This window comes from Diorhabda sublineata, chromosome 3, assembly GCF_026230105.1.
Source record: "Diorhabda sublineata isolate icDioSubl1.1 chromosome 3, icDioSubl1.1, whole genome shotgun sequence".
In the NCBI taxonomy this organism is placed as follows: Eukaryota; Metazoa; Arthropoda; class Insecta; order Coleoptera; family Chrysomelidae; genus Diorhabda; species Diorhabda sublineata.
This window is the reverse complement of record NC_079476.1, coordinates 42097201-42241379: the sequence shown is the minus strand read 5'-3', so window position 1 is coordinate 42241379 and position 144179 is coordinate 42097201. Positions and strand designations below refer to the sequence as shown.

General features: G+C 29.6%; 13 protein-coding genes and 1 long non-coding RNA gene across 20 annotated transcripts; 7 read left to right on the top strand and 7 right to left on the bottom strand.

Annotated features, from left to right (window-relative positions):
• Positions 1–53222: 53222 nt before the first annotated feature.
• Positions 53223–54856, bottom strand: LOC130441871 (uncharacterized). Of its 2 annotated transcripts, XR_008909650.1 has the most exons (3): positions 54602–54840; positions 54122–54422; positions 53223–54066 (listed from the first exon to the last, which is right to left on the bottom strand). It is a non-coding gene; the product is annotated as an uncharacterized LOC130441871 (long non-coding RNA). The 2 variants fall into 2 exon arrangements; XR_008909649.1 differs by having other exon boundaries at positions 54122–54856.
• Positions 54857–56392: 1536 nt separating this feature from the next.
• Positions 56393–57161, top strand: LOC130441825 (small integral membrane protein 8). Its single transcript, XM_056775627.1, has 2 exons — positions 56393–56597; positions 56693–57161. The coding sequence occupies exons 1-2, from the start codon at positions 56430–56432 to the stop codon at positions 56846–56848; spliced, it is 324 nt and encodes a 107-aa protein (XP_056631605.1). The 5' UTR covers positions 56393–56429; the 3' UTR covers positions 56849–57161.
• A 128-nt stretch (positions 57162–57289) lies between these two features.
• Positions 57290–58742, bottom strand: LOC130441823 (peroxiredoxin-6). The gene is made up of 4 exons (XM_056775626.1): positions 58501–58742; positions 58065–58439; positions 57922–57994; positions 57290–57488 (listed from the first exon to the last, which is right to left on the bottom strand). The coding sequence occupies exons 1-4, from the start codon at positions 58584–58586 to the stop codon at positions 57360–57362; spliced, it is 663 nt and encodes a 220-aa protein (XP_056631604.1). The 5' UTR covers positions 58587–58742; the 3' UTR covers positions 57290–57359.
• A 141-nt stretch (positions 58743–58883) lies between these two features.
• LOC130441125 (N-terminal Xaa-Pro-Lys N-methyltransferase 1) lies at positions 58884–59869 on the top strand. Its single transcript, XM_056774669.1, has 2 exons — positions 58884–59428; positions 59488–59869. The coding sequence occupies exons 1-2, from the start codon at positions 58968–58970 to the stop codon at positions 59846–59848; spliced, it is 822 nt and encodes a 273-aa protein (XP_056630647.1). The 5' UTR covers positions 58884–58967; the 3' UTR covers positions 59849–59869.
• A 2166-nt stretch (positions 59870–62035) lies between these two features.
• On the top strand, positions 62036–74596 carry LOC130441163 (long-chain fatty acid transport protein 4-like). 4 transcript variants are annotated; one of them, XM_056774721.1, is made up of 10 exons: positions 62036–62236; positions 64739–65049; positions 67295–67445; positions 68016–68253; positions 70723–70957; positions 71176–71381; positions 72174–72362; positions 72431–72786; positions 72858–73095; positions 73386–74596. In XM_056774721.1, the coding sequence occupies exons 1-10, from the start codon at positions 62207–62209 to the stop codon at positions 73538–73540; spliced, it is 2109 nt and encodes a 702-aa protein (XP_056630699.1). In that variant the 5' UTR covers positions 62036–62206; the 3' UTR covers positions 73541–74596. The 4 variants fall into 4 exon arrangements, with proteins under 4 accessions (XP_056630699.1, XP_056630701.1, XP_056630702.1 ...); XM_056774723.1 differs by lacking the exon at positions 62036–62236 and adding an exon at positions 62561–62839 and having other exon boundaries at positions 73386–74554; XM_056774724.1 differs by lacking the exon at positions 62036–62236 and adding an exon at positions 64465–64550 and having other exon boundaries at positions 64649–65049; positions 73386–74554.
• Positions 74597–75046: 450 nt separating this feature from the next.
• Positions 75047–77485, bottom strand: LOC130441162 (eukaryotic translation initiation factor 2A). The gene is made up of 9 exons (XM_056774720.1): positions 77260–77485; positions 77061–77205; positions 76790–77008; positions 76527–76730; positions 76258–76469; positions 75769–76199; positions 75510–75678; positions 75259–75440; positions 75047–75205 (listed from the first exon to the last, which is right to left on the bottom strand). The coding sequence occupies exons 1-9, from the start codon at positions 77276–77278 to the stop codon at positions 75080–75082; spliced, it is 1707 nt and encodes a 568-aa protein (XP_056630698.1). The 5' UTR covers positions 77279–77485; the 3' UTR covers positions 75047–75079.
• Positions 77486–77698: 213 nt separating this feature from the next.
• On the top strand, positions 77699–83280 carry LOC130441154 (FACT complex subunit spt16). Its single transcript, XM_056774713.1, has 6 exons — positions 77699–79028; positions 79162–79686; positions 79753–80360; positions 80614–80930; positions 81039–81307; positions 81367–83280. The coding sequence occupies exons 1-6, from the start codon at positions 77798–77800 to the stop codon at positions 81768–81770; spliced, it is 3354 nt and encodes a 1117-aa protein (XP_056630691.1). The 5' UTR covers positions 77699–77797; the 3' UTR covers positions 81771–83280.
• A 586-nt stretch (positions 83281–83866) lies between these two features.
• On the bottom strand, positions 83867–85826 carry LOC130441157 (presenilins-associated rhomboid-like protein, mitochondrial). The gene is made up of 8 exons (XM_056774715.1): positions 85638–85826; positions 85341–85536; positions 85163–85291; positions 84847–85105; positions 84486–84610; positions 84326–84427; positions 84156–84253; positions 83867–84028 (listed from the first exon to the last, which is right to left on the bottom strand). Exons 1-8 carry the CDS (start codon positions 85673–85675, stop codon positions 83938–83940), a joined length of 1038 nt encoding a protein of 345 aa, XP_056630693.1. The 5' UTR covers positions 85676–85826; the 3' UTR covers positions 83867–83937.
• A 196-nt stretch (positions 85827–86022) lies between these two features.
• LOC130441155 (histidine--tRNA ligase, cytoplasmic) lies at positions 86023–87977 on the top strand. Its single transcript, XM_056774714.1, has 2 exons — positions 86023–87269; positions 87402–87977. Exons 1-2 carry the CDS (start codon positions 86050–86052, stop codon positions 87730–87732), a joined length of 1551 nt encoding a protein of 516 aa, XP_056630692.1. The 5' UTR covers positions 86023–86049; the 3' UTR covers positions 87733–87977.
• A 254-nt stretch (positions 87978–88231) lies between these two features.
• LOC130441158 (S-formylglutathione hydrolase) lies at positions 88232–89745 on the bottom strand. The gene is made up of 5 exons (XM_056774716.1): positions 89607–89745; positions 89338–89549; positions 89021–89260; positions 88740–88962; positions 88232–88484 (listed from the first exon to the last, which is right to left on the bottom strand). Exons 2-5 carry the CDS (start codon positions 89547–89549, stop codon positions 88293–88295), a joined length of 867 nt encoding a protein of 288 aa, XP_056630694.1. The 5' UTR covers positions 89607–89745; the 3' UTR covers positions 88232–88292.
• A 208-nt stretch (positions 89746–89953) lies between these two features.
• LOC130441153 (NFX1-type zinc finger-containing protein 1) lies at positions 89954–101323 on the top strand. Of its 2 annotated transcripts, XM_056774712.1 has the most exons (14): positions 89954–90159; positions 90233–90506; positions 91421–92892; positions 94041–94274; positions 96062–96120; positions 96558–96795; positions 96890–97121; positions 97210–97356; positions 97408–97756; positions 98848–99139; positions 99242–99486; positions 99716–100034; positions 100440–100712; positions 100819–101323. In XM_056774712.1, exons 2-14 carry the CDS (start codon positions 90476–90478, stop codon positions 101218–101220), a joined length of 4293 nt encoding a protein of 1430 aa, XP_056630690.1. In that variant the 5' UTR covers positions 89954–90159; positions 90233–90475; the 3' UTR covers positions 101221–101323. The 2 variants fall into 2 exon arrangements, with proteins under 2 accessions (XP_056630690.1, XP_056630689.1); XM_056774711.1 differs by having other exon boundaries at positions 89960–90506.
• LOC130441161 (sorting nexin-21) lies at positions 101206–103659 on the bottom strand. Of its 2 annotated transcripts, XM_056774719.1 has the most exons (4): positions 103295–103659; positions 102532–102980; positions 102115–102467; positions 101206–102063 (listed from the first exon to the last, which is right to left on the bottom strand). In XM_056774719.1, exons 1-3 carry the CDS (start codon positions 103308–103310, stop codon positions 102147–102149), a joined length of 786 nt encoding a protein of 261 aa, XP_056630697.1. In that variant the 5' UTR covers positions 103311–103659; the 3' UTR covers positions 101206–102063; positions 102115–102146. The 2 variants fall into 2 exon arrangements, with proteins under 2 accessions (XP_056630697.1, XP_056630696.1); XM_056774718.1 differs by having other exon boundaries at positions 101206–102467; positions 103295–103635.
• A 130-nt stretch (positions 103660–103789) lies between these two features.
• Positions 103790–105388, top strand: LOC130441159 (mitochondrial nicotinamide adenine dinucleotide transporter SLC25A51). The gene is made up of 3 exons (XM_056774717.1): positions 103790–103916; positions 103973–104102; positions 104221–105388. The coding sequence occupies exons 2-3, from the start codon at positions 103983–103985 to the stop codon at positions 104938–104940; spliced, it is 840 nt and encodes a 279-aa protein (XP_056630695.1). The 5' UTR covers positions 103790–103916; positions 103973–103982; the 3' UTR covers positions 104941–105388.
• Positions 105389–126240: 20852 nt separating this feature from the next.
• On the bottom strand, positions 126241–128957 carry LOC130441490 (gamma-interferon-inducible lysosomal thiol reductase-like). The gene is made up of 4 exons (XM_056775198.1): positions 128873–128957; positions 127696–127839; positions 127444–127623; positions 126241–127176 (listed from the first exon to the last, which is right to left on the bottom strand). The coding sequence occupies exons 1-4, from the start codon at positions 128921–128923 to the stop codon at positions 126925–126927; spliced, it is 627 nt and encodes a 208-aa protein (XP_056631176.1). The 5' UTR covers positions 128924–128957; the 3' UTR covers positions 126241–126924.
• Between the last annotated feature and the right edge of the window lie 15222 nt (positions 128958–144179).

Genomic DNA, 144179 nt, shown 5'->3' with positions numbered 1-144179 from the left:
ATTGTAAGTATTTCTTGAGCCCCAGTAGTATTGAGATTATATTGATTACATAAATATATATAAGCAGCAACAATACGTATGCCCTATGAAAATGTTCAATACGATGAAATAAGCTGATATTTTGAATTTTACGTTTACGAGATAATAAGACTGAACTGAAGAACTCTGGATTCGAGAATTTCGGAAAGATCCGAGGACCTAAATGAATTTGATTGTTTTTTTGAAATTAAATCTCTCGAAATGATGAAAAAAATTAATAAGAAATACTGAGAAACATGAATCTACTCTACTATACTTATTTCTACTCTATTCTAGTCTATTCTACTAAAAAAAATAACCAAAGTGACAATCGTTGTCACATATCCTGTACGGAGTGTATACGGAGTGTATTTCGGTACTGAGTGTATGCGAAATTGAGATCTTATTCCAGTACGAAGTGTATGCGAAAGACGAGAAATTATAATAATACATGGTGTAGCTAGAAATTAGATACCAATAATTAATATAGATGAATGAGGAAATAAACGACTCCTTGCGAACACGGACACCATAGACGAATCAAAACAGAAAAATCTGAATTTATTGGAGTGAAATAAGAAAAATAAATGGACGAATCAAAACAAGAAAAAATGACAGAGAAGACAACACCCTTAGTTGACTGCGTAGATGAATGAGAAATGGAATCACTCTTAGAGGACACAGAAGGCCAATCGCAACAGGAAATTTTGAATTAATTAATGTGAAAAGAAAAATTATTCAGCTAAATTCAGCCTCACAAAACTCTCATCAATCGAGTTCTTTTGATCAGACTAAAAAATGATTCGTGGAGCGCGTGAAATTTCTATCAACAATCCCTTTCGCTCATATATATTAACTGCTGTTTTGTATTTTACGCCGAATCTCATTTTTAGTCTTTTCAAAATCCTTGATTGATGGAAGGAAGTGTAAAACATAATACCTAGGACCAATTACCCATATTGCTTTTGTTACATCAGTCCTACACGAATCACCAATCCGTATTCCCGATAAAAACAATCAACGTGAATATAATGGAGAAAATTTTGGGATTTTCGTACTGGAAACGAATGCCGAAGATGATTTGAGGAGACACACCAACAATTGGTTTCAATATAAAGAAGAAAAAAATTGTATGTTGCGTATGACTGAAGGAGGGAGAACTACAACCCTTAGCTGACTGCGTAGATTATTGAGAAATGGAATCACTCTTAGAGGACACAAAAGAGGAGTCGAAAAAAAAAGTTTGAATTAATTGGAGGGGAAAGAGGAAAATTATTCAGCTGAATGTTTGATCGAGAGGAAAGATGTAGTGCAGGTGATGGATGAAAAGCAGGTATAATCGGTGAAATCCCAGGTACCAAGCCTCACAAAATTATCTCATCAATCCAGTTCTTTTGATCAGACTAAAAAATGAGTCGTGGAGCGCGTGAAATTTCTATCAACAATCCCTTCCGCTCATATATATTAACTGCTATTTTGTATTTTACGCCGAATTTCATTTTTAGTCTTTTCAAAAGGCTCTAAGATCGATGAGAGAGAAGTGTAAAACATAATACATAGGACCAATTACCCATATTGCTTTTGTTACATCAATCCTACACGAATCACCAATCCTTTATCCCGATGGAAACGTTCAACGTGAATATAGAAGATATTTTGAGTTCACTCCTCGAGGACACAAAAGACGAATCAAAACGAGAAACAATGAGAGAGAACAACAACCCTAAATTGACTTCGAAGATGAATGAGAAATTTAATCGCTCCTAAAGGTCACAGAAGGCCTATCAACAGGAAAGTTTGAATTAATTGAAGTGAAAAAAAAAAATATTCAGCTGAATGTTTAATCGAGAGGAAAGATGTAGTGAAGGTGATGGATGAAAAGCAGGTATAATCGGTGAAACCCCAGGTACTAAGCCTCACAAAACTATCTCATCAATAGAGTTCTTTTGATCAGACTAAAAAATGAGTCGTGGGGCGCGTGAAATTTCTATCAACAATCACTTCCGCTCATATAATATATTAACTGCTATTTTTTTTATTTTACGCCGAATTTCATTTTTAGTCTTTTCAATTTAGTTTTTTCAAAATCCTTGATTGATGGAAAGAAGTGTAAAACATACCAGGACCAATTACCCATATTGCTTTTGTTACATCAATCCTACACGAATCACCAATCCGTATTCCCGGTAAAAACAATCAACGTGAATATAATGGAGAAAATTTTGGGATTTTCGTACTGGGAACGAATGTCGAAGATGAATTGAGGAGAACCACCAACGGAATTAATTGGTTTCAATATAATGAAGGAAAACTTGTATTTTGCGTATGAGAAAAGGAGGGAGGAACTACAACCATTAGCTGACTTCATAGATTATTGAGAAATGGAATCACTCTTACAGGACACAAAAAACGAATCGAGACAGGAAAGTTTGAATTAATTAATGTGAATAGAAAAATTATTCAGCTGATTGTTTGATCGAGAGGAAAGATGTAGTGCAGGTGATGGATGAAAAGCAGGTATAATCGGTGAAACCCCAGGTACTAAGCCTCACAAAACTATCTCATCAATCGAGTTTTTTTGATCAGACTAAAAAATGAGTCGTGGGGCGCGTGAAATTTCTATCAACAATCCCTTCCGCTCATATATATTAACTGCTATTTTTTTTATTTTACGCCGAATTTCATTTTTAGTCTTTTCAAAAGGCTATAAGATCGATGAAAGAGAAGTGTTAAACATAATACCTAGGACCAATTACCCATATTGCTTTTGTTACATCAATCCTACACGAATCACCAATCCTTTGTCCCGATGGAAACGTTCAACGTGAATATAGGAGATATTTTGAGTTCACTCCTCGGGGACACAAAAGACGAATCAAAACGAGAAACAATGAGAGAGAACAACAACCCTAAATTGACTTCGAAGATGAATGAGAAATTTAATCGCTCCTAAAGGTCACAGAAGGCCTATCAACAGGAAAGTTTGAATTAATTGAAGTGAAAAAAAAAATATTCAGCTGAATCTTTAATCGAGAGGAAAGATGTAGTGCAGGTGATGGATGAAAAGCAGGTATAATCGGTGAAATCCCAGGTACTAAGCCTCACAAAACTATCTCATCAATCGAGTTCTTTTGATCAGACCAAAAAATAAGTCGTGGGTCGCGTGAAATTTCTATCATCAATTCCTTCCGCTCATATAATATATTAACTGCTATTTTTAATTTTACGCCGATTTCCATTTTTAGTCTTTTCAAAAGGCTCTAAAATCGATGAGAGAGAAGTGTAAAACATGATACCTAGGTCCAATTACCCATATTGCTTTTGTTACATCAATCCTACACGAATCACCAATCCTTATTATCGATGGAAACTTTCAACGTGAATATAGAAAATGTTTGGAGTTTATAGACCAAGAAATAAGACTGAAAAGAAACGGACTCCTTACAATTTATGTGACTGATTAATTTTGGTTTTATAAAATAGAGAAATTTTGGGGTAAATGATATATTTGTGAAAGAACGACTACATACTATATCGACTGCGTAGATTACCGAGCATATTGGGACGATGACAACAAGATAAGAGAGTCCAACGATTCCAATTTCAGAAGGAAATAAAATTACCTACCTCATGAGGGAATACAAAATTTGAATTAAAACAGGAAATTTTCAATTGATAAAAGTGAAACGAAAAGAAAAACCCATTCTTCAGTTCAGTCAAAAGTTTATAGTCACATTTTTTGTCTTCACTTATAATAAACTACTTTTTTATGTCTTGCAAATAAAATTAAAATAGGGAGTATCTTGAGGATAAGGATTTCAATTGGTACAAGATTATTGAAAATGGTTTAAAATTGATTAAATTTTGTAATCTATGACCTGAAGAAATGAATTAAGATGTGCCCTATTCTTCCGGAAATGCAATAATTGATCTAAATTTTAGAGATTTAATGCTTAGATCCCAAGTACCTACCCGTTATCATAACATTTATCATCAATCTGGGGTATTGATTAGACTAAAATATGTATTTGCTAAAATGAAAAATGAAATTTGTATATTATATTAATGGCAGTTAATATATATGAGCGATAGAGTATTGATATTAATTTCACGCACCCCACGATTTTAGTCTAATCGATACCTCAAACTGATGACGAATATCATGATGATTTGTAGGCACATAGAAATTTGATCAAGATAAATGTTTTTGAAGAATGAAATGTGAAATGATCAAAATGAGTTCGCTAAAACGTTCATAGATATTTTTTCATTTGTTGATAAATAGAGATGGAACTGAAGAAAATATTAAGCTATGTAAAATAGAGAGCGGCAATAAAATATCATGACCAATTTCGAAGATATGATTAATTTATGAAATGAAATTGTAAGTATTTCTTGAGCCCCAGTAGTATTGAGATTATTTTGAATACATAAATATATATAAGCAGCAACAATACGTATGCCCTATGAAAATGTTCAATATGATGAAATAAGCTGATATTTTGAATTTTACGTTTACGAGATAATAAGACTGAACTGAAGAACTCTGGAATCGAGAGTTTCGGAAAGATCCGAAGCCCTAAATGAATTTGATTAGTTTAAAAATAATACATTACGAGTATTTCGCAGCACAGAAAATAAGAAACAAAAAACGGGACTATGTGTATGACCAACAATTTTGGAAAATTGGTAAAACAATAGAATTATTTACTCCCCATTTTGGAAACCGGACGCATCGGCACAGCGACGAAATTGAAAACCCTTAGTCCAATTCACGTTGCCTCGATCCGATGCGGTGGTATTTCACCGGGCGATGCGAGTGGGTCACATCTACCACTTCATTGGAGGATGAAAAGAAAATAATGGGACTGAAAAAGACTCCATAGAAAATTGGAAATTTCGAAATATGACAATTTATATGATATTCTGTAAATATGAATGATTAATAAAGAGAATTTTTAGTTTGTAGCATAGTAGAAAAAATGGTTATTCCCGGTTTGCGTTTGTAAATCTGTTTTTATAAAATTAATTATTATATCTGATAGTTTTGTGTTTAATTAGAAAATCTCTTCTCTTCAGTATTACCAATTATATAAATACACAATAGTGAATATGAAGGTTTTTTTTGAAATTAAATCCCTCGAAATGATGAAAAAAATAATAAGAAATACTGAGAAACATAAATCTACTCTACTATACTTATTTCTACTCTATTTATTCTATTCTAGTCTATACTACTAAAAAAAAACAACCAAAGTGACAATCGTTGTCACCTATCCTGTACGGAGTGTATACGAAAGTGAAGACCACATTTCGGTACTGAGTGTATGCGAAATTGAGATCACATTCCAGTACGTAGTGTTTACGAAACTGAAGATCTTATTCCAGTTCTGAGTGTATACGAAAATGAAGATCTTATTCCAGTACGAAGTATATGCGAAAGACGAGAAATTATAATAATACATGGTGTAGCCAGAAATTAGATACCAATGATTAATGTAGATGAATGAGGAAATAAACTACTCCTTGCGGACACGGACACGATAGACGAATCAAAACAGAAAAGTCTGAAATAACTGGAATGAAATAAGAAAAATATTCAGCTAAATGTTTGATCGAGAGGAAAGATGTAGTGCAGGTGATGGATGAAAAGCAGGTATAATCGGTGAAACCCTAGGTACTAAGCCTCACAAAACTATCTCATCAATAGAGTTGTTTTGATCAGACTAAAAAATGATTCGTGGGGCGCGTGAAATTTCTATCAACAATCCCTTTCGCTCATATATATTAACTGCTATTTTTTGTTTTACGCCGAATCTTATTTTTAGTCTTTTCAATATACTTGATTGATGGAAAGAAATGTGAAGAATAGTACCTAGGACCAATTTTACCCTTATTGCTTTTGTTACATCAATCCTACACGAATCACCAATCCGTATTCCCGATAAAAACAATCAACGTGAATATAATGGTGAAAATTATGGGATTTTCGTACTGGAAACGAATGTCGAAGACGAATTGAGGAGACCCACCAACGGAATTGGTTTCATTATAATGAAGAAAAACTTGTATTATGCGTATGAGAAAAGGAGGGAGAACTACAACCCTTAGCTAACTGCGTAGATTATTGAAAAAGGAATCACTCTTAGAGGACATAAAAAACGAATCGAGGCAGGAAAGTTTGAATGAATTGAAGTGAAAAGAAAAATTATTCGGCTGAATGTTTGATTGAGAGGAAAAATGTAGTGCAGTTGATGGATGAAAAGCAGGTATAATTAGTGAAACCCCAGGTACTAAGCCTCACAAAACTATCTCATCAATCGAGTTCTTTTGATCAGACTAAAAAATGATTCGTGGGGCGCGTGAAATTTTTATCAACAATCCCTTCCGCTCATATATATTAACTGCTATTTTTTAATTTACGCCGAATTTCATTTTTAGTCTTTTCAAAATCCTTGATTGATGGAAAGAAGTGTAAAACATAATACCAATTACCAATTACCCATATTGCTTTTGTTACAACAATCCTACACGAATCACCAATCCGTATTCCCGATAAACACAATCAACGTGAATATAATAGAGAAAATCTTGTGTTTTCCGCACGAGAAAAGCAGGAAGAACAACAGCCCTAAATTGACTACGAGGATGAATGAGAAATTTAATCACTCCTAGAGGGTACAGAAGGCCAATCGCAACAGGAAAGTTTGAATTAATTGAAGTGAAAAGAAAAATATGCAGCTGAATGTTTGATCGAGAGGAAAGATGTAGTGAAGGTGATGGATGAAAAGCAGGTATAATCGGTGAAACCCCAGGTACTAAGCCTCACAAAGCTATCTCATCAATAGAGTTCTTTTGATCAGACTAAAAAATGATTCGTGGGGCGCGTGAAATTTCTATCAACAATCCCTTTCGCTCATATATATTAACTGCTATTTTTTATTTTACGCCGAATCTCATTTTTAGTCTTTTCAAAATCCTTGATTGATGGAAAGAAGTGTGAAGAATAGTACCTAGGACCAATTACCCATATTGCTTTTGTTACATCAATCCTACACGAATCACCAATCCTTTATCCCGATGGAAACGTTCAACGTGAATATAGAAGATGTTTTGAGTTCACTCCTCGGGGACACAAAAGACGAATCAAAACGAGAAACAATGAGAGAGAACAACAACCCTAAATTGACTTCCTAGATGAATGAGAAATTTAATCACTCCTAGAGTGACACAGAAGGCCAATCGCAACAGGAAAGTTTGAATTAATTGAAGTGAAAAGAAAAATATTCAGCTGAATGTTTGATCGAGAGGAAAGATGTAGTGAAGGTGATGGATGAAAAGCAGGTATAATCGGTGAAACCCCAGGTACTAAGCCTCACAAAACTATCTCATCAATAGAGTTCTTTTGATCAGACTAAAAAATGAGTCGTGGGGCGCGTGAAATTTCTATCAACAATCCCTTTCGCTCATATATATTAATTGCTATTTTGTATTTTACGCCGAATTTCATTTTTAGTCTTTTCAAAATCCTTGATTGATGGAAAGAAGTGTGAAGAATAGTACCAAGGACCAATTACCCATATTGCTTTTGTTACATCAATCCTACACGAATCACCAATCCGTATTCCCGATAAACACAATCAACGTGAATATAATAGAGAAAATCTTGTGTTTTCCGCACGAGAAAAGCAGGAAGAACAACAGCCCTAAATTGACTACGAGGATGAATGAGAAATTTAATCACTCCTAGAGGGTACAGAAGGCCAATCGCAACAGGAAAGTTTCAATTAATTGAAAGGGAAAGAGGAAAATTATTCAGCTGAATGTTTGATCGAGAGGAAAGATGTAGTGCAGGTGATGGATGAAAAGCAGGTATAATCGGTGAAACCCCAGGTACTAAGCCTCACAATACTATCTCATCAATCGAATTCTTTTGATCAGACTAAAAAATGATTCGTGGGGCGCGTGAAATTTCTATCAACAATCCCTTTCGCTCATATATATTAACTGCTATTTTTTATTTTACGCCGAATTTCATTTTTAGTCTTTTCAAAATCCTTGATTGATGGAAAGAAGTGTGAAGAATAGTACCTAGGACCAATTACCCATATTGCTTTTGTTACATCAATCCTACACGAATCACCAATCCTTTATCCCGATGGAAACGTTCAACGTGAATATAGAAGATGTTTTGAGTTCACTCCTCGGGGACACAAAAGACGAATCAAAACGAGAAACAATGAGAGAGAACAACAACCCTAAATTGACTTCCTAGATGAATGAGAAATTTAATCACTCCTAGAGTGACACAGAAGGCCAATCGCAACAGGAAAGTTTGAATTAATTGAAGTGAAAAGAAAAATATTAAGGCTCTAAAATCGATGAGAGAGAAGTGTTAAACATAATACCAAGGACCAAGTACCCATATTGCTTTTGTTGCATCAATCCTACACGAATCCACATCAATGGAGGATGAAAAGGAAATAATGGGATTGAAAAACACTCCATAGAAAATTGGAAATTTTTAAATGTTTAGAATGTGAGACCCTGAATTGATCAGTAGTTTTTGACAATCCAATTACTGTACATATACAAATAATAAAAATGAAGCAGGAAATTTCAAATAAATAAAAGTTGAAAAATAAACAAAACCGTTTGATCAGACTAAAAATTTGTCTTTTGGCGCGTTATAATTTCATCATTCTGACTGCTCAGAATATGAGTAAGTCATTTTTCATTTTATCGTAAGCCTATATGGTGAAAAAAATATTGAAGAGTAGTGCAAAGGTCTAACTACCCACACATATTGCTTGACATTATTGACTATACATTAAAAAATTGCCTTGTAGTTTTCCAATAATTTCAAGTGAAATGACGACGCATTTCTATTGAGAAGAAAAATCATTTTATTGAGTAATTAGTTCTGTAGATTCTATCTACCAATTTTAAAAATTTGATTACATACAATATATAATAAAATTCCAAGTCATTATTCTTAAACCCTAGTACTTAGTATTTAAATTATTTTGTATACATGTTTATTGACATTACTACAATCATCCATATATTTCAAAGAATTGCTGTGATAATAATAAGTATATTTTACCCTCAAATTAATAATTGAATATTTTTTATATGGTATTTGTAGAAGACTATTCACTGAAATTTAAATAATTACGTATTTGCTAGCTTTCGAAATTCATGAAGAAAAATTTCATGTTGTGATGAATTTGTTAATGACATTTTTTGGTATAAAATGCCGAATCCATTGATATTGTCTGAAATGTCGTTATTCAAATCGAGAGGTCCGTATGAATTTTCAAAATATAATAATTGAAAATTAAGTGAAATTCCGTGAATATTGTTATCTAATGCATAAAAAAATAACTTGAAATGGTTCATTTTTTTGAAATGGAGTAATTGAACAAAGATAATCCGTAGGTCCCGAGTAGGTACCCAACTACCGGTTATCATACCACTCAACATCAATTTAGGGTATTGATTAGACCAAAATATGAATTGGTTGAAATAAATAATGAAATCTGGGTATTATATAAATAGCAGTTAATATATATGAGCGATAAAATATTGATATTAATTTCACGCACCCCACCCCACGATTTTAGTCTAATCGATACCCCAAATTGATGACGAGTATTGTGATAACTTTGAATAGAATATCTATCAAGATTAGTTAGATATTAGAGAAGTTTTTGAAGAAAAAAATGAACATAAGGGGCTAGCTAAAAATTTGATAGAAATTATTTTATTGGTTGTTGACTTACCTAGAGAGATGGAGAAGGAGAAAAAATTTTTTTTTCGATTCTACAAAAATCTGATAATTCAAAACAGTTTTCTATTGAGAAGAAAAATAATTTATTGGGCAAAAAGGAAATAGTTGGGTAAACTCTACGTAAGTACTAATGGCATGACCAATTTAGGTAATTTGATTAGAATATGAAATCCAAATTTTTTTTCTTCTTCGCCACTACCATCTAAATTATTTTTACTACTAATACTAATGTATATTGGCTAATATTTTAATAGAATATCACGGGACTCTAGTGTTGTAATTTTTAGTCTGATCGAAACGATGATTGTTATGAATGATTAAATACAATCCCCTACCTTTCGATGATATTATACCTCTGGTGCTTTCATGTTTTTCTTGTTGTTCCTGATGGTGTTTTCTTGTTTTTTTCTCACTGTTAATGCCACTACACTACTTAAAATATCTACTAATTACCTTCCAGCTTTTAAATTTTAGGCTTGTCATTGGATGCTATTAACATCTGTATTCAAATTATTGTCAAGAGAAAATGTGTATTACATTACATAGACGTAAATTATCAACTAAACCAACAATTGAAAGTTCAAAAATAGAAAAAATTATAAAAAGAGTTAATTTCATTGAATATAAAGTAGGATGTCGACTCAATTTTAAATTTTATAAAAAATCGTTCGAGATTTTGGATCAATTAATTTTTATGAAGATTGGTATTTTGTTTTCATAAGAAATTATTAGAATACAATGGTTAAAACTGAAAAATGCGCACAACAGAAGATTATTGAACTTGATGTTAAAGTTGATTAATAATATTGTAAACCTGTCAATAATATTTTAAAAGCCAGAAAGTAATTTAATCCTAGCTACCAGTAATCATTAATCTTAAAATCTGAACTAAAAATTCGTATCATGTGTGATAATAATTCTTAAATATTGTTGATATGTATATATATGATTTTATATGTGTGGATTCGCAAAAACCGCGATTTCTTTCTGATAGATGTCGGTTATAAGATTACTAATAACTAGGATTTAACTAATCTCCCAAGTTCAGCCAATTTCTGATAACACAAAGTTTTCATTTTTTATTTAATTGGTATAACAAATTGCACGTTAGCATTTTTTTTCTGGAGAAAGTAAAAGTAGTCCAACGAATATATGATGGAGGAAAATAAATAATTTCTGTAAATAAAATTAACAAAAACAAAGCGGAGGATTCTAATTGAAAAACAAGACAAAAAGGATGTATAAAATAATGTGATAAATTCGAGAAAAAAATAAAAGTATATATGACCGTTTGATAGTTGATAGAATTTCCAAATTTCCCACGATTCAATTTCTTGCCCTTATTAATGCATTGGAATGATGATGGGTATTTTCCAAAGAAATTTTGTTGATAGAGCTAAATATTTCCAAGAATATTTTATTAACCGTAAGTTGTGTGTATGGGTATTGTATGGTTGTATGTAAAAAGAAAACTATAAAAATTAGTTGGAGAAAAAATTGAATTGAGCGGCTCTCTCTTTAAAAGAATCATGTAGAAAGATAATAGTTTATTATTCGTTATCACTTATCTCATCACTCCTCATCAATCTAGGATATTGATTAGATTAAAATAGGAAAAAGTCTTAATTATAGATTTTCAGCACAAATAATAAACGAAAATGATGTTTTTCATAGAGTTGTTGATAGATTGAAAAGGTACAATCTACAATAATAACAATTAATTATTATTAATTGAGAATAATTTGAAATATTTTATATAAATGGCAGTTAATATATACGAGCGATAGAGTATTGATATTAATTTCACGCACCCCACCCCATTTTAGTCTAATCAATACCCTAAATTGTTGAGGAGCATTGTGGATAATTCGTATAACTGATTGATATTATCCAAATTAATGGACGTGAATAAAAGAAATTATTTATTCATTTTAAGATACACAACAACAAAAATTATTTAATTATATTGGCTTTTATCTTGGAAACTATCAGATTGAGAGCTGTCCTTGCTATATGTGAGCATAGGGATAGATAAGAAAAGAAACCCAAACAATTGAAATTTTTCTATATAAAAGAAGGATATAATGGACCAAATTAAATGAATATGAGACATTTACTCTTAATAGGAATTTCACGCTACCCCGACCCCGAAAATAATTGATAGATATCTACCTATTACCTACGATTATGGTATGGCTGGAACTTGGGAGGTGTTGTGATGACTGGTACCTAAGATTTACCTAATCATTTTCCAACTTTTCAATTTAGTAATATATATAAGTATACGTAATTTCAAAGTTTTAACTAATTAGAGCTATTTTTAATAAGAAAAGTCGGTTGACTTTTGTTTTTGATATAAAGTGGATAGATCTAGTTATTTCTTAACGTCACTAATAATATTCATCTACATATTTAAGAAATATGCTATGCTTTCTAATAAAAAACTATTAAAATTAAACAGGTGAAAAGAATATAATAAAATAATATATAACATAATAAAATGTAATAAAAAGAATGAATTTCTAGTCAGAATATACTTGATTACCTTCTAGGTACCTACTGATCATACCACGTCAATCTAAAGCATTAATTGGACAAAAAATAAAATGGCATTGAAATTTGAATCTAAAGCAAAAAATGTACTTATAAATAGCAGTTAATTTGATATGAGCGTTTTTTTCCTTTCATGTAAAAATCAAGTACCAGAGGATAAACCCCATTACACTCAAGTAGTTCGAGTGTGGTGCGCGCCTCGATTGTAGAGCTGATATTGGTTTGAATTTTAATGTAAATTGTATTGTTCGGAAAAACGTGCCTTAGTAGCTGATTCCTCAGGCTTGCACTTCTCCAAAGAAAGGAGTTCCGTTAAATTCCAAAGTTCCGGGCGTCTGCAGACGAGCTCGATATTCACGAGCCGCGTCCGTCGTCTTCTTCCTATCCAGTTTGATTATTGATAGAAATTTCACGCACCCAACGAATTATTTCAAGTCTAATTGATGTCTTGGATTGAGTGGTACAATGATGCAATTACTTAGAGATACACACAGAGTCAAACCGTAATAAACTGCGTATAAATTTTTAAAAGAAAATACCCAATTGAATATCAATGATTGGATAAGGTTAAACTTGAAAATATAAGTGTCAAATCTATTGAAAAGAGGACACTCATTATGTAGATAATATACGGACGTTGGAAAATAATTAGCTAGCATTCAAGTACCAGTCTCATAAACAACAATATATGATTCTATTTTATTCGCATCAAAACATTCATAAAAAATTTATAAAGTTACCTAAAAAGTATTTTCCCGTTTTACAAAGAGGATGCTGTGTTGAGAAACAAAGGGAAAGGAACCATTTCTTAATACGATAAAAAATATTGATGATGTCTCATAAATAATGTCCGTTTCCAATATTCATTTCGTTTGTTAATAAATCATACTAAAAGAAAGCCTTAGTATTCAAAATTAGAACCAATCGTACCTACTCTATGGTTTTAATCCAACATTCAGCAGGATCCTTGAGAACTTAACATAAAACCTCATACTCTTGAATCAGCTGTCCACTATATACCTCGGCATAGATAACTCCGCCATCTTTCATAATTTCACCAAACATACAACAAGGCTATTCGCTTGAATCGATCTCTTTTTGCAGCAGGTTCTGGTAATTTTCCTTTGTCTAACCACTGATTTTCACGTTTTGGTTGTTTCGATAAATCTATTTTTCAATCGCAAGAGCAATTTGTCTAAATAATCGATCATCTTTTGCCAAGATAAGGAGCTGTTCTATTCGAAGTTTCGCTTGAATATCGGTTATATACCTGTAGCACTATTCCATAACTTTCATAGATCTTAGCCAATGATTTCAAATGACGATATATGATATCTTCAGAAGGCCTAAAGGAACCCGATACTAGTTTAATTTTATCCTGCTTCTCTTGTAACCAGAATATTCCACGCAAGTGTACAACCTGAGCGCGATCCGATCGATCTTCAAGTATAAAATCGCCAATAAACAAAGAGAGAGTTGTTGAAAAAACTCTCAACAAAAGTCGCATTTTTAAAAACTGTAACGTAGGAATTTTAATAAATGAAAACAGACTGACTACTGCCATTGGTCTGGTCCAATGGTCCATTGGTTACTATACTGACTAGAGCTTCCGGAGTTTGCCAATAGAAAGAAAATCAGGGCAGGCCTTACACCAGAATCCAAAATTAATCATTTGTTGCGTTGTATTGTATCAAATCGTACAGCCATGATACTGCAAAGTCTGACAAAAGCCTCAATGTACAAAATAAAAACTTGTCGAAAATCATGACCTCAAATTTATTCCCACTCAGTCACTAATATAAAAATAAATGTCCACAAATATCCAAGATAAGAAATGAAAGCGCCTATGTGCTTACATAGATTTTAGGAAACAAATATTTCAACAAACTTTAATGGAGAATGGCAAAATACTTTTTAGATGACTTTATACATTTTTTCATAATCATGCGGATAACTCAAAAAAACTTACCTTTTGATCGGGCTGCTAATATACGACGTTGATATGCCTACTGAGACATGTTGATCGCGATAGTGTTCGCGGCACAACACTTTGTTCGATTACTCATTCACTCGATTGTGAATGAATCAAGACCGGTACGCGGGTTGTAACTTATTATTTTGTTTTCCAATTTTATATAAATTATGTTGGTATCTACTTTATCGTATCTCCTCAATGATAATCAAGCTTTCAATTTATGTATGTTAAATAAGTTAAATGTTTATATCCAATTTTATTACATCTTGGAAAAGTGATCGATTTGGATTTCGTGTACAAATTTTCTAGAAAAATTTTTTTACTCCGAAAACTTGAAAATATAATCAACAGAAAAATATGTTTGTTAACTTTATCAACTGAAAAATAGTGAATACAGACAAACCTTGGTATCAGTCTGTACCTGAATTTATTTCCCATATCGAAAGATTAAATAATGTCAAGTTTTTATATAATTTTGAAGTATTAAATGTTTGTGAATCCATGTGTAGCTAATTAAAAACCTAACTCAACCTAATAAAAAATGAATAGAGAAGACTAAATATCAATAATTATATTATTGATCAATTGTTACTAATTCCTAATCTGACTGATAAAATGGTGTGCCCCGCGATTTAATATCTTGCCTTTATTAATGCACTAGAATGATGATGGATATTTTCCCAAGAAATTCTGTTGTGATAGAGCAGAATATTTCTAATATGTAAGAAAATTATAAAAAGTAGTTGGAAAAAAGTTGAATTGAGCGGCTCTCTCTTTAAAAGAATCATGTAGAAAGATAATATAGTTTATTATTCGTTATCACTTATCTCATCACTCCCAATCAATCTAGGATATTGATTAGATTAAAATATGAAAAAGTCTTTATTATGGATTTTCAGAGAAAAAAATGAACGAAAATGATGTTTTTCATAGAGTTGTTGATAGATTGAAAAGGTACAATCTACAATAATAACAACTAATTATTATTAATTAAGAATAATTTGATGTTTTTTGTAAATAGCAGTTAATATATACGAGCGATAGAGTATTGATATTAATTTCACGCACCCCACCCCATTTTAGTCTAATCAATACCCTAAATTGATGAGGAGTATTGTGATAATTCGTATAACCTATTAATATTATCCAATTAAATCGACGCGAATCAAAGAAATTGATTATTTATTGTGAGGTGAACGAATAAAATTTTATTTATCGAGAGACACAATTAGATTGACTTTATCTTGGATGTTGTCAGATAGAGAGCTTTGCTTGCTGTTTGGATTCTGGGTATTGGAATTGATAAAGATAGAAACCTTAAAAATTGAGCATTTCTAGTTAAAAGAGGGATATAATGGACCAAATTGAATAAATATGAATAAAAATTTCATGCGCCCCAAGTCTAATACTATTGATAATGTGATTTTACTCCAAGATGCGTGTGACTGTTACCTACAACTTTTCGATCCAGTTTAAACTTTCGATTTCATGATTGAGCAGAGTGTCTTGAAATGTTAGGAATGAAAACCCAAATAAATTCAGATAAAAAGTGATAATTAATCTGAGATTCTTCAAATAATTAAGTAGTAGGTCATCATGAATTCTGATTACTATGTAAATAACATATGTGACCATAGTAACGGTCGACGACTACGCGCGAATAAATTTTCTATTTCATTTCTAATATGAATCAAATCTTGAAATTCAATGTTCAATAAAGATAATTTAATTTATCCCTCCTTTGTGTCTGTATATTATCTTGTGTGTGTGTGTGTGTGTGTGTGTGTGTGTGTGTGTGTTTGTGTTCTTGGAGTTGAGACCTTACCACCTAACAAATTTTAAGAGTACGATTCATTACAAAAATTTACTAATCGATCACATTTCCAAGCCTTGAAAATATAAGGAAAAACTGAAAAGTTCCATTGAAAATAAAAAAATAATCATGAAGTAAAAAATGTGATTAAAGCCAGATAATACTTGAGTAGAAAGTAGATACAGTAAGTTACTCATAAATGCGACAGAGCATTAATAAATCTGTTTCAAGTCAAGAAATTGTTCTTCATAAAAATCTTATTTAATTATAAATTTTTAACTGCGTAATTTTCCATAGTGTGTTTAGTTCGATATCTAGCATCCAACTAATTATTTTTCGGTGAATGTCTTATTGACGAATCTTAAAAACTTGAATAAAAAGATTTGAATTATTTAAGAATTATGTAAGAAACATATCGAGGTTGAAAAATAATTAGCTAGGGCCTAAGTAACTAGTCGAAATTTAACCCTTGATTAGACTAAACCGTAAGATAGTGCATATTTATTTAATATATATATGTATGCAGTTATTGAGGCCTCAAATTGAATATTGTAATTAATTATCATAACTGTATAGTTTTGCCATTGGTTGCTTCATAGACAGATCCTAATGCCTTCTGAGTATAAATTTCAAGTTAATCAATTAAAGATTGTGTGAATAATAATAAAATTTTTAAAATTAAAAATGAAAAATTAATTTTGCCAAATCTCTTGAAAAAGATAATTTTAATTAATAATTAATATTAACGAAATAGTAGGTAATAAAGAATCTGTGTGTACTGTGTAAAAAATACCGGTGTGACCTAATACGAGCGGTTGGATTGTTGATAGAAATTTCATGCACCCCACGATTTATTCTCTAGTCTAATCAAAGTCTTGATTGGAAAATTAGTGCGATGATTATTTATTACCAAAAGTTAGTTTTGGAAGGAACAACGCTAACAACTATTACTCTGTCGCAATTATAAATACAGTGCGTGCATAAAAAATAGGACGTGGATTATTTATGAACTTTGTGAATATAAAACAAATTTTCAAATTTATTTCAACATAATTTGAGAGGTTAATTGTTGTTAGAAATTTAATCTGTCTAATATAAATCCCAAATTTCTCCAATATTTGAATGACAACTTCTGCTATGTCAGCGATAGGTGGTTAGGTTTCCTCTGCCATCCCATATTTCGTCCAAAGCTAATTCTCGGAATTATTTATCACAAGCCTCTATTTATCGTCTTTATCTAATCTTTTAATTAATTCATTATCCTCATTTATATAACATTTCGCCTAACAAATGCATTAAACAAGTACACCCTCCATCATTCACGACATTTTTCATCCTTCGACCATATTCCAGATTTTATTCCAAGATCCTAGTCACATTTTTCACGCCACGACATGATAAAAAACTCGTTTCACATGTTATGCCCTACGATAAATGTTACGAAAAATGATGATAAAAAAACTTCCATCATCCGCACAATAGAAAAATGGAAACTATAGACCGGCTGAAAACTACTAACCCTCGAAACGACACGTCACCAGACGACTATGCACCTACAAATCAAACAAGTACCAGCACCGGCAGCTCAAAATCCAGAATGGCCTGTCAGTAAAGAAACGCAGCATTTCGTCCAAAGTTAATTCTCGGATCAATCACAAGTCGCTATTTATCGTCATTACCTAGCCTTTTAATTAATTCATTACCCTCATTTGTATAAAAATAAAACTTACTGCACCCCAATATTTTATGATATATCCCTAAATTTTTTATGTATAATAACAATGGTCGACAAGAATTTCGTAACACAGGTGAGACATTAATTTTTTAAATGGAAATACCCGTCTAATAATAAAAAAAATATTCATCAATTCCTAATACCTAGGACTTTTCAATAGTTCAATTATCCCTATTTTTATTGGCTAGCAGGTACGTAATTTTATAAAGGGGCGGATAAAATCGGTAAATTTTTGGCCGAAAAAGTACCTGAACTGTATTATCAGAATAATAAACATAAAAATAACATTAAAAATTAGTATTTTGTTGAGTTTCATGGTAAGCGGTTCTCTTGTATTCATAGTGCAAAAAGTGATTATAAAGTCGAAAGTGTCGAGTCAAACGCGCCGCAGTTGCAAAATTTCACATTCACACATTTTGCTATATTTGTGGAGAATTTATGGTGAAATCGCTGAAAGATTTAGCACGTGATAGATTCAAATACCTTAGAGAAATTTTTCACCCAGTTGAGCGATGCCAAATTAAGGGAAGGTATTTTTATTGAGCCACAAATAAAAAAATTGCCGGACATGACCACGCAGGAACTTATACCGTAGAATGCATTTGTTACTGTAGTGAGGGGACGCCTACAAATCCCTTAGTGCTCGAATGTAATTGAAAATTACTCTATTCGCGTCTGACATTTTTTACCAAAAATTTGGGAGCTTTCAGTGATGAACAGTGAGGTGAAAGGATCCACCAGGATATTAGAACAATGAGTGATTACGGTTTGTTTTTCAAAAAGAGAAAGTACACCCCCTCATAAAAGGAAAAAGTAGAGCTATTTGATAATGAAATGGATTTTTTTTGAAATTTTTATTTTCAATATACGTGAAGCATGTTTACTAGATGTAAACTATGAATATTGTCAATATATAAGATTTAAAAAAAGTGAAATTATTTTTTTCCATTCTAATTATTCATTTTAAACATTTGTAGAAAAAATAGAAACTATAGAAATTAAACTCAACATAGGGATTTTTTTCACCAATCAATCTTGGACGGACAAAACTATAAAAATCAAATTGAACATTTCTATAACAACCACCTCTCAAAAATAAAAAAAAAGATATGAAACATGGGGTATGAGACAATTACTGAATTACGAGAAAATTTTGAATTTGTGAATTTACTTCTGGATTTTGATACAAGAAAATAACAAATTTTAATAAATTCGAATGATGGTTTAGAGATGTATGTATACTTAAGAAATTTCATAGTTATTATAATGAAAAAAATTGTAAGAACTCAAAACGAAGATGACAAGATCTTCTACGGAAATAAAATTTATGCAGGAATACAGTAACAATGAAAATCTGGAATAATTATACAGTGAAAATTTAATATTTATCCACAAAATTAAAAATGAAATCTAAATATAAGAAAATAATTGAAGATTGAAAAAAAAAAAATTGAAGAAAAAAAAATTTTAAATTTTAAAATATCACAATTCCAGAAATAAAAAAATGAAATAAGTCCAAAAGATAAAAATATATCCAGAATATTATTTGAAAAATAAATTTTATATTCACAAAAATATTAAACATCAATAATACAAAAATCAAAATAGAAAGGACAGAAATTACTTACATTTGTAAATGATGCACTTCATAATTCACAAAAATATTCAAAAGGATTTTGAATAATAAGTTACAACGTAAGCTTGAGCGCCGCGAAAATCTAAGATGGAATGCCCTACAATGGATGAAAACGACGTTTATATAACAGAGGCCCTTCTTCCTTCACCCAACTTTGTTCTCGGCCAATCGAAACAAGGGTTCGAAAGATTTAGCCAATCCCAACAAAGCGATCAGAACATGTGTGGAGGGGCATTTTTCATTCTTCTTAGAATTTTTGTGATGAAAGGTTCAAAATTCTGAACACCAAGACCTTTTGTCCCAAAAATTAATAGAGAATATTAAAATTCTAGCTTTCAAAAATTCAATTTCCTAATAATCTACATTGAAAAAAAGCAGTGTATAATAATTTTGTCATTCAATTAAATGTTTCGGAGTTTACGTTAGATATTTATCATATCATTTTATATCTTAAAATTTCAAGTTTTCAAGTCGATAATGGAAAAGAAGGATGAACATTTATAACAAATGAAGTATCTGTCGATATGAAGATTGGGAAACTTAATTTTTCACACAAGTTAGCTCCCTATTTGATGGACTTTGGAAAATTTCCATTTCGCGAAAGGTATTTATGATTATTACATGTATACTTTCTTCTGTTAACGTCACCAGAGAATATTAAAAATGAATAGATTCAGTGTTTTTTTAATGATATTAATTAGAAATAATTTACGTTTGAAAATTTTTTCCAAGTGGGTCAATTATTAAAAACGTCCAGAAAATGATTTTTTATCTCAAATGATTATTAAAAACAAGGAATTGTAGTTTCGAAAAATTCAATTTTATAAAAAATTTGTTTTAGAAAAAAACGATGTATAATAACTTTGAAAAATTTCTCCAAGTCGCTTATTTGATAAAATAGTCCAGAAAATGATTTTTTTTCTCAAATGATTATTAAAAACATGGAATTGTAGTTTCGAAAAATTCAATTTCATAAAAATTTGTTTTATAAAAAAAAGATCTATAATAACTTTGAAAAATTTTTCCAAGTCGCTTGTATGATAAAATAGTCCAGAAAATGATTTTTTATCTCAAATGATTATTAAAAACAAGGAATTTTAGTTTCGAAAAATTCAATTTCATAAAAATTTGTTTTAGAAAAAAACGATGTATAACAACTTTGAAAAATTTTTCCAAGTCGCTTATATGATAAAATAGTCCAGAAAATGATTTTTTTCTCTCAGATGATTATTAAAAACATGGAATTTTAGTTTCGAAAAATTCAATTTTATAAAAATTTGTTTTAGAAAAAAACGATGTATAATAACTTTGAAAAATTTTTCCAAGTCGCTTATATGATAAAATAGTCCAGAAAATAATTTTTATCTCAAATGATTATTAAAAACAAGGAATTGTAGTTTCGAAAAATTCAATTTTATAAAAAATTTGTTTTAGAAAAAAACGATGTATAACAACTTTGAAAAATTTTTCCAAGTCGCTTATATGATAAAATAGTCCAGAAAATGATTTTTTTCTCTCAGATGATTATTAAAAACATGGAATTTTAGTTTCGAAAAATTCAATTTTATAAAAATTTGTTTTAGAAAAAAACGATGTATAATAACTTTGAAAAATTTTTCCAAGTCGCTTATATGATAAAATAGTCCAGAAAATGATTTTTTTCTCTCAAATGATTATTAAAAACATGGAATTTTAGTTTCGAAAAATTCAATTTTAAAAAAATTTGTTTTAGAAAAAAACGATGTATAACAACTTTGAAAAATTTTTCCAAGTCGCTTATATGATAAAATAGTCCAGAAAATGATTTTTTTCTCTCAAATGATTATGAAAAACATGGAATTTTAGTTTCGAAAAATTCAATTTTAAAAAAATTTGTTTTAGAAAAAAACGATGTATAACTACTTTGAAAAATTTCTTCAAGTCGCTTATATGATAAAATAGTCCAGAAAATGATTTTTTTTCTCAAATGATTATTGAAAACATGGAATTTTAGTTTCGAAAAATTCAATTTTAAAAAAATTTGTTTTAGAAAAAAACGATGTATAACAACTTTGAAAAATTTCTCCAAGTCGCTTATTTGATAAAATAGTCCAGAAAATAATTTTTTTTCTCAAATGATTATTAAAAACATGGAATTTTAGTTTCGAAAAATTCAATTTTAAAAAAATTTGTTTTAGAAAAAAAAGATGTATAACAACTTTGAAAAATTTCTCCAAGTCGCTTATTTGATAAAATAGTCCAGAAAATAATTTTTTTCTTAAATGATTATTAAAAACAAGGAATTTTAGTTTCGAAAAATTCAATTTTATAAAAATTTGTTTTAGAAAAAAACGATGTATAACAACTTTGAAAAATTTCTCCAAGTCGCTTATTTGATAAAATAGTCCAGAAAATAATTTTTTTTCTCAAATGATTATTAAAAACAAGGAATTTTAGTTTCGAAAAATTCAATTTTATAAAAATTTGTTTTAGAAAAAAACGATGTTAATAACTTCGAAAAATTCAAATTTAACAATTTCTGCATCAGAACAAAACAGTGTATAATAATTTTATCAATAAATTATCAAAGTAATCCACAGATCCGTAGTTTACAACATTTTATATTTTTAAATTTCAGGTCCAGTTTGGGAAAGAAAGACGAAAATTTATAACAGATGAAATAGCTGTCGATATGAAGATTGGGAAACTTAATTTTTCACACAAGTTAGCTTCCTATTTGATGGACTTTGAAAAATTTCCATTCCGTAAAAGGTATTTATCATTATTACATACATACTTTCTTCTATTAACTTAATCAGAGAATATTAAAAATAAACAGATTCAGTGTTTTTTTTTTAAATGATTGATATATATTAGAAATAATTTACGTTTGAAAAAATTTTCCAAGTCAATTCTATGATAAAACAGTCCAGAAGATGTTTTTTTCTCAAATGATTATTGGTAAAATGGATTTTCAGTTTCGAAAAATTTAATTATGTAAAGTTCTGCATTAGAAAAAATGATATATGATGATTTTATTATTCAATTGTCTATAAGTAAGATTCGAAGTTTACCTTAAATAGTTATTACATTTTTATCTTTTCAAATTTCAAGTCCAAAATGGGTAGGAATGATGAAAATTTATAACAAAGGAAGTAGCTATCGATATTCGATAAACTCTTGAGAAAATCTTTATTTTGCAAAATATATTATTACATATATACATTCAACTAACTTGAGCAGAAAACGTTCAAAATTAAAAAAGAAACAGATTCAGTTTTCTTTTTTTAAGGGTTGATATAACTTAGAAACAATTAACGTTAGAATAAATTGTTCACAGTCGATTATAAAATAAAATGTCCAGAAAATATGTTTTTTTTTCGAATTATTATTAGAAAAATGTAATTTTCATTTCGAAAAATTCAATTTTATTAAGTTCTGTATAAGAACAAAATAGTGTATAATAATTTTATCATTCAATTATTATCAAAGTAATTCACAGATCCGAAGTTTACAACATTTTATATTTTTAAATTTCAGGTCCAGTTTGGGAAAGAAAAACGAAAATTTATAACAAATGTAGTAGCCATCGATATAAAGATTGCAAAACGGAATTTTTTACAGACGCATACAAGATACAATAATTATCACACACATACTTTCAATTTACTTAACTGAAAATACCAAACTTAAAAATGCAAATTCATACGGAATATTATTCTCCAGATATCTATAAATTTTTTTCCATACGATTTTTTTGATTGTGAAACTTTTCTATCAAATAAAGAACTCAAAAGTAACTTGATTTTCTTGGTCTTCCACGAAGTAGACTTTCCATATCCATTTTCCATATCCATTTCCATATACCAATTTCCATATTGTCCAACACTTTTAAAATCGATTCGCGGCACACCGATACCGAAAATTTCGAATCACTTTTCCATATCGCGGCGGTTGCCTGCCTTATTTATGATCAAATTCCAAAGACATACATCACACAATCATCCCCATAGCACAGACTTGTTAGTCCACTACGTTAGAGCAACCTCAAGCCTGTACTTGTCGTTTCTAGGGAACTAATTTTCCGAAAAAAATTAGCTTAACCCAACAGCCTCGTCCTCATAGTTGAAGAAAATCTCAACAGATTACTTAGAAAGTCATTTGAATGGAAATCACATCTAAAAGTTAAACTTAATTAGTTATATAACCAAGAGTATTGAAAAAATTAACAAAAAGTTCGTTAATTAATTAGTTTAAGGAGATTTTCTAAAAACTACAAGTCCTTATTGTACCCGAGGATAACCATGCGATCACACTATATCACATATCACACAAAACATCAAAACAAGAAAGAATAAATTCAAAAATTTGGAAATATAACACATCAAAGAAACTCCTCATTGTACCTAGATACCTATAAAAAAATAAATAATTCGTTTCAATTCAAATTCAGATGGATTTTTCATATATTGAGCCGCTCTCAATTTTTTTCGAATCTTTCAACAAATTTATCGAAATTAATAACTTTCAAAATTCCCTAATAGTTATTTCAAACAATCATCTTCTTTACTCGTTTCCAAACGAATGGACATTTAACTTTCAAATTTTAATTTATTCCATCAATTTTTACACAAAATTTCAACAGAATCTAATCAATTTTATCAAAGTTATTTGGATAATATTCTCAAAATAATCTCTGTATTTTAAATGGTTTCTAAAGACATTTTGGAAAAAAATGTATTGTATTATAATTTCTTGATATTTAATCTAAATTTTAATAAAATTTTTCGAATTAAGTCAAAAATAAAGTGGCTCTGTTTAATAATAGATAGGTAATTGTGTAAACGAATTTGAAACGATGTCTCCGTACGTAAACAATCAATCCTGTATGTCTCATGTATGTCTCATGTATGTAACCATCAACAAATTATCATGGAAATAATTTTCATAGCACACCCAATAAATAACAAAAAAAACATTTCATCTGAAATTAATCTTGAAACTGTTATAAAAATGTTATTTAAACGTGTATGACAAATTTTAGTATTTTCTTTACAATAGGAAAATTGTTTTAAATTTAATTTGTAAATTTTTTTTTTCAGACAGGGTAAGTTTTGAAAATAAACGTGACACAGAAAAACGATAATAGAAAATAGAATTTTACATCTATTTTTATATTCCTGATGCAGCAGCATTTCCATTTTAGAAACACATATATTTGTAGTTTGAAATACATATTTGTTATAAAAATTGAAGAAATATGTTTTTTTGTTATTTATTCAACAACCTTTTGGCATACCGCTTTATCGATTCGCACACTATATATTTTTCGTTTCGTTAACGGGTTAAAATTTCGCGTCGAATCGCGCACAAACACCTGCAACAACAAAAAATAAATTCAAATCTTCCATTTTTTAAAATTGTTTGAAAAATAATTTGAACGTTAATACGAAATCAAATAATTATAATACATAGATATTATATGTTTTTTTTTTTCAAAATTTCCGTTAAGCAATTTATTTAATCTATTTCGATGGACATTACTTTTTGTCATTAAAGTTTTTGTTGTAATGTCTAGTTGAATTAAGTACAGAGCGTTCTTTTATTTACCTACGATTATCATATAAATTTACCCACACCACTCAAAAAACTTAAAAAAAACCTCATCCTCATTTTTTTAAAATTATGTTTTGGCTTGTTCGAAATAATTTCAAATTATGGACGTCAAAGACATCTAATAAAAAATGTTTTTGATACGTTTTATAATGAACCCCTAATATTCAACTTTTTAGCAGCATTGGCACACCCTGTATATCAATATAATTTTATAACGGATACAAAGAGAAGTAGGCACTTAAAAAAATGTTTTCTACTGAAATTATTACTGAAAAGTAATGAAATACAACTTTTCAATAAGAGGTGGCACTATTGGGTATTCGACCATCATCAACAGTTAGAAAAGTATTTTTCAATTTTTAGACTTTTCTATTTATACTTTCTTCATAATTAACTCATTAACTCAATAAAAAATATGTTTCTACACTTCGATACAAGTTTGGTCTTAATAAAAAAATAAATTGGTGTGAAAATATCGGACGCCATCTTCCTTTCAGTTTTGTAAATAGGTGACAAAAAGTCGTGAGCCGAGACATACGAAATAGTAGAAATTAATATTAAAATAAGCTCAGTATGAGCTCCTCTGTAAAGATGGCGTTGCTAGTGCTAAAAATCTAAACCAAAAATTATTTCATTATTTCTTCAAACTTTTCATAATAGGTAATTGGTTTGTGGTTATTAAATTAAAAAAATCCAAAATTTTGAAAAATAAACCATCAAAACTTAAAGCTGTGGAAGCTGGAAAGCAAACTTTGTATTCCAAAAGCATAATACGAATAACCTTCCTAGCCTTCAGATCTGGCATCTCTTAAATCTTATGAAATTATAATATAATTTCATTTATCATCGTGTAGTTTAAAATAAGTGAAAAATTCGTCCCGCTCTTGCTCGCTCGCCGAAAGGAAATTTCCATGATAAATAAAACAAGAAAAATTTCAATAATTTCATTTATTTCATTATTTATTGACAAATCTCATAATAATTGGTTCTTGGTTATTACAATAAGAAAATCCTGGATACAATATAAACATCATAATCATTAGAAAATAATAAGCATTCTCAATATACACCTAATAAGTAACATAAATGAAATCATTTCAATGAAAACTAAGAAACTAACTGAACTTTCATTTCCCAAAATTTAACTTTTGTCAAACTGTTGATGGGATGGGTATCTCAAATTTTTATATTGACTTTATAATATATAACAATTTAATTTGGTGAAGAGATTATAAATATTCAAATCTTTTCTTGGTATTCTATTGCAAATGAAATTTTGTTTTACTATATTTTTCAAATGATAACGCTTTGCAGTAACATTGAAAATATGAAAGATACCGCAGAAAGTTCGTATGAAAGTTTTACATAAAAGAATGTTGTTGCAATCCAAATAGAGTTATAGAATTAATTGATATTTGAAATTGTCCGAAGGAATCTTGAATATTGTTTTTCTGAACATATACCTATTGGCTAAAATTTCTAATCAGTGAATAGGATTTCATATTATAATACATCTTGAGTGATTTTTTGAAAAAATTGAGAGTATGGAGCACGAAGAGTAATATTGGTGTTGCCGTATATACAGGATGATTAGCAATTATATTTCAAAACATAATAGTAAAAGAATGACAGTATAATGTTTATGCTGTGATTTGAAAATTTTTCAAAAATATCATGTGGCCCTCATTCCTATCTTAGTATCATAAAAAAAGTTTTCGCATCATTTTTCTTTCAAAAACTTACGAAAATATGGTAAAATTGATGGAAAGACATTTATTGGGTCGATACGTATATTGGAAACTATCTGTAACACTTTTCGGAAAATTGGAAAATTTTCGGAAAGAGTTTTCCGTGAAGCTCGTTTTAGTTGATTACCACTAATATTAAACCAAATTTGTTTTTCGCGCTACCCCGCACATCATAATGTGTTTCGGTTTTTATAAGTTAATTTACATTCAAATTATAGAGAAGAAAAATATATAATTTTCTATTTGGGCAACAATAAAAGTATAAAAAACCTGCAATCTCTCAAATAAGAAAAAGGAAGTCCATCATAAAACATTAAATTCTTTTAACTAAATACCGACATCGATAGAACGAACCTATCGGTATACTAAAAATAATTTTGGGTATCTTTGCAAACTCTGAAACGTGTATTTTAGAATATGAAATTTTGTAAAATGATAAACATGAAAGGATCAAAAAAGGTTCCATTGAACGTGATGTTCCTCTAAATTAAATAAATTTACATTTCGTCACCAATAAAAGTATAATAAATCTGCAATCCCTCAAAATAAGAAAAAGGAAGTTCATCATAAAATATTAAATTCTTTTAACTAAATACCGACATCGATGGAACGAACCTATACTATATACTAAAAATAATTTTGGGTATTTTTGCAAACTCTGAAATGTGTATTTTTGAAAAAAATGTACAAGACTTTTATTAAGGACTATTGAGAAATAGCATTACTTGATCGTAATAAGAATACTTTTATTATTGATTTATTGGCAATTAATTTGATTTGATATGGACATTTTGGACAGCAGATCATGTGTATAGGGTGAGAGTTACATGTTATAATTCAGTTGTTTCTAGTGCACAAATGTGCACAAATTCAGACTTTATTCATAATACGGTGTATACCAAAATTAGTTGAACAAATGAAACATATGAATCACATTTTTGAATTTTACACGGAAACTAAAGTCAACTCTGAGAAAAGTTTCATTTACCATCAAGTTTAAAAACAAAGAATTGAGAAATTTTTAACAATAGAACAAAAAAATCACGGGAGGACACAGTTAGGTAATTACAGAGTACCTTATATCAGGGACAACGAGAGAAGAGTCCTTAATTGATTCACAAGAAAAATTAAAAGATGGGCTAAATACTTTGAAGGAATTTTGAATGGAATAGGAAGAACATTGTGGATCTCGTGAAGGAAACAACAATAAAGACATACCAGTGTGTGTAGTAGTACAGAAAAGAACAACATTCTATCAGAAAAATAGCTAAGAGGTGGTGAAATATGTCCAATATTAAAGAAGAAAGAAACGAGGTGTGATGAAACCGAATTTTCATTAATAGAAATATTCGAATAGTTGTTTAGCTTATATGCTCAACCCTTTGAATACAGAGTGTCCTTGTATGGACAATAATTAGAAGTTCAATGCTGCAATATACAAGAATTTTTGTTTCGAGATTACTTCTATTACTAATAACATTCATTATTTTCAGCCATTCCAAAGTTTATCGTCACCCTGTAAATCTAAATAACCGACATATTCTCTAATTTATTCTAGTATCGTATAACCAAGTTACCCTAGTTGTAAATAAGTCATATCTCTCAATCGATACTCCCTGTATATCTATATTATCATTGTATGGAAAAAATCATTAATAAAACAATATAAAGCAAGAGATGTCTTAAATAATATTTCAAACGACGTTTTAAATAGTTAGTGATAGTTAATACTTATACTATTAAATGGCTATATAAGGAAATGTTTTGAGCAGCAAAGAATAGTAATTTCTTTTTAAAACACTATGTATATACTTTTAATTTTCCTATGATATATCTTCGTTTTTGGAATTAGTAATTTCATGAGTGATTAAGGTACATGAAAATGTTTCTCAATTAAAAAACGTAGAATTTAGAACAATGTTACTGACTAAAACAATTTCAAATTTCAAAAGAGTGGCTGCATATAAATCAAAACATTTTTGTTATCTTGGTATTATTTTTGATTGTTTATCAAAAATACTGTGAATTGAGAATTTCCCATCCCCAAATTAGATAAACAATATCAGAAAATATTCTATAAAACGTTATGTTTCTCAGGAATATCAAAAATCAATTCGAAATGCAAAGTAAATAAGAAATTCTTCCAATAAAAACAAAGGCATCTAAAAAGGGGCTGCACGGTCAATTTTCGTTTATTAATAATAAACCCTCAACATGTATAGTTATTTTGGTATTACCATCGATTATTCATCTAGAATACAGTTATTTCAAAATTTCTAATAGTGTAGGGTGGTCCTTATCTCCAAGTTAAATAAACGTCCTGAAAGGATCCTGTTGAACGTTATCTCATATATATAAAAAAAATATTCGAAATATTAAGTGAACAAGAAATTCTTGGAACAAAGACAAAGGCATCTAAGAAGGGTCTGAACGGTCAATTTTCGTTTATTAGTAATAAATCCTGAACATGTATAGTTATTTTGGTATAACTTTCGATTTATCTAGAATACTGCGATTTTAAAATTGCTCATAGTGTAGGGTGGTACTTATCTCTTTAAGAATTCTGTTGAATGTAATCTCATAAATGCCAAAAATAAGATTGAAATGTAAACACACAATTCTTGGAACAAAGACAAAGACATCCAAGAAGGGGCTGCACGGTCAATTTTCGTTATCGGTATTAAACCCTGGATATAATGTAAACAAACTATTCTACAAACAGATAAAAAGGGTTCCTAAACTGCACCGCACGTGTTGCTTTTCAAATATATTATACCTCTTGTAAATTCTCGATAACCAATGTAGAAAAATAAATAAAGGATACTTTTAACAAAAAAAGGGTGTAATGATGGTCGGTAAAATATATCTAAAATAAACATACCAGACTCCATAGTTGTAAACCATTAAAAACATTAAATTCTAAACAATCTACTTTCACTATAAAAATTTCTTATAGAATAACTATTATTTTTCTGAACATATGATGGCTAAAATTACTAATCAGTAAGAAGGAATTCACTCAGATTATAAAAATCCTTTGAAACAATTGAGAAAATTTTCCAAAATGAGGTTTAATTTTACGATCTTTGAGTATAAATCTTGCTTAGATACTAATTATACAGAGCGTTCATTACTTTTCAATAATAATATTTGAAGATGGTGAAATTATAAAAAAAATTAGTAATTTGACTTACTATGCAAATATTATTGAAGTTTATAATTTAGAGTTAGGGAGTTGATTTGATACATAAAATGATTTGTACTCACATAACTTTGTCCACATAGGAAAGCCCGCATATCCATTTTCCATTTCCATGATTTCCATCACTTAAAATCGAATCGCCGCACACCGAAACCGATACCGGAAAATTAAGAATCACTTTTCCATATCGCGGCGGTTGCCGCCATTTATATTGATCAGAATGATCCATGTACTACTATTTAGAATCAAAGTGAATTTGAAGTGTATTGGAGCAATTCTATCATATGATTATCATCATAATTATTCATCAAATATTTACTGGACTTAAATATGTTACAGTAAACGCTGAAAAGAATTAATCAATCTAAAATAACAAAGTCAAGATTTTATTTGATCAGTATAATGAGAAAAATTAGCTTTGGTCATAAGTATTAACAATCTTCTGTTTGAATCTAGGGGAGTAGTAGAAATTTGCGACATATTCTGAGTAATCTGAGTAATAATTTAGAGAATAAACTTGCTTTAAACACGAGTGAATTATGAATTTTATACTCAAATGAAATATTTAAATTTAACTTCAAATTTCAAAAGATCCCTAAAGATTTCAAAAACATTGTTTTGTAAGTTTAATTGAATTTTTGTTAAAACTTTCTGAATGTTAAAAAAAATTCAAACTATTTTTCTTCAATAATTTTAAAATCTGTGAGTGTATTAATCTCAACAAAATATTCCTAGAATTCTCAAAAACACAAAAACCAACAACATCTTAACAAAGTCCTGCTCACTCAATAAATAACAAAAAAATCATTTCAATCGAAATTTAATGCAATAATTTGGACCGAAAATTTGAATAAAACGTTTTAATAACTGATTTTAGTATTTCTTTCATACGAGGTACAACCACAATGTAAGTTCCTTTTCTAAGTTGCAATGAAAACCTATATTTCGAATAGTCATAGGGGGATGCAAATTTCGACACCTCGACAACTCATTTCCACCGTTTGCTCCGACGTTTTGCCGTTTGATTTAGGCACATGCGTGGAAATTAAGAAATAGAGCAAACTCCGTGGATTACTGTCAAATGGTTTTTGTTTTTTTTTCACGATAATGCCCCATCTCACACTGTGACGTGACATAAAAACCGCTCCAAGAATTTGGCTGGGGTGTGTTTGATCATCCTCCGTATCGCTCGGACCTCGCTCCTACCGACTTTCATCTCTTCTTACACCTGAAATCTCTCGTTCAAAGTTGAAACGAGCCGGAAGAACATGGAGGAGGCATACAAAATCAAGTGTTTAAAAAATTTTCGAAACTACATAGAAAATAAGGTTAACAGCATGAAAAATATGTTTTTTGACCTGGACGTATGTTTTTTTATAACCAAATGGAAATTTCTTTGTGGATATTTCTCGTATATCATATTGAAATTGTGTTACAATCAATTTTGGGGAAAAATATCAATTTCTCAGCATAAATTTTGGAATAATGGATGGAGAAAAAATTTATTCGATTTACAATATTGGAATATTAGAACGTACGTTCAAATGAATTGAATTATCTAGCAGTACCAAGTAGAAACGTAAAATATGTATTTTGAAATATTTCTTATGAAGAATGGAAAATCATTTTTTTTTGTTATTTATCCAACAATCACCTACTTTTTGGCAAACCGCATTATGGAACGTGCACTACATTTACCTTTCGTTTCGTTAACGGGTTAAAATTTCGCGTAGAATCGCGCACCAACACCTGAAACAAAAACATTAATTGTAATATTTTTTCTAAATACACTTGCAATTAAAAAAGTACAAAAAAATTATGCAAATAGATTGTGTCCCCTTTATTTATTTACGTCAAACCATTCAATCAAACACTATATTTATAAACAGAACAAATTTGTCGAATTCGCCTTCGTGGTTTTCAAGTTAAACAAAATATAACAAGAAAATTTCTCACGGAAAATTACTTTTTCACTAAATTTGCGATTCTCAAATCGAAATCATTACAAAATTCCACAAAATCATTCTCACTAAAACGATATTTTAAAATAAAATTCTGCTCGCGGGTATACTAAAAAAATTTTCACGAAAACAAATTACAGTGTGATACATTCGAAAGAAGAAATGATATGAGAATTTCAATTTTGGGCTCACTTTGTATATAAAATAACAAATAATTACAATTTAATCGACTACGATGATATTGCATCTTATTAAGAAAGTCACTTAGGTAAATTCTTTTTCTTAACTTACAATAAGTTAGAGATGGTTCTTTTATTTACCTATCTCTCATATCAATTTGTATACAACTCTCAAAGTACTCAGAAAATTTTAATCTCATTTTCAAAAAATTATGTTTAAAGCGTTCAAGATAATTTCAAAACATGGACCTCAAATACAACTAATAAAAAAATGTTTTTGATACGTATTAAAACGACCCCCTAATACTCAACTTTTTAACAAAATTGGCGCACCCTGTATATCAATATAATTTTATAGTGGAAAGTGGAAACAAAGAGAACTAAACATTTAACAAACAATGTTTCCTAATGAAACTAATTCTCAAACTTTATGGAGCCGAGCTATTCAATAAGAGATGTCACTATTGGGCATTCGACCATCAACCACTGTTCGAAGAGTATGGGATTCAATTTTTTAAAAGTTTCCATTTATATTTCCGTGATGGTGGACACATTATTCAATAGAAATATGTTTCTTCACTCTGACACAACTTTGGTCTTAATAAAAAAATAAATAGGTGTGAAAATAACGGACGCCATCTTCCTTTTAGTTTTGTAAATAGGTGACAAAAAGTTAAGAGCTGAGACATACAAAATAGTAGAAACTAATATTGAAACGTGTTCAGTATGAGATTCTGTACATAGATAGCGCTGCTAGTACCAAAAATCTAAACCAAATTCACGTTTTAGAGTTTTTGTAAATAAAATAAGTGACGCAATTTGCTAATTTGTGTCCCGAGTAAATACTTATTGATTTCAAGATAAATTTGCCCCTTTCCATTTTGCAAATCCATTCGAGAGTATTTCGTTACTCGGTTAAATAGATACGTAGAAGGAAGTCACCACAAAAATTTCCATATCTCAATTTTTTGAACTTTTTTTTTATTTGAAAAACTTCAAATGCAAAATTTTTAAAAATAAACCGTCAAATGTTAAGGGTATGAAAGCTTCAAAGCAAACTTTGGTATTCCAAAAGCATAATATGAATAACCATCCTAGTCTTCAGATCTGGCATCTCTTGAATCTTATGAAATTATAATATAATTTCATTTATCATCGTGTAGTTTAAAATAAGTGAAAAATTCGTCCTCGCTCGCCGAAAGGAAATTTCCAAGAAAAATAAAACAAAAGAAATTTCAATAATCTCATTTATTTCATCCCCATTATGTTTTGACAATAAGTACAATATAAACATCATCATCATAGAAAAAGGCAAACATTTTCATTACACACCATTATACAAAAATAAAAATATTTCAAAGATAACTAAGAAAATAACTGAGGTTTAATTTGCCATGTATCAACTAACTTCTATGGATATATCACCCTATAGTATAATAAAATAGAAAATACTTAAAATGCCGTTTTATTTGAAACAATTCTTAATCTTTTCTTTTCTTTTCAAAACTATAGATTCTGAGAGAAACATAAATACAAATTTGATAATAAAGAAACTAAAAGTTACTATTTTCCGGGTGCTGTACTTCATCACTAAAATCCATCTTATTTTTATACAAACAATCATCTCCTGTATATTATTATTAATATAGTGTAGATTAAAAGTACTTGAAGCAATAAAATAAAACATTTTAACAAAACACAAAACTGACTCACACTTTTCTTGTCGAGTTGAAAATTTGAACAAATAGAACATTTCGTCTAAAAAAATCATCATATATTTGTTATGTTCAATTACTTTCGGGACTTCCTATTTGCCAAATAAAAATATACAGTATTGTTTTGCGAAATTTTAGAAAATACCCTTTTACATATTGGAAATGTTGTTCCAATCCAAATAATTAAAGTGATATAATTAATTGGAAATTGAAATTGTCCAAGAAAAACTTGATTATTTGAAAACTCTATTGTAAAATAAGAAAACGCCAAGTATCACCAATCAATAGTCTAAAGTATCCTTAATCTCCCAAACAAAACAAATGTTCATTAAATTTATTGATAATTTAAGTATGAGTAGCAAAAAATTTGAATTTCTTTGTAGGACACTAGATAGGTACATATATACTTTCAATTTTTCTACGTCTTCGTTTTTCGAATTAGTAATATCATTAGTGATTACAGGTAGGTACATGAAAATGTTTATTAAGTAAAGAAAGAACGTAGAATTTATACAGTGTAGAATTTATTTCAAATTTCAAAATTTCTATTTCATTTTCTACGCAGTAATAAATAAAGCCTTTATCAAGTGCTAAATTTTGGATACATTTAGAATACGAATATTAAAAGGAAACATCTGGAAGAGGTATATCAGTTTGCTTATAATAATAAACAAAAAAGGGTGGTTGGTTTTCGAAGATAAAATTCTTGGAAGGATAAAGGAAGGGTCTGAGAAGGTTCAACAATTTATCAAAATATCAATCATAATTATTACATTTGGACCATAAAATAAACATAAAATTTTAAAAATAGAATAACAATCCCTCGAAAGATATTGAAATATCAACCCTAAAAAATATCTTCTACCTACCTACGAATTATTGTACCCCGAGAAGCTCATACAAGAAATTAAATAATTGAAAAGTGAATATTGAAAGTTTTGACTGAACAGTTTTCAAAATGCAAATCAGTCACCTGAAAAACATTCTTGATAATTTCATTAGCTCAAATTTTTTTCTATTTGAAAAAACAAAAATATTGAAGCAGATAAGCACTAAATTCAAACAATAAATAATTTTTTCTTTCCTATACCCATCAATTATTGAACAAGAGGAACAAATACCAAAAAAAAATATTTGAAAACTTCACTTGGAAAGTTTTCTATGAAACAGAAAACTCAATTATTAGTTTAGTAACAACTCTTTAGCTAATTATGTATTGAGTATCTATCAATCAAAAAAAAAATATGTGAAAAACGATTAGATTAAGTTTGTTTTATTAAAAGATCCCCAGTTTAATGCGCTTGAAAATTCAAAGTTCCAAAAGAATGGCGGCATATAACCGATATATAAAAGAAAATAGTTTTCACTCCATAATCTGAGACCAAATGACAAGAAATATTTTAGGTAGTAAATTTAAAATCAAATGAATAAGACAAAAAATCACTCACCAGTTCACAAATGAGGAAATCACCATCTTGGTAGTTAAGAATTTTCCGTTTATCCATAATTTTCACAATATTGCATTAAAACACGGAAAATTCTTTATCGGATTATTGTTAATACGCACGTCCACAAACATCAAAGAAAAACAAATCATTTTTAATGTTTATTTTCAATCCGTTTCACGAAAATTTTCAAATAAAAGCTATTTTCTATCGATATACTGAGAATTTCCAATGTTTCCAATAAAAATTTTCAACATTAGTAACATTTTTAAAACTAGAAATCGAAAATTTTTTTTGTCGTTATCAAACAAATCCGGTATCTCTGTATTTTATTTATCTAATAATAACTATTTTGTACTACAATCGAAATAAGGTATTTTAATATTAATATCTATATATATTTTTATATGAAAAAAGACATTACAGTTGAAAAGATTTGACGTGAACAATAATTGCGTCGACATACAAAGATGGCCGACATGCTGTCTAGACATACAAGGGTCAACGAACTATTTGATGCTATATTTTAGATTATCGTTTGTTTAATGTTTATAAGTAAATTAATGATTCAAACAATTTCAAATTATCTGAAGAATATGCTTAATTTTAATTACTTTGAAAATATTAATAAAATAATACTAAAACATTAGCATTCCATAAAATGTAATACACTGAAATCGTTCATTTTCCTGGAAACTTTACTTGGACAAATCTCGTTAATTTTTCATAAAGAGAATAATATCTTACCTTTATCAATAAGAAAATAGTTTTCACTTCACCATCGAAAACAAAATTGCACGATATTTTACGAATAGAAAATTTAGCATCAAATATGTCTGCCCGAATTTGTAATACTGTCAAAGTTTCATTATCTAAATAATTAAATGCATTGTTTAAAGCTTGTGACGTCACATTTAAAGTGCGCAAGTCAAAAACAAGTCTAGACATTCCCAAGGAATTCGAAAGGGGTCAATGAACTGAGAAGATGTAAAAGTTTTGATTTATAAATAATAAGTAATTAAATATTACATATTTTGTTATATAATTTCCATATTGAATAAAATAGTGTTTTCAAAGAGCAATATAAATTTTTAATAATATTTCTAAGAAAGTTTCGAATAATTAGTGATAATAGATATACTACATACAATAAAACATGGCATAGATTTAATTATTACAATTCACAATAACTTAATATTATTAAATGGCTATATAAGTAGAGGTTATGGGCAGCAAATAATAGCAATTTCCTTTTGGTAATACATACTTTTAATGTTTTACGACATACCTTCGTTTTTCGAATTAGTACTTTCATTGGTGATTACAGGTACATGAAAATTTTTATATTAATTAAGGATCGTAGAATTTGAAACGATGTTTCCAAAAAATTAGTTGCATATGTATAAAGACAAAATCAAAACTTTTTTGTTATCTTGATATCGAGAATTCTGTGATTTTAAAACTTCCCATAATGTAGGGTGGTCCTCATCCTCAAATTACATAAACCATATAAGAAAATATTCTATTGAACGTTATTTTTCTCATGAATATCAAAAATAAATTCGAAATGTGAAGTAAATAAGAAATTCTTCCAACAAAGATGAGGGCGTCTAAAAAGGGGCTGCACGGTCAATTTTCGTTATCGGTATTAAATCCTCAACATGTATAGATATTTTGGTATTCCTATCTATTATTTATGTAGAATAATGCGATTTTAAAATTTCTCATAGTGAAGGGTGGTCTAACAATTCTGTTGAATGTAATCTCATAAATATCAAAAAAAATATATTCCAAACAAACAATTCTTGGAACAAAGACAAAGGCATCCAAAAAGGGGCTGCACGATCATTTTTCGTTATCGGTATTAAACCCTCGATATAATGTAAACAAACTATTCCACAAACAGATAAAAAGAGTTCCAAAACTGCACGGCACGTGTTGTTTTTCAAATATAAATATCAACCCAAGGATACTTTCAACAAAAAAAAGGGTCTAATAATGGTCAATAACAGAATATAATATAAACCAAATATGTCTAAAATAAACACACCAAAATCCATTGTAAACCATTAAAAATATTGAATTATAAACACTCTACAAACACCATAAGAATTTCTTATAGAATAACCATTGTTTTTCTGAACATATGATGGCTAAAATTACTAATCAGTGAAAAGGAATTCATACAGATTATAAAAATCCTTGAGTAATTTTTTGAAACAATTGAGAAAATTTTCCAAAATGATGTTTAATTTTACGATCTTTGAGTATAAATCTTGCTTGGATACTAATTATACAGAGCGTTCATTACTTTTCAATAATAATGTTCAAAGATGGTAAAATTATAAGTAATTTGACTAACTATACAAATATTATTGAAGTTTATGATTTAGAGTTAGGGAGTTAATTTGATACGTAAAATGATTTGTACTCAAATATATTTGTCCACAAAGGAAAGCCACCATATCCATTTTATATTTCCATAATTTCCATCACTTATAAGCGATTCGGTACCGAAAAATACGAATCACTTTTCCATATCGCGGCGGTTGTCTGCCTCATTTTTGATCAAATTCCAAAGACATTCATCACACAATCATTTCATTAACCCAACAGATTTGTTCTCATAGATCAGGAAAATCTCAACAGATTACTCAGAAACTCATTTGAATGGAAATCACATCAGAAGGATCCATGTACTACTATTTCGTATCAATGTGAATTTGAGATGTATTGGAACAGCTCAATTGGAATATGTGAATTATAATTAATCATCATCAAAGTCATAAAATATAGATACTAGATTTAAATATGTCAAATTTTGAATTATACCGGGCGATAACCAGGCGATGACATTATATCATCACATATTTTGAAGCTTGTGTAACCACAAGAAAGTTGTAAATTCAGAATTAGATACTTTTATATACGTATTGTTTTCAAATGATTCCTTTAATTTAAAGTTATAGATTGATTTAGAATAATCTTTCTCAAGATATAATTTTTTCGCACTGTTTACTGTATATTTCGATTACATATTTCATTCCATTTCCCTAATTTTTACGCGAAATTCTATCACAACATGATCAATTCTATCGAGATTAACAATAAATAAAATATTCAAATTTAACTTTATATTTCAAAAGATCCTTAAATATTTCGAAAACATTGTTTTGTAAGTTTGATTGGATGTTTGTTAAGGTTTGAATGTTAAAAAAGTTATTCAAAAATAAATTCAATCTATTTTTTTCAATAATTAAAATCTGTGAGTGTATTAATCTCAATAAAATATTCCTAGAATTCCCAAAAGTACAAAAACCAACAGCAATTGATCAAAGGTCTGCTCACTCAATAAATAACAAAAAAAAAATCATTTCAATCAAAATTTCATGTAATAATTCCGATCGAAAATTTTAGAAAAATTTGGATAAAAAGTTTTAATAACTGATTTTAGTCTTTAGGCTAACATTGTCTTATTTCTGAATTTACTCATACCAATTATGATATACAGGGTTTTTCTCAACTATTTGTATTTTACAAAATAATATAAAAAAATACCAAACATTTATACGTTTCCTAGTAGTTTATACTTGCAATACTTACTGAAATTTATTTCAAGTTCCAAAAAATTAGCTGCATATGTATAAAGACCAAATCAAAACATTTTTTTTGTTATCTTGATATCGAGAATTCTGTGATTTTAAAACTTCCCATAATGTAGGGTGGTCCTCATCCTATTGAACGTTATATTTCCTATGAATATCAAAAATCAATTCGAAATGTAAAGTAAATTAAAAATTCTTCAAAGGCAAGTAAGAAGGAACAGCACATGTAATTTTTCGGAGTTTCCAGTAATAAACCCTCAATATTTATTGTATTATTTTAATTAATTTTTGAGAATACTGGAAATTTCTCATAGTGTAAGGTGGTCCTTAAATCCTAATTAAATAAAACAATAAGAGAGGATCGTAGTGGACGCCATATCTACGTTTTTGATTTAGTAATTTTATTATTGATTACAGGTAGGCATATGAAAATGTTTATTAATTGAAGAATGTAGAATTTAAAACAATGTTATTAAGATTAATTTCAAGTTCCAAAAAATAGCTGCATATGTATAAAGTACAGAACAAAATATTTTTGTTATCTTGATATCGAGAATTCAGTGATTTTAATATTTTCAGTTCCTATAGTGTAGGGTGGTCCTCATCCCCAAATATATTTCCTATGAATATCAAAAATAAATTCGAAATGTGAAGTAAATAAGAAATTATTCCAACAAAGATGAAAGCATCCAAGAAGGGTCTGCACGGTCAATTTTCGTTATTGGTATTAAACTCTCAATATGTATAGTTATTTTGGTATTATTACGAGTATGTATATAGAATAATGTGATTTTAAAATTGCTCATAGTGTAGGGTGGTCCTTATCTCTTTAAGAATTCTGTTGAACGTAATCTCATAAATGCCAAAAATAAGATTGAAATGTAAACGCACAATTCTTCGAAAAAAGACAAAGGAATCCAAGAAGGGGCTGCACGATCATTTTTCGTTATCGGTATTAAACCCTCGATATAATGTAAACAAACTATTCTACAAACAGATAAAAAGGGTTCGAAAACTGCACCGCACGTGTTGTTTTTCAAATATATTATACCTCTTGTAAATTCTCGATAACCAATGTAGAAAAATAAATGAAGGATACTTTTAACAAAAAAAAGGGTGTAATGATGGTCCGTAAAATATATCTAAAATAAACATAACAGACTCCATAGTAAACCATTAAAAACATTGAATTCTAAACAATCTACTTTCACTACAAGAATTTCTTATAGAATAACCTTTGTTTTTCTGAACATATGATGGCTAAAATTACTAATCAGTAAGATAAGTAAGAAGAAATTCATAATATTTGAAGATGGTAAAATTATAAAAAAAAATTAGTAATTTGACTTACTATGCAAATATTATCAAAGTTTATGATTTAGAGTTAGGGAGTTAATTTGATACGTAAAATCATTTGTACTCACATAACTTTGTCCACATAGGAAAGCCCGCATATCCATTTTCCATTTCCATGATTTCCATCACTTAAAATCGAATCGCGGCACACCGAAACCGATACCGGAAAATTAAGAATCACTTTTCCATATCGCGGCGGTTGCCTGCCTCATTTTTGATCAAATTCCAAAGACATTCATCACACAATCATTTCATTAACCCAACAGATTTGTACTAAAAGATCAGGAAAATCTCAACAGATTACTCAGAAAGGCATTTGAATGGAAATCCCCTTTTTGAAGTTACTTAATTATCTAATTATCATTTATATTGATTAGAATGATCCATGTACTACTATTTAGAATCAAAGTGAATTTGAGGTGTATTGGAGTAATTCTATCATATGATTATCATCATAATTATTCATCAAATATTTACTGGACTTAAATATGTTACAGTAAACGCTGAAAAGAATTAATCAACCTAAAATAACAACGTCAAGATTTTATTTGATCAGTATCATATAATGAGAAAAATTAGCTTTGGTCATAAATATTAACAATCTTCTGTTTGAATGTAAGGGAGTAGTCCAAATTTGCGACATATTCTGAGTAATCCGAGTAATAATTTAGAGAATAAACTTGCATTAAACACGAGTGAATTATGAATTTTATGCTCAAATGAAATATTTAAATTTAACTTTATATTTCAAAAGATCCCTAAAGATTTGGAAAACAATGTTTTGTAAGTTTAATTGGATTTTTGTTAAAACTTTCTGAATGTTAAAAAAGTTATTCAAAAATAAATTCAAACTATTTTTCTTCAATAATTTTAAAATCTGTGCGTATTAATCTCAACAAAATATTCCTAGAATTCTCAAAAACACAAAAACCAACATCTTATCAAAGTCCTGCTCACTCAATAAATAACAAAAAAAAATTATTTCAATCAAAATTTGATGCAATAATTCAAACCGAAAATTTTAGAAAAATTTGAATAAAAAGTTTTAATAACTGATTTTAGTATTTCCTTCATACGAGGTACATCCACAATGTAAGTTCCTTTTCTAAGTTGCAATGAAAACCTATATTTCGAATAGTCATAAGGGATGAAATTTTAGTATCTTACGATACCCCTTTGCAAATTTCGACACCTCGACAACTCATTTCCATCGTTTGCTCCGAGGTTTTGCCGTTTGATTTAGACACATGCGTGGAAATTTAGAAACAGAGCAAACTCCGAGGATTACTGTCAAATGGTTTTTGTTTTTTTTTCACGATAATGCCCCATCTCACACTGTGACGTGACAAAAAAACGCTCCAAGAATTTGGCTGGGGTGTGTTTGATAATCCTCCTTATAGGTCGGACCTCACTCCTACCGACTTTCATCTCTTCTTATACCTGAAATCTCTCGCTCAAAGTTGAAACGAGCCGGAAGAACATGGAGGAGGCATACAAAAACAAGTGTTTAAAAAATTTTCGAAACTACATAGAAAATAAGGTTAACAGCATGAAAAATATGTTTTTTGACCTGGACGTATGTTCTTTTATAACCAAATGGAACTTTCTTTGTGGATATACCTCGTATATGGATGGATGGATGGAGAAAAATTTATTCGATTTACAATATTGGAAAATTTCAACATACGTTCAGATGAATTGAATTATCTAGCAGTACCAAGTAGAAACGTAAAATATGTAGTTTGAAATATTTCTTATGAAAAATGGAAAATCATTTTTTTTTGTTATTTATCCAACAATCACCTACTTTTTGGCAAACCGCATTATGGAACGTGCACTACATTTACCTTTCGTTTCGTTAACGGGTTAAAATTTCGCGTAGAATCGCGCACCAACACCTGAAACAAAAACATTAATTGTAATATTTTTTCTAAATACCCTTGCAATTAAAAAAGTACAAAAAAATTATGCAAATAGATTGTGTCCCCTTTATTTATTTACGTCAAACCATTCAATCAAACACTATATTTATAAACAGATTGCCCCTGTATGTATAATAAATAAAAATTATGTAACAATATATTAAGAAAAAAACTTTTATTACTTCTTAAATCTGTCAGCCCCTAAAATTTTCCCCCTCGTAAATATCAAGTCCACAATTTTTAGATGGTACCCGGTATTATAAATTTAAAGTTATATTACCCAAGATGTTATAATTTATTCGACTTGAGTGAGTTAGTTATAAATGAAAATTATATCAATTAAATGAAATTTTCAAAATGAACTTCACAAAAAATATCCGAGTTGCAAGCAAAAAAGTAAAAAATCACCCACCTAATCAAATTTGTCGAATTCGCCTTCGTGGTTTTCAAGTTAAACAAAATATAACAAGAAAATTTCTCACGGAAAATTACTTTTTCACTAAATTTGCGATTCTCAAATCGAAATCATTACAAAATTCCACAAAATCATTCTCACTAAAACGATATTTTAAAATAAAATTCTGCTCGCTTTCGAATTCCAATTATACAAAAAATTCCTTTTTTGTGTCAAAACTTGTTTTTATTAGTTGTTTACAACTAAAAGTTTTAAGATTTGAAAAAGTTACACAGAATATACCAAATAATAGTTGATGTTATTAAAAATCATATTTTGGAATTATCTCGAACTATACAGATTGTTGCAACCCCTTTACAAACCAAAGATATTAAATTGATAGATGGGAGCCTTTTATAGTATACCGGATTGATCACATTTTTTGAAGAGATAATAATTATGGTTTACAATAAATTTTAGCAATTTTCTTATAAATTTAACGTATAGGCATAGGGTATACTAAAAAAATTTTCACGAAAATAAATTACAGTGTGATACATTCGAAAGAAGAAATGATATGAGAATTTCAATTTTGGGCTCATTTTGTATATAAAATAACAAATAATTACAATTTAATCGACTACGATGATATTGCATCTTATTAAGAAAGTCACTTAGGTAAATTCTTTCTCTTAACTTACAATAAGTTACAGATGGTTCTTTTATTTACCTATCTCTCATATCAATTTGTATACAACTCTCAAAGTACTCAGAAAATTTTAATCTCATTTTCAAAAAATTATGTTTAAAGCGTTCAAGATAATTTCAAAACATGGACCTCAAATACAACTAATAAAAAAATGTTTTTGATACGTATTAAAACGACCCCCTAATACTCAACTTTTTAACAAAATTGGCGCACCCTGTATATCAATATAATTTTATAGTGGAAACAAAGAGAACTAAACATTTAACAAACAATGTTTCCTAATGAAACTAATTCTCAAACTTTATGGAGCCGAGCTATTCAATAAGAGATGTCACTATTGGGCATTCGACCATCAACCACTGTTCGAAGAGTATGGGATTCAATTTTTTAAAAGTTTCCATTTATATTTCCGTGATGGTGGACACATTATTCAATAGAAATATGTTTCTTCACTCTGACACAACTTTGGTCTTAATAAAAAAATAAATTGGTGTGAAAATTGCGGACGCCATCTTCCTTTCAGTTTTGTAAGTAGGTGACAAAAAGTCAAGAGCTGAGACATACGAAATAGTAGAAACTAATATTGAAACGACTTCAGTATGAGCTTCTGTACATAGATAGCGCTGCTAGTACTAAAAATCTAAACCAAATTCACGTTTAGTGTTTTATAAATAAAATAAGTGACGCAATTTGCTAATTTGTGTCCCGAGTAAATACTATTGATTTCAAGATAAATTTGCCCCTTTCCATTTTGCAAATTCATTCGAGTATTTCGTTACTTGGTTAAATAGATACGTAGAAGGAAGTTACCACAGAAATTTCCATATCTCAATTCCGTTCTTACTAACACATTTCTTGTAAATGCTTTGCAAAGTAGATTATATATATAGGGTGAGTCTTCTGTATTTGAGATTTAAAAAAATTCATTTTCGTAGCTATTTAAACATCAATCACGGTTACAATCTAAACTTATCCATATCTCAATTTTTTGAACTTTTTTTTATTTGAAAAACTTCAAATGCAAAATTTTTAAAAATAAACCGTCAAAAGTTAAGGGTATGAAAGCTGCAAAGCAAACTTTGGTATTCCAAAAGCATAATATGAATAACCATCCTAGTCTTCAGATCTGGCATCTTTTGAATGTTTTGAATTTATAAAATAATTTCATTCATCATCGTGTAGTTTAAAATAAGTGAAAAATTCGTCCCGCTCTTGCTCGCTCGCCGAAAGGAAATTTCCAAGAAAAATAAAACAAGAGAGATTTCAATAATTTCATTTATTTCACAATTTCGTCCCCATTATGTTTTGACAATAAGTACAATATAAACATCATCATCATGGAAAAAGACAAACATTTTCATTACACACAATTATACAAAAATGAAAATATTTCAATGATAACTAAGAAAATAACTGAGGTTTAATTTCCCATATATCAACCAACTTCTATGGATATATCACCCTGTAGTATAATAAAATAAAAAATACTTAAAATGCCGTTTAATTTGAAACAATTCTTAATCTTTTTTTTTCTTTTCGAAACTATAGATTCTGAGAGAAACAAATACAAATTTGATAATAAAGAAACTCAAAGTTACTATTTTCCCGATGATAATATCTTTACGATTGCACGAAATTACTCTGCCTACTGAAATTCCAAATAAAAAAAACTCAATTTAAGGTCTAAACATTGTAGTTGTGATATCTCCAAAAAAAGGTAGAGTGAAAAAAATGTTTCATCATTAAAATCCATCTTATTTTTATACAATCATCTCCTATATATTATTATTATTAATATATGTAGATTAGCAGTACTTGAAACAATAAAATAAAACATTTTAGCAAAACCTAGACACATGGTAATTTACTGAAACTTTGAACAAATAGAACATTTCGTCTAAAAAAATCATCATATATTTGTTATGTTCAATTACTTTCGGGACATCCTATTTGCCAAATAAAAATATACATATTCGTTTTTCGAATTAGTAATTTCATTAGTGATTACAAGTAGGTACATGAAAATGTTTATTAAGTAAAGAAAGATCGTAGAATTTATACAGTGTTAAATTTATTTCAAGTTTCAAAATTTCTGTTCCATTTTTTACGCAGTAATAAATAAAGCCTTTATCAAGTGCTAAATTTTGGATACATTCAGAATATGAATAACAAAAGGAAACATCTAGAAGAGGTATATCAGTTTGCTTAAATAAACAAAAAACGTGGTTGGTTTTTGAAGATATATACTAATATCAGTATCAATTCTTGGAACAAATAAAAAGTAGGTAGTAGAGGATTATTTTTCAATAACACATTTATATTCTTGATATAACAAATGTAGCAAAAAAAGTAAATTCTTGGAAGGATAAAGAAAGGGTCTGAGAAGGTTCCACAATTTATCAAAATATATCAAATATTACATTTGGACCATAAAATAAACTTAAAATTTCAAAAATAGAATAACAATCCCTCGAATGATATTGAAATATCAACCCTAAGAACTATCTTCTCCCTACCTACGAATTATTGTACCCCGAGAAGCTCATACAAGAAATTAAATAATTGAAAAGTGAATATTGAAAGTTTTGACTGAACAGTTTTCAAAATGCAAATCAGTCACCTGAAAAACATTCTTGATAATTTCATTAGCTCAAAATTTTTTCTATTTGAAAAAACAAAGATATTGAAGCAGCTAAGCACTAAATTCAAACAGCAAATTATTTTCTCTTTCCTATACCTACCAATTATTGAACAAGATGAACAAATACCAGAAAAAAAAATTTGAAATCTTCATTTGGAAAGTTTTCTATGAAACAGAAAACTCAATTGTTAGTTTAGTAACAACCCTTTAGCTAATTATGTAATGAGTATCTATCAATCAAAAAAAAATTTGTGAGAAACGATTAGATTAAGTTTGTTTTATTAAAAGATCCCCAGTTTAATGCGCTTGAAATTTCAAAGTTCCAAAAGAATAGCCGCATATTACCGATATATAAAAGAAAATAGTTTTCACTTCATAATCTGAGACCAAATGAAAAGAAATATTTTAGGTAGTAAATTTAAAATCAAATAAATAAGACAAAAAATCACTCACCAGTTCTCAAATGAGGAAGTCACCATCTTGGTAGTTAAGAATTTTCCGGGTATCCATAATTTTCACAACACAATATTCTATTGAAACACGGAAAATTCTTTTAATGTTTATTTTCAATCCGTTTCACGAAAATTTTAAAATAAAAACTATTTTCTATCGATATACTGAAAATTTCCAAAGTTTCCAATAAAAATTTTCAACATTAGTCACATTTTTAAAACTAGAAATCGAAAGATTTTTTTGTCGTTATTAATTAAACAAATCCGGTATCTCTATTTTATTTATCTAATAATAACTATTTTGTACTACAATCGAAATAAGGTATTTTAATATTAATATCTATATATATATTTTTATATGCACATTACAGTTGAAAAGATTTGACGTGAACAATAATTGCGTCGACTTACAAAGATGGCCGACAAGCTGTCTAGACAGACAAGGGTCAACGAACTATTTGATGCTATATTTTAGATTATCGTTTGTTTAATATTTATAAGTAAATCAATTATTTACACAATTTCAAATTATCTGAAGAAAATGCTTAATTTTAATTACTTTGAAAATATTAAAAAAATTAATAAAACCTTAGCATTCCATAAAATGTAATACACTGAAATCGTTCGTTTTCCTTAATTGGATAAATCTCGTTAATTTTTACGTAAAGAGAATTATATCTTACCTTTATCAATAAGAAAATAGTTTTCACTTCACAATCGGAAACAAAATTACACGAAATTTTACGAATAGAAAATTTAGCATCAAATAATGTCTGCCCGAATTTGTAATACTGTCAAAGTTTCATTATCTAAATAATTAAATGCATTGTTTAAAGCTTGTGACGTCACATTTAAAGTGCGCAAGTCAAAAACAAGTCTAGACAATCGCAAAGAATTCGAACGGGGTCAATGAACTGAGAAGATGTAAAGTTTTGATTTATTAAATAATAATTAATTAAATATTACATATTTTGTTATATAATTTCCATATTGAATAAAATAGTGTTTTCAAACATAAAATAAATAAAGCTATATAAAACAAGATATATTTTTAATAATATTTCTAAGAAAGTTTTAAATAATTAGTGATAATAGATATAATACATACAATAAAACATGGCATAGATTTAATTATTACAATTCACAATAACTTCATATTATTAAATATGTAGTAAATAAGTAGAGGTTATGGGCAGCAAATAATAGTATTTTCCATTTGGGAATTTGTATACTTTTAATGTTTTACCTTCGATTTTCGAATTAGTACTTTCATTAGTAATGAAAATTTTTATATTAATTTAGGATCGTAGAATTTGAAATAATGTTACCGAAATTTATTACAAGTTCCAAAAAATTAGCTGCATATATATAAAGACCAAATCAAAACATTTTTTTTTTGTTATCTTGATATCCAGAATTCTGTGATTTTAAAACTTCCCATAATGTAGGGTGGTCCTCATCCCCAAATTAGATAAACGATATCAGAAAAGATTCTATTGAACGTTATATTTCCTATGAATATCAAAAATCAATTCGAAATGTAAAGTAAATTAAAAATTTTTCAAAGGCAAGTAAGAAGGACCAGCACATGTAATTTTTCGGAGTTTCCAGTAATAAACCCTCAATATTTATTGTATTATTTTAATTAATTTTTGAGAATACTGGAAATTTCTCATAGTGTAAGGTGGTCCTTAACTCCAAATTGAATAAAACAATAAGATAGGATCGTAGTGAACGTTATTTTTCCTTACGCCATATCTACGTTTTTGAATTAGTAATTTTATTGTTGATTACAGGTAGGCATATGAAAATGTTTATTAATTGAAGAATGTAGAATTTGAAGCAATGTTATTAAGATGTATTTCAAGTTCCAAAAAATAGCTGCATATGTATAAAGTACAAAACAAAATATTTTTGTTATCTTGATATCGAGAATTCTGTGATTAAAAAATATTCAGTTCCTATATTGTAAGGTGCTCCTCATCCCCAAATATATTTCCTATGAATATTGAAAATAAATTCGAAATATGAAGTAAATAAGAAATTATTCCAACAAAGACAAAAGCATCCAAGAAGGGTCTGCACGATCATTTTTCGTTATCGGTATTAAACCCTCGATATAATGTAAACAAACTATTCTACAAACTGATAAAAAGATTTCTAAAACTACACTGCACGTGTTGTTTTTCAAATATATTATACCTCTTGTAAATTCTCGATAACCAATGTAGAAAAATAAATAAAGGATACTTTTAACAAAAAAAGGGTGTAATGATGGTCCGTAAAATATATCTAACATAAACATACCAGAATTAAAATATTTGGAACCCTGAAATTTTCTTTGATACAGTTTCTTCAAAAGTAATGTTTTGTAGTTATCGAACTTGGTTGGCTTTTATATTCTTTTTTCAATTACTATCAATCTGCATTCGAAATTTTTTATATACTTGTTAGAATTTGTACTTTGGAGAATAAATACTGCGATGTCGATTAAATATCATGCAACTTTGTTGAAAATTCGTAAGAAAATTAAATTATTGTTTTAGAATCAAACAATTTTTATACAAATATGAAGAAAAATGCTTTAGTTATTCGATTAATAAGAAGAGAAAATAATTTTTTGTGTATAAAATGTGAAAAGCGATTCTAAACAAATGAAGGGGTGATGACAAAAAGTTTATTAAATGAAGAAATAATTTCTAACAGAAACTGTTTCATTGAAAAGTCATATTTTCTACGTGTATTTATCTTACAGAATGATTTGAGATTATTTCCATATTGTTTTCTGTATATCAAAAGTGGCGTGTACAAATAATTGATTCCGCACTAATACAAAATGATGATGGTTATTAAAAAAATGATCTCTATTTCCTCCAAAATAAACACCCCCACTTTGTAACAGAGCTGCAATAATATAATCAATGATTTTCTCTAAATTGGATTTGAATGGAAAAAGAAGATGCTTTATTAAACGACTCAAAAGATCTCCAGTTTGTGAATTCTCGAAACTTGATTAATTATCATATTGTTTTTCCAAGATTGTGTTTACCAATAAAACAATTATAAATTAGAGAAGAATTTTTGAGACTTATAATTATTTTGGAGAGACGGTAAAAATATCAGAATTTTCTCAAAATTAGATAATCAATACTGCCAAATATGATGGTGAAGTATTTTCTTTTGGCCAGCTCTGTACAAATTTTAAACCGTCCGAACCCAAAAATTTATTACTTTATTATTTTGTTATCTGCCCATTTTGAAAGGGTCTTATTCGAAAAATCCATATCTTTACCTACTACAGCCATAAAAACGGAATAAGCAATAAAACATTTGGTTCACAGATGTGAGAATATTTTTTCGAAACGGCGTAATGGACTATAACTATAGAAGCCTATGACATTTTTTACAAAGTAGTGATATGAAATAATATAAAATAATTTAATTACAACTTTTAAGAAAAATGATTTTTCTAATTGCTGTGTCTTGATACCTGGACAACTTGTTTTATAATTTTGAATATACTCAAAAGAAAAAGATATTTCGATTAAATATAGATGAACCGAAATTCATCACTCTTTGAATACAGAGTGTTCTTGTGTGAACAATAATTAGAAGTTGAATGCTGCAATATACAAGAATTTTTGTTTCGAGATTACTTCTAGTACAAATATATTTTATTTTCAACTATTCCAAAATTTCTCGTCGCCCTGTAAATCCGAATTAGTAACAATGTCAAATTCCATTATTTAAATAATTAAATGCATTGTTTAAAGTTATTGACGTCAACATTCGCAGTCAAAATCAAGTCTAGACGTTCACAAAAAATTCAAAAGGAGTTAACTTGATGATATAATGTTTTGATTTATTAAATAATAAGTTATTAAATATTACAGATAAATAAAAAAAATAGTTTTCACTCCATAATCTGAGACCAAATGACAAGAAATATTTTAGGTAGTAAATTTAAAATCAAATAAATAAGACAAAAAATCACTCACCAGTTCTCAAATGAGGAAGTGACCATCTTGGTAGTTAAGAATTTTCCGGGTATCCATAATTTTCACAATAAAAATTCTTTATCGGACGAACATCAAAGAAAAACAACTCATTTTTAATGTTTATTTTCAATCCGTTACACGAAAATTTTAAATTAAAAACTATTTTCTATCGATAACTGAAAATTTCCAATGTTTCCAATAAAAATTCTCAACATTAGTCACATTTTTAAAACTAGAAATCGAAAGATTTTTTTGTCGTTATTAAACAGATCCGGTATCTCTGTATTTTATTTATCTAATAATAACTATTTTGTACTACAATCGAAATAAGGTATGTTAATATTAATATCTATATATATTTTTATATGCAAAAAACAGATTACAGTTGAAAAGATTTGACGTGAACAATAATTGCGTCGACTTACAAAGATGGCCGACAAGCTGTCTAGACAGACAAGGGCCAACGAATTTTTTGATGCTATATTTTAGATTATCGTTTGTTTAATATTTATAAGTAAATCAATTATTTACACAATTTCAAATTATCTGAAGAAAATGCTTAATATTAATTACTTTGAAAATATTAAAAAAATTAATAAAACCTAAGCTTTCGATAAAATGTGATACACTGAATTCGTTCATTTTCCTGGAAACTTTAATTGGACAAATATCGTTAATTTTTACATAAAGAGAATAATATCTTACCTATATCAATAAGAAAATAGTTTTCACTTCACAATCGAAAACAAAATTACACGAAATTTAAAGAATAAAAAATTTAGCATCAAATATGTCTGCCCGAATTTGTGTCAAAGTTTCATTATCTAAATAATTAAATGCATTGTTTAAAGCTTGTGATTTCAACATTCACAGTGCGCAAGTCAAAAACAAGTCTAGACATTCGCAAAGAATTCGAAAGGGGTCAATGAACTGAGAAGATGTAAAGTTTTGATTTATTAAATAATAAGTAATTAAATATTACATATTTTGTTATATAATTTCCATATTGAATAAAATAGTGTTTTCAAACAAAATAAATAAAGCTATATAAAACAAGATATATTTTTAATAATATTTCTAAGAAAGTTTTAAATAATTAGTGATAAAAGATATAATACATACAATAAAACATGGCATAGATTTAATTATTACAATTCACAATAACTTATATTATTAAATGGCTATAAAAGTATAGGTTATGGGCAGCAAATAATAGTAATTTCCTTTTGGGAATCTGTATACTTTTAATGTTTTACGACATACCTTCGATTTTCGAATTAGTAATTTCATGAGTGATTACAGGTACATGAAAATTTTTATATTAAGGATCGTAGAATTTGAAACAATGTTACTGAAATTTATTTCAAGTTCCAAAAAATTACCTGTATATGTATAAAGACCAAATGAAAACATTTTTGTTATCTTGATATCGAGAATTCTGTGATTTTAAAACTTCCCATAATGTAGGGTTGTCCTCATCCCCAAATTAAACAAACGATATCAGAAAATATTCTATTAAACGTTATTTTTCTCATGAATATCAAAAATAAAATCGAAATGAGAAGTAAATAAGAAATTCTTCCAACAAAGATAAAGGCGTCTAAAAAGGGGCTGCACGGTCAATTTTCGTTATCAGTAATAAATCCTCAACAAGTATAGTTATTATGGTATTATTTTAGATTATTTATGTAGAGTACTGTGATTTTAAAATTTCTCAAAGTGTAGGGTGGTCCTTATCTCTCTAAGAATTTTGTTGAACGTAATCTCATAAATATAAAAAAAAAATATAATCGAAACAAACAATTCTTGGAACAAAGACTTGGATACTAATTATACAGAACGTTCATTACTTTTCAATAATAATGTTGGAAGATTCAATGAATTCAATGAATAATCAATCCCCCTAGAGTGGTTCGTTCGCCTTCTACTCACTGTTACTTGATCCCCTTAACAGTCTCATCAAGTGTACCAAATTTGCTATTTTTATGTTAGAGGGTTACAAAGAAAACATTTTTTTTTGAAATTTTGGGCCCCACTCTGATGTTCTTCAACTCTTCGGGGAAAAAATTGATATACAGATGAATGATCCCCAATCGTCTTTTTTTGACAACCCCTATACGCCTCTGCTGAGTCGGTTCTTATGTGGGACACTATAATATAAAACAGGCCGTTTTTGTCCATTTGATCCTGTCATATTCCCCTTCTTCCCAAATTTTCTTATACCTTTCTTCACCTCTTCTATCCCCATTTCTTTCTTTTTTCTCTTTACCCCTCTCTCGATATCTTTTTCGGTACTTTAAAATTATCCATTCGTGTGACATGATCAAAGGGATCACACACAAAACATTCATTTTAAATTAAACTTTCAGAATTATACGAAATTTGACCATTAAATAAAATTATAAAAATAAAAGAAATTTTTATTCCCAAAACAAATTAACTTCAGTAATGTGATTTGTATTTGTTCTAAAAGGTTTATTGATTGAAACTTAACCCAACATTTCATTCAGCAACAACCCCTAACAATTAATTAGTAAATTACCAGTCGTATATAAGACTATTGATATCTCCTCGAACTCCCATATTACCTTCAATTCTGGAAACTTTTTATCGAGTTTTGGATGGTTGTTTAAGTGATGTTTTCCCCTTGAAAAAAAATAACACCCTCCAACTTCAGGAGGCTAGTTGGAAAAGGATAAAGATACCAAACTAATATGTTTACAACATCCCAGAGGTGATATCATGATAGCAGTTGAAATATAATAAAACTACATAAGAAATTTATATATCTTTGATTTAATCATTTTCGAAAAAAAAATTACAAATCGAGTTCTGTTTTCATTTGTACTAAATACATGGAGATTTAATCATCTCTCACAAGTGGAATATTTATAATTTTACAGTAGATTTTTGCTTTAAATTAAATTTTTTTTTGTTTTTTAATTTGCATCTTGAACATTTTTGGAATGTATTATATAGCTATTTTATAGCTGATTTTATTTTATACTACTTATAACTATTAAAAGTGTATAAAATATATTAGAATATTGATTAAAGCAGATTATTCCTAATGACACAATATTCATTTCATAAGTTTTGAAAATGGTGAAGAAAAGTTGTGAAAGGATGATGGGTAACTTTGAATTTGATTGCTACAATGTAAAATTATTTGCATTTTTGTCCAGTTCTCGTCATAAGTTCACTTACTGAAGAATACATTCTTTGTAAAATCCTTCTCAAGTTCCTCCAGTATAATATTGCATATTTTTATGTCAATTAATTGAATTGAAGCTGCTGCTTTGACATTAACTAGAAATTTATTATTGATACATTCATATGGAGCAAATGCATCTTTTACAACGCTCATTGACTGGAAAATATGATTTGTAATACTTGTAATTTCTTTTGTGTTTGTTTTTCCATATGAGTATACAAACCACTGCAATCTGCACTCAAATAATAATTAATACAATCAATGGATGGCTTGCATATATCTCAGAATTGGTTCTTGTTTATGGTAGGTACACACTATATCAATAGACAATCCTACAAATCCCCCATTAAGTAATCCCCCTAGCAAAATATAGGTCTCTATCTAAAGGTTCGTCCATCCGTCCGTCCCTACAAAATATAATAGTTGTTCTAAATAAACAAAGAATCTTATTACTACACTTACATTTTTTTCCAAAGATATTTAAAAATGCTAGATACACATTTGTTTATGGTTCCCAAAAATAATTATTTTCTCTGTAAATTCCTCAGTAGCTGAAATTAATCTAATAGATCCTTCTGTATAACACTGACTTTAATGTGGGAAATGTGTAAATTATTCCAAGCTTCTACTATTAAATACAATTTTCCTTGAGCCTTAAGATGTGTGTCTCAAAGATTTCATTTACTTCAGTTGTAAGAACTCTACTTTCTACTACAAAACTGCTAAAAATGTCCTTTCTTTCTTCATTTTACTTTTGTAAATCCTTGAAATAATAAAAAAACCAACAACAAAACTTGGTTTAAATGTCACTCAAAGGAAATTTATGCAAACTTCCTTTTACGACATGATTCCAATATTCATAAAAAGTAAGAAAAGAATATTTACAGTATAATAAAATGAAATCCTCAAATATAACTAGATAATATCTAATAATTATTCTACCTGTATAGCTTATAGTGGTCTCTGTGAACCTCTTAATAAATAACGAGGTAACATCCGTTTTTTGTCATTTAAAACTTTAAAAAGAACATAACAATAACTTTTACAATTAAATTTTTACTATCAGTGTGCCTGCCAATGCATTAATATAGTTACAAATCTTAATATTATTTAAAATAATTTCATTTATATTTAGTTTATTATTTCGTAGAGGTTATTTAATATTTGACATATGAACATTTAACCTTTATTTTATTCAAAAAAGAAGACTATATTATAGAATAAGTAAAATGAATGAGGTCTCATTTCAAAAAATATATTTATTTTATCTATGCGTTTAACGGATTGCGGATATGACAGGCGCTACAAAATACGTGCGTTCTCTCTGCCAGAATGTCCGAACCACACTTTGAATTCCACACAGTTCTCACGGTAAAGTAGAGAGGAAAGTTTGTGTCTTGTCGAGCAGATGGCAATGGGTGAATTAAGAGGAGAAAATTGGATTTTCACGAAAACCGTTGCCGAAACTCAAAAACTGATGTGATTTTCGGAATCTCCATGGGGAAATGTATGATACCACACGTTTTTTTCGATACTTTCGAAGTATGCTATTTTTTCAAATTTTCAAAGCTTGTGTAACATGTTACAATATGGTTGCAAACACATGCGGCAACCTTCTATAAAGAAGTCACGCACAACTTGTACTACGGCATGACAAGTGTCTATAAAATTCTGGAAACTACATAGAAAATTAGGTTAACAGTAAAAAAAATAGTTTTTCTGACCTGTACACCTATGTTTTTTTTTCATAACCAAACGGAAACTTGTTTGTGGATATACCTCGTATATCATATTGAAATGTTGTGACATCCAATTTTTGGGAAAAAAAATAAATTTCTCAGCATAAATTTTGGAATAATGGATGGAGAAAAATTTATTTGATTTACAATATTGGAAAATATCAACGTACGTTAATATGAATTAAATTATCTAGCAGTACCAATTAGACACGTCAAAATATGTAGTTTGAATTATTTGTTATAAAAATTGGAGAAACATTTTTTTTTGTTATTTATCCAACAATCACCTACCGTTTGGCATAGCGATTTCGATTTTCGACTTACTTTGTATAAAATAACAAATAATCACAATTTAATCGACTAAGAGAATATTGATCTTATTAAGAAAGTCGGTTAGGTAAGTTTTTTTCTTCAAAGTATAATAAGTTACATAGCGTTATTTTATTTTTTTATTAAAACTTTGGTTTTAATGAAAAAATAAATTGGTGTGAAAATAACTGTCGCCATCTTCCTTCCAGTTATTCTAATAAGTAGAAAAAAAGCAAAAAAGCCAAGAACCGAGACATACGAAATAGCAGAAATTAATATTGAAATGAGCTCAGTATAAGCTTCTGTATACAGATAGCGTTGGTAGTGTTAAAAATCTAAACTAAATACGTTTTAAATTTTGGAGTTTTTGCAAGTAAAATAAGTGACGCTAAAGTTGCGCCTTTTCATTTTGCAAAAACCATTCGAGAGTATTTCGTTACTCGGTTATATAGATACTAGATGGAAATCCCCACAGAAATTTCTGTATCTCAATCTTTTGGTTGTCACTTTCAACATAGCGAATGCTAGTAGGCCAGCACTTTTACATAATGTCCCACAGAGTCGGTCCTAAGACAGACATCATCACTTGTCGAGGGAATGATAGCTGATATTAGCGAATTATTAGCTACATGAAAACACGGCAAAAATTAAACTATTAATTTTTTACTTTATCTATGGTTAATATAAAAGAATATCAATATATTCCTAACTTCATTTGATTCATGAAAAATTTCAGGTTATTTTCCAAACTCTGGAAATTGTGTATTTACTATTTTAACTTTGAAGATTTTAGCATGTCTGAAAAAAATTCTGCGCCTGGTGATGGGTTGAGATCGGTTCGAACAACAGCATTATTCAGAGCAGTCAACTTTGAATTATATACCAAACCAGTAAGTTTGTTATATTCATGAGCAAAATACTTATTTTATATAATATGGAGGGAAGAGGTACATCTACCATCCATATTATATGAGTTGCATTTTAGAACGCCGTTATAATGGGATTAGGATTGATGGCAATCGCAGGATGTGCTGGTTACATCGCATACATGAGAAGCAAATATGAAGGGATGGGATATTATGGAGCACTAAAAGAAGATGGTACTGAACATTTCGAAAAGAAGAAATCCAAATGGGATTAATGTCCAAAGATTGTAATATATTGAATTAGGTGTAGATACAGTTAAGCTCTTATTTTACCAGAGTTAAATTAGGTTCTGTTATTTGCAAGTTTATAATCTATGAAGATGTATGCCACTTAGATGTACCTGAACAAAATAAAATATTCTTTTGCAAAGTTATCCATCTATTTAGGAATAAAATATGATTGTTTTTACATTGGAAGGGGCAGGAATTATTAATATTGTATATTAAGAAATGTTTTAGTGTTTACATTCCCATAATTGAACGCATCAAGGAGATACTACCTCATGATGAACAAAATACATAGTAAAGCATAATATTTATATTAGCAATGAAATAAAATAAACCAAATCATAAAATTCAACTATAGTCTTGCTCTGTGATATTTTCAAAGTAAAGTTACTTTTTTGTTGTAAGGTTATGATTTTAAATAATATTCAGAAGTTTGATCAATTTATTCATTAAACTCAAAGCATACAATAACTTTACTGTGAGAAATACAACATATTTTTAATTTTGAACATTTGTCTTCCTGAGATATTGTTTTCCTGAAGGAAATGTTATTACATTCACATTTGGGAAAATATTCTTTGCTTCATCATCTGGAACTGAGGGTTGAATCATAACATCGTCACCAGGCTGGAAAATATTCATATTTAATACTAATTCGGGAAAGAGATTTTCAAAATTATTTCACTAGCAATTACGAATTTATAGTTGCTTATATTTTGTCCAAATAACCTATGGGCTCGACGCCCCTGAGCTTAGATTCTTTTATAGTCTTCTTTATTAAGTAATACTTATTTCAGCAACCAATACCATAAGGGAATATTTTTTTGAGCAGAGTTGTGGTTCTACTTCAAAAACACAAATTCTACTATTCTTCAGTTTGTGTTTAAAGCATAATTTTGAAGCCTAATACTTTATGTGGCGCTTGAGGAGTAAGGGGGAAATTAACTTAAAAATTACGATCAGGAGCATGTGTTTGAAGTTTTGTGTACCCACGAGCTTGATTGAGTGCTCAAATTATGCAATTAGATAGCAACTTATATAAAATATGAATGATACATACCACCCAATCTGCTGGTGTGGCAACTTTGTGTTTATCACAAAGTTGCAAAGAATCCAAAACTCTCAGTATCTCACTGAAAAATATTTAAATAATAAAAACATATCTATTTTTTATTAAACTTATTGTTTTACATAACCACTCACTCGAAATTTCTTCCTGTAGTAGCAGGATATAAGATGGACAATCTCAATGTCTTATTGGAATCTATAATGAAAACAGATCTAGCTGCTAATGGAATGCCATGAGAGTCTTTTTCATTAGAATCAATCATTCCCAATTCAATTGTTAATGTTCTATCTTCATCAGCAATAATTGGATATGGAAATACAGAATTTGGATATCCACTGTAAGCGATAATATCATTTGTCCACTTTAAGTGACTGTCAACAGAATCACAAGATAAGGCAATTATTTTTGTATTTCTCTTTGTGAATTCTGGAATCAATTTGACAAGCCTGGCAAGTTCTGTTGTACATACTGGGGTGAAATCTGCTGGATGCGAAAATAATATGCCCCAACTAAAATATCACTATTATAATTCACTACCCAGCAACAGCAAGTTTTAAATTCGATACTTACGCATCTCCTAACCATTCATGAAATGATATATCTCCAATGGTGGTTTTTGCTGTAAAGTTGGGAAATTGTTCACCTAGAATAACCATTTTTTTTTCTTATATCGAAATTGTTAAACTCAATGAGAATCAATTATTTATGTATTTGTGAGGTTATGTACACAAATTGCGCTTGAAAAAACTCGACAATTCACACCTGCATTATTTTTTGCAATAATTGAAAATTTAAAAATTTTGCACTTGATAAGACTGAAGTAGTGAAAATTTATTTAAATTGTTACTTATTTCAAACATAATTTAGAGAGGTAAACTCTTCTTAACCTGGTTGTTTACTTAATAGTTTCAAGTTGGTAAAAAATACTAAAAAAGAATAAGAAACGTATTTAAATTTTAAAACTATTAAGTGATTAACTTTGAAATGGTTTTTGTTTCTGATATATTATGAATATTTGCAAATAACTGTCCAATAAAATGAGTGCTGAATCATTAAATAATTCAGATGATCAATTTTATAATAATGCGGCAAAATATTGGTCTGACGTTCCGCCAACAGTTGACGGAATGCTTGGAGGATTCGGATACATTTCTCAAACAGATATAAAAAGTTCTAAAATGTTATTAAAGCATTTATTTAATGCCAAGGATCCCCCAGGAAAAGAATATGCGTTAGATTGCGGCGCTGGCATAGGTAGAATTTCAAAATTTTTACTAACAGATTTCTTCGAGAAAGTTGATATGGTAGAACAAAACAAAGATTTTCTTGAAACTGCTAAAATATATTTAGGTCCAAAAATATCTAAGATAGCCAACTTTTATCCGATAGGATTACAAAATTTTAAACCAGAACCAGAAAAATATGATGTTATTTGGATTCAGTGGGTAATAGGACACTTAACGAATAAAGATGTAATACCTTTTTTGATAGCTTGTCGGTAAGTTTAAAAGTATGCTAGTTAAAAAGGATAAAGTATTAATTTCTTTTTATTTTTAGCAAGGGATTGAAAAAAAATGGTGTTATTGTTCTCAAGGAAAACATAACGTCAACAGATGGAATTGAAAAGGATGAACTGGATTCTTCAATAACAAGACCAATGTTTATGTTTCATCAGTTATTTGAAAAAGCGAAACTCTCATGCTACAGACAGCTGAAGCAACATAATTTTCCCAAAGGTTTATATTCAATTTATATGTTTGTACTTAGACCCTTTGAAAATCATCTCCATGACAATTCAGGTGAAGAAAATTTGAGAAATGGAATTTGTGCAAACCGAAGAGAATCAAATAATTTAACAGATCTAAATTTTAGTAGTAATACAAACACTGATATTACTTACAATAATTGTAATTTTTAAATTAAATATTTGAATGCATAATAAGAGTATTTATTATTTTAGAAACCTAATTTTTATTACCATATAGGGATGAACTAAAAATTGCCTATTTTACATAGGTTCCAAAGGAGTAATGTGAGGGTGTCTGAAATGTTAAAAAACCACACATATGCGAAAGAAAATGTGTGATGATTACTATTTTTGTCTTTATTGTAATAAAATATAACTGAAGTTTCAATGAATTTTAATAACATCGCATAGTAAGGGGCGAATTTCAGGGGAACCAAAAATACACACTACGCCACTGGGCGTTGGAAATGTGGATTTGAATATCCAGAATAATGTAAGAACATAACTTTTTGAATTAAGAAGCATCATCTTCACAAGTTCTACATAATTCCCTTTATTTCAATAAATTAGTGTTTATCAAATTAAGACTCTCGTGATATTTTAAGATTGGATGAGTGTAAATAAATCTTATGGTAAACGATAGAAGCGGAAAAGTATAGATAGTGAGAATGATTCGCATAAGTTTTTTAGAAGATCAACTGTTGGGGTAGTGTTTTCGGTGGAAAAATTGATAATCAGGATACATCGAAGAGCTTCTGAAGCAACATGTAATGCTATACACCGGTTTTATAGGAATCGGTTCTTTACGTTATTGAAGAATAATGCCCGAACACAAATTGCCGCATCAGTTTTCCAATCACTGAGCTTAATGGGAATGAATGTTATTGAATGGCCAGCAAGCAGTCCTGAGCTTAGTCCCGTTGACGTCGATTGGATATAACGGAAGGGGCACGGTCAAAACAATTTAGAAGAAGTGGGAAGGTATACATTAAGAATTCGTCAATAGAACATTATGATATGGCTGATGAAAAACAGGATAAAAGCTGTGTACGGTTTTTCTATTAATTCGTAATTGATATTATGAATATTGTTTAATGAAATGAAACTGTAGTTTGTGTTGAATTACTGCCCTTTTACCAGGTTAATTAGGTATTTTTAGGTGGAAAAATAAAACACACAACATGTTGCAACATGCAGTTTGACTCGTGACGTTGACTTTGTTGACGTGCTCGTTTATTTTTGAGCTACTCCTTGTGACATTATTCAAGAGATGCCATTTAGTATATCACCTAAGTACGAGTCATGGACAGATTACATAAATAGACATTATTCTTAACAGGTTGATGTAAGTTACTTCCCAAAGTTGGTATGCTTTAACTTTAACTTATCGCTTGGTCAAATGTATCAAAAGCGATTAGCTTGGAGTGGAATTTAAAATGAACACGTTTTAGATAATAACAATGACAAATCTTTCAAATCACAGTTAAAGTTTCTTTATTAATGTTATTAAATTGATATAGGTAATATCTAACTAAATACTCCTAATTCTGTAACAAGATAATAAATTTTACAAAAATATAGTGACGGAGTAATGATGAAAACATAAATTTCTGAATACAGGATATGGCGTCAACTTACATATTTCAAATAAATAACCATTAAGAGTATGTCGTTTACTTAGAAAGTTATTTAAGCAACCTACTTACTAGATTCAGAAAGCATAAAACAAAAGAAAATATATAACAATTTTATCAATGGTATACAGGATGTATAAAGAACTAAGGCCGTTGACAATTAATGAGGAATCATTTTTAATATTAGATTATCGCACTAATAAATTAGGTATCAAATTCCTAATAATGTCAAATTGATTAGTAGATGTAGAAAAGGGGGAACTAATGTATGGTAATTCGCTAAAATATACCTCGGAAAGTTGAAATAATAAAAAGCACCGATAGATATTCAGGATTACATACATATTCATTTATTATACAAAAACGATAGGTCAGCTTACGATAATAATCAATTCTATTGTATGCTATGAATGTTATTGTATGTATAAACGTACTAACTAAAAATTTTTTTAGTTTATTCATATTGGTAATTTGATATACATAATAAGGAAAAGAAAAGCTGACCAAGAAAAGTGGAATATTAATATTTTATTGATTTCTTTTCTTTCTTAACATAATTGATTTGGATGCACACGTTTTAAAGTTTAGTAAGTCACATAAATCTATATATATATATATATATATATATATATATATATATATATATATATATATATATATTTAATCACTGTGTATTAATTCCAAAGGTGGGAAAATATAGAAGGTTTCGCTTGCAGTTCGTAAAATCATAACATTCGTTTATCTCGTTTTGTGTTCGCAACGTGTGTCCGCCGTTAGAGAATCAGACTTTTAAGTGGATTATTTAAACGAGAAAGTGCATCTGAAAGTTTCTTCTAATTATTGAGATGTACTCGTTTTAAGTGCATACGCCGCCGTCCTAAGCATTATTTTTATTATGCATACCTATAGCAAAAATACAGATAAGGTAAATTAGTTTTACATCCCGAGAATATTTTCCAAAGAAAATATATAAAAATAACGATAACAATAAGGAAGGGCTGATGTAGTAGACATAACAAACATTGAAGGCCTGTAGGAGAAAAACAAATTTCATGGTTTATGCCCGAAGAAAGCTAACCCAACCAATTAAATTTGATTTATTCGCCTTATTTCGCCAATTTTGTCAAACTCACTTCATTATTATTCAAAAATGAAATTCGAAAAGCAAATTCACCTTTCGAATTGTCGTCAATTATCGAGAATACATGTGTTATATAATAGATTATTTCTTGAATGCAAGGTTCAGTTTCAGGTGGTATATGTTAGAGCCAATTTAGTTAATTCTTAATGATTTAATTTCTTTTCAAATTCAATTCAATTCAAACAATTCGCTACTACGGATATTCGAATTTTATTCCTAAAACACTTTTATTTAACCAATATAATAAATGTTAGATTTCGACCAACAATCTTTTCGATTCAATTCGTAAAATAAGAAAACAAGTGCAACATCTTATATATGTACCTACTTTCAGTTTCTTATTGCAGATACTTTTAAATATACAGAATGGGTAACGAGGAACTGTATGTAAGTAAAATATCAGATGACTGTTGAACTTTGTTTTCTTCTGTTATTGGGCAATATACATGTAGAAACTAAGATTTTTATCAATTAAATAATTTGTTTGAACTCAAAATAAGTTTAACTTTAATTAAATTTGATTCATAATAACTAACACTTTTTGTTATTTTTAATTTTTATTACATTAACAATCCCATTTCTTGAAACACTAACTAGTAGGTATGTAAGGGTATGATTATTTTGATCGATGTATGTATATCGGTAACTAGAGAAATTAAAATTTGCTGAAGTATATGTACCCCATTGTGAGAATAAGATGTAGGTACCAGTGAAAGTGCAATCATAATTACATAAAAAGAAAGTATATATGGCTGCTCATATCATCCGAATTTTTGATATTTATTTTCAATTAAGATATTTATTATGTAAACATTATACACTGTACAGAGAGGAAATAATCAATGTGAGAAATTTACGTATGTGTAAAATGTAACTCATACGAATAGACAAAAAAGTTATTTTTCTAGTGGAGCTTATTAAAAGAAGTTGTATGAAAAAAGCCTATCAAGTCTCAAGAAAAAAAAAATATCATTTAAAAACGGAACAGAGCGTATGTTAAAAAATTCTCAGTCGAGAATGCAAAATATACATCAAATCAGTCCTTGAGTAGCTAGTAAAAATGTTCTAGATCCATCCTACTTTAAATATGGATTCTATTTTTTGACGAATATCATTAATAATAATTTTAAAATACCTCGAATCATTTTCAGTTGTACCATAATTGTTTGAATCTACAATTACTGTTAATATTATCAATAAATACGACGTAATGTTTTTCAAATTGTTCGATCGGGGTCAGGGTCGCAATCTAGTCATTTAGTGTTTAACGTTAAAAAACAGAAAATTATTCTATATAAACAGTATTTTATAAGCAACTGCCATTTTGCTTTAGTAAAATCAGTTTTCTTTAATAAGGCCGACATATATTATAAAAATGTAAAATTGCTTTGTTCTTGGCGTACCGTTCTAATGATTTCTCTTTTTATACGCACTGTATATGCAATTGAAAAGCTGTTCTCAATCATTGCTTGTTTTTATTTGTAGATTTTATTTGCGAAATGGTAAATCTTGTTATTTACAATTGTACTTGAAATTGTTTTGATGAGCAAAAACTTTCTACGTTAATTTGTGCCAATTGAATGATTTACAATATTATTTTTTTTTATAAAATTCACAATTTTTGTAATTGAATTGCCACAATCAAAATACGTGGAGATTTATGTTGTTTCTTTATTTCAGTATAATAATTTGAACAAAAAATAATCCAATTTGATTTTATTTTTCCTAATTGGTTACAATTTTTATTAACAGGTTTTGAATATGGCTTTCAATGAATATACTATTAGAATATTATATATAAACGTAAATGTTAATGAATTAAAATCCAATAAATTTTCTTTATGAAATTAATTTAAATAGAAATGGAAACATATACTAACACGTGTAAGTTTGGTTGCCTACCACTTTGTTATTAATATTTTGAATAATAATTGCAAGGTTTTTTAGGAGAATATGTTGTTTATTCAAATAACTAAACAACCATAAATAATTGCCACATGCCTTGGTTTCTCAACTTATGAATATTTTCTTCTACAACTACTCGTTATAGAGTTCTACTCGTCCTCAAAGATACCGTGAATTTATTTTATTATTTGTGGTAATTGTTAGAATAATTTAATATTTTAATAAATATGAATTTTATATTAAGGTCTTAGCTGGGCCATTGCTAGGTATAAATATTTATTTTTTTTTCAGAAAATTTCCCGATCAGATAGGCAAACAACAATACTGGGTTTAACCTAAATTGAAGAGTCAACTCTGTCGTTTATAAAGTGTAATTTTCAGGTGAACGTCAAAAGCAATACAACCGATGTAGAGTGCGGGAAGTCGGTCGAATCAAAAAATTTGGACGAAGAAAAAAACATTTCCCGACGAGGAATTTATTCAAAAACAAGACCAGTTAGAGTCTTGATTAGAAAACTGGTGATTATGTCAGTTATTATTGCTGCCTTAGTGGCTTTAGGAGCCGTTATAGGATATTTTCTTGGATGGATTTTCCTAATTCAAATAATTATAGTAGCTATAGTGGCCTACATAGCGGCAGGAAAGTGGAGATGGTGGTATGTAGCGGTTATGACTGCTCCCAGAGATATAAGGTTAGTTTAATTCAAATTACACAAGATGTATCAAATGCTTTGATATCTTTTCATAGTTTCTGTGGGTCAAGCGTATTAAAAAACTGGATTTTCAACTTTCCAATTTCTAAAATATAAATTTATTTTATACAATGAATCTACAAAAAGTATTAAAATGAAATTTTAATCCTTATAAAATATTGAATCTGGTTATGTTTAGTTTAATATTTTTGCCTAATATTTAAATTTGGGGATTAATTAATATATTTACCAAACAAAAATGGGATAGGAAGTGGCCTAAATGACATCAAAAAGTTATGGAAGGAGCAATTTGCAAATACCTACATTTTGACATTGTACAAATATTTTCTAACTAATACTTGTGTATAGTAGAATAACATTTTATTCTTAAATTTACCACACATCTTCATGTGGCAATTTATTAAATTATAGTTTTTATGATTTTTGCCAATATTATTCTGAAAGGGTTTATATGTGTTTTTGTAATGGATCTTATCTATATATAATGATATTAATCTTAAAACTAAATTATATTTGAAATGTTTTATAAGGATATTTTCTGTGGTAATAATATTTAGCAAACATATCATGCTATAAAACAAATCACTATACCTAAAATTGATTGAGGATCGTTATTAGTAATTGAATTGATTGAATATGATACATTAAGACAATCAGATACAAATATAGGAATTAGTTATGTGTGTTAATGTTTTTAAAATAGTTCAGCTGGATTTAGATTACATATTATGACTTTCTCTTTAACAGAATATTATTTTATAATTTAAATCTTAATTCTGTGATGTATAAAGGCATAAATGAGAAAAATATATTTCTGATGAGAAATAGAATAAGGCATGATTGGTATTTATGTTGAAATTGAGGTACACCACTTTTATCTTGATGGAATATTTAAAAAAAGACTTTTGAGAAATAAATATAAAAACGTTGTCAATGACAAGTGTAAAAGCAGCTAATTACAATTCTTTTATAATGCAGTAGTACTGAACAAATGCCATTTTGTATACATTCAGTAAAACAAATTACATATTAGCACTTTTAGAAAAAATCGAACCAATTGATAATATTCAAATGCTACTTCCACAATAAATTCTTATTTTTGTAGATTTGTCAAAGAACAAAACGCCAACTATTATCTTATCAATACCCTAAGAATCCCGTAATTTTTTATTAAAATATTTGTATTTTATACATATGCTGCAAAAAATTAGTTTAAGAAGAAGGTATGGATGCCTATATTTTGAGTCAATACCAAAACCAAACTAAAAAATATTTACGTTTGACCTTGAATATCTAATTTTTTTGCAGCTGTAGGATCTATGTAGATTTTTTATATTTTATTCCGAGGATTTATTAAATTTATTTTATTGTAACTATTAAATTTTTTATCAACAATGAGTTGTACTTTTGATTTTGACCTTAAGTTATTGTGTGTAAATTAAAAGTATTTGATTAAACATGTAGGGTTTTGCATGTGCAGAATAGAATTTCGTTTTTCATTAAGTTATAGGTACAATAGAATAGAAAGAAAACATGCAATTTGACTTTTAGATAACTTTCAAAAAGACGAAAAAATATCAATTATCATTGGAAGAAATAATCTTTATTTTCTAGAGTCTTCGATATGATTGTTTTGAGAATATATGTAATTAGTATTTTTGCGGTTATAATTCATATTTGGATGTACTTGTCTCAAATATATTCCCGGTAATTTTGTTGCGATCATTTTCACCAAAATCAACTGTTATATCAAAGTCTAAAATTATTTATTTTTTGTTGGGATATATATAATTGACGAAATCAGTTTTCATTATCATGAAATTTTATATAACTATAGTTTTGAATTACGACACTTCATATTTAATGAATGTCGATGTTACAAATTTATAAACAATATTTTTCATCCAGTACCGGCTTGAGTCGTAGAAGCTCAACAAACATACAAATTATTTTTACATAGAAAATTACGAGGTTTTGGCATTGATGTCTTTCAATCTCTGAGCTATAATACAGCATGTTTACCTTCACTTTTTCGATAGTAAAAAAGTAGAATAGTTATCGTATTTTAAAGGTCGCTTTTGCGTAGAATCTGTTCAATTTTATCTTAAGCAGTATTGATTTATGTCTACTTGTAAAATACATATTTGCCATGTGAATTGTTGTGATATAAGTATTCTTTTTGACTTAATTTTTGGTCTGTATTTTGTCATGTTTTCTTTTTCAGGGCGTTATACAGATATATATTTGTTTTAATACAAATAAAAACATTACAAAGAAATAATGTTACAATAGCTCAATTATTTCAAAGTAATGTAAAGAAACACCCGAATAAAACGTGTATATTATTCGAAGATCAGGAATGGACATTTGCACAGGTAAATTGAATATTATATAAATTAAAAGTTTACAAAAAGTAAAATTTGCATTAAATGACACTCAGGGTAAAATTATATGAAAATTAGAGAAGCTTTATTTAGAAGTGATTAACCTGAATTTAATAAAATAAAGTTTCTTGTACTACCTTCAATAAAATACCAACTATAGTAATTTAGAATACTTCACTTAAAAATACCTAGAAATTGAATTAAGAGCGAATAGAATTGATGAAATCATTAACATCGAAAATTTTAATTTGAATTGAATGTAAAAAACTTTAAGTGATTTATATTTAAGGTAAAAGAGTTGAATAACTTTAAAGTAAATAGAATGTGACTGTTTGCGCCTACATTATTGTTGAGTCAAACAGTTCCACGATGGCGATAAAACAATTGATTTTTTTGTCTATTATTAATACACGGGAATCTATATTGAATTATATTTTACCCCATCCACCGAAATATTTATTTCAGTCGATACTTTTTCAACGAGTATTCAAACATTAAGTATTTTTGACAAAATGTTTATGTTTGTTACTATTTTGCAAGGAATTTCTTTTATTGTTTTAGGTTGAGGAATATAGTAATAAAATAGCGAATATATTCAAAGGTCACGGTTACAAAAAAGGTGACAAGGTAGCTTTGTTCCTTGAAAACAAACCGGAGTTTATATGCATATGGTTAGGTCTCTCTAAGATAGGTGTTATTACCCCTTTGATAAATACAAATTTAAGACTGAGTACATTAGTACATTCCATCACCGTATCTAAAAGTCAAGCTGTTATATTTGGTACCGAATTATCCAACGGTAAGTTTTTATGTATATATGATATTGATCGAAATAAACTGACCAATTCCCCTAAGCTTATTATTCGAGTAGAATAATAGGAAACTGTTTTTTGTGAAATTTCTTGTAGTTTGGAATTTATTTCAATTGTTGAATTTGGTATATAAGCAGGCCGGTGCTGGGGACATGGAGATGAGGGCGGCAGCTATACAGAAAGAAATGAGCTAATCACTTGCTCTTAGTTGCCACCCCCGCCAACGATCCGTGATCAGGTGGTGTGTCGTGGTAGTAGATTTGTCAACCTTCTTGCAGCAAATATTTCTTTTATCGAATTATTTCATTAAAAGAAATATATTTTAATAGTGAAAAATCGTGCAATAGACAACAAGAGATGATGCACAAAAAAATCGTAATTTTCGTTCGATGATAACAGGGCGCTGAAGGCGCAGGGGGATACGTCCCCCCGAGCCACCAAGGGCTTGTATATAAGTAAGGAATTAATAATTTTTTCCTTTCTAGTTTTTCAACTTATATATATATATATATATATATATATATATATATATATATATATATATATATATATATATATATATATATATATATATATATATATATATATAAACTATCCTTGTATATATTTGATTCTACTTTTAAAATTGTCACGAAGTGATGCAAATATATTTCCATAATACACGATTCAACTATTAATGCCTCTTTATTATGCCAGACTTGAGTTTGTGTATGTTATTATGCGACTTACGTCAAAGGATATTAAAGTTGGAGATATGAATTTATTTAAAAGTATTTATCTATTCCCAAATTTCGTTGTAACCTTCAAAATTGATTCACGCGGTATATAAAACAACATCAACAAAATTACTAATCGTTTCCACCATATTCAAATTTTATCTCAAATGGATAATATACAGAATATAGAAAAAATGAAATTACCAACTTGTATTAAAAGATACGTTTAATTTAAAACTAAAATTAAAGGTATAATTTGATGAAATTGTACAAATTTAGTTAGTTTTGTTTCATGAAAATTTTATATCTAACGGTTTGGTTTATAAGTAATTTTTTTTATTTAAAACTTAGCAAAGAAACCTTCCTCTCTGACTGTCAACACAAAAATTGGTAGTGTTTTTAGTAAAAATATTGAATCAAAATAAATTTATTTATCTGAGTATCACTAACGTAGGTACTCTGTGTAAAACGTATATTGGAAACATAAAATTGAGTTCGTTTAACCTCAAAATTCTTTTTTCACTCTTAAATAAAAATATATTTTTATTGATAGTATTTTATTAACATAAGACTGTTTAATCGCCAAAGCCTATACGAAAATGAAATGTACGACAAATCTCATACATTTTTCATTTAAAAATGACAGTGACTACTGCTCCTACATGTAGAGGATACAGACGATCCGTTGTGGTAAATTTTTATCGAAAATGTAATAAAGTCATTCAATGATTGAAATCATCAAAAACTTTCACATACACTATGTGCGTTTTATAAGTAAATACAATAATTATTTGCTTGTTATTATTAATTAAAATATGAAAATATTTTTTAATATTTCACTAAAGTGATGGTTCATACGAGTGGATGAAATCATTTTCATGTATTATTCGTTTGTTAAAAAAAAATCAAGCTTTTGTGATGTATATATTATATTTTGTTAAATGAAACATATTTTCACCCGAAAAATAATATTTTCTATAAATAATAATGGGTGACTCATATAATGGCCTGTGGTGAGTTCGCTACCAAAAGTGGCAAAACTTGTTTTAAATTAAAACTAAAATTCATTGATTTTAAGTCCAAGGTCGCGGCTAAAATATTCCAAAGACAAAAGGTTAAATAAAAACTTGAACTGCTTGATGTTTGTTGGGTAAAAAAAACATGAATAAGTGTTATCCCTATGGAAAAACTGTCGTAGTTTATCATATAACCATAAACTCAACTAATTATTGACATTATGTAATTTTCAGACCGTAAAAACATTTTATGTAAATATAATTTCCTATAACAATGTTGCCACGTCTTCCGAATTTGGCATTAAAATAATTTCAAATTTTTTTTATTTGCATAGAAATAATTTTGTACCTTCGTCGTTTTGAATACTGCTTCTTCTTCTCCTCATGCCGTTTTCTTATTGAAGGTTGGCGACCACGTTTTTAAATGCATCTCTGTCCCGCGCAAAATGAAACAATTCCATTGTCTATTCTATTATATTAGGATTTCTTTTTCCTATCGATGCCTTTCTTTTCCTGTATTCTGCCCTGCATTAAGTTCTGTAACAGGGCTTTCTGAAATACAAACAGAAAATATAGACTAAATATTTGTGGTGAAAGAACGCGGCCTTGGCGTACTCCGATTTCGTCTGACTCCATGTCCGAATACTGCTAGTAGTACTTCATGTATATTTTTTTCCTTTTAATAATCTCTGATCCATTTCCATGATCGATGTTCTTTTTACAGCTATAAGTGAAATATTGGATAAAATTGAAGCTGAAGTAGCCTTATACCAAATTAGTTGCAATAACAATATCGCAAACGTGAGTCAAAAATATCACAATTTGGATACTTTGGTTAAAGATGCTGCATCAACTTGTCCAACAATCAAAGAACCTCTCAATTACAATGACTGCTTGGTATACATTTATACGTCAGGGACCACCGGATTGCCCAAAGCTGCGGTGATCAGCAATTCAAGGTAATTGGTACGATCTGCTTTCCACCTTTTTAAAATCTTCATTCAACATATTCTCTAAAGGGAAACTAGAATATTCGTACCATTCTAGAAATGGAAATCCGTCAGTGTTTATGGAATATGCTTTGTACTTAATTTTTATTTTATCCTTATTACTACTACTACTATCTGTTATTCACATTTAGAACGGTACAAAAAAATTATTTCATCGGATGTTTTAGGTACATATTTATAGCTGCGGCAATGCATTGGTTGACGAATTTCAAATCTTCTGACATCTTTTACACTCCGCTTCCGTTGTATCATACAGCCGGAGGATGTATGACAGTTGGGCAAATGCTTATCTACGGCGCTACAATAGTAATTAAAAAAAAGTTTTCCGCGTCTGGATATTTCGAGGATTGTAGAAAATACAAAGCAACGGTAGGTAATCATTTATTATATGAAATCATTTCGTTTAAAGTTAGTTTAAGACACAAATGATTCCCATAGTGGTGCGAGTAAACCACCTCCAGAGGTCCATGGAAGGCTCGACAGAGGTTTACACGAATTAGGGATTCCTAAAATGAGATGGACGAACTTCTAGATATCCAGGGAAAAGACTCGACAGGGGTTCGAATAAACTTCCATTCTTAGATCTTGGTATGGTTGATATATGGTAGCAGGAGGTACATTGAAGCCGGTAATATTTTCAAAGTGGTCCTCGAGAAAAAAGTTTTATAGTGGAGAAAGGATCAGACTCAACGATATTATCCAACACAAAAAGAAGTACTTTTCGGGATCAACACAAGACAAGTTTATGAAGAGGAAGATAGAAGAAGAAACTGGAAAGATGTGTCGACAAAATAGCCGATGATCGGTCATTCAAAATTGTGGAAGAAATTTGACAAACTATATGGCCAAGTCTTACGTCCAAAACAGGAATTTGTCCTGAATAAAGAGGAAGAAAAGGACAATAAAAGTTAGATACTAAAGGAAATCTTAGAAAGGTCCTGTTCAACCATAAGACTTATCATGTTATTGACCTTTATAAATGCAGTCACTTCAAAACAAATTCTTCCGTTACACATTAAAATTTCAAATAGTGAATTGTTTGTTAAAAATCAGGTTTCTGAAATATATTGTTGAAATCGTTTATGTTTCTAAGAGATATATGAATTACCAATTCAACTCTCCATAAAAACGATTTAAATATAAATATTTGTTTTAATTTAGGTAGCTCAATATATAGGAGAAATGTGTAGGTACATATTAGCGGTTCCACCTGGTGAAAAAGATAAACGACATAATGTTAGAATGATATATGGGAATGGGCTTCGTCCACAGATATGGAGAGAATTTGTTGATAGATTTAATATTAAAAATGTAGGAGAATTTTATGGAGCGACAGAAGGAAATGCTAATATCGGTAAGTTTTCACTTAGATAATGATCATTTTTCATAATTTAATAATAATAATAATAATTTCAATTCTAGTTAACATTGATAATACTGTTGGAGCTATAGGTTTCGTCTCCAGGATAATCCCTTCAGTTTATCCTATTTCTATAATAAAGGTAGATGAACATACTGGTGAACCGATACGAGATGCAACTGGTTTGTGTATGCCCTGTAAACCGAACGAGCCCGGTGTATTTGTAGGTAAAATAATTCCGAACGATCCTTCGAGAGCCTTTTTGGGTTACGTAGACAAAGAAGCTTCCAAAAAGAAGATCATTTATGACGTCTTCCATCACGGAGATAGTGCCTTTTTGTCGGGAGATATTTTGGTGGCCGATGAGTTTGGATATTTATTCTTTAAGGATCGTACAGGAGACACTTACCGATGGAAGGTGAATAATTTAATTATATTCGTGTCTTCTTTTTTGTTTCCTTTCAATAAAAACGATTATTCATTTTTCAGGGCGAAAATGTCTCAACGGCGGAAGTGGAAGCTGTAATGAGCAATATCATAGATTATAAAGACGTTGTAGTATACGGTGTAGAAATTAGGGGACAGGAAGGACGTGCTGGTATGGCTGCCATCTTAGATCCCGAAGAAACAGTCAATTTGAACGAACTATTTGAAGGATTAAAAAAAGCTTTACCATCTTATGCCAGACCGATTTTTATAAGGATATTACGAAAAATAGATTTGACCGGTGAGAAAATAGTATTGTAACCAGTCTTTTTAGGTTATTCTACTTTCCCATCTAACTTGACAGTTGCCTATATGATTACACAGCTATCTAATATTCTAAATATCCTGAAATAATCTTGAAACGATAAAAGGGACAGAATTCGACAAAAGTGTTAAGAAAAACGTCTATATCTCAAAAAATATTAACTGTTTTTGACTATAAGAAACTCTTTGAATAATCTAATCGATTTCTTAATAACAATTTTGCACTCTTGGAGATATACGTAGTAATAATTTAAATTATTGTTACAGGTACATATAAATTGAAAAAGAATGATTTACAACAAGAAGGATTCGATCCATCCAAGGGTGATAATATTTATTACTTAAATATTAATAAAGGTGCTTACGAAAAAGTAACAAATGATATTTATAATAAAATAAATGATGGAATTTTAAGAGTATAAAATGAGGTTCAACTTGACGAATTTAAGATTCTATAGGTGTGATTGAATGCACTTACATTGGGTTAAAATAGATCTTTATTTTATTGATTCAATTGAATTTTTTATTGATGGGGACGTAAGTTTAATTAGCGAACTCATAGTATGATATGAGGTTATATTTATTATCAAAAACACCAATACTCACATTATTCAGAACTCAATGCATGTGTTTCCTTAAATGATATTACTTAACTTATTTCTACACAGTTTGATACAAAATAGCAAAAAGCTTGGTAATGTGCACACTGTGTATTTAATATTTTCAAACTGGCAACTTTCTCAACATACAGACTTAACAAAATGTAATGTCATGATTCCTTTCCATATTTAAAACAATAGTGATCAGAAAGTGTTGTACAAGAATTTATCTGTGATTAGTAGAATGTGCAGTTTCGGTCGGATTTTTTACATTAATATTTCGATCCAAACAATTGTCATTTTCTATTTAATTTCCAACCGGCAACTCTATTTATATAGATAAATTTGGTGGATTTTCCGATTAACACCTTTTCGTTTTTTTTCTCAAATTCATATTTGATAAAAAATTATATTGAAATAAAAGAGTATTGATATATGGATAGTAATGAAGCTTTTCTCTTAAAATAACAATAATAATAATCGACTTTTGATATTTTTATTATCAATTTTTTTTGATAAAATTTTAAATTATGCATGATATCTTTGTCTTACTGGTCTTTTTATTGAATCATTCACAATAAGTAATGAAAAAAATAACTTAATACCTTAGAAAAAATATTTTCAACAAAATAGTTATAAATGTAAGTGTAAGCAAAAGCATCTTCATTATATATAAAACAAAATCTAAGGCGAGATATTTTTCACCCAGTTAATTACAAAGTGACAAGGGTGTATTTTTATAAATAGGTTTTTTAACATTTTAATACTTCGCGTACTAAGTGGTTGTGTTTTATTATGCATTGTTATTTTTTAATATATGTAGTTTTTGTTTGTGTATGTAGTTTTATTTATACATTGCCATTATATAAACCAAATTCGTTACCAACTATATATTATTTTACCTGCAATATATAGTATAGTTTTTTGTTCTTAAAGTTTTTGTGAAGCTGCCATAGTTAATTCGTCGACATGACTATGAGAGGAAATATTGCTCTCAATCTCAAAAACCAACAAGCGAATTTGCGGTGATGATCAAATTTTATGTCCAGACAAGATCCTGAGGCGCAGTGCCCGCGTTGTTTGTAAAAACAGCAGCCTGGGTCTTTGCTGCATTAAACTAAATAATATTGCTTCCACCCCGCACCAGAATGTTTTCAAATAATAGAAACACATTTCAAAGATTTCAATATAGCTGCACAAAAGCTGAAAATTGATTACCAATTGAAGAAATTGCTGGCACCTCAGAAATACTATACCTGTATTTATTTTTCATTACTTATGTAAGTTTATTAATGGAAAATATGGTGTTTGTAATGATTATTAAACAAATAATTCATAAGTTTATATATTTAAATACAAAAATCATACAGTTAAATTTTTCAATTCGTTAATCAGGTCCGCTTCTCCTTTGATCTTCTCTAATTGATTAATCTCTAATGTTTTACCTTGGGCTTGTTGAATTTTCAGTTTTTCTATAGCATCAAGTTTCTGAAAATATTGATAATTATTTACAAGATATGTGTATTTATTGATAAAAAAACCTTTTTGATAGCTTTCAATTTTTTATCTACTTCCGGATCGCCAGTCAAATTCACCTGAATGTTACTAACAATAACGGGCCCTTTTTGTTCTTCATCAATTCCTTCTTCCGATTTTTTAGCTTTTTTTGCTTCTCTTTTCTTTTTCTGTTTTAACGAAGCTTTTGATGGAGCTACACCCTTGCCTATAAATTTATCCAATTAGTACAAGTATACTTGATTCAAAAGTCTATTTTTAAATTGTTAAAATTTACCTGGTTTATGAGCATCTTCTTCATCATACAAATTGAACTTGACTTCTGGGCGGTTTCTTGCAGAAGGAGGCCTATAAACTTGTGCAGAAGCTTGTGGCTGACTTGCAGCTATACCTTCAACTTTTTTTGTTGAAATAACAGGATCTCTGAAAACTCCTTTTGGAAAACTCTTGAAAAAAAAAAAATTAATCGACTTTACATCTCAAATACTAGTCAGTAATAAAAATATTTGAAGCTCATATTAAAATAACAGATATACCTTCCAAGCTACATCATATAATTCTTCAGGTTCCTTACAAGGTCTCTCAAAGAGCAGAACTCCAGTGTAATGCCATATTTTATATCCATTTCCAATTCTAAGTCTTGGTGCGGTAGTTGCAGTTAGGAAATGTTCTCCATCTGCAGCCCATTGAAGAAAGGTTGTATCAGGTGCATCACATTCACTGATCTTTTTCCAATTTGCAGTATCCCATAATTCAATATGTCCTCTCAAATTTCCAAATCCCCCCAATAGAAGGATATTACCTTGAGGATTATAGAAAATTGAATTTTTAGGTCCAGTTCCCAATTCAAAGATAGGTTCACACTTGAGATTGAACACAGTGGCTTTGGCAGGCATGAAACCATAAACAACACAAAATTCATTACTTTTTGGAGACCACTGTACATTGTATATTGAACCTTCTTTGCCTACAATTTGATCAGAATCAAAAATACATAAATCCAATCATCTTCATCCAATACCTACTCAAATTAATTATTGACGTTTGACCATTTAAACCAGCAAAATGTAATCCTTGTTTTCCATAGTAAGAACCACCAGTTTTATCTACCTCTGTTGACGTTAATAATAAAGCACTATTTCCCTTTGCATTCCAAAGAAATTCAACTTTATCAGCTTGAAAAAAGCTCTTATTCGCAATAGTTTGATTCAATTCAAAATTAGGGTATTTGAATAATCTTTAGAAAAAACATATTTCAAAAATTGTTATCTACTATGGCTAATATAACATTTACCTCGCAAAAGATGGTTGTCCTGGACTTCCTAAGGTGTGACAAAGAAGAAAATATACACCTACATTAGGTGACATTTTATAAGACACAACTTTGTAATTCTTTATTCTAGCTACAATTTTTTCAAAGTTAAGGTCTTCATAAAATACAACATCATTATTAACCATTCTTGAAAATAATTTTTCATCAAGACTCCATTGAGGTTCCCTTGGAAAATTTATTATTACCAAAAGACTAAAATATATTATTTAAATTTGTTGACTTACCAATTTATCTGTTTTTTATGAACAAATGTCTTAACAAGTTCTCCCGTTTCGGTTTTGTATATTTTTAAATTTGGACTTCCTTCAGGTTGTACATTGTTAACAGTAAAAGGTTCCCAGCTCATCAGAAAAGTACCTTTTGGAGAAAAAGCCAAATGGTAAGTTTTAACATTTTCTATAGTAGCTAATGTTTTCCAATTATCGGTTGCAATGATTTTCAATCTAAAAAATGTATAAATGTATAATGAAAAAAATGTTTGTACTAAAAACTTACATTTGACCATTTACATAAGCAAAAAATTTTCCGTCCGAATCAAAAAGCATGGTACGACATGATTTACTTTGGACTGTAGAAAAATCTTGAACATTATCAAACGTTGGTGGTCCGTAGCATAAATTTATTCCAGTTGAACTACGAACTAAAAATTTGTATTAGTATAGATATACATTTTCAAAATTTTCTTTTATCCTACTTGATATCGGAATTGCCATTTTGTAGGTTAGATTCAAAACACTTAATGAAATATTAAATTATATATAACTATAGTTTAAAACTGATCCATTTTAAACTTTGAAAAATTAAATTAAAATAGAATATGTGAAATTATTACATTACATATTATAAGATTTCATAAAAGCAGAAATAACTGCCATCTTTTATTTTGTCATAAATAAAGATTTATGTTGACATTGAAAAGTTTTAGCTTAGGCAATTGTTAGCATCGATTGAAATTCATTACATTCAAAATTTATAAGAAAGAATAACGTTATCTTACTGTGATACGAATAATAGATTGATATTTCCAAATTCTTACAGAATGTTTCAGATACCTTTTTACTGGGTGTAATTCTACAATTTTCGATTTTACTATAACAAATATTAACAGACCAAAAATGAGCTAGCTGTATAAAGATTTTGACAAGTGACATATATCAAGCTTAAAGTCGCGCTTTTCTTGTAACATTAAATGGTGTTGGTGTCGGCTTAGATGGTCTTTAAACTGCGTTAAAATGGCAAACGTAAATCTTGATAAAGAAACATTTTACCGTAGATTAAAAAAGCTGTATAATTTCTGGCAAAATTCGGATAGTGAAAATGGACTTTCGAAGATGGATGCGCTAGTTACTGCTGTTGGCAAAGACGACGACATTGTATACAGCAAATCCGGTGCATTGCAAATATGGCTCTTTGGCTACGAACTTACAGATACCGTAATGGTCCTTACCGAGAAAAAAGCTTATTTTTTAACTAGCAAAAAAAAGATAGACTTTCTTCGACAAGCAGACACTAAGGAGAAAGATGATGGCCACATTCCTTTGGGTTTATTAGTGCGAGACAAAGACAGTGATGAAGCCAAATTTAAAGTGTTATGTGAAGCTATAAAAGAGAGTAAAAAGGGGAAAACTTTGGGTGTTTTTTCTAAAGATAATTACGGTGGTTCATTTGTTGAAGGCTGGAAAGCAGTAGTTAAAAAACAAGATTTCCAAACTGTTGATATGAGCTCTCAGATTGCCTATCTTATATGTCCGAAAGAGGAATCAGAGATTCTTACAATTAAAAAAGCCTCAATGGTAACAGTAGATGTATTCACAAAATACCTTAAAGATCAAATAATGGAAATAATAGATTCTGAGAAAAAAGTAAAACATAGTAAATTAGCAGAGGGTGTAGAATCTGCAGTTAATGATAAAAAGTATGTATCAGGAGTAGATATAAATCAGGTTGATATGTGCTATCCAGCTATCATACAGTCTGGTGGCAACTACAATTTGAAGTTTAGTGTAGTTAGTGATAAAAACACACTTCACTTCGGAGCTATAATTTGTTCACTAGGAGCCCGATATAAATCTTATTGTTCAAATATTGTGAGAACTTTATTGGTAAATCCAACTGAGGAAATTCAAAATAATTATAATTTTTTGCTCACCATAGAAGAAGAATTGATGAAAAAGCTTCAGAGCGGAGTAAAACTATCTGATGTTTATGATACTGGTTTGCAGTTGGTTAAAAAAGAAAAACCTCAACTAGTAGATCATCTCACCAAAAATTTTGGATTTGCAATGGGGATTGAATTCAAGGAGAATTCACTTATTATTGGACCAAAAACGACAGTTGATGCTAAGAAGGGCATGGTATTCAATTTAAATATTGGGTTTTCAAATTTGGAAAATAAGGAAGCTTCCGAAAAAGAAGGAAAGACATATGCTTTGTTCATAGGAGATACAGTACTAGTAAATGATGGTTAGTATGATATGAATTGAACTAATGCATTATAATGACAAATTTGATAAATGTTTTTTTTTTAAGTAAATTATCATCATAATTATATTTTGTGTACCTATCATTTTTTGAATCAATATTTATGTTTTTTTAGGTCAACCGGCAACTGCTTTAACAATATCAAAGAAAAAGATGAAGAACATTGGTATTTTTCTCAAGGATGACTCAGATGGTGAAGAAAATGATGAAGAAAAAGAAAATACACCCAAGACTGAAATTCTTGGTAGAGGAAAAAGAACTGCTGTTTTAGACTCCAAATTGCGAACAGAACACAGTACAGAGGAAAAAAGAAAAGAGCATCAGAAAGAATTGGCAGCCCAATTAAATGAAAAAGCCAAAGAACGTCTTGCAAAACAGTCGGGATCTAAAGATAAAGAAAAAGTTAGAAAGAACACAATCTCTTATAAAAGTGTTAATCAAATGCCTAGAGTTCCTGAAGTGAAAGAACTCAAATTATATGTTGATCAAAAGTATGAGACTGTTATTTTACCAATATATGGAATTGCTGTACCATTCCATATATCTACTATTAAAAACATCTCTCAATCTGTTGAAGGAGATTATACTTATCTACGTATAAATTTTTTCCATCCTGGATCTGCCATGGGAAAAAATGATGGTAAGAACTTATTGAAGTGATTTTTTTTATTTTATTCTTGCTATTATTACTAATTATTCTTATTAGGTAATGTATGGTCACATCCTGAAGCTACTTTTCTCAAAGAACTGACCTACAGATCATCAAACACAAAGGACCCTGGTGAAGTGACAACTCCATCAACCAACTTGAATACTGCTTTCAGATTGATAAAAGAAGTACAAAGGAAATTCAAAACTCGCGAAGCTGAAGAAAAAGAAAAAGAAGATCTGGTTAAACAGGACACTCTTGTATTATCCCAAAATAAGGGTAACCCTAAACTGAAGGATTTGTACATCAGGCCAAATATTGTATCAAAACGAATGACTGGATCATTAGAAGCTCATACAAATGGGTTTAGATATACATCCGTTCGAGGAGATAAAGTTGATATTCTTTACAACAATATTAAAAATGCATTTTTTCAACCATGTGATGGTGAAATGATCATTTTGTTACATTTCCATTTGAAGCATGCCATTATGTTTGGGAAAAAGAAACATGTTGATGTCCAATTCTACACTGAGGTTGGTGAAATTACAACAGATTTAGGAAAACATCAACATATGCATGACAGAGATGATCTGGCCGCTGAACAATCTGAAAGGGAGTTGAGGCAAAAGTTGAAGACTGCATTTAAAAGTTTTTGTGAAAAGGTTGGTATATAATTGTCACATTTTGTTATGGTAGAAAATTTTTATTAAAAATATTAAATCATCAACAATATTTTATTAAACTTCAATTAAAATGGAAATGTTTTAAGAAGATTTGAAGATGAAGTATCAATAGTATTGCGGAGGAATATTATCTAAAAAAATTATTTTCAAGCAATTTTCTAAGATTGAATTTCTCTTGCTGTTTATTATACAAATGATTTTTCAGGTTTAGTTATGAATAAACATTTTGTAGGTTGAATCGATGACTAAACAGGAAATTGAATTTGATACTCCATTTAGGGAGTTGGGATTTCCAGGAGCACCTTTCCGTTCTACTGTTCTTCTCCAACCAACTTCAGGTTGTTTGGTAAATCTCACAGAATGGCCTCCACTTGTTATTACTTTAGAAGACGTAGAATTGGTACATTTTGAACGTGTACAGTTTCATTTGAAGAACTTTGATATGGTGTTTGTTTTTAAAGATTATCATAAAAAAACTGTCATGATTAATGCCATACCCATGAATATGTTGGACCATGTTAAAGAATGGTTAAATTCATGTGATATCAGGTAAGAGTAGAGTTTAATTTAATACTTTGAAGAGATTGATTAACAATTTTAAATTGAAATTAAAAATCTACTCAAAGAAAATTAATTGAAATTTTATCATTTTAACAGATATTCTGAAGGTGTTCAGTCTCTCAACTGGGTGAAAATTATGAAAACAATAACAGATGATCCAGAAGGATTCTTTGATAGTGGTGGATGGACGTTCTTGGATCCTGAATCTGACGAAGAAGTTGCCAATGATGAAGAATCTGAAGAAGAGGACGAGGCTTATGAACCTACAGATAATGATGAAGAGGGATCTGATTGGAGCGAAGAAGATTCTGAATATTCAGAAGGAGATACAGAAGATGACGATGGAGATGAATCTGAAGATTTAGGTAAAGGTATTAATTAATTTTATATTTTCCCAATTTCATTGAATTTTTTGTTATTATAGGCTCTGACGAAGAATCTGGAAAGGATTGGTCAGATTTAGAAAGAGAAGCTGCTGAAGAAGATCGAGAAAAGGCGTATACAGGCGATGATGACGATAGCAGAAGGAGCAAAAACCGGAATAAAGGCAGCGATAAATATTCTTCTAAAAAAGACAAAAATAGTAAACACAGCAGCAATCATAAGAGCTCTAGCAAACATTCCTCTTCTATTAGTAAACATTCTAGTTCAAAAGATAGAGACAGGCGTTCTTCTTCCAATCACAAATCTTCTAGCCACTCTAAATCTTCATCTTCAAAAGACAGAGACAGGCACAATTCTTCGCACAAGAGCAGCAACTCTAATGATAAGAAAAGGCACAGGAGTTCCAGCGGCGACAAACATCACTCAAAAAAATCTAAAAAGTAAAAGTATAATTTTAATGATCTTTTTATTAGATTGCAAGTTTTCTTAATCATTAATAAAAATGTCATTTCTCATAGATTTGTAGATGTTTTCACCGAAAAGTTTTGTGATTTTCATGTAAATATTAACTAATTCTATTGAGAAAAAATATGTTTTTAGTATACTTTTATTGTAAAGAACTTGGCTAAACATTTCAATTATATGAAAATTAGGAAGGGTTGAAATCTTTGGGATGATTTTTGATGTCAATATTTGACGTGTATTTCAATAAATAAAAAAGAAAACTCCCTTTTGGTGTTACTAGAAAATAGGAATATAATTTTCTTTAAAATATGAATATAATTACAATTTGAACGGTATATATTCAAGAACTAGCTGCCTAAAATCAATAACTAACTGTGATGTTTTATGATGATTATTCCATTCAACTTAATTTTTTTTACTAAGGTCATATTTTTTTAGAAACATGTTATCTTACATCATAAAAGCTTTTACATAACAGATCCTGTGGTATGACTCTGTTCTTAGATATCTTGCCTGTATGTTTAATTTATTTCAACAAAACAGTCAGATTTCCTTAGTTAAAAAATTTGATTTGTACTTATTACTACCTCCATTTCATATCCACATATTCATTATAAATTGGGATTTAGATTAGTTGTATGTGTATCTGTGTTGTTTTGAACTAATTTAGTAGTTTGTAATACGAGTTTTTTATCTTCTCTGTTTTTCATAGAAGTTTTTAGGCGTTAGCTGCTTGTTAAAAGAAAAGTTTTCGCCCGACTTTAGCCAGGTAATAACAGTTTTTAATTTCCATTCTTGTAAATACAGTAGGCCAGGTTGTTTAAAACACAGAATCAAATGTTAAGTTATAATCAATCAATAGAATTAATTGTACTTGATTATCACAAATATGCTTAACAATTTTGTGTACAGTTACTCTTTTTGATATGTGTATTTTTTTTTATTATTATTATCATGTATTACGGTTGGTTGAAACAAATTTTAAAATCTTATAAGAATATAATCATATAATTTTATCTTTTAATATCTCTTATGAAGGAGACTTTTCTGTTTTCTGCAAACACCTTCAGTTCTTAGTCAACCTTTACCACCTCTAATACAGATCTCTGTGAATGTCAGTGACTGGATTTCATATTACATGTTTGTTTTCATTATTTCTGTATTTACGGCATTTAAATTATATTCCTTACACTATTCCAAACATTGTTTCTTTTCTATATAGTTTACACATTAAATTGTTTATGTATTATAATGGTAGTCATAATTTTTTTAAGTAAAACTTCAGTTGTGCAGTTTATTTGCCTAGATTTTGAAGAAATATTGTTTTTCGTTTGTCTAATGTTAAAATGTTTACCAAAATATTTATTAATGTATTATATTTATATAAATATGAACAGATCGTTAGCCTTATTTATAATGTGAATGAGGTCTTAGTTATTGTTTTAAAAGTTGTACCGAACCAACCACTAAATAAACATTTTCATATAATTTTAATTTTTTTAATGCACCTGCCCTCCCCCCTCATTTGAATTCTACACATGCCAAAAATTGAATATATAAATAAAGTAACGAATACTAGAAAAAAATTGATGTCACATTATTGCCAGTTGATTAGTAGCGGTTTTAAAAAATGCCTAATTTGAATTAAGTTGATCAAAAATTTTTGGACTTACCCTTAAAAGCAGCAACCAATCATACATAGTATTGTAATGCCGAATTGCATGGAATTTAAAATTTTCATCATCGCTCGGTAGATGGTGATAACATCGTAAAATCATGGAATAAGTAAAAGCAATGAGGTTTCTTTCAAAAATTCAATTATTGATTAAATCTATGCGAGGCGTATAATGAGTTCCGGACGTTGCAGGCGCGCCGATAGCACTTTCCGGAAAAATCAAACAAAATTGGATTTCCTGGGAAACTGTATCTCCAATTACTAAATGATATGACCAAAAGAATTATTATTTCTGTTCCTTTTACATATTTTGCGATAGTTTCTTAGATTAGGCTTGAAATTGTACGGGAGATTCCTCTCTTACACAGAGTAAGTATTGAATTATAATTAAAAAAAACTATTGTCATAAAAGAATTATTCAAGTATATTTAAATATTTGTACATATTAAATAATTACTAAAAAAATAAATATTATTTAATTGATCCCCTGAGATGATGCCAGTATTGAAGTACAGGTCCACGATTCTGCCAAATATATTGGTTACCCCATAAAGCCCAAAATCTATACAAAAAGATAAATGTTATTCTTGTTACGTCTGATTAATATCTAAACAAAAATGCACAATGAAGATATGATTTTTTAAACAATTTTACATTTCCAGTTAATTAACAACTTTAAAAGAACTTACATTCCACAAGCGGCTCCTCCTAAATGTGCTGCATGGTCAAAAAATTTCCACCCCAATAGAACACCAGCTGTATCAAGCCCAACAATAAACTTAATTGCCTAAAACATAATATAAGTATTATTATTATTATCAAGGAAACAGATAAATGGTATATAATTAAACAAACTCACAGCACCAGCAGAAAAAGTGAATACTGGTAAAAAAATGATTCCTAACCGGGTATCTGGATATTGGGTACAGACATATCCTAAAATTGCCATTATTGCTCCAGACTAAAACATTATTTAAGTTTAAAAATTTGGAAAGTAACAATATAGTCAATCTACTCACTGCCCCTAATGAAAGACCTGGTTGTTTTGTAATGATTTTATACATGTAACTAGTGAAACTAGATACTACTCCTGCTGCCATATACAACCCTAGAAATTGCTCTTTTCCCAAGCTATGTACGGCTCCTAAAAGATATGAATAATTATCAAATATTAACCACAACCCAATTTATTAATATATTACTAGAATTGTAGTTTAAAGTTTAAAGAAACTAAATAACAACATGTTGGATAAAAAATATATATTAGCAAACAATTGTAGTACAATTTTTAGTATACAATCAGGAGCAAACGGAATTATTTAATTTTGTCAACAAAAATCTAAACCAGAAGCTATACTCATAACTCTCATGTTTAATTACCTGTACTAAAGCTATGAAGAACATACATATTAGCCAGAAGATGTAATCCAGAATAATGACTAAAAGTTGATAAAACCATAGGAATACAGATATTTTGGCTGGCTGGATTTGAACAGAAATATCTTAACATTGTTGGCTGGAATCTAGGAACTCTCCATGCAAAAAAAACTAATATATTTAAAGCACATATTGGTGCAAAGACACGTTCACCTTCTGTAAGACCTGACCACCATATTTTAAGTTCTTTTAATATGGCATTCTAAAAAAACAAATTGCTTATCATTTCAATAACATACATTTATCTTTATATATGTACCGTTGAGGTATAGCCACTGTCTACCTGTCTTTTAAAAAATTTCATAGGCTTTTTCAGCATTCGTTTAGCATGTCCTCTCATATTCTCATATTCCCAAATCGATGCCCCCAAAAAACATGCTCCTGAAAACTGTTAATTAATTATAATAAATAATCATAAACATGTGTTTTCAACATACTCCTACAGTAAATAAAAAAGGTTTCACCAAATTGCCGACACGTAGCTTTCCGGGATCGATATGAGTTTTCGAAAATGGAGTTGCTAAACTGTCTGGATTTACTTTTGGTACTTCATTGATATTTCTATCTTTTCTAAAGTTTCTTACATTTTTAATTTTGGAAGAATGCTTTTGAACCAGAATGTTTTCTTTAAAACTAAAACAATATTTAGATTTTTTTAACTTTAATAGTTTTGGATTAAAGATAAATTACCAATGTAAATTAAAATAGTTAAAAATAATATTTAATCGACTTACCATAAATTTGATATTCTGATCATTCGACTAAGAGCCATGGTTATTAAAATTTATTCAATTCAATAACCGAGTATTATAATAATAATATGATATAATTATAAAATTTGATCATCTTTTTATTTATTAACAAAATATAGGTTATGAACAAGAGATCTTTCAACAGTCTAGAGCAAATGATATTTGAAAGTTGTTATGATTAGGCATTTTTTTAAATTTTAGAAAATCATTTGATGGATATTATAAGTTCTATTTAGAAACAATTTTTATTAAGTAATAACTAATAGCAAATAAAGAGTTTTGGTTGAATTTTTCTAAACATTTGGAGAACAAAACAATATTGTTAAAATTGTAATAGTAAAATCGGCTCAAATAAAAACTGAACAGTTTTTCCAGAAATGCCAACGTTTACAAAATGATTTTTTCACATTCACGTTGGCATATAATTCAGAAACTGAAGACATTCTCTTTTGGCAATATAAAATTTTCAACAATGTTGTCTCAACAAGCTCTTGAAAGCAAAATAAAAGGTGATGATCTTGGAAAGCCACAAGATGCCAAAGAATCCAAAGAAAAAAATACCGAAGAGGTAACAAAACTTTTAGATTTAAAATTTACATTGAAAACTCCTAAAGGTACAAGAGATTTTGCCCCAGATCAAATGGCTGTTAGATTAGGAGTTATGGATAAAATTGTATCTGTATTTAAGAAGCACGGTGCGGTGACTATTGATACGCCAGTATTTGAATTAAAGGAAGTTCTGACAGGTAAATACGGTGAAGATTCTAAGCTAATTTATGATTTAAAAGATCAAGGTGGTGAAATTCTTTCCTTAAGATATGATCTCACAGTACCTTTTGCAAGGTACCTTGCTATGAATAAGATTTCCAATATTAAACGTTACCATATTGCTAAAGTTTATAGAAGAGATAATCCTTCTATAACAAAAGGAAGATACAGGGAATTTTATCAGTGTGATTTTGATGTAGCAGGAGCTTATGATCCTATGATTCCAGACGCAGAATGCGTCAAGGTAGTTCATGAAATTTTATCACTTTTAAAAATGAATCCATTTGTGATAAAGCTTAATCACCGCCAACTATTAGATGGAATTCTTGAAGTGTGTGGAGTTCCTGCAGTCAATATCAGAGCTATTTGTTCAGCTATAGATAAATTAGATAAATCACCTTGGGAAGAAGTTAAAAAGGAAATGGTGGAGGAGAAAAATCTATCACCAGAAATTGCTGATAGAATTGGTGAATATGTCAGGTTAAATGGAAAAATGGATCTGGTTGAAAAACTACTAGCAGACAAAGTATTAAATAAAAATAAGAATGCCTGTGAAGGCTTAGAAGCTATAAGAATATTGTTAAATTATTGCAATTTATATAATACATCAGATAATATCTTATTTGATCTTAGCTTAGCTAGAGGGTTGGATTATTATACTGGAGTTATCTATGAAGCAGTATTATTGAAAGATGATACTGTTAAAGAAGATATATCTGTAGGATCAGTGGCAGGAGGTGGTCGTTATGATAATTTAGTAGGAATGTTTGATCCAAAGAAAAAACAAGTTCCTTGTGTCGGGGTTTCTATTGGAGTAGAAAGATTATTTGCTATAATTGAAGCTAGGTAAGTTTTATGTCTTTTTTTGGTACTATCAAATATACCTATGTTTACAAAATAAATTGTGATTTAAATTATAAAGATTTCCATTAATATAAATATGAAGAAAATTTCTTTGATCCTATTTTTGTTTGATAGACAAGCCACTTCAAATGAAAAATTCAGATCATCAGAAATACAAGTATACATAGCATCTGCACAGAAGAATCTCTATGAAGAAAGAATGAAACTTTGCAGTGAACTTTGGGATAATGGTATCAAAGTTGAACATTCCTATAAGAAAAATCCCAAATTATTAGCTCAGTTACAACACTGTGAAGAAGATGGAATTCCATTTGTTATAATCTTAGGTCAAAGTGAAATAGAGAAAGGTGTAGTTAAGTTGAGAGTTGTAGATTCAAGACAAGAAGTGGAAATCAAGAGATCAGATTTAATTGCTGAATTAAGAAGTCGATTAGCATCTGGCTAGCCTTAAAGAATGTAACAATAAAGTAATATGTTTGTTCTAAGTATTTTTTTTCATTATTTTCTAGCTTTATTCTATTTATTTGTAAGATCTTCAGTAGAAACAAAAAAAAAATTTGGTTTTCTATTAGTTACCTCTTTTACATTGTTGACTTTTTTATTATTAAAAACGCTTACAACAGTTTTGGTATTCTTATTTCTTGATTATTAGTTTTTATGAGTAAATATTAAATGAGTTGGAATAAATAATAGTAGTTACATTATTAGGACCTTTTTGGTGTATAGAAAAAGTAGTTTGGCAGTAGTTTTTGTAAGTCAAAAATTCCACCATTGATTGTAGAATAGTCAATAGCAGTGATCGCAAAAGAGAATTGTGACTTGTTGGGTCGCACGTTTGGTTCAAATTCAATTCTTGATTCAATAAGATGTGGCAAAACTCGCCAAAGGCTCGGACATCAATAAAGAATTGTTTCCTTTCCAGAGGTTATAGTCAATGAAACAACTTACTTTCCAAATTTTATTTAACAAAAAAATAAACATCAAAAGGCAACAAAGACTTGTAAATTACAGTTTTTTAGAGAGCAAATGTTCCGCGTGGTATTTCATATGTTCCCCAATGAAGGAAGCAATATAAAAGTAACTGTGATTGTATCCTTCCCTCTTGTTCAAAATAACAGGAACTCCTGAAACTTTACAGGCTTCTACAAGATTTTCCGGTAGAAGTTGTTTGGATTTCAAGAAGTTGTCCTCCAATCCCTGAAAAAAGTTACTGAATTTCTGGAACTATTGGTGATATTCATACTATTGAACACAATTTTTTTGCCACAACATTTTAGTCTTTGAAGATGATAACTTAGTTACTGGATTGTATGTGTTAGCATAAACAGTGTGTTCGGCTTGAAAAAATGCCAGTTTTTTTTTATTATATTCGTTAGTTCATGTGATACTAGCGAAAGTTGGAATTGATTAAATAAATTGATTCATAGAAAACAATCAATATTTCTCCTATACCTGATCCAACAATAACTCCAAAGGTGGTCCATTATATTTCTTAACTAATTCAGTTGCATCCCAATCAGTCCAAGAAGAAGTTTCTTGTGGTCCCAGATATCCACTGAAAGCTTTAACACCCCAAGGACAATTAATAGGATTAGAAATGGCCGCAAATGTGGAAACAGATTTATAAAATCCTGGATTCTTCAATGCACTGATTAGTGCTCCATGACCTCCCATACTAGAAATAAAAGGCAATTTGAAAGGATCGAAAGTGATTTCAAATTTTAAAATTTTACCTGTGTCCCATTATTGATTGCAGTCCTTCGGCAACTGGAAAATTACCGTTAATAATTTGAGGTAATTCTGATGTAACATAACTGAACATTCTATAGTTTTTTTTCCATGGTTCTTGTGAAGCATTTATATAAAAACCAGCACCTACTCCAAAGTCCCAGCTTTCAGAATCACCAGGAAGGTTGAGGCCTCTAGGAGATGTATCAGGATTCACTATGATTACACCATATTCAGCAGCATATCTGAATAAACAAATATACTTACTCATATATTACGGAAAATTAATTATTGTTAGTTCTAAGCTATAAATATTACTTACTTTTGTGCCCCTGCTTTTTCAATAAAATTAGCCTCTGAACACGTTAGTCCCGAAAGCCAATATATAACGGGTAATTTTTTTCCTTCTTCAGCTTGCGGTGGTAAATATACTCCAAATCTCATTTTACAACCTACTTCTTTGGAATCATGTGAAAAGACTTTTTGGTATCCTCCAAATATTTTATTGGATGCTTCTTCTGTTAAAGTCATCATCTAAAACAGTTTCATATGAAGAATATTGTGTTATTTGTAAAAAATATTTTTTTTTACCTTTCAAATAGTTCGATCTCACAATGACTTCGCTAAATGACCAGAGCAAAAGACGAATGTTGAAGGTTAAAATTATTACTTCATATCATATGTTTATCAATTTGGTTGAAGATAAAATGCGCAATGTTGCCAGATTACAAAGACAAATATCAAATAGAATCTGTCTAAATTCTATTTACAACATATTATATGTGTATAACGATTTTCAGATTTTAATTTTATCAATAAATAGCAACATGTTTCGTTTAGATTATTAAAATTAATTATCGTTCAAAACTAATTTTGTTAATAGTATTATTTTTTAAATTTCCCGCGCAAGTGTAAGTCAATTTTCAAGTAACCTACATATCCACGGTATTGATCTGATCCTTAAACAAGGAAAAACTCCTTTCCTCACAAAACATACCCTGGGTATGTTTTGTGAGGCCTCTCTTTTGCAGCTTAATCTTTCCTTGTCTAAGCTTTGCGCCTATGAAGTTGTAGTGTTTATATTTCCCATCCAACCCCTCAGGTTACGTAAAACTTTCGTACGCAGTGGTCGATCTATCTATAGGTTTGTTCCAATTTCATTCTTTCAGACTCACTTTCGTTTAATTTCACGCTTATTCCAATTTTAAATTTTCAAGATCTCATGAGAACGGTGTAGTCTGGATCTGTGTACAAAAATAACCAATGAAACGTTTCATGACGAACCCAAATGTATGACATAACATGCTGTCACAGCATTGCTGTGTAAATCCCATATGTGCATGGTTAGTGATTACTTAAATCTTGTTGCAAGGTGAATTAGCTAAATAACTGAAGTTATTCTTAAGAAATTGTCAAGATAATTTGTAGTTCTACTCTATAATAAAAAGTGCTGGATCAAAATGCAAAGACGAACATCAAATGGCAACAAAGGTAATTATTTTATTAACTTTTTCTGCTACTCCCAATTTTTAGTGTCAGCTGCCATTAGTCGCAAATATATTTAGTTTTTGTATTTTTCAAGAGAACAGTAAAAGTTGTTTGAAGTTTCAAATATTATTGGCTACATTATTGTATACTTACCTACTTAATTAATTGTAGTACACTATCTAAGTATATGCTATTGTACACATGTCAACAAAAATAAGTAATACAGAGAATGTTTGGGTATATATATTTTTTTCTTTTATACATAATATTTTGTCACATTAAACATCCTGTATTTTCAGGAGACTATATAAGGTAATTGATATTTATTTAAGGTCAAAATAATTAGTATTTAGGTACCCACACAAGTATTATTTTATCTAGGAATGTAGATTGAACATTTCTTATTAAAAACAATATATATATATATATATATATATATATATATATATATATATATATATATATATATATATATATATATATAATACATTAATCAATTTGTGATTAATGAAACATCTAAATTGAAATTTGATCACAATGACATTGGCTGTGATAAGATTTATTACTGCTTACTGTTAAAACTTACACTCTTGAACAAATACAACAACAGCGTACCATAAAATGACTCAAATTACATTACTTTCAGTTTAAACTGCCCATATAGAAGTATAACATATATGATTGTTGATTACACCTAACTTAACCTTAAACTATTTAAATCAATTCAATTTGGATTAATAATATTAATTAATTAATCATGAGAATCTAAACTATGATCCGATATCAGCTCATTGTGGATCCTAATCCAGAAAGAGATTTTTAACGTACAAAATTTTGTACCTGTCACTAAATAAATGTGAAGGTATATGTGTTGAATTAATGCGAATTTTACAAAGTTATTTTTACTTTTTCTTTAGATAGAAATCAACATTCCAGATCAGGAAGGTTCAATGGAAGATCTGATTCACCAAGATCATCAAATGAAAATTCCAATAAGTTTGCGAGTGTGTCATATTTGAGAATATTATTATCGAATAATAGTGATCGTATTCTAAATATTCTCTCAAAAAATAAAGATGAATATTTTAAAGTGTTGAATGAAAATAATATGGGATGTTATGATTTGTTAGAAGTAATCACGAAAATAACTGTCAAAATATGCCAATCCTCATTTATAGCTAATAAATATCAAATTTTAAAAATAACCGTTGGTAAATCGTTCGTGGATGCTTGGAAAAAACAAATTTTAAATAAACCGAATTTGGAAATTCAATATATCGACGATATTTTAATAATTTTTGAAAACGCTTTAGATTTGATGCCTTCTTTATGTTGGTATCAAATATATATCTTTATAAAATTCTTAAACACCAAAAATATATGCAAGTCTTCGTCAAGTTTAATAAACAAATTGAATAAATTGAATGGAAAAGTTGGTTCTTTCAAAAATAGATTTTCTAAATCGACCAATAAAAATGCGTTAGCTCCAGAAGAAGATTTCCATTCAATAACTATTTTTCCCTCAATTAAAGAACTAGTTACAAGAGAAATGAATTTCATCAGATCGAACGTAATTAGAGGATCCTACGAAAGCGTCTCCCATTATCTAGACGTTTTATTTAGATTACAAAGGGAGGATTTTTTAAATCCGATCAGAGAAGATATTTGCGATCACATCAACGGTGTCGATAGACATTTATTCAACATTAAGATTTACAACGAAGTATTGTTTTTGGGGGAATCTTGTAATAAACACGATATATGCTACGAATTACAAATAACATTAAATAAAAAGTTGACAGAACGATTAAATAATGAAACGAAAAATAAATTTATGACTGGTAGTTTATTACTATTTACGGATGATAACTTCAAAACGGTTCTTAAAGGATTAGTAGTAAATTCCGATGCCATAGGTAGAGGAAAACTAATCGTCTCATTTGAAGAAAATTTTCCGAAATTAAAACATGCTTACAAAATGATTGAATGCGTCGTATTCTTCGATCCGTATTATCACGTCCTTAAAGTATTACAAATGATGGAAACCGACGAATTACCTATGGGTAAATATATCGTTTATGTAGAAACTACATCGACGAAACGCCCCGCTTATTTACCGTTAACTACACCACAACCAAAAGTGAAACTGAATCAATCCCAGGAAATGGCATACAAGGCCGCTTTTTCTAAGGAATTTGTTATTATTCAAGGACCGCCTGGTACCGGAAAAACTTTTTTGGGTTTAACTATAACGAAGGATCTTTTAATGTATAGTCAGGGACCAATCTTAATAGTTTGTTATACCAATCACGCTTTGGATCAATTTTTGGAAGGACTTTTAACTGACGAAATAAATCTGGTGCGCCTTGGATCACAATCTAAAAACGAGGTAAGGGCATACTAATGATTCTTATTTATTTTCTTAATGATGATGTTCATTCATATTAGATTTGTACAGAATACGCTTCCTTTGTTTTTTTTCAGAGTATATTCAGTTTGTTGTTTAAAAGTGAACAATTGATTTGTCATATAATATTCCTTATTGTTTTGGGATTAAGAATAAAGCGAACCACACTTCAAGAACTTTTCGAATTACGTCTCTGATACATTATATTTTTTACAGAATCCGTAGTTTTGGTCTTCCGACCAAGTAAATTTTTTTCTCTAGCTTCAAATCACTTCAGAAAGAATGAAGTTGGCCTGCAATGAAAAGATTATTGCTTTTCACAAATTACTGTTTATTATTAACCTAAATTAACCTAACCCCCCTCGTCTTTTCTGGAGTTTGAACAGGGCCTGTGTGAAGTTCAGGACGCCATCTATGTTGCCGGTTTACATCTAAAAGCTTACTTTTTGGATATGAACCTTAGATCAAATCTTTTTTTTTGGTACGGAGCCCGTCCGAGATATGTCGCTAGGATCGAACTTTGTCGTAAAATTTTTATACAGAGTGGCAGATCTATCGAATATATTATCTTTGGGATTGACTTTGGTTTTTCAAAGTTTTCTTGTCGTTTTTCAGAGTGAGTTGAATTCTTTTCGTCTGTCAATTCTTTTAACCAATTGTTATATTTTCTTTTTCAACTGTTAAGCGAGTCTATTAGATATTTTTTAATCATTAAAGTTTCTAGATGATTCTTATTCTCATAAATTTTTCCATTTTCTGACATTTTACATTAACTACAAACTTGAATATTTATGTATTCGACTTTTTCAATTGAAGAAAAACGCAGAGACATTATTCCAATAAATTAGTCAATGTTTTATCCAATCAGATGTTCAGTTTTCTATGAAACTAATCAATTTTAAAATGCTAATGTAACATTACGCATCCGTGCCTGTTACTCAAACATCATCGTTCTAATCTACAGATCAACCAAACTTTTTAGGTATCGTCAGAAACAAGTGATCAATAATAAAATATTCGGAAATCTTCTTTTGATCAATCTTATTTAAAATACATCTTATCTATATAATTTCCAATATATCAAAGTGTAATGAATGTAGGGAAAAAGTTTATATTTTCGTTTTTAATAGAAACTTCAACAACATACACTCAGAAGAATGAAACAGAAATTTCGTACAGGACAAATGATTAAAACTAAAACACAAAATATTGAAAACTTTGCAGCCAACATAAAAAAACTCGATGTACCATTAACAATATTACGAAATCGCGATGGTATAGTCGGTTTAAAATATTTACAAACAGTCCTAGGACAAGCCTTCACTGAAGAATATCTATTCGTATGGCTCCTCCAAGACACCACGGTGAGTTACAATATTTGAGCAAAAACGTTTTCAACATAATTTGCATTAATATAATCTTGAAATCAATCTCCTATAGTTTAAACAAGAATAAGTATTTTTGAATATATTGTATCTTTTTGCATTGTAAATAAACAGAAATCAGTTGTGAGATGTCGCAATGTGAAAGTGTCACATTATTTTATTTATTTATTTATTCATAACCAGTAAAAAATTACAAGCATTTACAATACTTTCTAATTCTTACAGAGGTAAACAATACCTGTACGTAGGAACTAGTGCCTTACTAAAAATAAAATAATACAACAGATAGTACACACGCTTTTTAATAAGAAATGTGTCATCCCAACTCCAGTATAATAAAATTAGTATACAATAATTAACATTAATAAAATATAGTAATTATTTGGTTTAAACATTTTTTACAATCAAAAGTTTCAATTTACTTTTTAAGTACTTATATATGTTGTAATTTCCCTTTTTCTCCTCAAGTTCATTTGGTAATTCATTAAATAATTTTATTGCCACAATATAACTATTTCTATCACTAACAGTTTTAAACATTTTTGGTAGTAGAATACTTTTATTTCTAGTTTTACTTGTTGATGACTCATATTTATTATTTAGTTCTTTATAATAATGTACAACAGCTTCCAAGCAAAATAATTGCTCCATATTTATCAGATAAGCGCTATTAGTAAAATTGTATTTGTTAATAATTGTATTTATTAAAACACGTTTACCAAAGCTGCCTATTAGAATCGTCTTTTTTGAAGTACATAACACTGGCCTCAACCCCCCATGCCTGTTGAGCCAATTAATAGTAACTAATAGACCATGGGCACTATCTCTTGTTCCATAACTATATAATTTATCTAGTAATATTTTATGATTGACAGTGTCAAATGCTTTAGCTAAATCAAGAAAAGTAACTATAATTGGTTTACTTTTGTTTAAAAATTTATATAATATCACATCAGTAATATATGCTAGTGCATCTTTGGTTCCCGACCCTTTGATAAAACCAAACCGTTTTTTGGACAAAATATTATGTTTTTTTTTTTTTAAATTAAATAATCTATCGTACACAATTTTTCGAGTATTTTTGCAACATTTGAAATTAATGATGTAGGTCTATAATTTTCTACTTTACTTTTATTTTTGGGTTTAAATATCGGAACAACTTCGGCTTTCTTTAAAGAATCTGGCCCCAAATGGATAATTCAATACATTGATTGAAAACGTATGCTAGGGGTTCGGCAATGTATTCAAAAATTGTTTTTAATATTCTAGAACGTATACCTACCATCAATTCCTCCTGCTTTGTCTTTTAGTTTATCTATTACAGTTTTAACTTCATCCTTATTAGTTGGATGTATAAAAATACTTTTTGATTCAAATTTGGCATTATGACCACATGATTATATGCATTTCTTATCTTGTTAGTTAATTTCTCACCAATTTCACAAAAATAGCTATTGAAATATTTCGCCACGTCATTTAAATTATCAATTTTATTTTCAGTATCAGATATAATGTAGTCAATTTTTTCATTTTTCTTATACTTCTCACCCATTTTTAGATTAATAATACTCCATAATTTTTTATTATTATGACATTATTATTTTTTTTAACATATTAGAAATTCCTTATTTTTTTAAACATAATTTAAGTAACTGCATCTTCTGGTGTAAATATTAGAAGATACATTCAGTAGAGAATAAATGGAATTTTTGTTTTTAAATTACAACTTGGCGATAAAAGTAATACAATAAATTCTTCTTCTATAGAAATATATTGATGACTCGGAAGCAAAACGGTTGACAGAAGTTTATTGGAATTATATGGAGTAAGTCTTATATTTTGCATTTTTCTAATAACTTTTAAAACAAATACATTAATGTGTTTTTGATGTTTTTCCGTAATTTTTTTGCTTAGGACAACTTCCACATCATTTAATAAACCATTTCGTCACAGGCCTACCGCGTTCTTTTCTACCACCGGGATCCCACTGTATTCTATTTACATCAATTATTTTTTCATCAATCTTAGTATTTCTGTTTCCTCTATTATTGATCATAACTTTTTCATTTCAATAGTTTCATACTAGCCAACTTTAATGTTACTTTCCAAATTTCATTATCTAGTTTTGTTTTCTGTAACTGTCTCGTTTAACATAGATCTTCTTTTGGTTATGAGGACTAATATCGTTTGGCCACCCGTAGGCCTTAAATTCCGTTTATGAGTTTTCCTCGTTATGTAGCGAGTCGCCTTAATTTGTTTTAGAAATACCACAAATGTACGAGATTACACAGTTTTACTTTTGGACATGGAAAAATGGTTGAGTGATATTTCAACATCGAAATCCACGGTACAATTGGAAATTGATTCGTTAAATGCAGAGTTTGTAGGTGGTCATATAACAAAAGAAAAATACACGCATTATATGTCGTTGTATGAACGTGAAATGAAATGTTTGGAAAAAGATTTTGATTACATTTTCGAAAAAGTAATTTTTTTAACAGTGAGTAATATTTATAATTAAATTCCTATTTTGTCGTGGAAAATAAAGTTTTTGTGGGCAAATCCCGAAAAATATTCATTCAGCTCATTTTTAGAATCATTTAGATAAAAAATATAAACGAGCTACGATTCAAAAATTGAATGATCCATATAAATTATCAACTGAAGCTAGATGGGAATTGTATCAATTATGGCTAGATGAAGCGCAAGAAATGTTGGAAGTTGAAAAAAAGAAACTACTAGTTCAATATCGATCGGCATATTATGAGTTCAATATGTTAAAGGAAGATGTTGATGTGGCAACTTTAAAAAAAATGGATATAATAGGCGAGTACAATATTTGGAATTTGGAATAAATTTAGTTTCCATTTCAATATCTGAAGACGGTGATATGTTAAAACAGTATTAATTTCAGGAATGACTACATCATGTGCTGCAAGAATGCATTCAACGTTACAAAGAGTAGAATGTCCTATTGTTATTGTAGAAGAAGCAGCAGAAGTTTTGGAAGCGCATATAGTTACAGCGTTGTCAAAAAATTGTCAACATTTAATCTTATTAGGTAAAAAATTGCAACATTGTTATTGTTTTGTATATTGTTTGAATGTTTTAGGAGATCATCAACAGCTCAAACCGGGTACGTCCGATTATGTCATTGGTAACCAATTTAATTTAGGCACAAGTCTATTTGAACGAATGGTCGAAAATAACATTCAATGTCATACATTGAGTGTTCAGCATAGAATGAGACCGGAAATCGCCAGTTTAATCACTCCAGTGATTTATCCAAATTTAAAGAATAGTGTTTCTGTTTGTAATTATCCAGAAGTGCGAGGGATGAAAAAATCATTATTTTTTATACATCACAAGAATCCAGAAAAAGAGTTCGGCGATGCAAGCAAATTTAATCGTTTTGAGGCTGAATATCTTGTTAAATTAGCAAATTACCTACTCAAAACGGGGTTAGTACCTACCCGTATTATATTTTGTATAAACAATGTATTTGTTGATTTCGAGCTCGTCCAAAATCTTATTAATCTTAACAATCAATAAAATTTATTTGTTTGTCAATGTTTAATAACGAATCTATATCTTGGGTAAGTACCTACTCTCAAATGAATGTGAAATATTTTTTTCCTACGGCCACACTCATTTTTACTCAACAAAGTAGCTTATTTCACACATGTACTAAAAAATAATAAAACATTCCTGTGTTAGAACGTTTCTTTTTCTTATATATGGTCTCGAACGATAGAGGGAATACGCGAATACAATATGAATCTGGCTGGGTGCTGAAAGACAATAGGCCAAATTTAAGAAGTAAACAGTATGATTTATTGGGGTTATATTAGTGTTTACAATAAAAATTGAAAGTTTGTTGTGATTTGTGTTGAAATACATACTAGTATCCGCAAGATAATTTAAACTTTAAAATTAAGTGTTATTACTATTACTTGGTAATGTATAAAGTAGTTGAATGAAAATTTATTCTCCATAGTTAAGGAAAATATACTTCGTGACTGTCTTGATTTTACTAACATGTAAGTTAAAAGTTTAAAAATTATATTAAGTAGGCTGTAGTATTAATGGTCAAATACACAAGCAATCATTTTGTAAAATTTTAAGTATTGTACTGGCAAAAAATGAATTTTTCAACTTTCTAGCACACGTGTTTATATATTTTTCAACACATGTGTGATATTGTTTGACTTTTTTATTTAAAAAATACTTTTTTTTGAAAAATTTTTTACGTGGTCGAAGGGAAATAATAGAAAAATAATATACTAATTCTCATTATGTTTGTATCACTATTTTTCCTGAACAAGAAAACGACGAGGAACTGCCTAGAATTAGACAGTTCCTCGTATCTAGGCCCTAGATAACGTTGCGATATTTATCTAACAATTTTTTCCATGCCTCCAGACGAAGTATTGACTTCGTATCTCGAAATAAAATGTAACGTGATAGATTTGCTCGACGACGCAGACAATAGCACGTTTTGAAAAACCCTGTATGTTGAAATTTTAGTTGAATATTTTTTTTACGTGTGCAGGTATAAATCGGAGGAGATAACAATTTTGGCAGCTTATGCAGGCCAAGTGGTTACCATAAACCAGGAAGCGGCTAAGATTAAAAATAAAGATTTGAAAAAGGTTGATGTTACAACAGTCGATAATTTCCAAGGTGAAGAAAACAGAATAATTCTACTGTCTCTTGTAAGGAATAATGATGAAGAATCTGTTGGATTTTTGAAAATTGAAAACAGGATTTGCGTAGCATTGTCGAGGGCCAAAGAAGGATTTTATATAATGGGAAATATGAGGATGTTGTCAAATGTCAGTAAAGTAAGTATAATAATAATTTTTGACGTTAACTGGGAGACAACAAGAAGTGATATTATTCGGAGAATTTTATTTTTAAAATTTTTTTCAATTATTTTGTTGCAGATCTGGAAAGATATTAGAAAAACTTTGAAAACCATTGAAGCTATAGGACGGTCCCTACCACTATTTTGTCAAAATCATGGAACTGTGACTGAAATAGAAAAAATTGAAGATTTTGAAAATGTTTCTGAAGGGGGATGTAATAAGGATTGTTTTTTCAAGTTGAGTTGTTCTCATGAATGCAAACGAAAATGTCACATAGATGATTTAGATCATAAAGAGTATAAATGCAAGGAACTGTGCCTCAGGTGAGTAGCACTAGTCAAAGAGAAGGGTTAGAATTGAATAAACACTTGTTTATTTGTATGCATTACAAAATAATGTGGAATATATGAAAAAAATAACCTGCAACACACATTCACACTTCTAGTAGTAGTAGTAGTACTACTTTTGAATACGTCATAAATAGAGCAAAATTTTTTTTTAATCACTTGTTTAAGATGTATATTGTAACTTTTTTTTCTTTTGACATTATAGAAAGATATGCGATTTTTCATCACACGATTTGTGCAAAAAGTATTGCTTCGAAGATTGCGGTGTATGCCAAATCACAGTCACAGTTACTCTAAACTGTGGGCATAATCAAAAAGTTCCCTGTTACAAAAGAAAAAGTCTCGAAAAAGTTGAATGTTCATTTGAGAATACCATAACTTTAGCTTGCAGCCATGAGTATATTGAAATTTGTCATAAACAAGGTCAATTGAAGCAATGCAATGAATTGTGCAATAAAATTTTAAAGTGCGGTCATAAGTGTGCACAAATATGCCATTATGGTAGAGATACTGAACATATTGATGTAAGTATACATATATATTTTATAGTTTAACTTTATAGCTTTAGCAGTACTATTTGTCAACAAAATCACTACCTTCTTTAGTATCTTAGGAATGGCTAATGTTTCGTTTACCAGTTATAGAGATTTGTAATGATTTCTATTGCCCTAGTTGGGCACGTTCTCATAGCTCCACAAAAACGTCTCTTAATAAGGGTAAACTGTATATAAAATAAGTATTGAAATTAATTTAGGGTGAAAGAGTGACTTTGACATTGGGGCAACTCCTACAGGTTGATAACAAAACTCAACTAAATAGTCTTGTGACCAGAAAAATAAATTTCCCATTCTATAATTATTTGAATGTCTACTTTTATAAAGAAATATCTACTTTTTTAAAAATATATTTAAATGGAAAATTATTTTCAGTATAAATGTTCGATAATGTGCCAGAAAAATAATTTGTATTGTACAAAATTCGGAAAAAAACATTTTTCGCTATTGGCTTGTTATCAACAACCGATTTTGTGCAATAATAAATCAACAAAAGTTCGTAAAGAGTGTGGTCACTCTTACAATAATATCCCGTGTCACAAAGATGTGGATAATATGGAATGTACGAAGAGTTGTAAAAAGAATCTGCCATGCGGCCATCTTTGTAGAAATGAATGCTATGAAATTTGCGGACCTTACAAATTTGAGGTAAATTTCTATTCTTTAAATAATTTACAAAATTCAGATCTCTAAACTCACATTGTAAATTTTTTTTTTAATTTTTCAAAAAACTCCACCAAATGTTTATTTGTAGATGCTTCAACAAGCAGAATGCGGTCATTGGTTGAATAGTATATGCGGTAATACACCATCAGTGATGGAATGTACAAATCCGTGCGTTAAAACTCTTAGATGCGGACATAGATGCCCGAAAAAATGTAACCAAAGATGCCCAACTGAAGAATGTCCTTCACTTTGTTTTAAGAAACTAGACTGTGGCCATACTTGTATTGCCGCTTGCAGTCAACCCTGCGCTTGTCAATTAAAACAAATCCCTCAATGTTTACATTTGATTAAGATGAAATGTTCCGAAGAACCTACCAAAAAGGACTGTAAAATATGTAAGGATCGGAATGTTGATTTTCATGATATTTTATTTTATGGTTTTACATTTTACAGAATCTTAAGCCAAATACTCGCGTTTTTTAGAAAATAATGTATTTATTTCTCAACTCGCTAAGGTTACAAAAAATATATTCTTTTATACAACATCTCTGTTATTATACTAAACTACTAAATAAAGCCACTGATAAAATACGTATTAATTTTTTATTTAGGAAGTATTACCTTTCTCAAATAGGAATAATTCTGTCCAAATGTTTAATGCTGGATTCTCTTAGCATTCATGATGGAGATCGGGGAAAACATAATTTAAACATGATCAATTACTTAAAACTACTACTAACAGAAATAATTTACATAAAAAAATCACCTAGCACATAATTATCTTCAATATACAAATTCAGTCGGTATGTGATGTAAGGCTGTTTCTCATTTCTCACTTATACAGTATAGACTTCTTTTCACATTTATACTCGATTCACCTTTTATTTCATTTTAATTCTGTCAAGAGCACCACAATGAGACAGTGTACCTATAACTGACACTTTTTTGTTTGATCCTCAAAATTAAATTAGAAATATCATCCCCTTCATGTATTTATGATTAGGTTGATATTAGGTTTCTAACAAAATTTTGCTACAGTAAGCACTGTTAAATCTAGACACTTTTAACGACCAAACTATTCTAGTGAAACTTGTTCCAAATTGGTATTTTCTCCCATATATGTTTTTTAAAAAAAGTATCATACTATCATACATGCTGTAAGGATGCATTTCCGTCCCATAAAGAAAAATGAGCACTGGATTTAAAGCTGCGAATGATCGCTTAACACTTGTACTGTGTAGTAACACAAGCAGACATTTCAAATTGAAACCACTACTATTTTACTACTCCAAAACCCCAAGATAGATGAAAGGCACAACTAAATCAACTTTACCTAAAAATGAAAGATATTTAGTTTTTTTGTGTCTGCCATTGTGTCTCTTACCTTAATTGAAAAATATAGTTTCACTTTTAATTCTAAATACCAAATATCTTTTCCTCTACAGTTTTAACGGCATCTATAAGCGACTTCTCTTCCATTTTAACACCTTGTTTCTGTAAACTACATAATGTTTTTTGTAACTCTTCTGGATTCCTACCATTTTGACACCACAATTTGACACATGTTCGGAATAATGGTACATATAGTTGTAAGAGATCACCGTCACTGACTCCTTCAAATCTGTGAAGAGCTAAATCAGCCCATTTTAGCACATCTGGAAATTCAGGAAGAGATGCTCCACAAGCTATTAATCGAACTAATGCTAAAAGCACCACCGGAGATCTATCAGTAAATACCTGTCAAAATAATGTGAAAAAAAAAATAAATATGTTAAGAACTTAAATTCCTAGAAAAACATACCTTGTTTAATAATTTCAAACTATCTTCTAAAATTGGATAAGCCAATGAATATTTCATATCATGCAGTAGAGATTTCACTGTTTGAAGTTCTGCATCTTGAAGAAAGGCTATTAAGGCTAATGAGTTTTTTAATTGATTATTACTGGTGATATGTTTTAAAAGAGATTCAAATCCTGTACTTCGAGCAGATATTAGTTCACTGCTAAAATTCCCAGTAAGCGCTTTTTTGGGAAACACAATATTATTCATAAGATGTGGATACTCTTTTTTAAGAGATGTATATAAATCTAAAAAGTTGGTATATCGTCTTTCGATCATTGAAGGACTTGTATCATCATTATCAGATATAAACCGAACTTGCAATGTATATATAACATATTTTCTCTCCTCCTGTACTTCAGCTATTTTTGTTGATATTATTTCAAAAGTAAGTCCTTGTTTATCATTACCTAAAAATATATTTACTACAATAATCATATTTATCCAGAAGTTACTTAAAATAAATCGATATTATGAATACCCATACCTTAAAATTAGAGAATTTCTTGCATAACTTCAAAAAATAAAAATATAAAAAGCACATTTTAATGGTAACCAAATAATTTTTACCTTATGGCAATGGGCAGTACCTGTCATGAATTTTTAGCTAATAATCAATTCTTATTGAATAATTACAGAAACACAAATAAATGCCTTAGTACCCATTAAAAAATAGCCATTCTCTTTATTATAAGAAAAACACCCCAATTATGTATTAACTTACTCATAATCTGCGTCATTGTTATACTTTTTCATAGTTGTTTGCCAGCATAGCAAGAAGTTTTAAAATGTTTAGTTCATTTTTTTAAATACTGATAATATCCAATTACAAGTTAATTTTTAACCAATGAATTACAAGTTAACTTGATGTTATAAAAAATGACTGGTCAATTATTGACCGTACCATAGATTAATTGAGAGGATACATATATAGGTTCCGCATCAAAGAAGAAACTAGGCGAATAATATTCAAAATTGTAGGACTATCCTATTGATAAGTTTTTGATGGAATACGAAGTTTTAATTCCATATATATGATATTTGAAGTTTTATACAACATCATTTGACAGTAGAATACTGAAGTGGAGTGACGGTTGTTTCTCTTTAGTCGATTTTTATCATTATGAAGCTATTGCCATCGGAAAATGTGAATTTACATATATTTTTAATGATAAGCTTGATAATTTTAGGCAAATGTTTTCGTTATGATCAATGGGTTACTTATAATCACGGTCGTTAAAATTTACATTTTGTCTATGATTCTATAGTGTTAAAGTCTCTGTCATTAGTGTCATGCATTTACATAAAGTTTGGTTAACAAATCAATGCTGGAAATCAGAGTTGTGGTAAAGTTAGTTTTATTTACTCAATTCATGAATTATGTAATCTAAGCAAATTTTAGAGTGCGAATTATGAGCGAGGGTGTCCTCTCTGATTACATAATTGATTGGAGAGAGTTTTTTTGCGGCTGGGGAGCCGCAATCATAAATGTTACCCTTACTTATCCTATCAATAAGTTGATTTTTAGACAGGTAAAAGTCTATATCATTTATCAACATAGTATTAAATTTGTCTTCGACCCCTAAATTATTACTTTTTTTTAATTAGTAAATCATTATTATATAATTGATTTCTAGTTTATATTTGTAGATACTTCATGGGACACAAATTATACCAGCATTTCTTCAGCTTAAAAATGAAGGTTTTTATTATTTGTACCGAGGAATACTGCCCCCAATGTGTCAAAAAACATTGTCCATGTCACTGATGTTTGGTATATATGAGGAAGTCAGGAGACCGTTGGTACAACTTGGTTTTAATCCTTACACTGCAAAAACGATAGGGGCACTAACTTCAGGCACAACAGAGGCTATTTTAATGCCTTTTGAGAGAGTACAAACTATTTTAGCAGATTCAAAACATCATATAGAATATAAAAACACAATACATGTATTCAAAGAACTTAAAAAATATGGAATTAGGGAATATTATCGCGGTTTGGTACCAATTTTGTTAAGGAATGGACCTTCCAATGTAGGTTTTTTTATAATTAGAGAGGAATTTCAAAGTAGGTTTCCAAAATATGAAAATCACTTATTGAGGACTTCTTGTGAATTTATATGTGGAGCTATGATTGGGGTAGTGCTTTCGACTGTGTTCTATCCATTGAATGTTCTTAAAATTCATATGCAAACTAAAGTAGGTGGAAAATTTGATAATCCTTTTAAAGTATTAGTTGAAATTTACAAAGAAAGAGGAGGAAAAATTAGGTACCTTTATTATGGTGTTCAAATGAATTATACAAGAGCCTTTATTAGTTGGGGAATCATGAATACTGCATACGAACATATAAAAAATTTTGTTTATTAAGCGTAGGTTCTATATTAATACTGCTGTGATAAAAGTAGCGCAGTGTCTGCTAATTTCATTTAATTTAAATACTTTTTTAAATCAATAGATATCCAATATATTACTTTTTACTGTGTCTTGAAAATCGGAATTATTATTTTATTTATATCGCTGTGTGTTTGTCTCACTTTAGTTTTAATTGAAATTAGTATAGATAGTATCATCGAAATAATTTGATTTGTACTGAAACACATGAAGTATGTTTTATCTTAATCTTATTGTATTTTTATAGAGATAAGTCTTAAAAAGTACATACAATTATTGTATTGACATTCTAAAATCTTTATTTTTCATTTATTAGAAAATCCTAAACCCATAAGTGTAACATCAAGTGGTACCATAAAAAAACAAATTATGGATTCCTGTTTGTTAAATTATTTGTTTTTAATAAAGTAATTATATTAAAAAAAGTCTAGTTTTTGTTTGTTTTATTTTTTATTGATTTATTTACGAATATTAGTGAGAAATGACAAATAGAATGAAGTTGTCAATGAAAGCCTACTTTCACAAAAACATAATTTTTAAAATTGGTGCACATATAATTCTCATGGGAAATGTGTTACATCCTAGTGGTGAAAAACTGAAATTTATTTCAAGGTCCAAGATATTTTATCTCGATTTACTACGTTAATAATTTTTGAAATATGTAAATTGTTAAAAGACTAGTAGATATAATAAATCTGTGGCGTCGGGGAAAAAGAAGATAAGTCCATTTTTACAGGATAGGTTTTAATTTCGCTTCATTTATGAAAAATCTTCATTGGTCAAAAGAGATAAGCTAGATCGACGAAAATCGAGAATCCCATGTTCATAATGAGTTATCTTTGAATACCCCCTAAAGAATTAGAAGTAAACTTATCGTGGATCTTAAAATGGAACACGACACTGGTTCGCTAATAAACATAACCTTAAAAGTGCATAACGATTTCGAATTATTTTTAATGTATTATATACTTTACTGTATGAAATGTGTATTGAAATATATACAAAGCGATATTTGATTCGACGTTGATTGGTTTTTGAATTTGAATATAAATATCTACAGTTACTTTACTACAACATATTTTAAAATGAACGAAATAGATTTACACGAATTTTTTTACCATAGATAAATGAATTGGGATTATATGATCAACTTCAATTTGAACAGACCTTTAACAAAACATTCAATAAGTAGATCTGATTGTCGAATAACTAGTTCTTGTCAAATTTTCCAATGGGAAACACTCATGGGCACGTGCGAATTCCATTAGCGAAGTTATTTTTCAGGTTATCTGTATCTACAAACCACACTATAAAAGTGAGGTTATGTTTTTTGACGTTCAGCAACGATCAGCGCGTAAAAATATCAGTTTCTTAAAATTTAAACTATCTTTGACATTTATTAACGTCTAGAACACGTCACGCTCGAGCTCATTCTATGAACTACTTAAATGATACCGGCTATAACACAATAAGTCAACATCTCATTTTGTCCGAAATATTTTCGTTTGTTTACACTTACATATCCCATTCTTTTCCTCTTAAAAGACAAAACAGAGATACTTGTGCAAAAAGTGCCAAACTGAAAATGAAACTAAACCATCTATGACTATGATGTGGATCATGCTTACTACTTTATGTGGCACGAAGCTGTAACTGACATAAGAGCAAATCAAATCGAATAATGTTTATACCAGTTTTTCAACTGCCTTCCCCATAATGCTTTAGAACGGGTAAGAAATAAACATTGTTCGAACATTTGTGTGAAACATGAATTAAGTTTTTTATATAAGAAAAAAACACATTATTTATTAAATTTGACGAAAAACAAAATTTTTTTCAAATATATTAAAAAGTTTGAAGATAGATGTATTTAAAACGTTTGCACTCAATGTACATTGCCAACCACTTTTGATTTTCTGATTAAGCTCTGTTTATGCGATTAGGTTTGTGTAAGTATCGCTCCAATACACGCATGTATTTTTCTTTAGAGGAAGGTGATCCCACGGGAAAACTCTTTAATTTAACGGTTTATAACTTGGAATTAAATTGAAGGGGTTTGATGTTATAGGGATGAGGCGTCACGCGAGAATCGTGTTTATGCTAAGTATGTATCAGTAGCGTAACAATAAATTAAAGTAGACGACGTTTCGAATAATGTAAAACAACGTAGGAATAATATTTGATTGTCCGAAAATGATAATTACATCCATAAGATGGGCAAAAGATGAAGCGGCAACAATAATAATAATAATAATAATATAAATCTTTAACTACTAATAGAAATAGGTATATTTTATATGATGAGGAATCAAGCCAGATGCAATATTATGATTGCTCATAATTAGTAGGGATGAACACAGGTACACTTTACTATATAGCTATAAGTAATTTTCCATTATAATATCTATCTCCGCCACTGGTCTTCAATATTCATCAAGGTTTTATTTTTCATTACATTGCCGAAAATCAACCCTACCGGAAAAAACAAAACCAAGAATTTTATAGTCTTCAATTCGATGACCTCAACCATTTTTTAAAAATCGCTTAGGGTAGTAAAAGACTGAGAGAAGTAGTCGAAATTTTGAAAGAAGTAAAGAAGTGATTCCTTAAATTGGTAGTGTTACCAACCACATAACTTAATGTTTTTTTTTTACATTTTCTACAAACTGAGGTGTCTCCAGTTCCAGATTTATTGAAGTGATGCCAAAGTAACCTTCTTCCTCTATTTTCTTCCATATTCCTAAAAAAAGCATAATTCAGACAAAAATTGCTGCATCTGCACCTCATTCACATTATTTTTATTACCGACTGCAAGAATAAACTTTGAACTAGCCGCCCTCAAAAAATTTGACAGCACTATAATATACAGATCTCTGTATAATCAAAGATTATAGTAATTGTAATTAACTTGTTAAAAAAATAGGTGACTTACAAAAATTTTAAGTAAAATGTTTTACAACTAAACAATAGAAATATTTCTTATTATTCATTTCTCAGAGAGAGAGAGGATTTTATTCTTAATAGGTAAGTTTCTGTAAAGAAGAAAAAAAAGAAGTTGACGATGTCAAATTTTGGATCCAGTATACCTACAGAACAGAGTATTGGGTTACAAGCTACAGGACTAAAAAAAAGTACAAAAATGTGAAAATTATGAAAAAGAATCAATCTTCGATAAATTGATTATTTTCGATTAATCGATATTTTTCGATTAATCGATTATTTTACCCACCCCTACTTACCAGAAGAGGTAATATTTTATTGAAATTTCACAATTTATAATATAAAAAAAAAATAAATCCACCAAAATATTCTAAAATTCCTATCATACGTCTCGTACTGCTGTTTTGTTTTCGCATACTGTTGTGTTTCGATCTTGATGTTGGAGAAAATACCATATCTTTATACAAATCTAAGAATCACATAAATAATACTCAGTTCAGGGGAGGCTCGCTTCCTTGTCGTACGGTTCAATTTGCTTTGCTTGATGGTATACCAAAAAGATGCCCTAATCGACAATGAAATACGTAGGTAAATATACAATACAAATAAAACCTTAATTTTATTTTAAATAAATTTTTTACTAAGCAGCATGTGCAATCGAAATTTGGTAATAAATTTTAGACTTGCAAGTCTAGAGGTGATAGATACAAAGAGATTCAAAACTCAAACTTTGTTATCTGCGATTGTATAATACAGTGGAAACTCGATTAACCGTACTAATTGTTGTCGTAGGGATTCGGATAATCGAATGTATGAAGAAAAGCGGGTTTTGTGAAATAAAATAAGTTTAATAATAGTAATATTTTTTAATAAATAATAACATTATTAATCAAAAATGATAATAAGTTTAATTTGGTTTAAAATATTTGGCAATTGACATTTGACGTAAGCTACTTTTTTTCTTCATTGCTGCTATATCACGAATTTGTTGCAGCTTTCGTAAACTAACGGTTTTATTCTCTGTTTGTTTTTCAAACTATTTCCAGATCCTGAAGTGCTTCATCATGAGATAGTCCTACATCATTTTCCGCGTCTAGATTTCCTGCTGTTCATTTATCTGCAATATGTTTTCTACGATTTCGTTATCCGATAAAATCTGAAAGCCTCAATCATTATTATGACACACAAATGACCCACCCTTTGATATCTTATATTTTGTAACTTGACACTAATTATTTAATTGGTCGCAGTTGATATTGCAGATAATCGCAAATCCGTATAACTGAGGGCCGGATAATCGAGTTTCTACTGGATTCTTACAATCTTCTGCTTAACAGAATATTCGAAAAATACCTCAAAATTCTTCTAGCTGATTTTTAACATTGTCATGCATTGATCGTCGATCTTTCTTCGATGTTGATGGAGGATCATTTCATATCATCATATTGAAGCTACTATATGTTTTGGTACAAGATATGAACTATGCACTCGTCTATAGTTTCTCATATTAAAATTTGAAGCTACCAATTATACAAAAATGACATTTCTTATCATGATGTTAATGTTTTAGGCCTCACAAGAAATGATTTTGATTAAATTTGTTAGAAATATGAGATATGAAGCTGCGAATATGAAAAACTAATCAATGCATCTATACTTTTATTAATTAATTTAATAATTAATGATTCCGCAATCTTTATTCTCTTCCCATTTTTGAATTGTAATATTAAATTCGAGAATATTCTATATCTGTTTCTTATTTACTATTAAGTAAAATGATATTTCACAAGTTCGCATTCAAACTGCGTAGCCCACATGTTATGATATATAGGATGGAATATAATAATCGATAAGAATTTTATTTTTGTAGTTAATATCTTGACCTTAAATATATATATTCTACATATTTGATAAGATTTCTTATAAAAGGCTATATAGCAATTATATTCCGATTTTATTATAAAATGAAGCTATTGAATATATCTTTTATAATATGCTTATTGTTAACCGTGGTACTCGGTCAAGAGTTTGGAGGGATCGATGAAAAAATTCCGCTTACTAAAATTGATTTTACGAAAACTCAAATAACTCCCATGCTTGTTCGTATTTCGCCGAATTGTCCTAAAGGTCAAGTAATGATTAGAGGAAAATGCCGGAATTTTTTCTGAAAACCTATTGGTAAGTAACAAATCTTTTTTTCGCCAAAAAATACTTTTACTTTCATCCTATTATATTTGATGAAATGTTCCACTAGATGCTGATTATTAAAATTTCTTGACCAAACAGAAAGTCCTAGCTTATAAATTCTCATTTTATAATTTGGCTTTTCGTCATTGTGGTCGTAGAAAAGTTATTCGTTACGTTAGAGTTGTTTTTTGTGGTTCTATTTTCAATTGCAGATGCTTAGATTTGTAGGGAATCAAATATGTTGCATCAAAATCATTCTTTAAAAAGTTGGAAAATTCGTGGGCTTGCGAAATTATTCACTTTACATGATTTTTTATCTTCCATATTATCAACTACACCAATATTCATACTTACAGTGTCTGTCGTGCGTTTCGAGAACCAAGTATCGTCTTCAGAGACAGACTTTACACTTTCATGAATACGATGAACGGTTCCAGAAATTCTAACGTAGCTAACAAGAATAGCAATTAAAAAGTGGTTATTGTTATGTTTTGTTTTCTTTGCAGCTAATTTTCCCAAACTGGATCAAATAGCCTAAACGTATTTCTCAAGAAATATATTTTTTAACTTAAAATTATACTGTTACTATATGAGAATTTTAAAAAATAAATATTGGTAAACACTTTTATCTAGTTTTTAATTTGCAATGACTCACGAAAATGTCTTAGTCCCTCGTACAAAAAAATTCCTTATCTGATTTTTAGTTGAATTGAAAAAAAAAGAAATGTAATTTTTAAATAAGCAGCTTATTTGTATGTTTCAGGCGAATAAACATCATAAACTTTTTATTTAAGGACAAGTCACGAATGCTATTTAGTATTTGTAACTTTTATTTTTAAAAATAGTTTTTAAAATTACCCGCTTTGTGTAGGGCAATTAATGTTAGGTAGGCACTTTTGAATATTCTTTTAGTTAATTTTAATAAAATAACACTAGCGAAACTATTTTACCAGATAATGAGACGCATCCTTCAAGGTAAACAGTATCAGAACTTCATTATTCATTCACACTTGATGCAATCCAATTAACCCCATTATTTTCTTGCCATTAAGGTTTGGTAGGCAATGATTTGTTATTAATAATATAGCTTTGGCATAATTATTAGGGAAATTGATATAAAAAAAACTATACGTTATAGTTAGTCACATTCGGAATAACATTAATAGGTAATTATATGGTAAGTTATTAATTTTATAAAATAATATGAACAATTGGGAAATCGTATAGCTACATTAGTTTTAATTACATTTTCTAACATTTGCAACAATCTTTTCGTGTTTTTTCGTTTGTATTATGTAAAAACGCAGAGTCGGTTTTAGTGTAACTGTATGAGATCTTAATGGCCGCGACAAAAAGCAAGAAATTGCATGCACTTCCTTGAAACAACTAAATATTACATAGACGAATATTGCGTTTCGTTTGACATTATTCAACCACTGCATCATGGTTGCCACCAATCAAAATTTCAAAAGTAAAAGTAAACAATTTCCTAACCTCAAACTTCATTTAATATTCTGTGGGCATTTTAAAATTGAAAATAACAGAGCTAATTAAAATAAACAAGAAAAAAATGACCACTGCATCACTGGCAATCATTATATCCGTCTCTGCTTTACTTTTGGAGCCTGATGGACAGATTAAACGAGAAAAACATAGAAAAATTAGTCGAGTATAGATGAAGAAACATTTAAAAAACTCCCAATGAAAATAAAACGTAATATCCTTGTTTATATATAAAGTTATATGAAACAAAACTTATACTTTGAATTGCACAGCTTATTTATGAAATTTCTAAATACGGAGTACATTTCTGGTGTGTGGTATTTCGACATAGAACTAAAACGTGATATGAAGATCATTTGTTTTATTTTTGACAATTGACAAATCAGTAGTTATCAATGACAGTTGACAAATGAGAATGTGTGATTGCGATACGATTTAAATTATGTTTCTAATGTCTGATAAGGCCCATATTATAAACAGGTAGAAGGAAAGTGGGAAAAAATTAGTAATTAGTTAGTGAAATTTTTCGGTTTTTGAACGTTAAGTGTAATATTAATATTCATATGAAAAAAATATATAAAGCCGTATCTGTTTGATTGTAATTGTACAAACTATCACGAGATATATATCGGTATTTGAAAACGGTGACATTTTTATAATGATACCTTTTACGTTGTGAGTTTTCTCTACAAACAAATTAAGATACAAGCTGATAACGTAAATTGTCTGCCCCGAGTATCTTGTAGATTTTTTTGTGAACAAAATAATATATAATCAGACTATGTAATTAACCTGAAGTATACTCCCCCTCACATTTATTTCGAGCCTAATGATATCAAATAATAGTGTAAATCATTAGGGACGTTTTATACGAGGGACAAAAACTAAAAATAAGTATAAGATTTTAAGAGATATTAATTCCGGCTGGTATTTATCTTGTATTGTACATCATCTGAACTTAATTTAATTCTATTTTCTTTTAATGTGATTCAATTATTCTAAAATTTTTTTTTATATTGTATTATGTCGAGTACTACTAAAATTCCTTCTATTTTAAGTATGAACAGTACCTCGTACACATTGACAAATATTTGTATTATAACAATGGCCTCGATTTTGTCGATAATCAGTCGAAACATATTATTTTTATTGTCAGGAAACAAGATAGTGTTATTGAAGTTTATTATAGTCTTCCTTTTCAACTCGAATTAAAAAAAAATGCAATATAAAATATACATATACCGGTCTGGAGAACGGGAAATCGCTCGATTATAATTTAGATGATGGTAGCCACAATTACATGAATCAGCGTTTAACGATTATATTTTTATAGGAATTTTATATTTTTAAATAACATGATGTCTTTCGACTTGGCGAATTTGTTCCAGTTTAAATGCCTGCCTTGAAAAACCACTTATTACATATATAATATTAACTGCTTTATCTTAATAATAACTATTATAGAATTCATTATCTAAAAGTTTCTTGTCTCAACAGGTAACAGGTGGAATTTTATTAATTTACGAGGGTTATTGAATAAAAATTTATATTTTCGACTATGCCAGTTCAGAATTAACAATTTATCAATTGAGGTTTTGGATGTTTTTCGGATACAGTTTTAGGTTTTTAAGAACTGATCAGTATAACATAAAGCCTTAATTTACTGATAAAACAATTACTATTATTATAATAACTGTTATTCACCATACCGTGTAGTAAAATCTTGTCAAAATGTTTTGTTGAATCCTTCCTCGAATCAAACAACTTCTCGGCGTCATGCATTGAATTAGGTATTTATTCATGTTTTTTAAACAATGTATTCGATATTGATGTTAAGCAAGAATTAGTATGAATTTTAATTTACCATTACAAAAATTGGAACAAAATTTTATATTAATAGGAATACCGATACTTGGCAATACTTAATTTGAAAGTCGATTAATTGAATTTTTTTATTCCAAATTTGATATGAAAGATTTTCTGTTACCCCCCTGTAACTTTCTGCGAATTATCTGCATCCTTGAAAACCCCTCTCAATTGAAATGAATAAAACGAACTTTTTTTAATAACAACAATTATAAAATTCATTACATGTGGTATTTTGACTAAACAGTGTAAAAATAAGTATATTACTCTTTTTTAATTCCCATGATAATTAATAGACAGAGCATTCATTTTAGAGATGATAATGGTATGTGTGGTGAGTTTATAATATGCATCTGCCATATTCTATAGACGTTGTAATTACTTATATAAAGTTAATTCTTACTTACTGACGCCGATTAATTAGAACGTTGAAGGGTAGGTACATTTTGTACAGTAGCCAGATAAGTATCTACTGATGGTTTGATAAAAATCATCTACTTCTACAAAATATAATTATTCATTATATTTATGATCTGAAAATAGCACTATACTATATAACATTTCTTAAGAAGACCTCTGAAGAGAAGTATGTAACTGAATGAAACGTCGTTGTTGCAAGGCAGGTTCTAGTTCTAAAAGAAATACTGTTTTTCTTAACATCCTATTTATTTTTCACAGATTTTCCCTATAGCTACTTTTCTTCAGAAATGTTAAGATATTTGTGACAAAGTGTTGAATGAATATTTTTCTTGGTAAATAGACGTCAGATTGCCCGATAATTGGATGGACACTATCAACGAAATTCATCTAATATTTTCAAAAAGGGATAACTTTAAACTTAATATTAATATAATTGATAACATTTATAATTTCACATCGTAGATTTTTCAAAATTTCAATACTTAACTCTTCATACCAACACGATTAAAAAAAAAAAATGGTGAAGTCGCTGGTAAAATATAGGTGGAGTATTTGATATCCGCCAAAATTTCAAAAGGTGATTACAAGATGTGAAGCACTAAGTTGATATATCGATAAGGCTTCTAGAAGAAATGTACGCTTGCAAATATAAGAAACTGTAGTCTCATTATATTCTAGAATCTCTTTCAGCTTAATATGTATGCGATTAATTATTAAACATTATACAAATGTTTTGAGGTCAACCATTTGTTATTCAGTGTTCTTTCTAAAGCACGCTTACCAATAACTTTCTACGCGTTTAGTTCTAATGTTGGAGCCCTCAATATACCTCAATATACCCAGATTATTATTTTTGACCGAGGAAAGCTATAAAACTTACTTTAATAGAAGACGATACCAACTAATAGGTAAAAATAATATGGCAAAATTGAGAAGAAAGCTTTTCGAACTAAACAAGAATTTAGCGATAACATTGGGTTTTTATAAAAATTATACAATCATACAATCCTCTGGGATTCCAAGTGAATATATATTTCTAAAGATTCTATTCAAGTTATGTTTTCTTAAATATTCTTTAATAACTTGAAAGATTTTGCTAGACCACCACACAATGTCTCCATCTTTTTTCGAAAAACCAATAAAAGGCGATGCCTTCCATGTTACACTAGCTCTGTGAATTGATGAACAAATTCCTATTAAATCTGCGGCGAACTTCTTTTTATATTGAATAACTTTTAAAACGATTTAGGAGTTAAGGGGACGCCATCTGGGGCAGGATTAAGTTTACTGCCAAGGCGGTCTTCTACTATATTGTGCGTTGTGTGAAACAGCGGCGGCGATACAATTTTCCCTTATAACTATTGAAAATAATGAAGTTTGAACAATAATTTTTTCTTTCTAATCTCGATACTACCTCAACTTGAGCACAAATTAAAACGAGCATTAGTAATCAAACACAAACTGTTGCAGTTATTCAAATGATAATAGATATAAAATATTTAAAAATAAAATCAACCTACGCCTATGTGATTGATACTTCACCCTCTTCTGAGCTAAGATAGGGGAATGTTTTAAAAGTGGTGGACTTATCCCGTCAGATTTTTATAACGGGGCCCAAAAGAAGCGATTAATTTGTTTGCTCGGGGTTAATTTCAGAACAATTAGTGAGTTTCACTGACAGACTATTTTGATTTTTATGTCCGGAAGTATGACAAATGACAAGCCGGGAACTGTCAGGGATTTGTTCGGATGTAATCATGATTTATTCAGCAATATTTTTTATCCCACAGCTTATATTAGATTATTTGAAAGATATCTCGATGTTATTATATACAAGAATGAATCTATTCATAATATATATACACAAGAAGAGTCATTTATTAACTTTATGAAATAAATATTATTATAAAGGCAAATAAAGTTCTAGTATCCGTATTCTAAAATTTGGAATTTTCTTTGCATACTATTCACTTGGATTTCTCGATATTACTTGAATATGATCTAGAGCTTGCTTCTATTCTATTTTTTCTATAACCGTATTCGAAAATGATTTCTATTCATAGAAAATATTAAAAGTGTATTCGGTGTACACTGATTTAACGGTAAAAATTGATAAAAATGATTCTAGCACGACGATTTAACAAAAATCAGAACAATCACCTTTCGCATCTAAGTAGTTGATAGTTAGTAAAAATTTAATGTTAAAGTGTATGTTGGTTTTGACATCTGACATTTATCTATCAGTAAAAAAAATTTAAATAAACAAAATTATACTGAAATGATTGCTAAAATAATTAAAACGAATAGTGTCGGGACGTAGACATGGTGTCATCTCATTTTTTCTCTCTGGTGGAGTTTCAACTCATTTTGTTGAAAGTCAATTTTTACGAAAATAATTAGAATACATCAAAAATAGCGTTCATAACTTAATGGGAAACGATTTATAAAGCGTATATACCGAACTCGAAGACAAGTTATTTACTGTTTTGCTACCTCTGATATTTTCAAAAATTGTTTGTAGATATTTTATATTTTTATTTATGTATGCAGTTTAAGTAGGCAGAAAATTAGAATGCACCGTCTTTGTTCTGTACTATGTATATCAATTATATTTTTACGTTTTAAACTTAAATGTACGGGGAGGGTCAGATTTAGAAAATATTCTTGGTCTCTGATTGATTTTAACATGTTGAAGACCTCTGTGTTTAAAATGATTTGTTCTTTAATATAGAAACACCAGTCAGTTTAATCACTTGGACACGTTTCTGCAAATTCCGTGTCACCGCAATATCGTCCTTAATCATAATACCTAACCAATGATGAGGAGTTTCGAACAAAGAGAGAAAATGTCATTTAATCCACCCACAGCGAGTCTCTATGGTGAATTTCAAAAAAATGGACGAGCGCCGGTATTTCTTTGGCAAATGAGCAGTTGCAGAGAAATTGAGTTCGTGAGACAAAACAATAATTGAAATCAGCTGGGTATCTAAGCGCGACGTGAAAATTGCAGCTCCCATTTCTGCATCAATTAGCCGGCCTTGTTATTAGACGGTGCCGGTGAAAACAACGTCACCACAAACATGCCCTTGAGCAGTGGCGTGGAGTTTTATTAGATTAAATATTTCGTTGTTTTAAAATGCTGATAAGAAACTGAATATAATTCATGGACTTGTTTATTTCAATTCTACTGGAATTTCTTCTTATTTCCAAAACATTTCAGGATCATTTTGTCCCATTAATATTCCCTAAATAAATAAATAAAGTTATTATCATCTTTTTGTGAATAAATTGGAGTTCAACGTCTTTAAATCAAATATGTCAAGTATTATTTCAATGGTAACTATATACCTTATAAGATCTAAAAAACTCTTATAGAAAATATGCCAAAGAAGGGACTGTCGATACGTATTGAGTACATTTATTCTCTGTATAAAAATTGGATCTTTTATAAAATATTTTTTAGGTTTCTAAAGTTTATAGGACTTTTAATATAATATTAATTCAGAAACAAACACCATTCCCTTTAAAAAAACTGACAATTTTCAAATTTTTTTAACTGAATAACAACAATTGAATCGTTTTTATTTTATACGCCACTGGATCAAACGCTATCACGACTACCTCGTATTCGTGTGTGTTCTTTGTCAATGCACCAAAAATGAAGATCATCGGGGAAGAAATATTTTTTTTTCCACACCACGAACTATTAATAAACAAATTATTGTTCGTGAAGAAAATAACACTGTCGGGAAGTCGGGTTTAAAAAAAAACGAATTATGCAGTGCCTGTAAATGGTCTAATTGAAATTTGTGATTTTTTTTTTATTTGGGATCAGAAAATTGTACGAAACTGAGAACGTTGGTATTATATATATTTAAGAAGTGTGGTAGAGCGATAATTATAAGTTGTTTTGTTTTTTAGCCAGTTGTTTGCAAGTTAAAAATAATCTTCACCAATGTCATTAGTTTATTTTTATTTTGATACAATAATTTTCATGTTAGTCTCTATTTTTTGAAATTAAATAAATCATAATAACTTAATGTATACCTCAGCAAGTTTAACTAGTACTTTAGCAGATGATTCTTGAGACTATTCCTTTTTCTAAATGGGTCCACAACGATCATTGGTTTCTCTTTACACTTTTGATTATCAATATTTACGTGTATTGGAGATGGTTTAAATTTTATTTTTCTTATATTGACAAGTTTCCTTCTTTCACATGTGGATTTGTGTAATACAAGTAATTACACATCATTACTTATTACAAAAATTAAAATTTATAGATTGTACGAAAATATTAAAAACACTCTAATAGGTACTATAATTTGATTAAGTTATAATTGGGATTATTTGCGTGATATGAAAAATCCATTATAATTTCAATTTATGATTAGCTATCGAATCGTATCGAAATATTTTTAACTCTATTACCAGATAAACGTCAGAATCTCATAATCGTAATGGATAATACACTATAAAAAATCAAGATATAATATCCAGTATTTGGGATATTTCGAATAAATACAAACAAATGAAATAGAGCTAAGTAAATTCAAACCTATCAAACCTATCAATATATATATATATATATATATATATATATATATATATATATATATATATATATATAAAACTATTCAACATAATATATGATTACTCGATTAAGAAAACTTGATATCATTATTAAATTTATGTCAAAACAAATTTAGTAGCGGTTTCTGAGGAAATGAAACACAGAATTTAGTAGCTAGGGAGAAAATTTAATTTCTTTTCAGCTAACTTTCAATTCAATTCAATGCTGAATTAATTTTGAAAATACAAGTGAAATTCTTAACTAACTTGTTTCAAAACCAAGTATTTTATTTTTAATTATTTCACTGTCGTCAAAGTTTGTTACAACTGTCTACTATTGAACCGAATTTGTAGGAGTAAACTTATTCGGTTACCTTCTTTTATTATCAAATTTGAAACTTTTTAGAAACTTGCACTAATAAATGCTAGTAAAATTCTATCATCCATTAATGTTTGTTGGTTTTCAATTACCAGTAACGCAATCAGTTAATTTCCTTGTACTCTTTTTTTTGCTTTTGATAAAAATTTTGTAATTTCAAGCTATGTTAAATATGAACAAAGCTCTGTTCGAGTCGGTAAAAAAAGTTCAGAAACTTATATCTTATTCTGAACACACTGTTTACACTACCGCTCCACCAACCCTCACGATTACACCGTCTGAACACGCGTTTCGATAACCAAATTATCGTCTTTAGAGATTGAAGGTAAATATATCTGAAGGTGACAACTTGGTTATCAAAACTAAATGTCATGAATATCACCAACTTAAAAGTAATGACTCCACAGTGAACAGAACAGAACTGGTACGTAAAACTTGGTATTATAATTAAATTGGTAAGTGTTGATTTTTGGTTTTTCAAATCATGCCGTAGATTAAGCGTTTTCCCACATTTTATTAAAGTTGGTGTGGTTGCAGATAGAGGTCGTGAGTTTACAAAAAAGAAATCTAGAAATTGAATATCTGTATATCAATAAACAAAGTATCCTTGAATTAGAAGTATACAGACTTTACAAAAAAGCTAAGACATAAATTAAGCAGTTTATCTTCGGTTTCTGAAGACGATAAATTGGTTATCGAAACGACCATAAACCGCTGACTCGGACGGAATTGCAAAAACATAGGATATTGTTAAAGGAATTAGAAAGTTATTTGTCTTTTTCAAATATCCCTCTACAAGATACTTCTTCCTATTTCAAAAACTTCTTATGAGTATTATAATCTTCATTTGAATGATCAAAAGCTGATAAAGTTATGAAAACGTGGGCAATATTATTGATACCTATTTTACTTAAACTATCATCGTACATATTGAATTTTTAATCGTGTAGGCTGCCTATTACCAACGAAGGTAATCAAATATAATGAGAAACAATATTACAACAACAATTAAGGCCCTTAAGACTATTACCATATCGAATATTGCATGTGAAGCGTCTCGACATATGTTGTACCTGCTATCATTAAGTCGTCCCTAGGGCGATTGCCCATTCAATCTAACAAAGTAACAAGCTTTTATCTAGCTCGCGATACACTCATCATGAATATCTCTTCGAACTTCCCAAGGGATAGACGGTTATGCATTATGGCTGGTTGTTAACTTTGTTTACCTCCAACAACTTAAAATAAAGAAAATTAAGTTATTAAGTTTCCGGTATACCTTACCAATAATAATCAGCTCAGTTTTCCTTTCGCCACTTTTGATTTAATACTTCTTCGGATAAAACAAGGCAATACATAAAAATTAAAAATGTTCCAATATTGTCACAAGACCAGCGGATTCCAACTAGCAATAAACATTTTAATGGTTAGCGGATTGAAAAGGGTCGAGGTTATTGATTTATTATCATTCTTTATGTAGACTAATTCATTTGTCTATAATATTATAGTCGTTTGATGTAAATAAAATATTTCCCAAAGAACTTTGTAGCTCCGTGAATGGAGTTGATTTCGTACTTAAACATTTTGCTGGTTAAAGACGTTTCAAATCGAACCAAGGAGGAGAGAAAAATATAATATACAAAAGACATCGGCAGTGATCGATCTTCTTAAAATAAGATTTAAGATCCCGAAAAATATTTTTTTTAAAAAAAAAAGGTTAATAGTATAGATAAGATTCTTCAAAACCGTGTAATCCGTGTTTTGAAGATTGCTTTTCGGTAACCCTTCCAAGATACCATTAAGTTTCAAATTTATTAGAGATATTCGTGCAAAGTAAATTGAAATCTATGAAGTTGTTCTTAAAATTATATCTTCTCCGCGTTTGAATTTAACTGGAATTGGTCATATGTTGTTTGTAGATTAAACGAAATTATGTTTATTTAAATGTCACGGCAAAAATAGAAACTGTACTAAAAAGTTGTAACTGGACGTGTTCTGTCACAAGTTAACGACTCTACGTAGAATAATAACAATATCGAATGTTTTATAACGATTTATATTTTCTAAAATAACCGTTTTAAATATAGTAATAGACGACAAATAAGCAGACACACGTATCAAACCAGATGTCGATGTTCAAAGCATTTAGGTGAGCTATAGAAAGGCAATTAAAGCAAAAATTATTACATGTGAGATAAAACGGTCTGGTCCCGCGATTGTTTGAAGTGGCTGCTGCTTTTAAACCACATCCGCAGCTTTTAAAACTGTTATCTAAAGACATTGGAGCAGCTCTCCTGATATACATCAAAAGAACTATTAAACGATATTAGTTGTTACTTCACACGTGTTCCGATAAACTTTGTTTAAAAATATTGAAACGACTTTTAATAACTAACTGTTTTAATGGTTTAAAAACGATAAACAAAATTCTACTGTAGATTACTAATTGCAACAACATGTTCAAACATTATTGGTTTTAACAGATTTATGCATTTATTTTTTCGGTTAATAACAATATTATATACGAGGATCACTCTAAAACCACAAAGAAGAAAATTCACTTTCTCAACATGCCACTCATATTTTTTTAAAAAAAAAAAACAAAATAATCTAACTTCTTACAAAAGCTACAAATCATTTATTTGAGTTCGTATAATATTTTTTACATTTTGTAGTTAAGTACAACATTCTCATGAACAATTAAATTATAGTAATACAATGTGGAAGACACAGTTGAAGGTCTTTACTTAAGTAAATTATAAAACGTTATGAAACGTAATTTGTTGTCGTTCTTACAGAAATTTAAAGTAGCGATCTTTCATTTTTATTACACGCTACATACTTTTGATGCGTCATTTTTCACTTTCGTCATGGAAGTAGATTCATAAAATATGATGCGGTTTGAGATATTCCCGACATCCTTATTGGAAGGTAAGAAATCACAAAGAAATGGCGATATATGGAGAAAAAACTAATATTTTTTTACCAATACCAAAAAACTATAGTCAAAATAAATTAATTTCAGTCAAATGCAGAAGTAATCACTGAAACATAAACTTATTTCAAAGTCAACGAAAAATTCTTGTGTAAAGATGAAATTTTGTTTAAAAATTGAATGAAATTTGGCCGAAATAGTTATTTTCAAAATACGTGAGGAAAGTGATACTTTCCCGCAAGCGACTGCAGTTGTCTCGAACTTAAAAATGCTACAAAAAGCTAGAAAAGGTTTAAATTTTATTTGATGGACTATTTCGTAAATATTTATTTACCTGTAGTAACAATAGTTATAACCTCCTGTCTAATGAGGTGAAAATTTGCATAATTTTACTTTCCCGCTCTAGTGGGAAATCTAAACCGCGTGCGGGAAAGTGGATTAAAACGCACGGTCGTAGAAAAAATTTATTTTTCGTTCACTATTTTGGTGACGTGATCGATGTCTTGATGCAAATAATAGACTATAATTACAAATATTCATATTCATATAAGGTTTGAACGGTTTTGTTTTTCCATTCTTCGTTGATAATATAATTAAAATTTATAAGGTAAAATACCGTAATCGACCTGGTGTGAATATTATTGATTCAAAACACCATCGAAACCGCCTATTTTCACTCCGTCTCTCAGTTATGATTAGAGCACAAGAAAAATACGTTGAAAGTAGCTGCGTATAATTTATAGTCGTGGTCAGAATCTGCGGCTTTTATATTACAGGGCGGTGAGGTAAAATAGAGGATCACAACGGTGCGGTAAAGTTAAATTACCAGTCAATTACCATATCCATGTTGGTCGGCTCCAAGCTCGAGGCATCTCACCTGGTCGCGCTTCTTCATCTTTCGATTTGGAAGTCGACGACGCACTGATAGTAGGATGGGCAGTTTATCTGAAACGTTAAAATTTGACGAGATCTTCTTATCAATTAAAAAGTAACACGGCAACGGTAATTTCCGTGTCAAGACTCCTTTGCTTCGTGATCGGTAACATACAATAACTAGAAAAACGTCGTTATGATTTATTTTCGTTCCATTTCGTAATTATAAAATATGATTGTGGATAATAATAAAATTACGATTTTCTCGATAATAAGACGACTTTTTAATCTGGCGAGTTTCATATCACTTCAGTTTGCTAATAAAATAATCACACGTCACATAATCTTAATAGTTGATTGATAAAATTTTATACGACAATTCAGAATTCCACTTGACGTAGAGCCGCAGGGGTTTGAAATATCCGTTGAGTTTTTTATTATAAAAAAGGCACATATCTAACACCATCATTTCTTGAATCAATCATACACCATGCACTTTATGACGGTGATCAATTCCAAGTTATAGTTGGCAGCATTGAATGCCGAGGGAGAGACGAGGCCGCCAAATAAAAAACAACAAACCATTTTTGTTGTTTTATTAATTCACAGAGGCGGAACCAATAATAGGATAATCGATATATTTAAGAAAATGTGGAATATTTTGAATTACATTACATTACATTATTATTAATACTAATTATTATATATATATATATATATATATATATATATATATATATATATATATATATATAATGTTAATATTTTTTATAATCGAGCAATCTAAGAAAACAGCTGATCTACGTCAAATTGGCGGCTGTGGGGTAAACAATTGTAAGTGCCCGCTTCAGCTTTTCTTGGTTTTTCCGCTTTAATAGCTGAAAAAGCAATAATTCGTTAGTTAGGTTATGTTAGGCTAAATTCAGTTCGGTTAGGTTATGAATGATTATGATGCTTATGAAAATATGTTTAGTTCTATGACCTTGTTTTAATTAATACAACTCAATTATTTATTTGAAAACATAAAGATTTTATTGTATTGATCCTTCAATTAATAAATGAATACCAAGATCAACTTTAGACAAATACTAATTATAAAATGAAATTTTTTTTTCTTATCTACGTACACTTTATTGAAAGACATATATATGTATAAAAAAATGGTTGATAAGCTGTTAATTAAATGGATGAAATTAACCGTACGGTACCGCCGCTGTATAGCGAACAAACGCATTTTTTGTAATATCCAACCCGGAGGTCTCGGTGATGACCGATCACTCTTCACTTTGACATATGGCAGAAACCGCATCCCTCAGACAATACATGATGGTCTCATTCATAAAGAAGCAGGACCCCATATTTGGGGTATTTATCATATTAAAAACGCTGTAAGATTTCATTTAGATAAACGGTTGATGGCATGTGACATGTATATGCCAGGTAAAATGTTCGCCTCTCAACAATAAGCACTTTAAGATGCCCATTATGATGCTGGCCGGACTTAGATGCAGATTAGGCGCTAGCATGATCTTTGACAGATTGAAGTTGGTTAACAAAATCAATAAGACATTATCTGCGACGTGTATCGAAAGACAAACAAATAAATAAAAATAAAGGATTTTATTAATGTTATATTATCGGAAATGTTTTTCATTCATCTTTCAGTCTCGCTCGGTTTAAATTAACATTCCTTTTGTTTTAGCGATATTTTGTTTAAATCGTAGAGTTTATAATGAAAATATATTTTTTTTATTACAAAAATCGCATCAACCGTATACTGGTTATTAGCGAAAATAATATAGTATTTAGGTCCTGAAATTTTCCGTATTATTCCGAGTGGTAGATTTGTTGATGATCTTTCCGAGTTAAGAGATGGACATTCTGCGATTATGTGTTTAGAATCAATTTGCAATTGCAGTTGCTTCATTTTCGTTCTGGTTTCCCATCAAATTAGCACCTGCAGGGCCGTCGCGTATGGCCTAGACGGAAACGTGTTAGAAAAACTTCATTTTTTGTTTTTACTGAGTTTTTCATTTTACGGAATTTATGAGTGGACGTTGACCATTTGGTCTCCCATTCATTGAACACTTTACGCTTTAGGATTGATTTCCTCGTTTTTAAGTACCATCCACGAGTTTGTCATTTCGAAAATTTAATGTAATCAGTACCAATCACATATTATATTTCCTCGTATCAAATGTAAAATCGCATTTTTCTTTTCATTATTATCTAGATCGTTAACAATTTAGTGGATAGTTGATGTTTGTCCCTTACAAGATTCCAAATTGATTATTATCCATGCTAATACGGGGTTCCGTTTCAAAACGACGAGTCCGTAGATAAAATTTTCGGCGACATTAAAGGAAATATCCAATTATTCGATTATTGTAGGCTGGCACCACACAAAAATAATAATACATTTCGCAAATTCATGAAGTTATATCCGACACCTGCAGTAATGTTAGAAATTAGGGGGAAAGTAATATCTCTAAATAATATGTAATTAAATAAATATTAAAATAAAATGCTCGATCGATAATAGAGATAAATGTAGGGGGTCGAATTTATAAATTATAGGTGCGGATTCGAGCTTCCAAAAAATTCCGACCGATATTTTAAAAGTTTTTCTACAAGTTGCTTGGCCAGGAATAAATATTACAAACATAATAATTTTACAAGGTTATTTTTTATTACTTTGTATCGCTCATATTCAACTGCAACTAAAACTTAGACAAGCAAATTTTAAAATAAATGAAATTCCAGTAAAATTTTCATTTTTGTTTTTAAAATATTTGCCTTAGAAACAAATGTGTTCAGAAACAGGAAAATACTAATTTTTAATATATTATATAAGGAAAAGATAAAAGCATTTTCTTATCGTTTCCATTTGTTGAATCCACATTCTTCTGATTTGTCATTTTCTCTAGTTTGGCTATGATTTATAGGTAATTGGATTATGACTTTATTGATTTTCAGAATATTTTGCATTAAGATCAATGCATTTGAACCAATTGGCGAAATATTTTTCCCATTTCTGTAAAACATGTAATTTGAATGCATCAATTGCTTTTTCATGTGTAAAAAATCGTTGAACTCTGATCTTATTGGTGTCTGAAAGTGCTATGATTGAATTTTTTTAGTATTTCTTTACACCAATCAACACGAGCTTTTTTTGAGCGATTAGCAAATTGCGCAAAACATACATACATACAAAACTGTTTGATAGCTAAATATTACAATATTGAATGTATGGAAATGGAAATAATTTCCAAGTAAACTCAATTTCAATGTACGTCAAATGACTATCAGTTTACGCAAAGTGATTTCTGGTATAACAGCCGATTTTTGACGAGCTTCATCATCTTATATTTATACTCCTATCCAATTTTCCTCTTTTAACTCTCTCCTGTATTTACCATCGACATTTATAATTGGTATGTTCATTCTGAGCTCCTGAACTATTACTGGGATATTTTCAACTTTTTTATTGAGTCATAGTTGATTCACCGTATATTTATATTGATATCAATTATCAATTTTTATATATACATGTATATCAAATTGTAGTAAAAAATTTATTAACATAGTAATGATTACACCGTTTTCTGAGAAGACGCTTTATTTTCATAATTTCAAAATTAAATGCTTACGGTTTTATGTATCTTACAAAAAAAAATGTTTGTTGTATACTTAACAATGTGAAATTACATAGTCTTGGATGTTTATAGAGCAAAGCTAATACATAAATTGAAGACTAATAGAACTAAATAATGTTGCTGTCAAACGAGAAATGATATATTCGCAAATATTAATTAAAAAATTAAAATTCGTTATAACTAAATCAATGGAAGTAACATCGTGGTTTGATTGATAACCTTTTGCGCTTTATTTGAATTTGTTCAATTTTCTGGAATATTTTATTTTATTTCCAACTAAATCGATTCCGTTTATGATTTTAAAATTATTTATATATCTGGTGGATGATGGTTATGGTAGATGCTGATAAAAATATCAATGGACAAAAATACGCTACAAATCTAATTTCTTTATTAATTGCTAAAACTTTGTTTCAGTTGTAATTAGGTTTCATATTAGAACTAATATGTACTTTCAAAATATTCCTGTCGATAGTTTTTTTTATTGCATTTATAAGTATAGAATCTACAAAAACATAGTCGATTTGATACAAATAAAACGGCATAATGGAATGATTAGAATAAAAATTTTTACTGAAAAATTCCTTCAACTTATTTGTCTATTTCATCGGTAAAAACAAATTTCATATTTATTCAAAATCTTGGGGACATCCATTTGGTTTTTCATCTTTAAATTTTGAACAAACTATTTTGATGAATTCTCTTCTACTGTTTTGTTCTTCATCTCTATCAGTTTTATCATTAAATATAATATGGGGAAGATATTCCAGAGGCGGCCGCAAACTTTTTGCTTGTTTATGATATTCAACTAAATACTGAGTTCCTTCATCTATTAAGCAGTCTTTAATGTCGCTCCAGGCCAAATTATTACTACGTAAACACTAAAAAACAATCCATTCAAATATTTTCGGTAAGACAAAATTGTTCGATTTAATTCATATTCCAAATATCATCTGAAAATCTAGGAAATGCTTCAACTCAATAAGCATCTTTGTCGTACGTCTTTTTTTCCAAATGAGCTGGTGATATTGAAGGTACATTCCAGGATTATCTAGGTGTTATTTCGGAAAAGGAACTTGTTCAACTGTTCAGAAAATAATAAGATACCTTTATAGTTGAATTGGAAAGTTGTAATAGGAATTTAATACCTTTTTGATATCATCCTTATCTTGTAGATCACTGGTTTGCAAATGACATTCGATAAAACTGATTTGCGCTTTTTGAGTTGCGTTTAAATGTAGGACGCATGCGTGAACTTTGTTAGCGTAACATTCTTCTTTACCATGTTGACAAATAAGACGGTATCCGTTTTTATTTTTGTTGACGTTCTTAAACAAAAATAACGAGATTGTTTAGATCTTTGTGTCGATTTGTATTGTGTTGTAGATTTCGAAACTTACTTTAACTCTGTTTACATAAGGAATCAAGTCCACTGTAAGAGAATTGTCACCTAAAAGTTGGTATCCTGGATATAATTGTCTTGAAATGAATTGCTTTGAAGCGGGACATAGAGATTCATAATAAACCGATACTTTCACTTTTTCCTATAAAAAATAAAATTTTCAAAACTGATTCAGTTTATAATAATCTTTTTTATCGAATACTGAATTTACTAAGAAAAATTAGCGAAAAAAAATATCTGGATTTTCGATACATGTGTATTACGAGTCATATTTTTTAAGTAAGTACCGTTTTGTACCGCCGCCGCAACCTCAAGGTCGGCGTTCCGCACATGCGCGCTGGTTTCCTACATCTCTTTTCTACGCACTGACGCCATTACAGTCTGATTCTTCATTGTGTACGTTGTTTACTGAGTGTTTAAGATGTCTCCGACAATCGTGATACCCGCCGACTGTGAAGTACGGGCTGTTATACGATTTCTTAGTGCTAAAGGTGTAAAACTGATCGATATTCATCGTGAGATCTGTGAAGTTTACGAAAAAAACATTATGAGTGATCATCACCCAAAAAAGTGAAGTTTAAGCAAGTTTTTTGGGATAGAAAAGGAATATTGCTAGTGGAGTTTCGGCCTCGTAATGAGACAATCAATGCAGCGTCTTATTATAAGACATTGAACAATCTGCGTCGTGCAATCCAGAACAAAAGAAGTGGCAAGTATCGTTTTTCTACATGACAATGCCCGTTTATATGTAGCCACATGGCTACACATAGCAATCGGACCAAAGATCTCATCAAATCTTTTCGATGGGAAACTCTAGATCATCTTCCCTACAGCCCTGATCTGGCGCCCAACGATTACTATTTGTTCCTACACTTGAAGAAACATCTGGGCGGTCAGTGTCTTCAAGTGGTTAATAAGTCAGGCGGCAGAATTTTATGAGGAGGGTATTGAAAAACTGCTTCAATATTCACGGAAATTATGTAGAAAAGTAGATTAAGGTACAGGCCTTCATGTAAAAATAAAATTATTGCGATATCTTTGCACTTCTTTTTTTAATTCCAAAACGGTACTTACTTAAAAAACATGCCTCGTATTTTAACGCATATATCGATCGGTAAAATACTGATGTAGTACTAGTATTTAGTAGGAATTCTGTTTTAATCCAATATTCTTACCTGAATAGTAAACTCCAATACCGAAATTAATAAACACCAAAACAAGTACATTTCAGCAACTCCGTCAACAAAATAACATGAATTTATATCCATATTATTTTCAAGCTAGTTCATTATATATGTTCCTAATTTGAGGTCACCAGTTCATTATTTTTTTGATTATATTGTATATAACGTGACCTATTTTGGAGTCACTGCTGTTATTCATGTTTTCTGTTTAGCCCATTGCAGTAGCATGAAAGAAACCTCAATGTCGTTTCCCAATAAAATATTATTTATTGTGATAATGACAGATTAATTTAATTAATACACTTATTGATATAAACATGAATACTGCGTAAACTTCTCAACTTTCTTCGTCTTGTAATTAACTTCAGCATCGACTAATCACAAAAATATCTACTCCAACTGTATTGGATGTAATGTAAGTATATATTTAAAAGCCGCACCTGACAGAAACTCTAATGTCATTTATTGGAAAAAGTTCTTTGTAACTGTCACTTTATTTAGAAGAAATATACAATTTGTATTTTATATGATCAGACAATGGGAGATTCAATCAAGTTATGAAACATCTACAACTCCTACAAATACATTTTCGAGAGTGGAAAAAATTTTACATTGTAAGTGTCCAATTATCGGAACAGTGAGATATCAAATGATTAATGCCGAACAAAGAATCGGTGAAACCTTGGATATTATTCGACGAAGAAAAACTTTCAGTTACAGGTAACAAAATTATATTTAATACTGAAGATATTTTCTTTCTGTAATATTCACCGAAGGTCATCTTTATTATATATACACCCCACAAAAATTATCGCATCACTGGTATTTTAGGATATTTTTAATACTTAATTTTAGTGTTTTTTGATACAATCTGTATATGTATCAACTTAATATATTTCTTATTTTTTCTTACAAATCTTTTTAGAAACAATAATGCTCGAATAAATCATTTCTGTCTTGGAGAATGCATTGAGAACGAGAACTTTATAAGCAAATTGTGTTGTTGTATAGTGAAAATTTTAAATTTATTTCTTTAATAACGGATGTGCCTCAACGTTTAACAAGACATGCGACGAATGAAGAAGCCGCTGGAATCATCGCGCTCATACAAAATGGCCGCAGTCAAAGATACGTCGCAAGGGTAATTTGGTTTCAACAAAGCACCATATCCAGAGGTGTTATTCGCTACCAAGAACCAGGGCAACTAACCAGGAGACCCGGGCAAGGCCGCGGAAGGGTAACTTTGGCAGAAGATGATCGTTATTTGAGGTTAACGGACGTTAAGAATTAAGCATGCAAACAGATCTGTTGGCTGCTCGTAATAAGCCTACAAACAGTTCGAAATAGGAGCTGAGAGAAGCAGGTATATGAGGAGCCAGAGCGCCAGCTAGAGGTCCACGTCTTACCAGAGAACATTGAGTAGCAAGATCGGAATTTGCTCGATAATACGCAAATTGGAATAATCAAGATTGTTCCGATATTAAGATTTTGTCTGTATTCATCAGATAGACGTGTACCAGTTAGAGTTACTAAACTGAAAATTTTGGTCGTGGTTGTATCATGGTTCGGGGAGTAATTTCTTTCGAGGGTCGCACGGAGTTGATACCAGTGAATGATGAAAGTCTAAATGCTGACAGGTACATAACCAATATCCTAGAATCCCAGGTAGTATCCTATATGCCTCATATCGGTAACAACTCTGTGCTAATGCACGATTTCACGATGCATTGATGTTTGAAAGTCTTAAATAGTATAAGTAAAAATCTATGTCGACGAAATTTATGGAAGTGGTATCACAAAAAAACGTTGGTACTATAAAAAAGTTCTTTTAGTCTATTTTGAAGAACGATTAATTGTATATTATTCGATATTTCGAAGTAAGTTCATAATTAAAAATCTTTTTTATGAAGTGAATGATGAAACATTTTTTATGATTCAATGATAATATGTTAAAGTGGAGCATAAACAGTGATTATTTAGTAATAAACAATAAAAATAATACAAATACCTTCTTATCTTATCATACAAATAAAAGCAATTAGGAAGCAAAAACTTAAATATGTCGCGAACTTCGATAAGGCGGGTAGTGGCCCTTTTTCAAGAAACTGGTGTCGTCTAGGTCGGTGTCTGGTCGAGCTAGAGTGACTTCACAGATGGAAGATCATTATATGGCTAATTTCACTCGAAGAAACCGAAGAATAACGGTAACAGCCCCTCGAAGTCATTTTTTGTATACCTACCGAAGAGGAGTACCATAAGAAGGAGGTTACATTCTTTAAATCTCAGGGCAAGAAGACCTTTAAGGGTACCTAGACTTCTACCTCGACATAGAGCTGAACGTCGCCAATGGGCCGAAGAGCAACGGAATTGGCTTTTAGCCCAATGGCGCAACGTCTTATTTTCTGACGAGTCACGATTTGGCCTACAGAGTGATAGTAGCCGGGAAAGAATTTGGAGATGCCCAGGTAGACGAGAGCGACTAATTTTCAAAAGAAGCGTTGTCCCTTATGAAGGTGGATCAGTTATGTTTTGGGGGAGTATATCGAGCAACCTTTGCGCAACTAATATGGAGCAAATTTTATTTTGCAAGATGATAATGCCAGACCACATCGCGTACCAAGGGTACAGAATATGCTACAAGAGGGAAATATCCAAAGATTAAACTGGCCAGCAAACTCTCCAGACTTAAATCCCATCGAACATGTATGAGATTATCTTGGCAGAGCAATATCCAATAGAGAAAACCCCCTTTAACTCTCCGGGACCTAATTGCAGCTGTTCAAGATGAGTGGAGCAATATGCCCAATAATGTTAATGAGTTGATGAGCTAATTCGTGACATGCCAAGACGCGTTGGAGAATTAATTACAAGAAGAGGAGGAAACACAAGTTATTATGTTATGTTATTTTCAGTATCCACAGTTTTTTCTTAAAAAATTAAAAAAAGGTTTTATTTTGTTTTTTTTTTCTGATTTATTTTACAAAATTCTGCTTATTCTGCCTATTTTTACACGAAGTTTTTGCTTTGTAATTGTTTTTATTTGTATGATAAGATAAACAAGTATTTGCAAACAAAAAATCCTCAAATTAAAATAAACTTGCGAAAAATTACCAAGGGGCCAATTATATTATCTACACAATTTGATGAAATATGTCATTTTAATTCTAACTAAAAACGACTCCAAGAATGTAGGTCTGAATATAAAAATTTCAAACTAATAATTACCCAGTTTATTAAATAAGAAGCGAATTAAAACTTAGATAAATACATCTGCCGTTAAAAAAAACATTGTTTGGTCGAAATCCTTTTTAAAATCAATTAAACTTTATTATGAAACAACGATCATATTAATTTAACCTCGTATATTGGAAATTACCCATATTATTTTTTTCAATTTTAAATTGAATAATTGGCGTTATGACGTTTGTTAAAAATACTAGCTACCTACACCTTTAGTATATCTATAAATTTTTGATACGGTTGTCTGCAAAAAAAGTTTGTAAACATCTGTTCAATATAAGTACCTATTAATTAACACAGTCGGTTGTTGCGAATAATCAATTTTTTTCACATTAAAAATTTCTCGTATATACAAAATAATGTTTGTTCTCAGATTCTGGAAAAACCGTTGGGCTATCATCAGTTGTTTACTCATGGTACTGTTAATGGTATTTCTATTTTTATACGGTACCATAGTAGGAGCTGGATTGTGTTCGAGCAGTTCCTTGGGAATATCGGAGGGTCCACCTTGTACCGCAACGTTCGCTTTTTTACGGGGCATAAATTTGGGAAGAACGTCTAGCGTATTTATATTTTAATTATTTAAATTATAGTCTATACTTCTTTTAAACAATTAAACTATGTGAAAGTTTTTTTAGTACTTCATTGTTTTTTAAATTCAAATAAATGTTTATCTAATATATCGAAAAAAATTTGTTTCTCTTCGTAAAAAGATATGTTGGGTAGTAAATTTATTCCTATACGACTCTTTTCACGAACGATACTATCAACTATCTACCATCAAAAAGAATAATGTTAGCGACGGTAGCGAAGTTAGCGAAAAGGGTGGAAAGTGTCAAGATCTCGAAAGATGTTATGTAGGCAAATAGCATCGAGTTTCGTCAAAATATCGAGTTAGTGAAACGAGAAGAGATGCTGGAGTATGAAACGACTTCACTACTTCCAAGAATAGGGTGCTGGAGATGTAAACTAAACTCGCCAAAGAAATAAGGAGAAAGGATGAATCGTAGCAGCTACTGTCGTCAACAGATTGATACATGAATTGATTCTAAAAATAACGATATAAGAATAAGGAAATACGAATATAAATATCCAATCAACTATCTCAAAGGATTCGCAACCAAAGGCGGATTGGATAATTCACGGACTTGCTTCAACCTCAATGGGGTTCATTAGTCTGATTTCCAACTACAAACCTGATTTTGTTTCATTCGATATTTCAAGAGATATCTAAATGGTAGATAGCACATAATTTCGTCAGTATATAGTATATGTTAGGTCTAGTTAAATATGCCACCTCTGCTTTAGGGTATCTCACGTTTGATCTTCCAAATCCTTTCTCTAAATAGAGCAAACATTTTTTTTCTTTTTCAAGATATCTTAATTATGGAGGTGGAATGTAGTTCTAATAACGTAATAAGTTGTATAAATTGCAATGGCCTTTCACAATACTACAATATTAAACTTTTTATACTTGTATGTAATCATGACTTTTGCCAATTCCATGGCGGGAGCTGTACAAGTAGATGTTACCTAGGACTTTACTTAGTTCAATGAACGATCTTTTGGTCAAAGCCTTGGAGAAACATTAATAATTTTTTAACTTTTTATTTGCAAGAATTACGTACAAAACTAAGAATTTGTAGGAATAGGATACTGTTAACTATTGTTCTGTACATAAAAAAATGTTCGTTCGCTGCTTTAGAGTCGCGTTTAATCGTCCCTTTTGATTCTTACTTCTTTTCAAGTGATAGAGAGAAGCGGGCGTGATAAATATTAGGCTATAAATGGTGTGTGGAGGAGGGTGGCATATCCGGAATTGCCGTTTTGTCTGTAGAGTGAGCGAGTTAACTGAAGAGAGATGGCGACAGGGCGGGCGACAGTGAGAAGCTGTCGCAACCTCATGCATTCGAGCGTGTAATTGGATGGAGTGCAACGCGGCGTCGGATATCGACGACAATCAAAGAACCGACGCCGATTCCGGAACGAAAACCGTGTAGGAATTATTATTTGCTAGGTACGAGGAGGATATCCGGATGGTTAATATACCGTGTGTATGCTTTCAACACGTTTTATGTACACTTCAAACGGGAATTTAAAGGGTCATAGATGAGAGAAACCACGTGTCCGGTGGAATACAAATTAAGAACAATTAAAACTGCTATTAGTAAAAATTTCAAAAGTCTGGTATCAAGAAACTAAGAATAGAGTTTAGATAGATACTACTAGATAAAAAGCGTTGAGGTGTCGATCATAATATTGAGAGTAACTTGAATCATTATTTATGAATAAGTCGCTTGGCGGAGGTATCAAAATGTTTAACGTACTAAAAGGTAGTTGGAAAAAAATCGTAGAAAATATAAAGTTAAAAACATTCTTCGAAAATCTATCGAATTAAAAAACGTATTTATATGTAAGTATAATATAAAATAGCACAGTCAAAATTTGGTTTAAAAATTTTTAAATATTTTGTGGTTATATCAGAATTTACATTTAAAGATTGTCCTTTTTTTTGTTCGTTTTCAATTGTTTTCGTTTTAGATACACAACCCATCTAGAAACAAACGAATAATGAAAATATTTATATTAAATACTTAATCGAAATTGGTGAAGAGTAACTAAAAGTATTATTAATACTCTGACTCATACATTCTTGATTACAGTCATTATTTTTATCACTTTTTTGTAGTGATAGTTTTCTTCATTGAGATAATAATATATATTAGCTACTATTTAGATCAAACGTATTTCTGTGTTGTGAAATATTTGTAAATACCGAAAAAATCTATATCTACTAGGTACTATTGAATTCACTGTATTGATACAAATAAATTCAAATCCCTCAATTATTATTGTCTTCTTCAAGGTGTCGTGAGGATCAAATCAAACATAATGCAATGTTTCGTTTACAATCTACAATACTATGTTATTATTTCTGATGTAGTCGTTTCTGAAATAATCTATTCATTATTGGTTGTTGTTTATTTATGGTTTCATATTTGATATCAGTAATTTTGATAATGATCCGCGTTGCTGTAACCGAATCTAAAACAATATCTTTGAGATATAATTTACGCTTTAATACGAGATTAGAAACGAAATATGTTTTGGTATTTTATGAGCAGAGACGCAACAAATTAAATCTCAAATAGGGTGTCCAACGAATTTTTTATAATAATTAAAAAATTTCGATCGATTGACTACTTTCTAAACGTAGTTTAGTACTAATTTCTATCATTTCTGTGTTTTTTTATAAATTTTTGTTCCAGTTATTAAAACCTTTTTTATAAAATACATATCGAGATTCTTCTACATGTCTCGGGAGGATTCTGAAGAAATTATACATATAATACCTACTCCTGGTTTATTAATAATCCACGTAAAATCCTTATACGAGTATTTTTAAAAAGATGAAGATTTTTTACCAATTTTACTATCGGGGCTAAACAGATTTGTAAGATTATAATTAAAGCACCTTGAGTTACGCAAGTCTGCTTTTTAGTTTAGATGGTGTCAAGATACCCTGGATACCCCCGTTATTGCGCCCCTGTTTATGAGTATAGTATTATTCATTTATTAATTAATTAATTGCGACTGCTTTTTGTGGTATTACTAGTATCTCAATCAAAATTCACTTGCCGAAAACCGGGTACTTCAATCAAATTAGTTTCAAAGTACGCACACACATAATAATATCGTTTTATGTAGTAACTCCGGGAGTTAGAGCGAACATAAACCAAACTTTTATGAAAAATATTCACGTCCGTACTGAGAAAATCTATACGACAACCAAACCAACAAGAGTCGTTCATTTACAAAAGAAGTAATAAAGAGACACAGGAATGAAATATTTTATTGCAACAAGGAACATTTAAAAAGTCACCCGAAAGCGAAAAGACAACATAAAAGAGAGTCATCATTATTTTACACCTCTCCGAAAGTGTTCTTCACATAAATATGAAAATAACCTGACGCTTTATGCTCTCCATAAAATTCTACTTTGTGTTGAATAATCTTCAAATTGCCTCGGAGCACATTTCAAGATGAAATATGGTTTGGCGGAAAGTTGGAGAACCTCGAGAAAAGCGAGCTTTCCTTGCTTTCTTGTCGCGGTCAACTTTTGTAGGCGACGAGTCTCGGATCGCATTAGCAAAAGCGAAATATACGTGAAAATAAAGAAATAGAAAATTGTTCGGAAAGTTATTTTTGGAAATTAAATTGTGTTATATTCAATACTAAGTTGAATAAGTTAAATTTGCCTCATTCAGTCCTGAAGAAAGCTCAGAACGAAACAATCCATTACCATTAAGATTAAGATGTTTACCACAATAATAAAAAATCTTCTATCAAATTTTCTAGTGAAAATATTATTTCGACAGCAATTTAAATAAATACGGATAATCAATAAACAATTTTTGTTTGTTTCTGAATTTGGCAACGTCTCATCCGTCTCCCAGTGATTTTTCTCCTTCACTCGTCTAATCGCTTCCCTTATTTTATCTCCGTTTCTGGTGTTGATATTATCGCTTTATCTTTATTTTAAAAATAAAATGTTCTCCTATTTCAACAATCATAATTTTCCTCCTATTGATATTAATATCAAATATTTTTAGAACCTGGTCTACGACAGAACGATTATGGTGTTTATACAGAGATACTTCTACATAATGATAAAAATTTACGACCAACTCCGGAAAAAAATCAATTAACCGAGAATTCTATTGAGGGTTATTTAAGAATGCGGTCCCATCCTCACTATTTATACGTTGGCAGGCAGCCACACCATCTATATATCCATGAATGAGCAGTAGCCGGTTGTATGTTCAGCGACCAGACAAAATATTGACCAGTTTTACCTATAAACGAGTTTTTAAAACCAGCGTGAAATTATCTGATTTATACGAAACGGTAATTTGTTTACAGTCATTGTCTAGATATTGTCTCGTAAATCACAATTTTTATTCCAAACGTTAAAGATGCTTTTTTTTTATCTCTACTATTTGGTGTCTTTATTAGCTTCAGCTCGTTAAAACGTAAATTTCATTAAACACATTCTAATAATGAATAATTCGGAATGGACATATTTCTCTATTTTCGTATTAGAGTCTATTTCAAAAAGGTATGGAGTAATAAAATGGGGAATTCCGTCCATTTCGGCTCAATTTCGGTGTAGGTCTTGAAATAGTATTGTTTGTAATATTAAAATTTCAAGTAATTGCGTAAGAGAATTAGGAAAAGTATGTTTTCTGGCATGAAGTGTCAATATCGAAATATTGTGTAGGGATAACTTGGGTCAGGGATGGGGAAACTACGTCCCGCGGGCCGTCTCCTGCCTGCAAAGCGTTGAAATCCGGCCCGGGACCATCGAACAAAAATCAAGTACAGCTTTCTTATTATCAGAAATAACATTATCTTCAATGGGCAGTAATGGCACTATTTTTGAACACCAGCAAATTGGAATTTTTTAAGTCTTTATCTAGGACACAACATCCAAATATAGTCGCCCATGCCCAGAAAATAATGGTACAAGCTATTTGTGCGAACAAACGTTTTCAATAATGAAACTAAGCAAAAATTGTCCTCGTAATAGGCTTTCGGATGACCTCCTTTTTCCATTGTGAACAATTCAGCATCACAATGGAGCCGGCTTATCATGAAGTCATGCAGAAACAAAAACAGTTCGACATGTCACAGGTTCACACAAAGACCAGTGCTCCTCAACCTTTTACTTCGCAACAAACTTCAGTTCAATGAATTGCAATTGTAGAAAGGTTATTTTTTAATATTGCACAATAAATTGGTGTTTCAGAAAAATTAAAACAATATTTCTATTTTAGTAAATAATGTAATGCTACTTGGCCCCCCAATTATATTTCGTTTAGCCCCTGCCTAATTCTAACCCTATTTCAAATTCGGCTTTACGAGTATCCTATCGGCACGCCTTTGACACACTATTTTCAGTGTTTGTGAATGCATAACAATAGGCTAAACCTATAAATTGACCTTAACCGGGGTGGTACTTGATAAAAAGAACGAATTTTACAATGAAATCATTTCCAAATAGCTATAAAAGAGGCTTAAATATTCGTTGTGTCACTCTGTGATCCCTTTACATACCTAACGAAGTTTTATTACTCTGTACATTTCTGAAATAAACTATAATCATACTATTTTTCAATGTGTATTATTTGTTTTATTGTAAATTAGTTGATAACAATCTATAAACGTTTTATACTTTTGTGCGTAATCGAATAAAGACGTTATCAGAGTCTTAACGTTTATAATATAAGTAAATTTCGATCTCCGATATCGTCTATAATAATCCAAACAATATCCATGAATAGCTATATTACCATATACGAAGAGAGAATTGTAAGTGGTCAGAAATAGGGATCATAAACTTCTAAAATGTGTTCTATCACATTTCGAGATAAGATCGGGATCCCCGGGTGGCTGGTGCAGTAACCATCTTGAACGTATGAATTGTTATTGCGTTTTCCTTCCTAAGGAACGGCAGACGTCTCATTCTAAACGTTTCGAAAGAGCCACACACATACACGATAAAGAAATATTCGAAATCGGTCCTACCATATTGGACGATTCGATAATACATAGCGTCTCAAATAATTTGTAGCAACCATAAATCAGTATTTATTGAACAATTAACTTCAGATCTAATAAAATTTTGTTTAGAAATAGTGAGGAGATGTGAATAATAAATTGTTTGTATTGGTATAATTATTACATTGCTGATTTAATTCCTTAAATATACACGGTGTTACTAAATTCGACTGCCAACACTCTAGGGGATACACCTTTGGCCAAATTAAGGATGTTTAAGCTTGGAAAATAAAACGATTTTTTATCGATAAACTTCGAATGTTGTGATCGATTGTTATTTTAACTTTTCGACGGTTATCGGGTTAATACATAATAGATAACACAAAAAAGGTAAAACACAATAAATTAAAGCAACTTTTCAAATTGTTCATCTCATACGTTTATACAAGCACTGATTTTTCCCAGCATTGATAAACGCACGTTATATAAAACATTAGATCTTTCTCTTTTACTAGCAGACTCTAATAGACGAAAGACTTCATATACCTTACCAGAAAAAATCAAAGATCCGGAGACCTAGCTGGCCAATCTGGTCCACATCAATCTATCCAGTTCTGACCATAAATGGCCCTTAAATGGAGTCGTACAAAGATGAAAGAATCTCCATGATACTGAAACATTCCTCTAGAGAATTACCATTCGATTTTACTGATATTTTTTATTATTTGTCACTCGACAACAGCTAAAAACAAGGTTTTCTGTCTTTCCTTACAATTTTCCAACGTTTTGGTTCTCCTTGTAGAATTCTTGTTTATACTTTAGTGAGAATTTCATACCTGGGACAGTCATAACTTTATTGAGTTGGCATGTGAAGGTGCTGCTCGAAAATTATTGTCGTTTTCTTGCTAATATTAACCACCAACACCAACAACTCACAACTGCACATGATTAATTCATTGGGATTCACTGACAAACGTATAATCACTTTGTATAAAATATTGCTACGTTTCTATAAATAAAGCTCTTATTCATAAATATAAGAAAAAAATTTTCAATTAAAACATTTTCATACATATTTTCATACAATATTTTTTGAAATGTTTTCACTGCATATATAAATCTCTGAGTAATCAAAATTTTCGTCGATCCCTTACTCACGTTTTAAAAATAACGAAGACCATACTGTATATATTAAATTGTCATAATATATATATATTTTTTTATCGTTGAAGAGTATCTCTTTTTACCTGAAACAAGTACGAGATTAACCCCCGTCAAATTGAGCAGCTGATCCTTATGACTCATTCAAGTAACTCGTGCTCGAGTTGCGAACGTGAACAAAGCCCGAAATGACCAGTGGTCAATTTTGAAAGACGTCCCGCGGTCTAATGATCGATCTACTCTGGTACATCTGGTCAGCAATTGCGGTGGTATCAAAATGTGGGTTTGTCGTGTTAAGGGAGTGTTAGAGGTTTCAAACTATATAAATTATTGGATTTCAGACCTGCTCAACAGGCTCCATCTATAGAATTGGGATGTGTGTGTGTGTATGTGTGTGCTTTATTTGAAATATTGTACCTTTATGTTTTATATTTGAGGGTTTGTTTTTGCCGTCTATCAATCAACGATACGCGTGTTTAATATTATCATTCAATTTTTACCATTACTTTAGAACCAGTTCTGTCACATTATAGCAACGAAGTAATTTCTAAAATTTTATTATAGAGATTTGTTGTGATTCAAAGGGTGTAAAACCACGAAAAAACATTTTGTACCCAATTAATATGAATGACATTAATTTCGAAATAGTTGAAACTGAAATATTACTTACTTCGTTCGTAGTTAAACTCGATTTAAATAACAAGAAGTTCTTCGTCATATGACACATGAATAAAATGTGTTTATCCCATAGCTATGCGTGTCGGTATCAACTTCCCCAGAAGTCCCTGGTGTTAATAAACTGATCGGATTTCTGTATAAGCCGTTGCCATAAATTATAGAGGCTTTAAGTGGTGACCATTGTAAATGGAATTATTTCGCTTGTTTCTACCTTTCCTAAGTGAATGTTAAATTGAATTATTGGAATAAATAGTTTCGTTTACACTATGTGGGAGACATTTTCTCTATTGGATTCTCTATTGGAGATGCGCTAAATATATATACAGAGTGGGCTTGAGAAAATTTTGTTAATCGGGGCTAATAAAGAAAAAAGGGGTAATTTTATACTTGCGCAGTCCCCTCGTTTTTTGGCCACAGAAAATCGAAAAATCATTAGATTTCAATGAATTTTTTTGGAAATCTTCGTTTTTACGACGAATTTATATGAAAAATAATAGGAAATATCTAACTAGAAGATTTTATATGGTTTTCTGACTTTAAATTCTCTTTCACAATCGCACTTTTCAAAAGGAATTGTCAATATTTTTGATTGTAAAAACCTGATAAATCAACATTTTTGTATAAGTTTTTTTTAATTCGTTTGTTTTTTTATGTAGAATATGAAAAAAAAATATGAAAACTTCATTTGATTAATTGGAAAAGAGTTATCAACAATTATTGGTGAATGAGTGGATTTTCATAAACATTTAAAGTCCTGAAACGAATACAAGTTTTCATTTTTATTATTCCCATAATTTTTTTCGTAAATCCGCCGTAAAAAGGAATATTTTTGAAAAAAATTCATCGAAATGGTGTGATTTTTCGATTTGCTAAAGCCAAAAAACGACCGCGAACGTATAAATTTACCAAAAAATGAAATATTGTTAGGACTGACGCAGTCAGTAACGATTAAATGTCAAATTAATTTAGATACAACATTATTTAAAAGAAAAGTGGCCGATTACTGCGGATTGGGTGTTCAAAGGGAGACGTATTTTAATTTCAATTTTAGTAAAAAATAACGAAAAATTTTGCTTCCAAAAGATATTTTTTAGGATAATCAAGTTTTCGTTGATGATCCTGAATTTTCAAATAAGTCCCAAAAATGTATTTTCCCTGGTCTATAAAATCAACTTTATAACACGTTGTCATATTTCTTAATAATACTGCTGAGAGTCCCGCGAAGAAAAACGTGTTTTTCTCGCTAGTTGGGATTATTCTTCGTGTCAAAATGTTTGAATAAATTTCAATAACTTTTAACTTGATAGTAATTGTTTGAAAAAGTGGAATCATTTAATTTTATTAGTATAGCCGCAGGGAGCAATAGGCCACCTGTAGAGACACATTACATGTGTTGCATTAACGCAGATATTGAAGGAATTACCTATACAGCCTGTTTTATAATTGAACACAAACAAACAAATATCGACTGTAAATATCGATAACGATGTCTAATGGGATTCATCTTCTTGACGTCACCTCTATCATACGAATAAATTAAATTATGTAAAAACTTAACTTATTTATTTAGAATTTCCATAATTTATTTATTGATGTAGACACCTCCAACTTTAGGTTAGTGTGGTAGCAAATAAAATATTCATATCCACATATCTAGCAATATATTGAAAGTTTAGGTTGTTGTTAAGACTCGGTAAGTTTAAACTATAAATGGATTATATCTTGAAAACGATTTTTCATATATTAAAAAAGGTTTTGTATTAGCCGAAATATTTATTAAAACAATCACAGAACCGTTACCTCCAATCTAAATGGATCGGATTGTGATATCCAGAATGTCTTTTAGTACCGTTTATTGTAGTAATGTAAGTAAATAGTAAAGTATTTTCCAAGCCCGTATATGTATTTAGGCTTAAAAAACGAGTACTTCTAACATTAGAAAAGTGCCACTTAATGTCTGTCGGATTATATAATTTAGAGGCACGGTGTGAGAAGACAGGCGTACGCCCATCAAGTCCATTCTTTTTCGAATCATCTGCCTGAAGTGCCTTTTGTGTTTTGTCATTGTCCTGTTTATATAAACTGGTATATCTTGTTCGGATGACTGTGGTTTCTGTGTAGATTTATTGACTTCTATTGTAATTGATACCGACCATTAACTCTCTTGACCATTCAATGAGAAGAATTATCTCGATTTTTCAGTTAATAGATCAGTTGTTGGTATTTCAAACACGAAAACATTTAAAGATGAATGAATCAGTGGGCGTAAAAGTATATAATGTTACATTTTTTTTTAAAAATAAATTTTATGTGTATTCGCGTTCGATGAATAATTTTACTGAAAATTCAAACTTTAAACTCTTTCATAGTCTCGAGGCAGCCAGCGTTTGCTTATACTGTTTCGATTATATCTCATACGTCGATTAGTATCTCTATATTTCTGCATTTGGCAATGATGTAATATATATCATCGATATGTAAAATTGCAAATTAACCACCTCTTGATAAATTCCAAATTTCATACATAACCTAACAAAGACATAATTCAACTTTGCGTGTGGTCATTAACCATGATACAAATCGGGATTATGATAATGAGCGCATATATTTCATCGTATTATCAATTTGTTATTGCCACACCAGCATCCGTGTTGAATTAATAGGGGTGGTCCATTGGGATAGATGTAGCCGTTACTAATAAGAATAATGCCGAACACGCGACATCTAATGGCGAAGGCGGACAATCAGTATAAAACATACACGTGACTAGAACGTCACTCGTCAATGAAGGTACTTTTTTTAGGCCAGTTCAAAACGTCGATATTTTTCAATTAAATTCAGCGAAATCGTTTTTTTTTTTGGTTGTTGATAACTTTACATATTTGAATTTCTTTTCTTTAATAACTATTGAGAAATTTTAATGGCTTGTAAGATGTGTCTCAAAAGTTCAAGATATGGATGGGGACAAACAAATGAAAATAATACCATATCTCATTTCCTTATGACTTGATAGAAATTTTCATTTCGAATTCACTTTTATTACTCCAATAGTATCTATCTAATGTAAACAGATTTAGTATCAAATCGAAGAATTCTTAATTTCGTAAATAACAGCACTTATCTTCCTTCTAGTCTGTGTTACTTTGAGCAGAGCCATCGACGATAGGAAGGTTCAATTCTTTCGGATTTCTTGATTCGGTAATATTCACCTTCACCAAAAACTATTGTGAGATATATTTCGACAACATCCTTAATTATTTTTGTCAATACGCAACGAACTGGTCTATAATCAGCCACGTGACGGTATATCACTCCCAACGCCTTTTTTCCAACATTCGGGTATAGTTTTATCTCTTCATGCTAAAGTGGATTTGTTACATAATCGATACGGTCATGAACGACGTTTGACACCCTTCCTTGACTAATTTGGATTTTATTACACATTTTTATCTGAGAAATTCACTGAATAATGACTATTCCACATATATTATTTTCGAATTAAATATGGATGATCATAAATATCAAACAAGTTTTCATTTAGATGAAGTTTGATTGTTGATTGACCAGGCGTCCTTTAGAACAGCGGTGTCATACAAGTTTCTAATTTAATCCAAATTCTAGTGGCCTAGTTGAATTTGATGGCATATTATGATTACTT

What these genes read in the sequence shown, in the direction of transcription:
- LOC130441158 (XM_056774716.1), bottom strand. Translation starts at nt 89,549, where the DNA reads ATGATGACTTTAACAGAAGAAGCATCCAATAAAATATTTGGAGGATAC. An exon ending in CAATCAATAATGGGACACAG is followed by an intron (nt 88,963 to 89,020) that starts GTAAAATTTTAA and finishes TTTTATTTCTAG; the next exon opens with TATGGGAGGTCATGGAGCAC. An exon ending in TGGAGTTATTGTTGGATCAG is followed by an intron (nt 88,485 to 88,739) that starts GTATAGGAGAAA and finishes AACTTTTTTCAG; the next exon opens with GGATTGGAGGACAACTTCTT.
- LOC130441153 (XM_056774712.1), top strand. Translation starts at nt 90,476, where the DNA reads ATGCAAAGACGAACATCAAATGGCAACAAAG. An exon ending in GATCACAATCTAAAAACGAG is followed by an intron (nt 92,893 to 94,040) that starts GTAAGGGCATAC and finishes CGTTTTTAATAG; the next exon opens with AAACTTCAACAACATACACT. An exon ending in GTTTATTGGAATTATATGGA is followed by an intron (nt 96,121 to 96,557) that starts GTAAGTCTTATA and finishes AATTTGTTTTAG; the next exon opens with AAATACCACAAATGTACGAG.
- LOC130441825 (XM_056775627.1), top strand. Translation starts at nt 56,430, where the DNA reads ATGAAAAATTTCAGGTTATTTTCCAAACTCTGGAAATTGTGTATTTAC. An exon ending in TTGAATTATATACCAAACCA is followed by an intron (nt 56,598 to 56,692) that starts GTAAGTTTGTTA and finishes GTTGCATTTTAG; the next exon opens with AACGCCGTTATAATGGGATT.
- LOC130441490 (XM_056775198.1), bottom strand. Translation starts at nt 128,923, where the DNA reads ATGTACTTGTTTTGGTGTTTATTAATTTCGGTATTGGAGTTTACTATT. An exon ending in TATTGGAGTTTACTATTCAG is followed by an intron (nt 127,840 to 128,872) that starts GTAAGAATATTG and finishes TATTTTTTATAG; the next exon opens with GAAAAAGTGAAAGTATCGGT. An exon ending in ATAAGGATGATATCAAAAAG is followed by an intron (nt 127,177 to 127,443) that starts GTATTAAATTCC and finishes ATTGTTTTTTAG; the next exon opens with TGTTTACGTAGTAATAATTT.
- LOC130441157 (XM_056774715.1), bottom strand. Translation starts at nt 85,675, where the DNA reads ATGGCTCTTAGTCGAATGATCAGAATATCAAATTTATG. An exon ending in ATCAGAATATCAAATTTATG is followed by an intron (nt 85,537 to 85,637) that starts GTAAGTCGATTA and finishes ATATTGTTTTAG; the next exon opens with TTTTAAAGAAAACATTCTGG. An exon ending in CTTTTTTATTTACTGTAGGA is followed by an intron (nt 85,292 to 85,340) that starts GTATGTTGAAAA and finishes ATTAATTAACAG; the next exon opens with TTTTCAGGAGCATGTTTTTT.
- LOC130441154 (XM_056774713.1), top strand. Translation starts at nt 77,798, where the DNA reads ATGGCAAACGTAAATCTTGATAAAGAAACATTTTACCGTAGATTAAAA. An exon ending in TGCCATGGGAAAAAATGATG is followed by an intron (nt 79,687 to 79,752) that starts GTAAGAACTTAT and finishes TATTCTTATTAG; the next exon opens with GTAATGTATGGTCACATCCT. An exon ending in TTAAATTCATGTGATATCAG is followed by an intron (nt 80,931 to 81,038) that starts GTAAGAGTAGAG and finishes TCATTTTAACAG; the next exon opens with ATATTCTGAAGGTGTTCAGT.
- LOC130441162 (XM_056774720.1), bottom strand. An exon ending in CATAAAAAACAGATAAATTG is followed by an intron (nt 76,731 to 76,789) that starts GTAAGTCAACAA and finishes AAATTTTCCAAG; the next exon opens with GGAACCTCAATGGAGTCTTG. An exon ending in AACGTCAATAATTAATTTGA is followed by an intron (nt 76,200 to 76,257) that starts GTAGGTATTGGA and finishes ATCAAATTGTAG; the next exon opens with GCAAAGAAGGTTCAATATAC.
- LOC130441823 (XM_056775626.1), bottom strand. Translation starts at nt 58,586, where the DNA reads ATGGTTATTCTAGGTGAACAATTTCCCAACTTTACAGCAAAAACCACC. An exon ending in CATGAATGGTTAGGAGATGC is followed by an intron (nt 58,440 to 58,500) that starts GTAAGTATCGAA and finishes GTGATATTTTAG; the next exon opens with TTGGGGCATATTATTTTCGC. An exon ending in CCACACCAGCAGATTGGGTG is followed by an intron (nt 57,489 to 57,921) that starts GTATGTATCATT and finishes AATATTTTCCAG; the next exon opens with CCTGGTGACGATGTTATGAT.
- LOC130441125 (XM_056774669.1), top strand. Translation starts at nt 58,968, where the DNA reads ATGAGTGCTGAATCATTAAATAATTCAGATGATCAATTTTATAATAAT. An exon ending in CCTTTTTTGATAGCTTGTCG is followed by an intron (nt 59,429 to 59,487) that starts GTAAGTTTAAAA and finishes TTTTATTTTTAG; the next exon opens with CAAGGGATTGAAAAAAAATG.
- LOC130441155 (XM_056774714.1), top strand. Translation starts at nt 86,050, where the DNA reads ATGATTTTTTCACATTCACGTTGGCATATAATTCAGAAACTGAAGACA. An exon ending in TTTGCTATAATTGAAGCTAG is followed by an intron (nt 87,270 to 87,401) that starts GTAAGTTTTATG and finishes TTTGTTTGATAG; the next exon opens with ACAAGCCACTTCAAATGAAA.
- LOC130441161 (XM_056774719.1), bottom strand. An exon ending in GTTTGAAATTATTAAACAAG is followed by an intron (nt 102,468 to 102,531) that starts GTATGTTTTTCT and finishes TTATTTTGACAG; the next exon opens with GTATTTACTGATAGATCTCC.
- LOC130441163 (XM_056774721.1), top strand. Translation starts at nt 62,207, where the DNA reads ATGCATACCTATAGCAAAAATACAGATAAG. An exon ending in ACTGCTCCCAGAGATATAAG is followed by an intron (nt 65,050 to 67,294) that starts GTTAGTTTAATT and finishes TTTCTTTTTCAG; the next exon opens with GGCGTTATACAGATATATAT. An exon ending in AAAATACAAAGCAACGGTAG is followed by an intron (nt 71,382 to 72,173) that starts GTAATCATTTAT and finishes TAATTTAGGTAG; the next exon opens with CTCAATATATAGGAGAAATG.
- LOC130441159 (XM_056774717.1), top strand. Translation starts at nt 103,983, where the DNA reads ATGAGCGAGGGTGTCCTCTCTGATTACATAATTGATTGGAGAGAGTTT. An exon ending in ATAAGTTGATTTTTAGACAG is followed by an intron (nt 104,103 to 104,220) that starts GTAAAAGTCTAT and finishes TTATATTTGTAG; the next exon opens with ATACTTCATGGGACACAAAT.